The 144,179-nt window shown below is 41.1% G+C and overlaps 1 protein-coding gene across 2 annotated transcripts; it reads left to right on the forward strand.

Annotated features, from left to right (window-relative positions):
* The first annotated feature begins 15,588 nt into the window (after positions 1 to 15,588).
* On the forward strand, positions 15,589 to 118,650 carry SNCAIP (synuclein alpha interacting protein). 2 transcript variants are annotated; one of them, XM_068422878.1, is made up of 12 exons: positions 15,589 to 15,663; positions 56,915 to 57,017; positions 67,236 to 67,308; positions 80,109 to 80,953; positions 82,606 to 82,785; positions 85,827 to 85,940; positions 91,196 to 91,321; positions 97,168 to 97,337; positions 108,123 to 108,215; positions 110,727 to 111,786; positions 113,558 to 113,628; positions 118,148 to 118,650. In XM_068422878.1, the coding sequence occupies exons 2-12, from the start codon at positions 56,961 to 56,963 to the stop codon at positions 118,230 to 118,232; spliced, it is 2,874 nt and encodes a 957-aa protein (XP_068278979.1). In that variant the 5' UTR covers positions 15,589 to 15,663; positions 56,915 to 56,960; the 3' UTR covers positions 118,233 to 118,650. The 2 variants fall into 2 exon arrangements, with proteins under 2 accessions (XP_068278979.1, XP_068278977.1); XM_068422876.1 differs by lacking the exon at positions 113,558 to 113,628 and having other exon boundaries at positions 118,148 to 118,207.
* The last annotated feature ends 25,529 nt before the right edge of the window (positions 118,651 to 144,179 follow it).

Below are 144,179 nucleotides of genomic sequence, written 5' to 3' on the forward strand. Positions count from 1 at the left end.
GCAATGACATATTCAGAACTGGAATCCCTGAGATTAAGTATTATGGCAATGGCAGAAAACTAAGCTGACAAGGCAACCCTGTGTCAAGAAAGCATAATTTGAGAATTTCATGTTTCCATTTTGGAAAGAGGTAGGTAGTAGCTGCGTCAGTTGCTATTACGCTTTTTCACCGCTTTCTTCATCATGGTCCTCATAATTCATGAAACGACATTAGTCGAAACCTCCTTCAAAATATTTTTTCTTTAAGCTTGAGAATTTGTCTTTACCAAATACTATTACAAGAAAAATGGTAATAAAATTGCATGATCTGTTTTAATTAGTGTTTACTATAAGGTTAAATTGTTATGACATGGTATGCTAAAAGTAGCAGGTGGAAATGGGAGATGCTCATGACACTTATTAGAAAGGAAGCTAGAAGTGTGTCTTCTTACACAGGTGCAAACTACACTGCCTGTGCCCCAAGCTAGATGGTGATGGGTCTGTTACAATCTGGAAGTGATTTTAGTAGTGGTAGTCAAGTGCTGTAACTAATTCAGTAGGGCCTTCTGAGAGTTTTACTCTAAGGCAGACATATTATCTCAGGCCCACTGCCATGATAAAGCACCATATAGCTTCAGCTATTCAGAGTAATGAGAGTAAGTATTGGTCTCCTTGCAGCCCCTCATACAGGCATACTCTCAGAGTCAAACTCAGAAATTTAGTCCTAATTTTGCCATTCATTTGGTATTTTTAACTTTAAGAAATTTCAACTATTCCATCCCAGATTTTCCCAGGACTCAGGAAGGACAGAAGCTACTTGAATGTTTGAAAGGGTTTACAGAGAGTAATTTCAGTTGGAATTGAGTTCTGGAGGTGGACATGAAGAGTTTTTTAGGCTTGCTAATTCTTAAAAAATCACTGTTTTAAGTAATTTGGACATACAGATAGATAGATACAGATATCTCTATTTTAAGGAGAAGAAGCAGTAGAAGAACCTGAAAGTTTCAGTGAAGCAACCAGGTGCCAACCTACACAGGAATAGGAAGAAGTTTACCCCAGCCTCTGGCCAGGGGCACAGTACTAAAAAGAGAAATCAAGACACTTGAATTGGTGAGTACTTCACCGCCAAACAACCAAACACCTTCAGAAAAGGGTACCCATTTTCACGAATGTGACAAGAGAAAAGTTAATTTACATTTTTTCTATATATTTTCTATATATAGAAATATATTTTCTATATTTTCTATGTATTTTCTATATATTTTCTATATATTTTTAAAATCTTGTTTTCAGTGGTTCTTGGCTTTCTGTTTCTCTCAGTTGAGAGGCAGAAAGGTGCTTTTGATTCTGGTAACCACATCATCAGATAGCATATAGTACACCTGCAGAAAAGGCAGAGGAGAAGCACCTTGTATTCTTTCTGATACTTCCTTACCTCTACTTTATCTCACTTAAATGCTGTAACCCTCTCTGTGAATACAAAAGAATGGACTAATCACATAACTCAAACACCAGACTGTGACTGTCAAATGCTTACAGCAGTCTTTGCCGAGGACAATTCACAGGTAAGCTGTTGGCTGTAGTATCTTCTTACAAATCATTTTATATTACTGCCTGAACAACGGGCACATTCACACAGGGATTTTAACAGAAAATTCACACCAATAAAAAAGAGCTGAATTTGATGTTTATTTATTATAAATAAATAACAGAGACTGTCTAGCAGCAGCAGAGAAAAGACAAACTTCATTACCTTTTCTTCATGGATATAAAGGAGGTAGCATGACAATCTTTACAGAAAAAAAAAATAGATCACATTAAATTTGCAGTTGTAAATGGGGAAGTAACAGGAGAGATTTAAGTTACAAAGAAAACATGTTGTCAAAGACTTCCAAGAAGCAAAAAGCTTTATGTTCTGAAATATGAAGGAACCTTATTCCAGTTACAGGCATGAAGAAATGCTGGGTGATAGGAACAGAGAATAAACCTTCATGCCTCAATCTAGACGTACTCCATGTGCCAAAGGGTAGTATACAAACAGCGATGTGGATATTCTTATCTCCATAGTGTCCAACTTTGGTCTGAGTTCCTCTATAATGCATTATTATTTATCTTTTCCTTCATTTGACTGCCTGTCACAGTTTAAAGCTGGGTCAGCTATTAAACCTGTGGCAGATGCTCTCTGTTAACCCTCTCCCCCCCCGCTAAGGGAAAGGGAAAAGGGAGAGAGACTTATGGGTTGGAAATTAAAACAATTTTAATAAACTATAACAATGAAAAAGAGTGTAATAATAATATTGGAATAATCAAATATATACAAATATATACAAAACCTAGATCGAGAGCTTGGAAATCCTCCTCAGGCAGAGTTGCTCCCCCCAGCACAGGCAGAGGGGAGAATGCAGTAGCTCCCCTGCCATCACACCTGCAGGCTTTTAACTGGAGATTTGGCAAAGCTGGTACCAATCAGTGGGAGACAGGAGGGCCCCTCCCTCCTGGGCCCCACCTCCAGGAGGCAGTGGGTTAGTGATAAATAGGAAAGAGAGAATGACGTGTATGGGATGGAATACCTTGTTGGTCAATTCTGGGCCAGCTGCCCTGTCTGCTCCTCCCTGCAGGTGCGACCCCCCTTCAGCTCTTCACTTGTAAGCAGTGAGGAATTTAGCAGTGACCTTGGTTTCTCTAAGACTAATTGGCCTGGTTTGGGCCAAACCAGGACACTGCCCGTTTTGCCTGTGGCCCGCTTTCTTTGGCTGGTTATCCCTTTAGTCTCCTCTACCATCCTATGAACAGAGAGCCCTTCTTCTCTAGTCTATAATAACCTAGTTGTGACTGTGTACTTCATGGATCTTGCTTTGAATAAAATTTCATGGAGAATATAGTGAAAAATAGAACGAGTGACTTTTTGGATAATGTTACTGGATATTTTATACTTTCAGAAAAGATGATCACAAAGGACAGGTGAACTTTCTATTGTTGTATTTTTGTTTTCCAAAGGCATACCAGTTTGCTGTGGTTGTTACAGTCGACCAGAAAGTATGTAAATTCTGCTGTGCTTGCAACACTTTAATACACTCAGGGATATCAGTGTTTCAGGAGAGGAGCTGGGGAAGGAGGTAGTTGTGTTCCTTTTGCCATTTCTCATCACCCTCAATAACAATATGTGCAATGCACCCAACCAGTAGGGTCTTCAAATATTTCAGCTTATCATAGAGTACAAGTACCTGAGTTTGCTCTTCTTATGTACAAGCAAAATTCATTGCAGCAAAAGAAAATTTTGGTCTGATGTTCTGTCCTTTATTTACCTCAACATTTTATTTCTAAAACGAATGAATTTACTTGCATGCTCAAACATGAGTTGATAGATCTAACTCTTGTCCTACTTTTCAGACCGTGCTAGCCTCCTTGAGTGAAAATCTTTTATGATAAACGTTTCGCGAATTGGACTCCCAGGATTATAACTGAGAAAAACACTCTGACTTATAAAGGTGTTCTTTCACGCATAAGAAGAAAGGTTTATCCAGCTTGATCCTATTATAGACTCTGTTAGCACAGTTTATACTATTACCATGGCAGTGCTCCCTAATACTTTTGTAGCTAAAAATCTGTCAGCATTTCCCCAACACTCATGTCTTTGAACAACACCCACCTATACTTTTATCTCTCTTAAACTTCATAAAAACATGTGTTTTAAACAATTTGCTTTGGCTAAACAAGACACATAGATATTGATAACTGTAGTTCTGTGAGATTGTAGGCTGCGTTATGTACATTGAAAATGCACAATAACATCAAAAGCATGTGAATAAAGAAATATAGTGGTGACAAACTTATTCCTTCATTTTAAGAATGACGGCTTCATGGAACAAATAAGTGTCTATTTCCATCAACTATCTGCATTTTTGTTTTACCACATAATGTCCTCCCTAAATCTAAAAAAAAGAAAAGAGATGCTAGGCTTATTCCACCCTGAAATAAAGCATTGCTTTGAAAACTGTTTGTCTAGCAGAGCTGAGGGATCTGATACTTCAGGACTAATCTGCAATCTAACGCCTTACCTACAAACCTGAATGTATTTTGTTATTTTAAACAGTGACAACAGTTAGTTTCAGAAGTATAGCATTACATCAAATAAAAGATTTCCTACTTTAGTAGTTGTTCACTCTCTGAATCCCTCAAAAAGATCTGAACTTTATGGCTCTCCCTCACAGGATATGCAAAAAGCAAACAAAGGTCAAGTGGCAAACAAGCTGATTTTCGCAAAATGGAAAGATGACATCTTTGGAGTAAAATCATGACCTCAGAGAAGCCAGTGGAAATTTTGTCTTTTTCTTTTCAGTAGAGCCAGAATTAACGCTCTGCATGGGAGCTTGCAACACTTTGACAACCCACATGGAGCCCTGTACATCTTTAAAAAAAAAAAGCACACTGAAAACGATTGTTTTAACTTAGTTGACCCACTTCTCTTCACCATGGATGTAATGACAGTGTGCAGTTTACTCTGAACAGCTGTATCAAAACAACAAAGCAGACAACAATTAACAACATAAAATTAATAGTAGGTAGTCCTTGAGAGGTTGAATTGGTCCATACATTATTGAAGATGGAGTTATGTTACTCTGTTTTATCCACAAAAAAAAAAAAGTCTTCTATTACATTCAAGTAGGAAAATATTCAGAAATGGTGAACTAAAATTCACCAACTGCAGACGAAGAGAACTCAAAGAAGCTTTAGATTATTTTTGTATCCTTACTTTTTCCTTGAAATCTTAAAAAGAGTGAGGTTTCCGTAGCCAACCATAACTCTGACATTAAACCTTCACCCATTTACCTAATGGGATAGTTTTTCAGTGTATCATGATGTTCACAATATAAGTAGTACTTTCTGTATTCCTGACTACTTACATTGGAAATCTAGTTTCTCTCTAACTTGGAGAGAAATGGTGATAATGGACAGTACTTTCCAATGGATATGATTATGTGAAAATATGACAAATTTGCCTTGTGTGCTGTTGATGGGATAGTTGATGGAATAGTTGAAGCAGGTTAGAAATTAAATTAATTCTACTGAAGCATGTTCACCAAACACTCTATTCATCCCTAGCACATTTAGCTTAAGCCACTCTGCAATCAGAACGAAGTAGAGATTCAGCTCTAAGTGGCATGCGTACTTTGTCGTTACTTGCCATAGTGTCATGATGTCAACCGTGAGGGAAAATGCAGGACAGATATAGAGTGAAAGTATGGAAATGTAGGTTTCCACAACTGATAGATCAAAATGCAAGGAGCTAAAGTAGGAGAAGGAGAGAGAAGATAAGTGATGAATAGATCACATCCACCCCAGGGAAATTAGATGTGGTATGTAAATATTAATTTCATTTGAACAACAATTACCTGTGTAGTTATATATAGGATTTTGGATCAGATGAGGTTATTTTGTTTGTTTGCTTTTTCCTGACAATACTCCTGTTGAGGTTCCCTTCTTGTTGTGTATCCCTGGTTAGTGTTATATGTGGAAGAATGACATGAACTAAAAAAAAGAAGCAAATAGAGCAAACAGACGGGATACGTCAAGTCAAGGATATTAAATCTAAAATAGAAGCTGGCTCAGAGAATGTTTGGCAACAGGAAGAACAATGCCAGAGATACGCATCTTGTTGCTCAGCCAGGATTACTTCATATTCAACTACATGAAATGTTTTACTATTTCCTTTAAGTCAATAAGGCATTGAAAAGCCATCAAGCAGTCCAGGGACATGTGCTATTTCTACACAATGTCAGAATACATGGTTAACAACGAGCTGACGCTGGCAATGACATGGGATTTTTGTGTAAAAACACAAACAAAAAGAATACATGGAAGAATTCCTCTACCTTATCAATGTCAGCTGGGCACCTGCGTGGGCACTACTCTCTGTTCTGGCCAACAAAAGAACAATACATTTTATAGTTACTCCATATGATCTGAAATTTTTTGAAGCTATTTCTCCTGCATTTAACACTGCTCTGCCCTATTTTCTCTCTGGATGTGCTGACTGTACTCCCAACCTTCTTACCTGACATAATCAAGTTCTCACCCACTCGCACTAGACCCAGTATAATCCCTCTTCTGGATGTTTCCTATTTTTCTCTATTCATTGTGCCTTCCTTTTCTGCTTTCAGGATTCTCTCCAGTTTCATGTTCCAACCTATGTTTGGAAAAATTTTCTGAAGTCAGAGTATTTAATCTTGACAGGTGATGAGACTGCAAATTCCCCTGCTTTCCTTAAATGGGGTGGCTTCAAAGGGACATGCGTGGTTCTGGAACCTATCAATGTCAGATCACAGCTACTCTTGTTTTATATCTTTTATCTGTAAAATTTATAAATCTTTCTTTGCAAATTCACAACTACCTTCATGTTCTCCAATGCTTGAACTTTCACTTACATTTTACTTTTGCTAATACCATCCTTAAGTGAAAGAACTGACCTCAGACTCTTAGGTCTGATTCTAAAATGGGCCCTTTCATGCTTCACCACTACTAGATACCCAAAAAGCAATAGCTGGCAAGAGGACTTTGTTTTTTGTGGCCAACCAGGAAACAGTGTGTTTTGGCGTATGGTGATTTGGCTAGGATGACCAATGAACTTGTGAGCCTTCAGGCTTCATTATTGTAGTGTACTCTATCTGGCCCAGAATAATTTCCCACAGGGTGAAGGATGTTAAAGCCTACCACTGTACAAATTCTGATAGTACAGATACAGCACCTGATCCAGTAGGGTTCTGGGTTAAACTCCAAATTCTTGATGCAGATTCTCTGAGGCATTCGATTTGGACTTGGCAATCACATAAAGGGGTGTGTGCGAAGGCAGACTGAATAGCCTGATCCTCATGTTGGTCCAATGCCAGCTCCCAAACTGTTTAAAGCTACCAAAAGGCATTTCTAAACTACACCAGCTGCTAGCAGCTTCAGAGAAACCATCTGCCAGGTTAGCACATCCCAGTGCAGTCATGCCTTGATTATGCAGCTCCCAGTTTTTGCACTGGGAGGACAAATTGTATGTAAGAAACCAGCTAGACATTAACATAAGGCTTCCTTGGAAATTAGGAAATTCTGTCCTGGCAGCTGACAAGTTTCAAGTCCCTTTGTACTCATCTAGTATGTCAAAGAGACTAGAAGAAGGAGAGAAGATATAATTTCACATCTTTATTTTCCAAGCTCTCAACAGGCTAAGTATTCTGGAGTTGTCCTCATTATGCAGGCACACCACAATAACAACAAATATCTCGAACAATAGAGTTGTCACTAAGCACCGAGGGTGGTACTTCCATGGTGGCCCATGGGTGGGGAACATGCTGCCAAGAAAGATTCAAATAAATCATTTTCTTCTGAAGAAAAAAAAAATGGAACCTGTTTCTTTGCCAGTTCAAAGAACAATAATATCTCCAGGGAAAAAAACACAAAAGAAGGAGGAGGAGAAAAGGAAACGTCTGGAGAAAAGAGAAAAATAACTCTAGTGTAGTACACCATACTAAGAGGATAAATACGAAGAAAATATGAATACTATGTAAGATGTGTTATCATTGGCTACTATGATGATCCTTACTGACATATTGGAAGGAAGAAAATGAAAGATCAGAGCTGGAATCTCCACGAGTGTAAATCAGCATCATTCTTTTTTTGACTGCAAAAAGCTATGACAATTTAGAACAGCTGTTATTTGGCCTGTATTGTTTTTTAGGGTTTTTTTCTGGTTTTATTTTAGTAAATCACAGTGACGATCACGGGACTGAGGATGGATTGACAATATGAGCTGTGAATCCCATGGGACATGTCTGCTGTTTTGAGTTTTAAAAGTCTTTTGAATGCTTAATGCAATGCTGTTTGAATAACTAACAAAGTTTTCTTTGGCAGAAACCCTGTTTGGTATCAGAACAACTAAATGATGACTTCAAATGATAATTACTGAGTTGTGTTATTGCTCCTTCATAACTGCATGTTTGAGTGTTGGGAGAGGGAGATACTAAATTCTGTATCATTGATCGTGTCACGAGAACTGGTATTCCGAGTTCAGAGGGAGTTAGTTTAGACTTCAGTTCAGCTTTTGCTTTGAAAATATGCTTTCTTCCTTATGGAGAACAACATGTTGTTTCTTAACTAGGTTTTGGTCTATTTTGCCCACAGTCCTTATCTGCTTGTCAAGGATATTTACAGAGTACCGCAATCCAGTACATCCTTATAATTGTGATTCTTTTACAAATTATTCATTGCAGACAAATAGGAGTACATATTATTTAGTAGCAACAGCAGAGTTGTAGAAAAAAAAACATAAATTGTTTCTTCTTTAGTTTGCAGTACTTTAAATAGCTACATGCTAGACATCAGAGATGGCAAACAGATAAATAATTACAACAGTGAAAGAAAACAACAGTGAAATACAACATAGCATAGCCAAAGGGAAATGCTATCCGAAATAAGCTTGTTTGTAACTGCCTCTGTGCAAGGGTAAGAAAAACAGGCTTTTCCTATACAGTCATCAAGCAATCAGGTTAAGGCAGTTTGAAGATTCACAAAACAATTCATTTTATCCACCAGGAATGTATAATATTGTGTAAAAATCTTTAATTCGAAATGCTAATTATGGTAAATGGAAGCATGATCCTCCTGTGCTTTTCTTTGTTCACATTACTATTCCAGATCTTTTGCACAGAAAGTTCGGGTGGGGAGGTGGTTTTAGTAAGCTCTGGTGAACACAGATTTGCTAAATAAGAAGTCGTGTGAATGGGAATTTTTTTTCTTAATGTGAACTCTAATGTTCAGGTGCATCTTGTCAGCCACTGAGGAGGTGAAAATCCTCAACACCTGATCACAAAAATGGGACTTCCTTTTCTCTGATGCTGCAGGTGAACTGGATGTTTTCCAGGACAAAGCAGCACCTTTAGTGAACGTGGCTGCAGCCTCCTGTCAACACTCATCCACGAAATGCCTGTACTCAACTTTGGCGCAACTGCCACACTCATCTGCTATTATCCTTCTCAATATATTGAAACTGTTATTATTTTTACCCAGAGCAGTGCCTTTGATCTTGACAAGAGTGTTTTGAGATGTCGTTTGAGAAGGCATCACATTGAGAGTGGTCTGTAACTGTGTAGTGTGGTCACTGTTAGTACCCTTACTTTTATAAGAAGCAAAGCAGACCACTGTATACTCTGACTGGTTAAGCTAACCCAACAGATTAATCCTGTCTTCTAAGTAATTCACAGAGAATTAAGGGGGAAAAAGAATTGATGTTTACTTCCAAGGACTGATTTTCAGGGCTAGTTTTGGCTATCACTCTGACAAGTTCCCTTCATATAGATAGACAGGCAGATAGATGTGTGTGTCTGTGTGCATCTGTGTGTCTGCATATATTTTCTGAGATCCAATGGGACAAGAAAACAGAAAACAGCCCCCCCTCTAACTGCTTAGAAACTCCTTGTCTTGTCTCTGTGGCCCTCAAGTTGCCTCCACCAAGAATTATGGCACAACTCTTCATTTCAGCAGAGAATTACCAGGCCCCAATATAGGCATTTGGTCAACTCCCAAAGTTGAAGCTTTTCTGCCCTAACTTTTTAATGAGAAATAGTTCTCTTTTCTCATGTAGAGATTTATTAAGAAGTAGTCTAGAGGTCTTACTTTGCCTTCCTGTAACACAGCCTTTATTACACACTCAACTGGTTTCCAGAGATTTCTCCAGACTGTTTTTTTTATATCACTATTTTAGTAATTACTTAAAGATTGTTTGAAATACCTTGCTTTAACCTAATTCAGGAGATGGAGCCTTCTGCCAAGATATTGACAGTAAGGATGGAGTTAAAATTTCTCAGAATAATGTTAGTAATGGGGGCATCTTCAAAACAGTTGAATTAGTAGTGATATATCAGTTATAGCTGTAAAGTTTTTCATTAATTCATAGGGTTGCTATCATTAAAATTCACTTCTAGCTCTTACGATAAGTTTATGGTACTACAGATTTTGCTTAAGGCTCAAGTGAAACTTAATATTTGGTCTTAATCCAATTTAATGTGTTGCCCAGTCAGGATTTCCTCTAATGACTCATTCATATCCCTACTGAATCAAAAAGGATATGTGTAAATTGACACTGAAGTTAAACTCCAAGACTTTTGACTTTTTATCTTATCTCTAAATTGGCACCATACAACATCTTTATATTCTAATCATATAAAAAAAACAAATCTTCCTTTTTTCCTTGTTTTTCTTGTCTAATGAGGTCACATCAAAGAATGCAGGTCACACATACAGGATGGTGGGATTCTGTGTAATTCTGGACAGACGACTATTCGTGTATTCCCAGTATAAAGCAGTAGCTGAGTAATCCCAAAAGCAAGCTGTAATGCCATAAACTAACACAAGAACTGGTGGCATTCAGCTGCTTTGTGGGATCCGCTTCTGTGCACTCTTGCCTTCTGATGAGTGCAAGCTCACTTGCCCCTTAACAAGAGCACATTCCCTTAGCAAGTGATCTGACCAGCACGAGCGGGAGAAGGAGCTACACCAGGGCAGTTATGGAGCAGAGGATATAATCCACTACTTCAAAGTCCATCTTACATTGTGGCAACTTGTTTATGTGGCCAAATCCAAATGTGGTCTTTGAACATATAGCAGAGGAATGATAGATAGAAAAAAGAAGATGTATTACTATGTGTGATTTGTTTTGGGGACCACACTTAAAAGCTTTTCTATTTGCCAACATCAATTTTCAGAATGAAAATCTGTGATGTCAAATATTCATGAATTCAAAGTTGTGGGCTTGTATTATTGTCAAAATCTCAGGGAATTCAAATAAATCCTTTATTATCTATCCAAAAAACTTTTGAAAGGAGGCTTGAAAATATACAGGAAATATATGAGTGCAAAGAAAATCTATGCGAATGGAGAGCTTCTTATCTACAGCAGGCAAAGGCAAAACTAAAGCCAGTGTCAGAATTTCAGAACTTAAAATAGCTGAGTGAGAAGCTGGACCAAGCATACATAATTTAACAGCAAAGCTAATTGTCTATTACAAGAAGTTAGGAGTATAGTGATTAGGATTAGATCACTGCCTGAAAAACATTCTCTAGTTCAACCAGGAATTACGGGGCTTTACGCCAGAAGATAGAGTAGCTCATTATGGTGATTGTCCCTGACCTTTTGATCCAGTAATGCCATGAACTAGCTTTCCAACCATACATATTATGTTCAGTTCTTCTGCACAGTTGTGCTGAATGTGTGAGCAGGACCTTGGATGCCACATTGTGAAATTCTCTGTGTGATTCACCCAACAGAACAGAGCAAATCAATAAGCAATTAATAAAGCCAGGTTTGAGACTCCTCTCCCCTCATGCTAGCTGCTGAGTAAATGGCCTCTTAAGATTGCAGAAAATACCTTCCTGCACAATCTCAGAAACAAAGCTGTATGCACTGAAAGATGTATTTGAACTAATTATTCAAGTTTTCATAATCCCATCTCTTCTTACAGATGAAGAACTGATCTGCATTCTTTTCAAGGCACACTCTTGCTTTCTGAAATTTATTGACAGCAGATTTCCCTATTGTGGGCTAATGGATCAGGTTTAGACACACTGAAAACAGTACAAAAACACAGAAGAAAAACAATTCATTTTTATTGCAGTCCCAGGTGCACAGTCTCATGGTTCCTTCAGGTGTAGCAATTTCATGAATCTAAGATGGTAGACTTATTCGTCAGCACTTGTGTGGTACTGTTTGTTGTAATCAAAGCGAAACAATAAAACAGTGCTTCTAACAGCCTATACAATGTTGTTGTTGCTCTCTCAGTCTCACAGAATTATGCCTATACCTATATTTGCTATATTTTTACATGCTTTTCAGAATGAAAATGTTTTTCTGAATTTAGTAAAATATTTGATATATTATAGGGCAAACTGAAGGTGGGAAAAACTAAGAACGATATTTTTTGAAAGTTAGATGCAAAGTTGGCTTGGTCTGTGACCCATTTATCTCCACTCAGAATCTGAAGGTGAAGATAGGAACAACGCACCTGGTTTAGGCTTACTTTTTTGAAATGAGTACATATATTCTGTCGTTCTCTAAAAATGGTAGTTATTCTTACTGGTCCTCAAAACTGAATGGGATTTTATTTTTTTAAAGATAACATCTAAGTGCCCTGATGACTGCTTTGAATGACTGTGAGTCATCGTGGATCATCATGTGACCGAGTTTGCTCTCTGTTGTTTCAGGAGATGCACTTACTCTGTAATTGCTAGGTTTTGCTTAATATGATACTGTTGGTGATGTTCCTTGGTGGAGATGTCACACGTCAGCGCTCCTAGGTCACCATGTGGAAGTCCACAGGCTGCCTTTATACATGAAGTACTTTAAAAACCCTACAGTGTTACTGTTTAAGTTACCTATACAGCAGAACACTGATTCCCAACCTTGCTGCTCTGAAAAAAATGGCAACATCCTGTACCTTACTAGACTCATCTCTTCCAGGCTACTACTGCCTCCTTCCTGTTTCTGCCCACCTTTTTCATTGCAGGACTGCTGCGGATTTCCAGGAACAAGTATAGAGGCACCAGAGTTGGTCCTGCACAGAAATAGAAAAGATCCTGCAGAGAAATAGAAAAGCTCCTGCAGGACATATCTCCATGGGCTTCGTGCCTTAACTAAAATGTGGTCATGTTTTCATACGCAGTATTATCAAGCACCACTCTTTTAAATCTGTCTCAAGGTCATCTCTTAGAGGAGTTTCAAAATGGAGGGTTTTCTCTGGTATTCATTAACATCGATGGATGGGATCTCTGGTGGGTGCTGTGACTGTTGCTGACTGTCATGGGCCCTTGATGGGGGCCACAAAATCCAGTTTTGCAAGTGCTGCTAGCCCACAGATGATCTGTCTTTTCCCATGTGCATCCAACCATACGCTGTGAAGTTCTGATGCAAAATGAAGCCTCGGCTTCATCAAGTAGGAATACTGAGGTTCAACAAACCATTGAATGATGCTGGAGAAATGTACCAGAAAAACAATGTGCAACACATTTTCAAACCACTTCACTCCATTGGGAATAGGACTACCAATGAGAAGTTGTTTCTATTTCAGCAAAATTTTGCATCTGCACACACAGTAAGAAGAGAGCTAGTGTTCTGTGATTTTTAGACAAAAAACAATGATGGTGCCATGTAACTGGCAGTAAAAATTCATCCTGAAATTCTTACAAGAACTGAAGTTGTATATCATAATTTAGTTTTTGCACAGCCATGTAGCCTAATCAGTACTTCTTATTCAAACAATATTTCCAGCAATGAGTTCAGAAGTAGATATATAAACAGGGTTATCAGCTCTAATTGAGATACTATCATATATAACACACATAAAGACACTTGGCAAGCTTTTATCTTACAAGCTGTATTTGCATATGGATGGTATTTATAGCCTTTAAATTAAAATAAGAGTTTTTTTGGTTTTGTTTTTTCATCAACGCTGTTTGTCAAGCAGGCCATACTCCTACATGACATTGTGTTCTGGAGCTGACCTGCATTCCTTTCAAACCATTTAATCACACACAGCTGACCAACATTCCTGTATAAAACCACCTAATCAAATGCATTACAAATACCCCAAATGGTTACTTAATCTCCATATATGTTCAAGTGTGAAACATGCAGTGTCCAAATATGCCCTTTCATAAAAGCGAACAACATAAAAGCAAAAGAAGTTTCCAAAGTAAACCTTCTCCCCGGCCCCCTCCCCAATCAGCACAGGCATTTTTAAGGTGGTTAAGATAGCATTGTTCCACATAGTTTGCCTTGCACATGAAGATTAGAATTCACTGTAATTCATACTCAAGCTTGTTTTCTACACATCTTTAAAATGCAAATTGAGAAGAAAGAAATACAACAGATTTTCACTTCTGGGCAAGTATGTCAAATGAGCTGCAAAATATTTGAAAATGCATGACACTGCAGCACCTAGATAGCTCAAGGAACATATTATGGAGGACTATATTTCCTTTCATCTCCAAGCCACTGGCTTCAGATGAAAAGCTTCTCAAGGTTATTACTGTCTGATGACTGTATCTCAGGATTCAGCGGAATGAGTTATTTTTTTATGTCCAGTAGCCACACTTTGATTAGCAGTTTCACTAGAAATCCCTATAGGAAGGACACAGACCCGCTGAGCTGGAGGCTGAACTGTTTTCCCCGTTTCCAGAGATACTTGTTCAGAGCAGTGCTACGTGCTGACTGATGTGGGCACACTTGTGGTACTGCTGAGTGTGCTCTATGTGTTCTGCAGGCAATAGTTTTCCAAAATGCCTAACTAGCACAAATTCACTTTAATTTCCTACGTGCATCTTTTGGGCTTTTTGCTCATCAGAGAAAATGACGTCTAAGAAGTTCTGTGTTTGAAATGCAAAAGCACACAAAAGCAGGGGGAGATGGAAAGGTACATAAAGGGATACATTTAAGAGACAGGAGGGAAAATGTGCCTATGAACAGTAAGGGAAAAAAAAAATCCATGTTAATGCTGTGAAAGCACGGCACACAACAGGCTGAATCACAAAGAAAACCAGCCAAAGGTTTACTTTTCTGCTCCTCTCCCACCGCCATCAGATGCCCCAGTGGCAGGGTGTTACTCGGGCCGACCTGTTAGGAGAACTGCCTTCCCCACGCGGCCCCTGCAGCGTCTGAGGAGCAGCCGGCGGGTTTCTGGCAGGCTCACCAAGCGCTCAGAGCGGCTGGGGGAAGAGCACCCTTTGCAGCTCTGCCGACCCTCGGCACTGTAAGAGAAAACACCGGTATCTCGCCCAGGCAGGTGAGACCCGCTCAATGGGAAGGTGTTCGAAGCTGTCACCGGCTCCATCCGCCTGAACCAAGGGGAAGCAGCGACTCTTTCCCGCAGACCAAAAAAAAAAAAAAAAAAAGCAAACCCAAACCCACCAAGTTTTTATTTTAAACAGATGTCAGCGGACTGAACTCAGCATTTTCAGGTATCTTTACCGCAGTGCAACGCGCTTCGCATTTGACACGACGGCGCAGCACTGGCAGATGCCACGGGCATCGCTTCACACGTGCCGAACACCCGCGTGGGGTGCTGCCGGACACCGCGGCGCGGGAGGAGGTGCCCACCGCCGGCCGCGGCGCGGGAGCTCGCCCCGGGGCTCCCGGCGGGGCCCGGCTGCCTCCACCGCCCCCCGGCCACTCCCTCCCCGCCCCCAACGCCTCCGCGGGGGCCTCTGCTCCCGCTCCAGGGGGGAGCGCGCCGCCGGTACCGCCCGCCCCCCCCCCGCGCCCCACGCCGCTGGTCACGTGGCAGCGCCCCCCGCACCCCGAGACCGCGGCACGGGCGCGGCGGCATTGTGACGCAGCAGGCCTCCGCCGCGGCGGCGGGAGGAGGCGCGGGCGCGGCGGGGCGGGTGAGCACCGCCCCCGGGAGCGCGCCGCCGTGCGGCCGGGGAGCCGAGTGTGCGGCGGGGCCGCCCACCTCCCTCTTCCCGGCCGCTGGCCGGTGGAAGGGCAGGGGCGGAGGGCGGGACACGGGAACGGGGCTGCTGCCGGAGCCCTGCCTGCACCGGCGGGGAGTGGCGGGGGGCGGCAACCGAGAGGCGTCACCTGGGTCCTTCCCTCGTCTCCATCACTCCGCGGCTGCCGTGAAACGGCCGCGGCCGAGCGGAGCGGAGGGGTGAGGTGAGGTGAGGCGAGGGGAGCGGGCGGGGGGCTTTGTTGCCGCCGACAACACTGTCCCCCGGGGGGGCGCGGAGCCGGGCGCGGGGTCCCCCACGGGGGATACGGGGGTGCGGGTAGCGCTGGAGGCGCCCGGCGCGGTTGCGGGCTTCCCCGGTCTGGGCCGGCCCCGGGGGGCGCAGAACCGGGGGTGCCCGGGCGACGGGAGAGGCGGCCAGGGGGCGGGAGCGGGGGGCACGGCGAGCCCCGGCCCCCACCAGCCCGCCCCGGGGAAGTGCTTTCCGCATGAAATCAGGGCTGAAGGCGGGGGGGTTTTATTGGGGCTGAGCACAGACGTGATGTCAGCCCTGCGATGTGCCGCTGCAAAACCCCTCGTAGCGCAGTGAAACCCGGGGACACCCGAAGCCGACGCAAATTCGCTTCTGCTCTGGTCGAGGCCGGGCGTCCCTGGCGGGGACGCAGCCTTCAGCACCCTCCTGTCCCACTGGGGCATGCCGGCATCTGGAAGAAAATCAAGTAGGAGTTGCATGTTTGTAACTGTGGGGAAGCAAATGCAAAGCTGTCTGGTAGAAAAACTGCGCCTTGGGTTATACTTGGGTCAGTCCAAGACCGTGTTTTTGCAGCACCAGGGATCAAACCCTTTTCCATACCCATATTGGTGAGCATTTTTACGTGAGCAAATGCAATTTATATAAAGAAGAGCTCGAGGATCGGGTCCTGATGGAACTGGATACAAACCAGCTCCTAAATAGTCTCAGTCTTCATTGTCAGTGCTGTCACCTCATGGCACTTTCAATGGTTGGCTTAAAGCCACAGCCCTTAGAGAGATATTAATCAGTCATAACTCCTTCTCAAAAAGCCCCCCCACCCCAAAACCCACCAAAAAACTGCTAGTGTCTGTGGTCCCATAGAAAATCTTGGAAGCACGGCCTCGTTGTACACCTCAGCGATCCAACTGCAAGAGGTAACTACAAAAGTTTAAAAAAAAATATTCTGAAGCAGATCACTTGATTGTTGGACCCTTTTGTGATATTTAAATGGCTGAAGAGAGGGTTACAATTGTAGCGTAGGAAAATCGAAATTAATTTATATCTTGTGCAAATAGCTCTGATCCTGCAGCCAGGATTTACATTGAAGGATGTGCACGTATTTAAGCCTTGTGCAGCGTGCCGTAGCAGACTTTCATAGTGTCCTGCACTTCCTGAATTTAGTAGGTATATGTACTGCATGTACTCCCAACGAGCCATAAATAATATGACCTGTTGCCTTACTACCACCCGTAAACATGAATTTCTTCACCCTAAAATCCTGTGCATGGGCTCATGGGCTGCCCAGTGAACATGGCAAGCCAGTTCTTTCTTCGTACTGCTAAGCCTACAAGTATGCCTGGTGCCATACTGGAGCCATCTTTTGAAGATTTTGAACCTAAGCTGGAAACCTGGTCTTCAGAGCAGTCTTGAGGGGTCGCTCAAGAGGGAGTTCAAACACAGTGAGAATAGGTTTTCGTGTGAATAAGACAATTAGAACTTGACCTGTCCAGTTGTCAAGAAGAAACTTGCCTCACCACTATAGTTACAGTTCTGAAATTGTACGGTAACTTTTCCTTTAGGTATTCCTTCAGTTAACGCAGAGGCATAGTGCCCATGCCTGGTGCGAAAAGGCTCCTTTTGTAAGGTCTGGTATCACAGAATCACAGAATCACAGAATGTTAGGGATTGGAAGGGACCTCGAAAGATCATCTAGTCCAATCCCCCTGCCGGGGCAGGATTGCCTAGACCATATCACACAGGAACGCGTCCAGGCGGGTTTTGAATGTCTCCAGAGAAGGAGACTCCACAACCTCTCTGGGCAGCCTGTTCCAGTGTTCAGTCACCCTTACAGTAAAGAAGTTTTTCCTCAAATTTAAGTGGAACCTCCTGTGCTCCAGCTTGCACCCATTGCCCCTTGTCCTGTCAAGGGATGTCACTGAGAAGAGCCTGGCTCCATCCTCTTGACACTTGCCCTTTACATATTTATAACCATTAATGAGGTCACCCCTCAGTCTCCTCTTCTCTAAGCTAAAGAGACCCAGCTCCCTCAGCCTCTCCTCATAAGGGAGATGTTCCACTCCCTTAATCATCTTCGTGGCTCTGCGCTGGACTCTCTCTAGCAGTTCCCTGTCCATCTTGAACTGAGGGGCCCAGAACTGGACACAATACTCCAGATGCGGCCTCAGCAGGGCAGAGTAGAGGGGGAGGAGAACCTCTCTTGACCTGCTGACCACACCCCTTCTAATACACCCCAGGATGCCATTGGCCTTCTTGGCCACAAGGGCACACTGCTGGCTCATGGTCATCCTGCTGTCCACTAGGACCCCCAGGTCCCTTTCCCCTACGCTGGTATCCAACAGGTCTGTCCCCAGCTTGTACTGGTACATGAGGTTGTTCTTGCCCAGATGCAGGACTCTACACTTGCCCTTGTTATATTTCATTAAATTTCTCCCCGCCCAACTCTCCAGCCTGTCCAGGTCTCTCTGAATGGCTGCACAGCCTTCCGGCATCTCAGCCACTCCTCCCAGTTTTGTGTCATCAGCGAACTTGCTGACAGCGCACTCTAATCCCTCATCCAAGTCATTAATGAATATATTGAATAGAACTGGTCCCAGAACCGACCCTTGCGGAACTCCGCTAGACACAGGCCTCCAACTGGACTCTGTCCCGCTGACCACTACTCTCTGGCTTCTTTCCTTCAGCCAGTTGACAATCCACCTCACTACCCGATCATCCAGACCACACTTCCCCAGTTTAGCTGCAAGGATGCTGTGGGAGACCGTGTCAAACGCTTTACTGAAATCGAGATAGACCACATCCACAGCTGTATGTTTCATTTCTGCATGTTTTCATGTGTCAAAGACTGACGTACCGAAACTGACTGTTCCACTTCACCCAGTCACTAACGGTGTCTTAAACCAGCAGTTCAGTGATTTTTCAGATCTTTGTGATTTCTGATCTTTGTCATTGACTCAGTGTGCTGCAGAAAGCAAATGTGGCTTGTAGCTTCTTGAAAAACTGGGTAAAATAGAATTGTATCAGAGGAAGGGGCCAGTGAAGAGTTATGTCCAAATCCAAGGAGCTGTAAGAGACCAGCCTGTTAAAAAAACTTGTTTGAGCGAGTAGTCCAGTGTGGGCTACTCAAGTGGCATTTTGGCATAAGGAGATGGGCAGTCTTTCAGGTAAGGAAGTCCTATAGAAGATAGTAAATTATGTTAGATAGAAACCGCTCGTCTTCTTAATGTTTTTTCTCTAATGATAGCAACATGGTAAGTAAGTATGACGTGATTTCTTTGGGGCCAGCTTCTGAGTTGGTGAAGAGCCGCACATAAAAGGTAGACTGGTTGGGTAGGGTGACTGAGTGGGACCTTTGGAGATGCAGACCCTCCCCTGTGTACTGTGAGCAATTGATAGGTCACTTTGTGTTTATTTTTTCGCTGATTAGAAAACCATAATCCTAAATCTCTACATATTTTGTAATAATTTTTTGACAAGGCATCAGCAGAGCTTTAAGAAACTAGGAAGTGTCTCTTAGTGCCCCTCTGCTTCCCAGTTGTCCAGTCTTGCTGGGAGTCAAAACCTGTCCCCATGCGAACTCCATCGTGCAAGAAATCTTCTTCCCACGTGTACCTGAGGTGGGATACCACCCACACTGGTACAGCTCTCCTTCTCCCACAGTCCCCTTCTAGGTCATCCCAGGCCCCTGTTGTCTCTGCACCCACAGCAGCTCCATCCTGCTTGGACACTTGCCTCATTAGAACCAGGAAGGGGAAAGTGTGACAGTCCTGCTGCGACCGCTCTCGTTTCTGTCCTCTGAAATGGAAACATGCAGGTAGCACTGCCTCCACGCTGTGATGAGATGCCAGCAAGAAAGGGGTGCACACAGAGGCAGCCCGGTGGGGGGGACTTGACCATCACGGACAGCAGCAGAAAAATCACGTTGGCAATAGTGCAGTGTTGCTGGTACTCGTAGTTGTGGCATCGTTTGGTGTCACGTATGCATGGAGTGGTGATGCTGCACCTCACAAGCACAAAGACCAGTAGTTCCAGCAGCCTTTGTGAGATGCAGCATGTTGTCTTCCCTCATACAGTTTTTAAATATTTCAGCTGACTAGATGGTTTGTGCAGCAGAGCTTTACTTCCACCCCTGTCTGTCTCTGATGTCATGTCTCTGCATGAAGCTCCAGAAGCAACCCGTGAATCACGAGCATTGTTACAGGAGCAAGGAGGGGAGGAGAAGGGAACAATTACCATTTTTATTTCAGTTTTATTAGAATAAACCTACATGTATTTCAGGTTACAGTTGAAGATAAAGTACCAGAGGAGAATATTATTATACTTTCATATGCAGTCATGTTAATTAATGCTAAGTAAAGTAAAGAAAAGTTCATATTTCTCAGGTGAAAGTCTTTGTAAAGAGCCCATTTGCCAATGCTTTACGTGTATTGCTTAGAAAATACAGTGATTTTATACAGTTGAAACGTGTGTGTTCATGGTCAAGATGAAAAATATGTTAAAAAGTGTTGAGGAGTATGGGATTTTGGAAGGGCAAGGAGTTGTTCTTTTCAACTGTTGTCAGAATAGGACCATAACTAAACTAAAGGAAATAATGCTTAGATAATTGGCAAGAGGACTTGGAGGAGCATTGTGTCTGTGCTCTCTCTTCTTCTGGCAGATCTGTCTGTTTCTCAAAGGAGGCAGAGAAGATATGCTTACATGGAGCAGGTGCATAGTAAACACAAGGGAATTTCTCTTTAAATGCAAATATGGTTGTACGATAGATTTATATGCACTGGAAACAAGAAAATAGAACATGTGCATCAGATACCTTATTGATTTAAGGTCCCAAGAGAGTTTTTAACTGTGGGGAAAAAAAAATTAATTATTGTGGTAGAAATATCACGTGCTGCTTACCTGTCTAAGGTGGAACTGTGATTTCGTCTTATAAGGTAAAGCTCCAAGTGATTCAGAGGTCTGAAGATCTTAGGGATATCAAAGAGAAGTACAATTCAGCTGTCATAGTTTGGTGGTTGGGCCAATCCTTCATTAGGTATATTTTCTTGTATGTTAGGGAGCATTTACAAAAGCTTATTTTGAATATGAATGTTGATTTGCACTTTATAAAGAATTACTCAGTAATGCTTGAAAAGGTATTTTTTCTGGTTAAAATGTAGCATTAGGTTTTTAAGGTTTGCTGTAATCATTTCCTTTTCAGTTCCATTTCCTTCTCAGTTCTTGTTTACAGTCAAACTGCTGGCATTATTTTTTTCTTTGTTTATAACGGAGAAAAAGGCATTGTCTCACTTATCTTTTAAATTCAATACAGTGTATTACATGACCTCTCCTTGTGTATAAATCCTCCCCTCTCTCTCCCCATCTGCTTTATTGTTACTCTATCAATCTGGAATTTACCATTTAAAATGAAATTATAATCAGGAACTTAACACTTCCCTTCAGCCCCCCCATTTTAGCAAACTTGTTTATATCTGTGAGTAAAAATCAGGCTGTGCTGCATAGCTTTCTCATGTGTGCGTGACAGGGGTATGCACATGATTATGGTTTGAAGCTATACTGCTCTGCTGGTTATTCATCCATGTAGTTCTTTTGCAGGATCTGGCCATACTGACTGGCATTTTTCTTAAGAAATAGGAAATACCTTTAACTGTCCAGACAAAAACCATATAAATGCCGTCATGTTTATAGGTGCATGTACATATCTCATGTTCTCCTTTACTAAAATACAACTGTAAATATTCTGCCTTTTGTATGCTACACTGTCAGTTCCAGTTGAGTCACAGTAGTAAATTTATGAAAAGCCCAAGGATTGCTTTTGAATTAGCTCAAGATTTTGAATATTGAAGTTGTCAGCATGGTGAGAGATTTATTTGAATATTTGTAAATGCTGTGTCCAAGATGTTTTTAAAAACAAGGAACAAACAGTCAAAATAAAGCAAAATAAAACTGGGAAACACAGTGCACACAGAAGCAGAAGAGTGCTAGCAAGGTAAATAAGCTGCATGTCACATTACCTGACCAACACTTCTGTTGTTCTCAGTCTAAGTATACTCATTTCTCATCTTGTACATTCAGAGAGTCTTAAGGTATGTGTCCTAATTATGTTAAATACTGGGATATTATCATTTTGCAAACTCAAATGTTGAGGACTGGATAAAGCACAATATTTGTGCTTGTTGGTAGGACATGGACAAAAACTTATCTTGAGTTACAGAATGGAATCACCAGGAAATTGAGTTATACTTACTACATTAATTATTTGCTTTTCATTAACCTAAAACAGGTTTTAAATTAGAGGTAAAGGAATTTATGGTGGCTAATTGTAAGCAATTTTGAATAAAAACTGTAATCCTGAACTCCGCCAATGTTTTTCACTTCATATCTGCAGAATCATAGTTACCTGGGCCCCTTGACGAACACTGTTCGTGTTTAAGTGAATGGGCATCCTTGTGGTAGATGTGAATGGAGTGAGGTGGTGTACCCAAGGAACAAACAACAGGTTAGAAAAAGGGGGATTCAGCTTTTCACTGTCCTTTTGAATATGATACATTCTATGACATGTTCATGCGGTATTTGCTTAAAGCAATTTGATAGCATGATTTTCAGAAGGCTGAGTTTGTTTGTATTCCTTTGTATGTTATTTGTGTATGGCATTTTAAGTTTTCCATAGGAAAAGGAGAACTGCCTTTTAAAGTCTAATTGTGATAACAGTAGTTGCTGTTATGATTGAACAGGCCAGATCCTGGAAGAAATGCTGTAAAAGCAATTAGTTGCAATTTAAAAGAGAATCAAATTTGTAATATGCTGTTACAGAGCACATGGTGCAGTTCCAAAAATTAATGGTTGGAGGTTTTGCATTTAGTTCAATATGTTTCTGTTAATGTTTGTTTGTGTTAGTGTACCATGTTGTATCTTTGAAAAATGGTAATGATACTACTTTTGGTGATAAAATGACTCAATTCTAGATTTAGGAAGCCTCTGTTTACAAATAGCTCAGTACAACATTTTTTGGAACAGAGTTTCGGAAGCACCAATATCTGTGAGATTAATATAAAATCATTACTTATTGTTCAGCAACATGAATCTGCTGCTGGTATATATGACACAAATTTAGCAGTTATCTCAGCTGCTCGGTAGTGCTTTCAAAAGCATTGATAATGTCAGTCTAATGGGAAGGTTTTTCACACCATACTTGGCAACTTTAGCTGTCATTCTCTTAGACTGAACAGGGAGCAATTAAACTCTCACCCATGTCCTTACAGTTGTTCTTGACGGTCATAGATGAAGCACATTAGCAAACAGCATAATGGAAACTGTATTTCTGCTCTTTACTGTAATGCTCCCTGTATGGAGGAGTTAACCGTTGCCGCTCTGCACTTCCTAGTAAAGCACTTCACAAATCAGATCTGAGATGAAATGACTGGAACAGCACTGCCCAATGACTGGAGGTTTAGCTGTGATTGAGTGCTGAGATGCCCAGGTCCGGGCAGCTGAGTGGAGCATGACTATGCACATGCTCAGGGTTTCCACAGAGAGACAGGCAGCAGCATGGGATTTTTATTGCTGCACCCAGAACTTTCTGTATTTCACTAGCTTGCTTCTTCCCATGGTAAATTAGCCGGTATGTAATTCCTGCTGCTGTGATCTGATTCCTGTGAGAATCAGTGTGAGTCAGCACTAGCTTGTGTGTCTTTGTACTCTCCTCATAAGGCAGCTAAGTGTGCTGAAGAACTTACTTCCTTCTTAACTTGTCTTCTGGTTATGATTTAGCAAAACACACACAAAATCTCCCTGGAGTGAGTCATTCGTTACACAGTCAGTTTAAGAACATGCGTAAATCCCTTTGGTCACTTGCTGGACAAATGGTAGTAAGCCATCCTTGAGAGAATGTAGTGTTTGTAGTAGTTTGTAGTTTGTAGCTAGTAGAGGATGTAGTGTTGCTGCTGTACAGCAAACCACTGAGGGGAGGAGGCCCTGAACTTGAAGGACTTTATCAGCTCCTGTGTTTCTGCGTCACAGTAAGTTCTGCCCCTGGTAGCAGCAGCAGTGGGTGAAGGCATTTGTGGTATCTTGATGTTCTTATGAAATAACTGTCCGTGAGACAGTAGATAACTAATGTGCCTGCTTAGATTAGGGCTTTGGCATCTGACGTTAATACTTTCTGAAGAGGAATGAGTGCCATTTACACGTAACACAGTTGCCTCCAGCTGCCCATAGAGTGTAATGGTGTCTCTTCATTAGACAGTAAAGCTGGGTGCATCGCTGTACCTGAAGGATCAGGTTAATCTGGCCTGACTCTGTGTATCTCCGCAGAAAAGGCCAACCAGCACGTGTTACATTGTCTTCCAGGAGTACAAGCGAAGCAGGTTGTTTAGGAGGAGGAATCAGCTCAGCTAATTCCTCATTTCAGCTAATACAATTTAGCAAAATGGACACTCTCTCTAGCATGTGTTCCTCATCAGGTCCCATATGCTTTACAGTATGTTCCCAGGCTTTGCTTTTTGCAAATGCAGTTTTTAGGTGAACATATCGACAGTAGCACTATTTCTGGATGTGTCTACACTGCAATCAGGTAGTGTGATTGCAGGACATGCAGACAGATCTGTACTAGCTTTGATCCATATGTGATGTGAAGACATGCCAGCCTAGACTTAAAAGAGGGCTGTCCAAGCCTTCTGGACAGATTGTTAAGTCATGCAGAAGTCTGCTTTTATCTGTCTTTACTGCTATTTTTAACTGTGCTATCTAGACTAGCGGTACCGTGTGTACTCCTACACATGCTGACATAAATTCATGACTGCATGCCCGCTGCTTCCCTACAACGTTGTCGGTGGATGTCTGCATCTGGGAGTGCGTCCCTTATGCTTTGTAGTGACACAGTCTAGTTTTGTTTTCTGCTGAGTTCAGCTGTTTATTTCACAATTTAATTCCCCTCTGTAAGGAATTAAAGAAAGGGCAATGGAGTGTAGGAGAGACCTCTCCACTCCAAAATTTTCCACTCCAAAAATTCATTTTATAGTCTCCATTCCAAGCTTGATTGTTAAGCTCACCTTTAAAGAACCTCCAGATCCAGGCCACATGTTTTTGCAAGTGTTAAAATCCAGATGAGAGACCAGGTTGACAGAGCAATGTTAGAAAGTTAGCATTTTAAAATGTTCTTTATGAAAGCATTGAATCTAGAGCACAATGATGTGAAAAAAGATTGTGAAATTATATGAAAAATACCAGCAATGACAGTAAGGTGTTTATCATATATAAAACACAGTTAGACTTTGTTAAAAGGATTTGAATGTATTTTTAAGAAAAGTAATGTGTATGGTTTTTGAACATTTCAAGGAAGAGCCCTGCACTGCTAAGAGTTTCTTGTTGTTTTGGTTTCTTTTTTGTTTGTTTGTTTGTTTTTTTAAATAGATGTAATGAGGGTTATTTTTGCTTTATCAGTCAGATTAATTGTTAAGTTACTCCACAGTCTTGTCAATGACGTGTGCTTCTACTTAAGGTACCACATTGTAAGAGTAAAGTTTGACAGCAAGTGTACATGCACATCAGGTTTTAGTATTTTTTATTCAGAAATAGACTTTCGCTTCCTTATTAAAAAACAACCAACCAACCAAACAAAACCACAGAAAACAGCAAAACTGATCTGTATCTAAGAATATAGTCTGAAAAGAACTGTCAAGTATCCAGTTCTTTTACTGTGCAATTTTCATGCTATTTAACAAAGACAAGGGAGAAAACATGGCATGAAAACTGAAGTTAGGACATAAAAAGATGAATTTATGCACATTTTTTTCAAGTCACTGAAATATTTCACAGAAAAGCGAGTACTGTCAAACAAAGAGGAATGCAAAATAGACTCTAACAAGGCATATGTTTCTGTGACATGAGACACACTGTAGAGGAGTAAGGTGAAGCTGAGTTTTTCAGCGTTGTGGAATGTTGCAGCTTACTTATCTTCCAAGCAAATATTTTGTTTCTAGATAAGGAATTGAACTGAAATAAATAAAATATGCCCTCATCTTTCCTTAAACAGTTCTTTAAAAAAAGTATTTCTTATGACTGTCCTTGACTCCTTTCTGAGGAAAAAGAACAGCCTTGGTTCATTGGATAGAGCACAAGAATGTAAGCACATACCAGCTGAGCCTGGTTCTAGCACCATGTGGTCTTGATTAAATTATCTAACTCTTTTCACTTATCCACATATAAGAAGAGAAGAAAATATATTAGGGAGCTGCAATAGCAGAATTGTCAACAGCAACATCTTTTTGTAATACAGAGATCTAACAGTACATAATATATTTCATTGTGAAAAAGATTCATTCTTTTCCTGAACAGCTTCATCACCTTCATAGTTTGAAGGTGCTAGAGGCTGAGTGTATCTGCCATGGTGTACTTAATCTTCCTCAGTCCCCTCAGTGGTCCTGCATAATGCTAGGGGAGCCCTCCCACAGGACTGTGCTCTACATAGATAGCTTGCCATGTTCTGGAAGTGGAGAACTCCGTGTCTTTTTTTGGTTGAAGCTCCTTGAAAAAAAAAACCGTCCTTGGAAATTACATGAATAGTTAAAAGATTTGTGGTGGTTACGAAGTCAGATGCTTTTAAATTAAAAACTGGGAGAGCCACTTTGTGCTGTCCTCGCTCATCCCCTTTTTTGGCAGGTTGCATAGTGGTCAGGGATGTTTAGCAGATATCCTTGACTCATTTGCTAATGGAGTTGGAGGGCACGTAGGTAGCGGGGTAAAGAAACAATATGGAGGACCTGATTGGACTTGATGATCCCAGAGGTCTCTTCCAACCCGATTGATTGATTGATTCTGTTACACAAGACATGGAAAGGTGGAAGAACTGAATGACTTCTTTGCCTCAGTCTTTACTAGCAAGACTGGCCTTCAGCGGGGGAAGGTTTGAGGAAAGAAGATGTACCCTTGGTGAAAGAGGAACAGGACAGGGAATACTTCAGTAAACTGGATATATGTAAATCCATGGGCCCTGATGGAATGCACCCATGAGTGCTGAGGGAGCTGTCAGATGTCATTGTGAAGACACTCTCAATAGTCTTTGGTCAATTATGGTGACTGGAAGAAGTACCTGAAGACTGAAAGAAAATGTCACCCCCATCTTCAAGAAGGGCAAGAAGGAGGACCCAGGGAACAACAGGCTGGTCAGCCTCACCTCAGTCTCTGCCAAGATGCTGGAGCAGCTAATCCTGAAGACTATTTCCAGGCATATGAAGGACAAGAAAATCATCAGTAGTAGTCAGCATGGAGGGGAAGTCATGCTTGACCAACTTGATAAACTTCTGTGATTAAATGTCTAGCCTGGTAGATGAGGGGAGAGCAGTGGATGATGTCTACCTAGGCTTCAGTAAGGCCTTTGTCTCCCATAAGATCCTCACAGAGAAGCTGTTTATGTACAGACTGGATGAGCAGACAGTGAGGTGGATTGAAAACTGGCTGTATGGCCAAGTCCAGAGGGTCATGACCAGTGGAATGAAGTCTAGTTGGAGACCAGTGACTAGCAGTGTACCGCAGGGGTCAAATCTGGGTCCAGGCCTGTTTAACACCATCATTAATGAACTGGATGATGAGGCAGAGTGCACCCTCAACAAGTTTGCAGGTGAGACAAAACTGAGAGGAGTGGCTGATATACCAGAGGGTCATGCTGCCAACCAGAGGGACCTTAGCAGGCTGGAGAAGTGGGCTGACAGTAACCTCAAGTTACTGCACTGAACTGCAAAGCCCTGCACCTGAGGAGAAACAACCCCAAGCACCAATATATGCTGGGGGCCACACAGCTGGAAAGCAGCTTGGCAGAAAAGGACATGGGGGTCCTGGTGGATCACAGAATCACAGAATGTTAGGGATTGGAAGGGACCTCGAAAGATCATCTAGTCCAATCCCCCTGCCGGAGCAGGATTGCCTAGACCATATCACACAGGAACGCGTCCAGGAGGGTTTTGAATGTCTCCAGAGAAGGAGACTCCACAACCTCTCTGGGCAGCCTGTTCCAGTGTTCAGTCACCCTCACCGTAAAGAAATTTTTCCTCATATTTATGTGGAACCTCCTGTGTTCCAGCTTGCAGCCATTGCCCCTTGTCCTGTCAAGGGATGTCACTGAGAAGAGCCTGGCTCCATCCTCATGACACTTGCCCTTTACATATTTATAACCATTAATGAGGTCACCCCTCAGTCTCCTCTTCTCTAAGCTAAAGAGACCCAGCTCCCTCAGCCTCTCCTCATAAGGGAGATGTTCCACCCCCTTAATCATCTTCGTGGCTCTGCGCTGGACTCTCTCTAGCAGTTCCTTGTCCTTCTTGAACAGAGGGGCCCAGAACTGGACACAATACTCCAGATGCGGCCTCAGCAGGGCAGAGTAGAGGGGGAGGAGAACCTCTCTCGACCTGCTAACCACACCCCTTCTAATACAGCCCAGGATGCCATTGGCCTTCTTGGCCACAAGGGCACACTGCTGGCTCATGGTCATCCTGCTGTCCACTAGGACCCCCAGGTCCCTTTCCCCTACGCTGCTCTCCAACAGCTCTGTCCCCAACTTGTACTGGTACATGGGGTTGTTCTTGCCCAGATACAGGACTCTACACTTGCCCTTGTTATATTTTATTAAATTTCTCCCTGCCCAACTCTCCATCCTGTCTAGGTCCCTCTGAATGGCTGCGCAGCCTTCCGTTGTGTCAGCCACTCCTCCCAGTTTTGTGTCATCAGCAAACTTGCTGACAGCGCACTCTATTCCCTCATCCAAGTCATTAATGAATATATTGAATAGTACTGGTCCCAGTACCGACCCTTGACGGACTCCGCTAGACACAGGCCTCCAACTGAACTCTGTCCCATTGACCACCACTCTCTGGCTTCTTTCCTTCAGCCAGTTGACAATCCACCTCACTACCCGATCATCCAGACCACACTTCCTCAGTTTAGCTGCGAGGATGCTGTGGGAGACCGTGTCAACCGCTTTACTGAAATCGAGATAGACCACATCCACAGCTTTACCATCATCTATCCACCGGGTTACGTCCTCATAAAAGGCTATGAAGTTGGTTAAGCACGACTTCCCCTTGGTGAAACCATGCTGAGTGCCCCTAATGATCCCCCTATCCTTGATAAGGATACCAGGTTGAACATAAGCCAGAAGTGTGCCCTTTTGGCAAAGGCAGTGAATGGTATCCTGGGCTGCTTTGTGTTGACGCGGAGGTTACAGGACACTGCTACACAACCAATGTGATCAAGCAAATGCCGTTTATTAGCCGTTACGCACAGATTAATATAGCAATTCTATCTCCTTATCACGCTCCTACTCGTATATGATTGGTAATTAGTAGCTATCACGCTCCCTTAGCATGCTTATGATTTGTTAAAGCCTTTTGTCCATGCTCCTTGACGTCTCCTCGTACATCCTCTTTTGTGTTCTGCTCCAAGTCCTGTACACAGTTTTTTCTTCCTCTTATACCAGTTCTTTCCAGTCGACTCAACCGCAAACAACCTTCACGTTCCTTCTTCAAGGTCAGTCCATAGGCCCCTGCTACATGATTCTTGTCATGCAGCCAGGTCCTCATTTCCTGCAGCCTTTTATATCTGGCTCAGGAGGTGACCATTCTCTTCCAGAAACCCCTCCACAGCTTTGGACAGAGTGTGTCCAGCAGGTCAAGGGAGGTGATCCTTCCCTTCTGCTCAACACTGGTGAGGCCATGTCTAGAGTACTCTGTCCAGTGCTGGGCTTCCCAGTACGAGAGAGACATAGACATACTGGAGAGAGTCCAAAAAAGGGCCACAAAGACATGTAAGAGATTGGAGCATTTCACATGAGAAAAGGCTGAGAGATCTGAGACTGTTCAGCCTAGAGTAGGAAGGCTCAGGGGGATTTCATCAATATATATAAATACCTGCAGGGAGGGTGCAAGGAGGATGAAGCCAGGCTCTTTCCAGTGGTGCCCAGGGACAGAAAAAGGGGCAAAAGGCACACACTGAAACACAGGAGGCTCCCTCTGAACATCAGGAAACACTTTTTCACTGTGAGAGTGGCCAAGCACTGGCACAGGTTGCCCAGAGAGGTGGTGGAGTCTCCATCCTTCAAGATATTCAGAAGCCATCTGGACTTTGAATATCCCCAGTCCCGGGCAACTGATACTGCTAGAGCATGGAGGCTGGAGCAGATAACCTCCAGAAGTCCTTTCCAGCATCAACTGTTCTGTGATTCTGTGAAACACTGTGAAAAGAAGAGACATCATAATACGGACAAGGCAATGGACAAGGCAACACTGACTAGCCTATGTCTCTGTGATGGTGGCCTTGTAAGGTGGTAAACATGAAACCTAAATCGTTATATAGCAGGTAGCCACACAAGCTGAATGCTTTCATGTTTAGGTTGTCTACATTGAGCTTTTTGGCGTCTGGTATGTAGAAGAAATGAACTGCAGTGAGAGCTGTCTCCCACTTCTGGCAGCAATCAATACAGTCTGGAGATACGAACAGATAACACAGATAACTCCCACGTGCTGTTTCTGATCCTGGCCCTTCTGCTGTGTTATTCTGTGGCTTCCTGTAAGTCCCTTTTTCTCAGTTTCCCATTTCTGGATGGGGATAATAATGCTTTCTCATCTTGTAATGGAGATTGTGAATGAATTAATGAATGTTTCTGAAACACTTGGACAATACTGATGAGCATCCCTGAAAAAAGCAGTAAAGATATAAATGATCTTCCATTCACTGTAGGGCTGTAGACAGACCGAAATAAATAAAAGACTAGCTAAATGCTGGATGGAATAAAACAAGAAATGGAAATAGCCACCTGATATTTCTGAGTAGTTTTGGTTGCGCCTTGCATGAGGTCGATGTCATTTTGTAAAACGTTCAAGTGTGATCCTTCAGTTAGACTCTGTATCAAAATCAGTACAAGCAAATGAATGTCCTCATGCATTAATTCTGTAACATTGTAGGTTTTGATGTAGTGAGGTTTATTTCTTCAACATAGTTTCAAAAATGTAAGGGTTTTAGGAATGTCTAAAAGAAGACACTACAAAATTACAGCTTAAAATAACATTATTACTTTTGTAGTTGGCACTTCTGCCATCATCTCATCCCACCCTTCCCTTAGAGCACTAGTATCTGTACAAATGAGAGCTAATATTGGCTCATATCTGCTGCCCACATTATTTAAAACAATTAATATTGTGTATCAGTACTCTATGTAGGATATCATTGTATAGCTGCAGAAGTGCAGTTGCAGTCTATTTCTGATTTCTCAAATGAAGAAATAATGTCAGTTTGAGAAGACTACATTCTGATCTCAGGGGCATAGATATCTCTCAAGAATAATTGGCTGTTCTTCGCTGAACTTTCCATTTTCCACCAAACTTTAACTGAAATAAAAAGTTCTTTTTGATAGTGCCTAAACTTGCAGTAGTTTACACTGTTTAACATCTAAGAAGTTTTGCAAACAAAAAATTGCCAAGTTTTTGTCCTTTCTTCATTTTAATTTTATCAAAATAAAGATATTTGCACAGATGTTAATGGTCAAGTGGCATTGCTAATTATGAGAAAAGTTAATATTTGCAGTAAAATTGTTAAGTGCTTTTTAATAGTATTTGTTTGCTTTAAAAGTAAATACCTGTAATATATGCATACAGTCAAATTAGGGTGATTCATCAAGTGGTCTCAAATGAAAGTGGGCTGGTCTGAATGACAAGGAGAGTGACTTCTTGTGAGTTTTTGAGTTCAAGGTTTGGATTTTTGACCCGTGGCCACAATATGCACAGGTATATGCTCTGTGTGATGTGCCCTGCCTAAAGCTGACTCACGTACCAAATGGAAGTGTAATGCTGGTTACCTACTGGTGTTCCAGATCCTGACCATGAGTTAGCCGGCTTTGCATCAATGCGAAATTCACTTTGAAATTTGGAGTATTACAGTTTGTTAAGAGTTTAGCCGTTGAATGTCCTGGTGAATTCCAGTGTGCAAAGAATGAGAGAGTAGAGTTGGTTGTCCAAAAGTTTAAAAAGAGCAAAAAAAGGGGGCAGGTGCAGGACAGATTAGGAAAGTGGTTTGGCCCTTGTTGCAGAGAAAACAGGCCTTCCACATGTGAGCAGGGCAGTGCATAGACTTCACACAAATGGTGGATATACTTGACATATTGTGACCCTTGCAGGGAATTTTACTTACATAGGAATTTCCCTTGAATTTATAATTAAAGCTCTCATGAAGAAAAAATCATTGTGGGACTAAATGCAGGATATATATTTTGGCAGGCAAAACTAAATGAGGCAAGTTCTAAATTTCTAGCTTCAAATACAACATTTGAATGTTACAAACGTAAGAGAGTACCGTTTGGCTTTAGCTCTTTCCGAGGATATTTCTAAAAGTAGCTTAACAGATCACTATGGGACTACAAGGTGTTGAAATTCTAATGGATGATTATTGAATTTGAGTTGAGGAATTCAAATGAGAAAATGAAAGATGCAGGGAAGTGTTTGAAAAATGCCTTTTTATCATCCTAAAAATAATAATAAACCCCCCCCCAAACCCAACATGACCTAACAGATGCTTTTAGCATTCGAAATATATTGAGCAAAGATATCTCAGATTACTTGGTTTATTGCAACAACAGTTATAAATGAAATGTGTTCTTCAATGAAAAAAGCAGCTTAGGAAGGTTTATGGGGATGATATAATGATTGAAATAATTCCACATTTTCCTTTGATCAGTGTCACTGTGGAAGATAAGGTGGATAAGGATGTTGCATGGCATTAAGGAGACAAACCAAAGCCAGAATTTGAGCACTGTGTCACAAAACTGCAGTGTCAGATACTATGATTTAATTGAACTGATTGACTGAGAGCAGAAACTTGTGAAGGATCACTGTCCCAGTGCTACAGCCCCCGGTGCTGCTGCTGTTGATTCAGTGGAAAAAACAGAGACCTCAGTTTCTCATTTTAAATGAGAGTGCAATGAGTCACATCTGCTTTATTGAAGGCTTTGACACAGAATCCCCCACCTCCCCCCAAACCAACTCATGGTTTGGAACGGCTGAGCTCTGCTATGCTTGATTTCATCCTAACATAAGTGCTGGAACCTACATTAGCAGTGGTAGTTGCCATAAGCCCTTTGCTGCTCTGTCTTACTTTGGGGCCAAGTATCTGGTTCCTTGTGGATGCTGTTACTAGGGTGTATTATTTTTGGATTTTTACACAAGAACTAGGCTACCAAAAGAAGGCATCTTTTTTATTTCTGTAGTTCATGAACTTGCAACAGCCCTGCAGATGTTGAATATTCATTACCTTTGCCAAAAGGCTTTAGAAGTTGTGAACACTTCTACGGCACAGGACTTTTCAAATTGTACCTGGAGCAAACTGTTGTTAAAGCAAAATATCATGCATATTTGAGCATATCACTTTCTTCTCAAATTGATTTGGAATCATCTGTAACCATTAATTTCCTGGATGTTATCGTTAATTCTCCTAAAAATGCATGTCTCTGAAGTATTGCTCAAGTAAATACAAGGACAGGGTGTACACTCACACACGCTTTTTCACATGGTGTTTCTTTACTTTGTAAAGTTTTACATTACTGTGGAGTGGTTTTAGGCGACTCATGAGCTTTATACTTTCAGTCACCATTTAGGATACAGTGGTTGAATTTTCCTTTTTCTGTGTTTTTTCCATATAGAATGAGTCGTAGTTGTTGTACTGACTACTGGCTTATGGTACGTTACGAGGCTTGATAGGGAATGTGGAAACGCAAAGCAAGACATCGTTAGTATTCAATAGTTAATTCCTTCTTATTTGACAATGTTACTGAATAGCTGTACAAGGTTCTGCTCTTTCTTTGCTTACATTAACAGTGTACTGATTGTGTCAAAAAATTTAGGAGTCCTATCAGCTGGTCTCCCAATTGTCGTTTAGTAGTTGCCTCCTGAATTAAAAAAAAAGGAATAAGAACTGGCTTTAGCGTGGAGTGCACTGTATTTCCGTCACTAGTATTCTTTGAAATAATGAAGTGAACTGCAAATAATCTTGACATGAAATAGCACAGCATTTTATGTCTCTCTTTCAGTGTTCCAAGCAACCATGACTTGATCCATATAAGTCTTTGGTTCAGTCTCAAATCTAAGTTTAATGGAGGATTTACAGAAACGTTGAACAGCACTAGTACTTCTACATGATTGATGCAGTGTTCTATATATATTTTCCAGTTCTGCATTATAAATTATTTGGTGTTTTAGTATTAAAAACAGATGACAACCTATAGCTTTAGTATTATGTATGCATAGAAGATGGATATATACCCATACGTATTCTTTGTATTTGTGATTGTTGAATCTCTATACTATATTAAAATGTATTCATTTCTGCCAACAATCATGAGTCACTGGAAAATAATGGGTGCAATCATTTGAAAAATGTGCATTCACAATTTGCTTGTATTCATCTCAAAGTTCAGACTGCAGATGTGTAACCATTCATTTTACTGTTCTCAGCGATGCGTGTAGGCCTCCTGAGGATTCACATTTATGAACTTCCTGCATTGCCATTGGTATTTAAACTAGAACAGATAGGTAACATGAAATAAAATTTATTTCTGCCATAGAATGTACTGGTACAAGATATAGTTATAAAAAAAAATCAACACTCAACCTGATTTTGATAGTTCAGCTGCTGTATTTTCACTTGTAAAGTCATAAATTCAATTTGCAGTGGGCTTTTTCTAGTAATTGCAAATATTATATGTGAGTTTTCTCCAAGGAGTCACTCTTTGGAGTAGAAGTGGCTTTTTTCCCTAAAATTTTTCAGGAAGTAGAGAAAAAAAGATGAGTATCTTTTAAGCTTACTTTGTTAAGCAAGATTTCTGGTCAGATTTCACATTTCTAAAATGGTTGAAGAACAGAACTGTTAATTCCTGATGTTTCTGCTCAATCATAATTTTCCATGGAAAGTTATGTCATACACAATCTCCTGATCTGTGTGTGAATGTATTATTTTAACCTGGGTTTGGTGTTAGCTTTAAATTACTGATACTCAAAACAAATGTATTTGAAGACTTCTTTGGGTAGCTCTGCTTAAGAAAATATTTTTAAAGCACAGAGGAGGTACAATGAACTAGTTACTAGCTGCGCAATTTAAACTTGAGCCTTTGTACATTCAAAATATATCAATGGCAGATTTCCCACTGTTGTGCATATTCTGTTTTATTACTGATTGTTCCAGATTGTGCTTCTGGTCTAATTTAATCTTATCCATAGCTTGATAGGATATGTAATATTTTTTTTCCTTTGGTTCAGTTGGTTTTGTTTTGTTTTAGTCCATCCATTGATATTATATCCTTTATGTTTTTTTCACCATTTCAATAAGCAAAGGAAAAAGCCCTTTCATAGACCTTCTTAACAGGGCTGCTTTTTACATATTGCCAAGATCTTGCTATTTCAGACGTTGTTTTGATTATGGGAATAGTGCAGTGTGATTAGTCATAAATTCAATCTTATTAGAACCTTCATAAGAAAATATTGCAGTATCAATCCATTGCTGTAATTTTGGCTCTTGAAACAGTTTGGAATCCAAAATAAGAAAAACATTTTTTCTTCTTTTTTTTTAATTTTGAAAACATGTTAAGTTTGATTGCTGTGTTGGGGGAGGAAGTGAAGACTATGTTTTAAGTACAAGTATAGTGTAATATAATGTTCCCTAAGTGTATTTTATATCTCCAACAGCAACATGAAAAATGCTAGTTTCACCAGGACCAACAGAGACAAAAATTCTTTTCCCGTAAATGGAGTGGTTTAAACCAAACAGGATGCTTGAAAAATTACAGTACTTACAAAATCTTTTAAAAATATTTGCAGATTACAATTTTTCTGGACATGGGCCTTCAGGATGGCAACATAATAAATAACCTGCTTTGAGGGAAACTGCTTCCATAAAATTGAGAGTGTGAAAAAATCACCAATGCTGTATTTATATCACCATAATTCTGCAGAGTGAAGGAAGTAATTTTTTTTCTTGCTTTGCAAACTAAATTTGGTGTACATTAAGAAAGAGATAGTAATCTTTTTCTTGCATCCCTCACTCACACCCTGTGGAGTACTCTAAGGCGCCCTGTCCTGGCTGAGAGAGGTGGTGATTTGGAGCCAGCACAGCTGATGCCAAAACTCTTACATCATTCATTGGTGAAAGTGGGAGGATAGTCAGTGTTTGCTCTTTTCTAGGCTCAAAGGGAGCTTTTCAGATTTCTGAACTGGAAAGTCCACATATGTCATGACTTCTGGGGGCTGAAGTACCTTCCCCTGAGTTCAGTTTTGGAGACTGGCTGATTTGGCAGCTCTGGTTTTCAGGTGGGTAGGTGAACCTCAGTTACATTATCAGCAAATCCTGTCTGGTTGTTTAGTGTAAATCTGAATTTTAGGTTCTGTAGTATATTAGATAGAGTGTGATATTCTGTAGAGTTGCTTGTTATATGCACTCTTGCTATCTGTATGTACAGAAGTACCCAACAGTATATTTTCTGTCCTAGTGAGACTGCCAGCTGATTCTGAAAGATCTTACTTAGATCTGACTTAGATCCACTTTCCTTAGCATGGAAATAACAGCTTAAAAGGTCCTGCAACATTTTTAGAGAGTTTGTACAAGCCTTAACTAACTTGCAGGCAAATGGAAAGTTGTGTCATCTTGCAGGCAGGAGTGTGGCTTCCTAAGTATTTTGGTGATGGGCTCTTTGAATCTATCAGAGGAGAGATTATTGTCTTTACCACTTACAGTTCTACAGATGTGACTAATCTCTTGTTGAAACTCTTCCGTAAGCTGCTTAGTAGTTTCTTTGTGTGGCTCTCCAGCACTTCTTATGGCTCTGCATGCGTTTCTGCAAATCCATGAAGAACAGTACTGCTACAAAACTCAGTTGCTTATCTGCACTTCTGACTGTGTTGGATCTTTGAGTGTTTTAACAGCTGAAGTGGGTGAAATTCTTCATAAACCGTCAGAACTTTGAGAACTCAGCTATGAGGGTTGGAGACTCTGTCAGATCCAGGATTTCAGGCAGATTCAGAATTCACTTGACCGTTATTCTGCCTTCTCTAAACTCAATATCACTTTTAAGGCAGTAAAGTTGCAAAATTTCTTTGAATAACTGCCTGTTCAGTGCAATATCTGTACTGTAGTTCACATAAGATTTTACTATGATATCACAACTGTTCACAAAAAAAGAACTGATGGTGATGACACAAGGGACACTCATATTTTATGTGAGCCTGAATCACCAGTTCGCAGAGGATTCTGACAGCTGCAGAAAATGCACTCTCTTCTTTGCCCAGCAGGGTTCTTATGGAATAAGATATCATCTCCCATCTCCTAAGAGCATTCGTGAGAGTTACAACTGACTTCTGAGTAGCAAGAATATACTTCTTGGAAGATAGACTTGCTATATAATAAGCAACCTAAAATCATATTCGTCAGTAGCAGCTAAGTGCTGAAAGGACATTACAATCCAGAGTTCCTTTTCAGACTGTAGGGCTATGATAAAGATCAGTGAATCATCTGTATAATTGAAAAACCATATGAACATCCTGGACTACATAAGGTTCTCAACTCTGACAGCATTCCACAATGCAAATTCTGGGATTCGCAACGCTTCCTTCTGTGTAGTAGGATATATGAACCAGGAAATCCTTGTTCCTCTCTGCTCACCAGATGTAATGCCCCTTTACCTTGCAACAAGTGAAAGGAAAAGTTTGGAGCTGGTTTAAAAGGAATAATGTCTTAAACAGTTGCAACTGATGCTGATTTGTTCTGAACAGTATAAAAGCTGTCTTTTCTTCCAGGAACTGGGACACATCCTACATGAAGTGCTGTTGCTTGTTTCAGTGTATGTGTGTGTGGGAAAAAGAGGCAGTAAAAGAAATATTCCTTTGTTGGAAAAATGGAATAACCGTCTTACAACACTGCCTAGCCAACTGCATTCATTCCCAGTAAAGTGACTACACTTGTACCTTGGTCATATGCCAAGACTGATGATGTGCTTTATAGATGCAGAAAATTATGTTAATAAAACTACAAATTATAGTGCTACTATCCACAAGCACAAGCTTTCCTATGACAATATTGTTTACTTAAAAACTAAACATTATAACATTGATGCTAAGTTACTTGTGCAGATTTTAAACCAAATCTAGCCAGTCAGTGTTTCTGCTTACTTGTCAGTTGCGGATAACTAAATATTTGCTTGTGAAGCTAAGCTGCTGTCTGCCAAATGTTCTCAGGTTTTTTTTCCCTCAGTAAATAGATGTATTCCCAGTTTCTAATTTTATTCTTTTACACCCTCCTAGAACTAGGAGTAGAAATGTTGGTTGCTATAATTTTTAGTGAAAAAACAGAGATTGTGGTATTTGGCCATACATTCTTTCAATAATCCCTGTCAACAGATTGTACTAAATGTAACAGCTGTTCCTGGTGGGCCCAATAGTCATTACTAGGGAAGAGTTCAAGAGTGCAGTACAGGCTATCTCAGAGGAGGTGGAGGAGTTGGGGGGACTGGAAATGAAGATTATAGCTCAATGGTGAGAGTTCAGTCCTTCTCTTTGTGTGATAAGCAGCTCAGGCACACAGTTTCTGTATTGTAAATTATAGTCCCTTTCAGAGGTCATCCTAAGTGATATGGTTGCATAATTTCACTTGTAAAGGCTAGTGGCTAGGAATCATAATGGGATATTTGTTAATAGTTACCAGAGATCAGAACCATCTGGTTTTGGCATGCTTTCTGTCGCCTTGAACAGAAATGTAGTTGGTGTGGAGCAAAAATGAAGCTACCACTGAGTAAAAAACCTAGTTACAGATCAGTCAATACCTAAGTGTATCTCTGTTGTCCCGTTCTGGTTTATTATCAGGCACTATCTGAATATCTTTAGCTATTAAACTTCCTAGTTCTCTAACTCACTACACCTAGTTACAAATCAGTCAATACCTAAGTGTATCTCTGTTGTCGCATTCTGGTTTATCATCAGGCACTATCTGAACATCTTTAGCTATTAAACTTCCTAGTTCTCTAACTCACTACACGGTTTGATAGCATTATGAATGACTTCTTGTTCAGTGAAGTCTGAGAATAAATAAAAAGAAAATAAAATGTGTTTTTAACAATTTCAATAGGCTCATCCTTGTTAATATTTTTGGTTTCCATTACTTTGAAACTTTGAGGTTATTGCTCCAGTTTTTCATTCATTTGAGGCGGATTTTTGAGTCATTCAGCTTCTTCATATGCTTGAACAAGAGGCACTAGACTGTTTCTCTCAGCTGCAAACATTTCCTGTTATCCAGCTCCTATTTTTCCTACTGTTGTCACCCGTGTCCATGTATTCTGGTGTTTTTCCAGAAAACAAGGCTGCTTTTTTGGCTCCTTCATTTCCTTTCCATGTGTTCTTAATTAACAGTGACACCCACAGAAGTAGCTAGAGTCCTTTAGGCAGAGCACTTAAAGTTTTGGGCTTTAAGAGAGTCACATGTAATGGAGCAGGGGAGTCTGTATAGTTGTCTGGAGAGTAGAGTCCTGGATGGAAAGTAACAGAAGTGCAAATGAAAAGTTTTGCTGTTTGTTTTAGTAATTTATAGTGTGGAGTCAAACCCAAGAGATGGATTTAAACTTTAGCAGTAGGACATCTGTGGTCTGGTTTCCAACTGTAGTAGCAAGTTATTGTGGCCAACTGACATCCAAAAAGTTAAAAATACTATTGCAATATTTTTGCATGTGGTAAAGGAAAGCACACTGGTTTAAAAACTAATCTTACCGTCTGTGATACTTCAAGATGGAGGACATCAGTTATAAATTTCTGTATGTTCATTAAAAGTCTGATTTTTTCTTTCTCTCTCCTGCATTTTCTGCAGCTGTTTCTACCAATATAGAGTAAGTGTAAGTGAGAGTAAAATACTGGTAAATCAGAATGTAGGAGTTCTAAATCCACTTTTTACAAATGTATTAAATTACACAGGGCAGAAGTGCACCCACCCACTTTCCTTATCTCTGCTTTCTTTTAAACACGTAATTTAAACTTGCACAAATCGTAAAGGTCAGTATTGCTCCAGTGAGTGGAAGACAATGAGGCATGTCTGTTCATCTGTCTGGTAAACAATTCTGGCAAAAATAGCAGTTAAGAGAGGAGATGATGCATGCTTTCAGAGACAACATACATAGTAGTCCTGGCAGAGTTCTAACTGCTACTGGTTCTGGTTTTGGTAAAAAGAGATAATTGCAGTAGGTGATACTGGATCACAGAGCTCTTCAGGAAGACTAATTGCTAGGTGACTGATTTGGAATATGAAAGAACTATATTTAGAATAAAAAGTTCAAGATATTTCTTGCATTTTTCTCTGGTTGCATTGAGAATGTTTCCATGTCTAGTGTGATCTCGTTTCTTTAACTGAATTGCCTTGTTTGATGCAAGAGGATGAAAACTCAGAAAAGAAGTAGTGAAGAAAAAATAGCTGAGGAAATCATGCTGTCCGTTTTAGATTGTAAAGACTGATCTACATTTTTCAAGTGGTGAAGTTTTTTAAAATTTTCATCAATGTTAGTGTTCCCCATACAGAAGAAATTTGTGACTTTTATATGTCCCTAATGGCTTAGAGATATTTAGCTGAATGACAATTAGTAAGGGAGCTGTGTTGATCTGTTTGTGTTCTTTTTGAAATATCAGTCAATAGTAAAAAAAAAACATGTAAGATCAATTTCAAAACCTCTTAGCAACCACATAAAAAATGACAACTCTATTGATTTCTCTGATAATTGTCCCGGAAGAATGGTAGGAGCTTAATGGTACGAACATGATGAAATGCATTTATCAATAGACTATGTGTTGGATATACTGCAATAGAAGCCTACAGTAAGATGCTGTCAGTGGGGAGTCTAGATGTAAACTTTCTTGGCCTCTTTCACAGACTGATGAAAGTGCAGAAATCATGAAAACAGGAGAGAAAACAAATATTGCAGAATACCTGTAGCAAAAGGCAGACATTTGAAAGGAAATGCAAGAGTAATGTCCTCTTCATTAAATCTAGCAAGTTCCTTAAAAGGATGTGAAACATAGTCTGTCGTACATATGTTCTAGATTTTATAGAAGAGACTTTGTGAGAAATATTTTCAGAGCCTGCTGGGATATAGTCAGGATTATGGCAATTTCCCATAAGAACATGTGTTTACCAGCTCCAGCTTCCTTTTGAAACACTGTAAAGAATTGCTTTCATGAGAAGGTTTGTTTTGTTTTTTTTTCTTTCTGTTTGAACAGGCAGAACAAACAGGATATCTTGGTCGTAATGAGTAGCATAATGAAATTATAAGTACATCCTAATTGCAGCTTGTTTCTATCATAACATAAACAATTCTTTTGGTAAGTATTTCTGTTTCTATGCACCCTAAAAAGTCTTTAAACAGTATTGTCTCTTTTTCCTTCTTTTCTCTGTTAAATACTTCAGTATATAAGAAGGACACTAAAATGAAAAAGCATTGAAACCATGCCAACCTGTAAAAATGTGTATAAAATGCAAAATTAGTCTTCATCTCTGCCTTGGATTTAGTTCTTAACGTTGGATATCCTACATTACTAGCATTATGATATCCAGTGTTTGAAAAATAAACTTCCTTTTATTTAGTTTCACACAAATTTATAAGCTAGCAAAATCACAGAATCACAGAATCACAGAATGTTAGGGATTGGAAGGGACCTCGAAAGATCATCTAGTCCAATCCCCCTGCCGGAGCAGGATTGCCTAGATCATATCACACAGGAACGCGTCCAGGTGGGTTTTGAATGTCTGCAGAGAAGGAGACTCCACAACCTCTCTGGGCAGCCTGTTCCAGTGTTTGGTCACCCTCACCGTAAAGAAGTTTTTCCTCATATTTATGTGGAACCTCCTGTGTTCCAGCTTGCAGCCATTGCCCCTTGTCCTGTCAAGGGATGTCACTGAGAAGAGCCTGGCTCCATCCTCATGACACTTGCCCTTTACATATTTATAACCATTAATGGGGTCACCCCTCAGTCTCCTCTTCTCTAAGCTGAAGAGACCCAGCTCCCTCAGCCTCTCCTCATAAGGGAGATGTTCCACTCCCTTAATCATCTTCGTGGCTCTGCGCTGGACTCTCTCTAGCAGTTCCCTGTCCATCTTGAACTGAGGGGCCCAGAACTGGACACAATATTCCAGATGCGGCCTCAGCAGGGCAGAGTAGAGGGGGAGGAGAACCTCTCTCGACCTGCTAACCACACCCCTTCTAATACAGCCCAGGATGCCATTGGCCTTCTTGGCCACAAGGGCACACTGCTGGCTCATGGTCATCCTGTTGTCCACTAGGACCCCCAGGTCCCTTTCCCCTACGCTGGTATCCAACAGGTCTGTCCCCAACTTGTACTCATACCTGGGGTTGTTCTTGCCCAGATGCAGGACTCTACACTTGCCCTTGTTATATTTCAATAAGTTTCTCCCTGCCCAACTCTCCAGCCTGTCTAGGTCCCTCTGAATGGCTGCGCAGCCTTCCGTTGTGTCAGCCACTCCTCCCAGTTTTGTGTCATCAGCGAACTTGCTGACAGTGCACTCTATTCCCTCATCCAAGTCATTAATGAATATATTGAATAGAACTGGTCCCAGTACCGACCCTTGACGGACTCCGCTAGACACAGGCCTCCAACTGAACTCTGTCCCATTGACCACCACTCTCTGGCTTTCCTTCAGCCAGTTGACAATCCACCTCACTACCCGATCATCCAGACCACACTTCCTCAGTTTAGCTGCGAGGATGCTGTGGGAGACAGTGTCAAATGCTTTACTGAAATCAAGATAGACCACATCCACAGCTTTACCATCATCTATCCACCGGGTTATGTCCTCATAAAATGCTATGAAGTTGGTTAAGCGTGACTTCCCCTTGGTGAAGCCATGTTGAGTGCCCCTAATGATCCCCCTATCCTTGATGTGCCTAGAGACAGCACCAAGAACAAGTTGTTCCATCACCTTTCCGGGGATGGAGGTGAGGCTGACTGGTCTATAGTTACCCGGGTCCTCCTTCTTGCCCTTTTTGAAGACTGGAGTGACATTCGCTTTCCTCCAGTCCTCAGGCACCTCTCCCGTTGCCCACGACTTAGCAAAGATGATGGAGAGTGGCCTAGCAATGACTTCCGCCAGCTCCCTCAGCACCCGCGGGTGCATCCCATCAGGGCCCATGGATTTATGGACGTCCAGGTTGCTTAATTGGTCCCTGACCCAGCCCTCATCTACCAAGACAGATTCCTCCTCTATCCTGACTTCTTCTGAGGCCGCAGGGGTCCGGGGCTCCTCAGGACAGCCTCCAGCAGTATAGACAGAGGCAAAGAAGGCATTCAGTAACTCCGCCTTCTTTTTATCCTCTGTCTCCAGGGCCCCCACCTCATTCATCAGTGGGCCTACATTGCCTCTAGTGTTGGCTTTACCTGCAATGTATTTGAAGAAGCCCTTTCTGTTGTCCTTGACCTCTCCTGCAAGGTTTAATTCCAAGGAGGCCTTAGCTTTCCTAGTTGCCTCCCTACATCCTCTGACAACAGACTTATATTCCTCCCAAGTGGCCAGCCCCTCCTTCCATGATCTGTACACCCTCTTCTTCCACTTGAGTTTGCCCAGCAGTTCCCTGGTTAACCATGCAGGTCTCCTGGTACCCTTCCTTGACTTCCTACCTGTTGGGATGCTCTGATCTTGAGCTCGGAAGAAGCAGTCCTTGAATGCTAGCCAACTATCTTGGGCCCCCTTACCTTCTAGTACCCTGTCCCATGGGATTTCCCATGGGAAATAGAAATAATAGAAAATACATGCTTAGAGAAAGAAGTCGTTGTTAACATAACAGCCATCAATACTAATCTATACATCTCTTCAGAGATCTGCTTGGAAGAATCGCATGGGTTACAGCCCTGGAAAGAAGAGGATTCTGAAAGCACTTGCTGATATAAACGGATCATCTCCAAGCTCAAGAAAAGTCTATCCCAACAAGCAGGAAATCAAGCAAAGGTGGCAGGAGTCAGTCCTGCTTGGTGCATGGGTGAGCCAGGAGCTCCTGACTGAACTCAGACGTGAAATGCACAAGAGGTGGAAACAGGGACAGGTGACCCAGAAGCAATATAGAGTTGTTGTCTGATCTTGCATAGATAGGGTTAGGAAAGCCAAGGCTTACCTGGAGTTGAATCTGGCAAAGGATGTGAAGGGTAACAGGAAAGGCTTCTACAAGTACATAAACAGCAAAAGGAAGACTAGGGAAAAGATGAACCCGCTGCTGAATGGGTGAGAAAGGACACAGAAAAGGCCAAGGTATTCAGTGTCTTGTGTCAGTATTTACTGGTATGACAGGCTGCAGGAATCCCAGGCACTGAGATCAGAAGGAAGGTCTGGAGCAAGTAAGGAGGAGGAGGAGGAGGAGAAGGAGGAGGAGGAGGAAGAGGAGAAGGTGAAGCACAGGGTTAGAGAACACTTAAACTGGACACACATAAGTCCGTGGGGCCTGACAGGCTGCATCTGTGAGTGCTGAGTGAGATGGCTGATGTCATTGTGTAACCACTCTTTATTATATTTGAAAGGTCGTGGTGATTGAAGACTGGAAGAGACCAAATGTCACTTCTATCTTCAAGAAGGGAAACCTAGGGAAAAACACACTGGTCAGCCTCGCCTCAATCTCTAGTAAGGTGATGGAGAGGATCTTCCTGCAAAGCTCTTCCAAACACATGAAGTGAAAGAAAGTAATCTAAAGTAGTCAGCATTGATTTATGAAGGGGAAACAGAGCCTAACAACCTGACAGCATTCTGCAGCTGGTGACTAGCTTGGTGGATGACAGGAGTGCAGCGGATGTTTTTTACTAAGACTTTTGACACTGTCTCCCATAACATCCTTATAGACAAGCTAACAAAGGTTAAGTGAAATAAATGGACGGGGAGATAGATTCAAAACTATCTGAGTGGCCGGACCAAGAGGTTGTGATCAGCAACACGAAGTCTAGTTGGTGACAAATCACTAGTGGTCTACCCCAGCAGTCAGTTACTGGTGCCAGTACTGCTTAAAATCTTCATATTAGCAGTTAAACAGACCTAGACAATGGGACAGAGTGCAGTCTCATTAAGTTTGCAGATGGTACAAAAATGAGAGGACTTGTGCTGCCTTTCAGAGGGACCTGAACAGGCTGATGAACTGGGCAGAGGGGAATCACACAAAGTTCAACAAAGGGAAATGCAAAGTCCTGCATCTGGGGAGGAATAACGCCATGCACTAGTACATGCTGGGGGCCAACCAGCTGGAAATGAGCTCTGCAGAGAAGGGCCTGGGGGTCCTGCGGACACCAAGCTGACCATGAACCAGAAATACGCCCCCGTGGCAAAGGCAGCCAATAGCATTCTGGACTGCTTTAGGCAGAGTGTTGCTAGCAAGTCAAGAGAGGTGGTCCTTCCTCTCGATTCAGCCCTGATGAGGCCACACCTGGAGTATTGGGTCCAGTTCTGGGCTCCTCAATACAAGACAGATATGGACTTGCTGGAGCAAGTCCTGTGCAGAGACACAAAGATGATTAAGGGACAGGAGCCTCTTTCATATGAACAGAGGCTGAGAGAACTGGGACCGTTGAGCGTGGAGAAGAGAAGGGTCAGGAGAATCTTACTCGTGGATAATTACCTAATGGGATAGAATGAAGAAGAGCGAGAGGTTCTTTTCTGTGATGCCCACTGACAGGACAAGAGGTGATGGACATAAATTGAAACCCATTAAATTCCATCTGAACACAAGATAACACTTTTTTACTGTGAGGCTGGTCAAACACTGGCACAAGTTTCCCAGAGACACTGTGGAGTCTCCATCCTTGGAGACACTCAGAATCCAACTGGACACAGTCCTGGGCTTAACCCGCTCAAGCTGACCCTGCATGAGCAGAGGGATTGGCCTAAATGATCTCAGGTGGACACTTCCAGCCTAAGACTTTCTGTGCTTTAACATCAACAACTCTGTGCTGTTTTTGGGGATAAAGTTGATCTATCTCTGAGTTATTTCTGAGGATATATAAAGCTGTTAAAAATGTCTTTGCTCATTTTTTTACTTTTTCCTTTGAGGAGATGGATTTTCCTTTGAGACAATTAATTTTCCTTTTCTGAAAATTGATTTTTGTTGATGGAAAAATATTTTTTTAAGTTCAGTCTTTACTGTTAAAATTTCTGCTTGTAAGTGCACTGTTTGCCTCAAGCATCCATTTTTTTGAAACCATTGGAACATTTTATATGAGAAAATCAAGTATATTTCATGGGGAAGATGCTGATCTTTTTTTTGTGAGTGGAAAAAGTTTCCCTTTCACACCTGAATGAAAAGAACGTCACATTTTAAGTAGCTTGCTTTTTTTGGTGTCTATTTAATATAAATCTAGATGACTGGGTTTTAAATTTACAAGTATATAATTTTAAATGGACATTAGTATTTCTGCTGTAACAGAGATTTGAGAACTATTACACTCTACATTAAGCAGAAACACTGTCATTTTAGAGTCATGCTGTCACAAACTGATTAGTGGGAAGTCTGAAAAAATTCGTTTTGAGAACAAGCTGTAACTGAACATAACATGAGGTTAAATACATATTCATAGAACAGTTTAAAGGAAGAAGCAGAAGCTCATTACTATTTGAAGACCCTTTTTAAACAAGTGAAGGGAGCAGCTATCATGCCCAAATAGGGTCAGTGGCTGGCAGGAAATAGTACTCCACAGCTTAGGTAAGTGGGATGAAAGTTGCAGTGGAAATAAGTAGAACTACAGGATATTTTCCACACTGAACTAGTTTAGTGCCCTTTAACAAAAAATGGCTGAGAAGAATGAACAGTGCATTGTTTTATTTTATCTTCCCTCAGAGGTAGAATCTCTTTTTTGTATGGAAAATTACTAAATCGGAATGAGCTTATAGAAATTAGTGGTTAAAGTTACTTTGTGGTCCCTGTGTGTGAGAAATATAACAATATGTTGCAGCGGAGAGGAAAGGATGCTGCTGCAGTGCACTCAGTCAGTAGAAACTGTGCCTCTGTGCGTGGTACCTCAGTTAAAGCACTGCTTTTCTTACTAGCTTGAGTTGGCAAGTGGGTAAGTGGCAGAGCCAGACCAGGTTCCACTTCTAATACAAAAGTTAAGATGTTAGAAGTTGGAGTAAATCTCACCACCTGCTTTTCTTACAGTTTGGCTGCAGATTGCATCCCAGGCAGCAACTGTATGTTCCACTCCAAATGCGCACAGTGTCCAGTACAGCTACTGTCCTACTCTGTTGTCACTAGATCACCACAAACAGTGGGATTATAGAAATAAGTTATGGTAATGGAACAGCATGTATTCTTGCTCTGTGTTCTAGTGAGGTTTCTGTCCAGTCTTTCTCTCCATTTGTATGTATATGTACATGTGTAATTTACAGAGGGGAGTTGTTTGGTCTGGTTTTGATCTGCATGTTGCTGAGTCTTAAAGCCCACAGAAGGAGTTAGATGGTGTGAAATAACTGAAACAGTTGCCATATAAGCTAAAGTACAATGAAATAGGTATATTATACAATGAAGTAAGCACATTAATATTGCATGAGTGTAAGGTATTTCATAATATGAGCAAATAGCCTTGTAGTAGTTCAAGGGGAATAAAACCATAAATTAATCAAATACAGCTAATGAAATATCTCTTTTTCAACAAATCAGTTGACCTTTTGTTTGTTTTGCTCCTGTCATTAAAGTTAAGCAGACAGTACATTAGCTTTTGTACAGTGCTTGAATCACATGTGCTGTTTCCGTTTTGAAATAACAGCTATTAATTTCCAACTCCAAAGGTTTCTTCAAGGCTAATTGAAACAAACAAGTTTATTTTTCTAGGCTTTGTTCCAGAATGCTTAAGTGCACATATTCTGTCTGAATGCTTGGAGTCCAGTTTTCTGTATGCTTGAATCTTGAAGGAAATATAAAACCATGGGGTGGAAAGAATGGTTTTATTATGAGAAATCTGGGGTGGTTTGCAGTGAGCAGATGTCTTTCAAGTTGTGTTACAGTAAAAACAACTCTTCAGTTGGTCAGATCACTCAGTAGCCTGAATATTGATTTCTTTTTGTTAGGTTGCTGTTTTCTTTTGGAAATGAAGATGTAGAATCACTCTCTTTTAATATTAAATGTAAGAGTTATTCATGAGAGCACTAAATGGAGTAGTATTTAGAAAAGCAAGAAGGAAGGACTTCCTAACAGCCAAATAGACACTCCTTGCCTTAAGGTGGGCAACGTTTTAGTCACACAGATATTAATGGCAAAGCTTGATTGTACTTTACTGGAGCTCAGATGTCATCCTTGGAGTAACACTTTGCTTTTGCAGTAAGTTATGTAGAGTACTATTCAGTGTGCTAAAAAAAACAACAAACGTGAGGAACTGTATCTTAATACGCATACTTTATCTTCACTCTGTGCATCCTGACATACACCTTACTTACAGACTACATAGTGTTGGTCATTGTAATTGTTAAAAAGACTTGATGTTAAAATGCCTCAAGTTGTGATGAATTTTCTGTGCAATTCATGGAGGTTGAAGACAGAGTAGGTGAACCATACACTGTTACATACCCCCACATGACTTCTTCAAAATCATCTCCCTTCAGACTCCACGGGATTGCTTTATATCCAAGCAATATGGATGAATATGTGATCTTGAGGTCTAGGTAGGTGACTAGGAGAAGTTTGATTATGTTTGGCCAGAAACAAATACATTTGTTCTTGTCTAAAACCAGGGCCGAATGTGCATTAACTTCATTAGGAACAGAACTGGGCTCAGTATTTGTGCCTCTTCAGGGCCGCGGGTGGATTGTTTCTGCATGTCTGGAATGCAGAGTTTTTCTGAAGTTAAATTTTAAGAATAGCATCTTTTGGTCTTGGAAAATTGTTGTACTTTGCTGCATTCCTTCTTCCTGTCCTATCAGTGTAGCTTGTGCACTGGAGGTACTTGTGTGGTGATTAAAAGCAGTGTTTCTATTTTTACTTGCTTTAGAAGTATCATACTATTATGAATTGCTGCTGTGAACTTTTAAACTCAGGAAAACTTCTGAATAAGTGTGATAAGGGATAAGGTAATTCTGGTCTCAGAATTCATTCCTTCACTGAAATGAATGACATCATTTTTCAGCCTCCCTGTTAACTTTTCTTCTTTTTTTACAATAAATTTTTATTTAAAATTAATCTTTACTCTTTAAAATCTCACCCTGCTCCTATTGAGCCTTCCGTTTATATTTTTATATTTTAAATTTGACTGGATAGATAGTTTTCTTTGCATGATGATATATTTTTCTTAGCTTACATAGAAGAAAGAAAAGCAAATAAAACAAACTAGTACAAGAGAGTTGCTCAGTCAGTAAGAGACAATCCAGACACTGAGCATGATGAGTAATAGAAAAAATGTTATTTCATGTGATAAGAAAAAACACTTTGAGAACCCTAGAAGGTAACAAAAATGGGTTGCACAATGCATTTCAGATTGCATTGTAATATCACAAACCCTTATATGACTTAAAAGTGTCAGCATAATCTAACCATATGTCAGATTGTCATTTTATTTGAATGCATGAAGCTAAAGTGGTATGCTTGAAAGGCAAATGAACCTCCATTTGAGCTGCAGTGTTGCTCTTTACATTCTCAAAGTCATGTGCTTGAATATTTATTGATTATATCCAAGTAATTTCCCCCTTGGAGATAATGAAGAGAATGTAAATATGAGTGAGAAGCTGGGGTCTTCTAAGAGTGTATGTAGGTATACTAATAAATTTAAAGTATCGCTCATGGCTAGATGATCATTGTAGGTGCCTTCCAACTGAAATATTCTATTCTGTTCTATGCTGTTCTACTCTGCTCTGCTCTGCTCTGCTCTGCTCTGCTCTGCTCTACTCTACTCTGCTCTGCTCTGCTCTGTTCTGTTCTGTTCTAAAAAGATGAAACTTCAAGCTTTCTGTGTCTTTGATGCTTTCTCTGTGTGTTCTGCATTTATCACCTGCAGAGGCACCATCTGCATTTGGTGAATAAAGATTTTCAGTTGTCTTGGCGATCTCCTACAAAGCTTCAAATATTACCTCTTCCAGAGTCCATTGCAGTGTACTCACATCATGTTTACTGTTTTATTGGATTACTCTTGTACTGTGAAGCTCTGTTAATAGACAAGGACACAAGCTATGCCAAAAGCCAGACAAATCACAGAATCACAGAATGTTAGGGATTGGAAGGGACCTCGAAAGATCATCTAGTCCAATCCCCCTGCCGGAGCAGGATTACCTAGACCATATCACACAGGAACACGTCCAGGCGGGTTCTTAATGTCTCCAGAGAAGGAGACTCCACAACCTCTCTGGGCAGCCTGTTCCAGTGTTTGGTCACCCTCACCGTAAAGAAGTTTTTCCTCATATTTATGTGGAACCTCCTGTGTTCCAGCTTGCAGCCATTGCCCCTTGTCCTGTCAATGGATGTCACTGAGAAGAGCCTGGCTCTATCCTCATGACACTTGCCCTTTACATATTTATAACCATTGATGAGGTCACCCCTCAGTCTCCTCTTCTCCAAGCTAAAGAGACCCAGCTCCCTCAGCCTCTCCTCATAAGGGAGATGTTCCACCCCTTGACTACACCACTATGCCAAGTGACTACACAATACCTGTCTCAAACAACATGTAGTCTTTAATCCGAGACAATACACAGCTAGGCACCACTGAGCATAAGAAGCAGTAAGAGGTGTAATAGCTGGAGAGGTGATGGTGTTAGCCCAGAGTAGCTTTGCTAGGACCCAATGGCAAAGCTTTCTTGCTTTCATTCAATAGTGCAGCTCCCATATCCCCTAATTATGGCAGTGCTTCTGAACGTACTGAAGTGCTTTCCTTATACTGTGTAGTAAATACGGTTACAAGGCCAAAATAATTTTTGGTAGAACTCCACTGTTACTTTGGAATATGAGAATGGAGGAACTGAATTCAAAGTTCTGGATATTTCCTGGTGCTGACAGATGACGTGCCTTCCTGAACTGTAGATTTTAATCAGGTGCTGGACTTGTCACTGCATGCTAAGTAAATTTAACATAATAACATTGCACTGTTCTATTTGTTTGAAAGTGAAGAAACTTGGTTTTATGCTCTTGGTATTTCTTAATGTTAGAGAATAAAATTCAGACTCTTACTAGATTTCAAGCGTTACTTGAAATACAAACTGTGTGCTTATATTAAAGATGTAAAGTCTTTCCTTTCTGCACATGAATCTTTTTCATCTTGAGCTACTTTAACCTCTGATGCTTAGGAAAGGGCAATATGTTTATTTTGTTATCTCAGACCTGTAATTGTAAAATATAACCTTATCCCCTAATTAAAAAGCAACTGTCATGGCATTCTGGCATTTAAAGCCTAAATCTTTAATATTAACTGTGCTTAAGGAAACAGCCTTTTGCCAACCACTATAGAAGTATTTCCATCTGATTTACTTTATATTTGATTGAAAGTTTAAGTAAATTCCCCAATATTTTGTTATAGTCGTTCTGAGATGTGGAAAATAAAATCTCATGTGGCATTTAGTAGGATTTCTTAGAGTTACAACTGAAGTAGACATTTAATTGACAGCAGATCTTTTTATTGTTGTTTGTTCTTATAATTTCTGTTCCCATAAATAATTAAAATGATGCATACTCAATTAGTTGTTTTGTTTTGGCTCAATAAAGGACATTTCCCTTGTGCTCCCTCTTAGATTTAGTCTGTTACATGCAGCACTGAGACTGTTTTTGGCTGAGGTACTGGATCAGATTCCTTTCCAAAGCTACCGAATTCACTACAACCTTGTTGCAAAGGGGTCTCTACAAATCAGTTATGCCTTTTTACTCCACAGTTTTGCATTGAGCAAACAGAACAAGAAACTGAACCTGATGCTTGCTTACTTTCTGCCTGCCATACCAGTCTCTTCATTCACTCAGTTAATTGACAGACAGCGAATTCTCACCTGTATGGCCTTGTTCTTGCCTACTGTGCATTAGTGTGGATAAGGTGATGGCCATTGGCTTCACAATACAAAGTCAGTGGCAGGACTGGCTTTTAAAGCATTCCTACCCTTCCCACATTGAGTCTTCTTCATCCTCAAAAGGCACACCAACGCCTAGGGACTGTTGTTGGTGTGACTGATTTTTGAGGCTGTGTGATGAGACAAATCCAAAGCTTGATCTAGCTTAAAAGCAATCTGTGAACAATGTAAGCATTTCACCTGTAGGTAATGCATGCCATCAGTCTAGAGTGGAGTTTTAGCGTCGGCAGAAATTGATGGATTTGTTCTCTGTATCTAATACTTCATTGCTTTTTTTAGTATTATTGCTTTACTGGGAATTGCTTTCTTTGCCCCTTTTTTCCCTCATTCACCTAATTGGAATGTTTGTCAGTAACAGGATTTGAGTTCAGACAACTAGTTTTAGCTAAGAAGGACAACAGCAGAGGAAATCTGTGTTGTGGAAAAACGATAAGGATTGTTGCTGTTGTTGGCTTTATTTTGCAACATAATCACTGTTTAGTATCTGTTGCAATGCAACATATGCAGTATGTTATTATACTGATACTACTACCACATTTCTGTGTGGTAATTTTTAGCTGGATGATTTCTCCTGGTGGAACTGTTTCATGAAACTATACAAAACATTTTTCTTGAGTACATATGGGTGATGTTTATGCAGTTTTCTTCTTTTAGCTTTGAATTCTGAGAGCAGACAAGATTTAGTTTACCTGTATAAAATGTATGTGTGTGTGTATGTGTCTCTCTGCAAGCCAAATTGCCAGACAAGAAATGCCCTTTTTTGGCTTAAAATTTTGTGGAATATTTAATGACTAGCTTCCAAAATACAGTTAGGAAAGTTGATCAGATAAATGTCAGACATTTCTGCTGGAAGGCCAGAGACAGTCATCTGTATTGCTTTGGTGTTGATGCTGGAAATACATTATTCATTTCATGTCATCCATTGCTGGCAGTTGCAATTACAGTTGCAGTTATTTTTACCTTGAGTTTGACCAGTTTTGCTTATGATCTGCTTGTGAGTGCTATTCAGATTGTTTATATTTCTGGTAAGAGGCTGGATTCAGCCATTGCAAAGGTCTCAAAATAGCCACAACTCTGAGTACTACCCTTATCATATGGTTAGCATTATACATGGTGCAGTTCTGCTATGTTAAATTGTATCCAAAAAGTGCATCCCTTGAATAAGACTCTAAGTGTAGTCATGGGAAATCTTATTTGGTCATAGTATTTGTCCTGAGTTGCTGTCCAGTTTTACCTCATCAAGAAAAAAAATGAAAATCTTATAGTGAACAGAATGCATGAGTCTCTTGCCCTTTCTTTACATGTAACTGAACACTATCTTCCGATAGAGAAGTTTTCTGTAGAGGAGATGTGTTTGTTTTGATTACCAACTTTCTCTTCAGCCTTGGTGTGTTTCATAGTATTTATGTTTTGAGAAGACTGAAGACAGCATTTTGGGGAAGTAATGTTGCAAGGTTGTGGACTGGCATGATGAGTTTTGTACATTTCTAGGTGATATTAAGTCTTTTCGTCAGCCGTGGATGGATGCAGCATTTTTTTGCCTCAATGGCTTCTTGCAGTTTAGAACTAAAAAATAAGTTTGAAAGGCTGATATCTTTTTGTTCTAAAATCTTGATATATGTGGTAACCAGGAATAGCAGTTCTTTTATAAAGCTATGGAGTTTTTTTACCTGAATAAATAATTTTTAGTTGCAAAATAAAATCTTTAGGTAACTTCTTGATTCTGGCTTGTTATGTGGCATGTTTAGGATAGCTTTATTTATCTCTTCCATTGATTTTTAGACATATTGTGTGGGTTTTTTTTTTTAATCCATTTAATTCCAGTGAAAAACTGAAACTCAGAGAAGCTTTTCTTTGTTTTTAGACTATTTGTATGTGATACAGTCTGTATATGTCTGTAACCTTTAAACTTTTCTATTTTAATTCTCATTCTTCATACATGTATGACCTCATGTAATGATACTGGGTAGATTCTACAATCCTGTAATTTGTGTAGTACATGGCATTTATCTTGCTTCTAAAACTCACTTAATTTGGTTTGAGCTGATATCAATACTCACAGTGATAAATGGACAGCTAGTCTTTACCTCTGTGGAGGAACACTGTGATGAGTTGACCTTGGCTGGCTGTCAGATGCCCACCCTGCTGCTCTCTCATTCTCTCCCCTGAACAGGACAAGGGGAGAAAATAAGGTTAAAAATTTCGTGGGTTGAGATCAAGACGGGGAGGTCACTCACCAATTACCATCGCAGGCAAAACAGACTCAACTTGGGGAAAATTAATTTAATTTATTGCCAATTAAAAATAGAAGATAGTGAGAAACAAACACAAAAACTAAACCACCTTCCCCCCACCCCACCCTTCCCAAGTTCAACTTCAGTCCTTTGTTCCTGACTCCTCTACATCCTCCTCCCCAAGCGGTGCAGGGAGAAGGGGAATGGGGGTTGGGTTCAGTCCATCACACATTGTCTCCACTGCTCCTCCCTCCTCATGCTTTTCCCCTGCTCCAGTGGGGGGTCCCTCCCATGGGAGACAGTCCTCCACAAACTTCTCCAGTGTGGGTACTTCCCACAGGCTGCAGTTATTCACGAACTGCTCCAGTGTGGGTCCCTTCCATGGAGTGCAGTCCTTCAGGAACAGACTGCTCCAGTGTGGATCCCCCTCCACAGGGTCACAGGTCCTGCCAGCAAACCTGCTCCAGTGTGGACTTCTCTCTCCATGGGTCCACAGGTCCTGCCAGAAGCCTGCTCCAGCGCGGGCTCTCCATGTAATCACAGTCTTCTTCGGACACATCCACCTGCTCTGCTGTGGGGTCCTCCACGGGCTGCAGGTGGAATCTGCTCCACCATTAACCTCCATGGGCTGCAGGGGGACAACGTGCTTCACCATGGGCTTTACCATGGGCTTCACCATGGGCTGCAGGGGAATCTCTGCTCTGGCACCTGAAGCACCTCCACCCACTGCTTCTTCACTGACCTTGGTGTCTGCACAGTTGTTTCACTTATTCTCACTCCTCTCTCCCAACTGCTGTTGCACAGCAGTTTTTTCCCCTTCTTAAATATGTTATCGCAGAGGTGCTACCACCATCACTGGTGAGCTCGGCCTTGGCCAGTGGCAGGTTCATCTTAGAGCTGGCTGACATTGGCTCTGTCAGACACGGGGACAGCTTCTGGCATCTTCTCACAGAAGCCACCCCTGTAACCCCCCTGCTACCAAAACCTTGCCATGCAAACCCAATACAGTGACAGTGCACTTTGCCACAAGTAAGCTTTAATGTCTCCCAAATGCAACACATTAAAGCATAAACCTTAACAAAATATACAGAAATTCTAAGTTTCTGTTAAGAAAGCAAAATCTCTAATGTGAAGAAGAATCTGTTGACTTGAATGTGTCACACCTTTTTACAACAGCTAATTCCTTTCATTGCAAGGATTTTGTCTGATTTTAGAGGTTCCCTCAAAGAATAAACTTAGCATTTGGGAATTGTGCAAAATGAAAATCTTTCAATTAGTTTCACATTATAGCCACTTCTGTTTCCTCATATCAAGTTGAACCGAGGGCTTTATGATGTTTTTACCTTTTTGTAGCCATCTCCTTTTCCACTGCTTCACTCAAGTCTAACAGCCACAGTGAGAGGCAATAATAGGTAGCTGAGGTTCTTCTTACATGCTGCCTTCCTCTCCAGTTTCTCCTTCCTAGAAGTTCCTTTCTTCTCATATTGCAAGGAGTGGAAATATCCTCATACATTAAAGAAAACCCATGCTTTTTTTTTTTTTTTTTTTTTTTAAGAGAAAAGGATACTGAATAGTCCTTTACCTTCAGTAACTTCATGAGAAACATAAATTTGCTTTTCCAGCTCTTTCAGCTTAAAACTGTAGATTTGCCTCTTGGTTCTTCTTCTAATAACTTTTCAAGAACAGGTGTCTTAAGATCAGCTTTGTGCTTGGATGGGTTGTTATGAAGGACATTAATGACTGAGGTTTTGTTTGCCAATAAGTGTAACACCTGCAGAAAAGTGTTTATCTTCAAACCCCTTATCCTAGGACATTCTTAACTGCATATGAATGTTTCACACAGTGATTTTATTTAAACCTACACAGCTGACTTCATTATTCATAAACATATTTCTTGGCAGTTGTCATGTGAATAAACTGAGCTTGTATTATTTTTTTGCTTCAGGCATTTCCTTATGTACAAGTACTAAAAGGATTTAATTTGCTTCCGTAATAATACTTAACACTAAAGTAGTGCCTCACGATATTTAAAAATGCATTATCGCTTTTCTTTTCAACCTCCTTTAAAGTAGCTTCCTTTTCTACTCTTACTTCTGTTGTATTTGCCTGTAGTGATAATGCACACCTTCATTCTAGTTAGGATTAAGAAAGTAATGAGGGTTTTATTGTCTTTGATTTTCTGATTGTTTAAGCTCCAATTTATTCAGAATTACATATCGAGTTTTCCAGCCACATTTCTTGCTTTGCAAGAGAGTTTTCTCTTCTTTTTCCCTTACTGGGTGGAAATGGTTAAGGCCCCTGATAATCAGTGCACATTGATATAATTCTGGTTTTGCCTTGGTTACTATTTTGGGGGAAGTACATTTGCAGGCTGAGGAGAGATAAATCATCCATCTGTAAAGAACTGACTGCATTGTGTGTTAGTCTGCTTGTATGGAGAAGTGGAGATAAGGTGTGATAAGATTTTGTTTTCTGTGCACAGCATGCTTCTCAGTTCTTTTCTGCCTTCTTGAGCAGAGGAAAACTATAGTAACAGGAGTTGCTGTGTTCAGTCCACTAAAGTAGTAGCATTCTTAAGAGAAGATTAGTGATTAGCACAGCTATGGTTGCAGGGTCATGAGGGTGCTCAACAGCTTAGGTCTTCACACTTATATAGAACTTCTAGAAGGACTGAGTGATGCTACATCAAGTATTTTTTGCTTCCAGTTCAAGTACCACTTGGCTGTTCTCCCTAAAAATTGAAATGGCTTCTCCATGAGAAGTAGAGATGGCAAATCGTATTTAGCTTTTAGGATTAAGTTATGAAAGACTTTACTATACAAGTTAAATGTTTTCAGCAATCTAGCAACTATATTAAATCATTTCTGTGTGGTTTTTACTCTTTAGTAGACAATTCATTTCTCTTTTCTTAATCAGGTCTTTACTACCGTGCTGACTCACCCAAAATGTCCATAGAAGAAAAATGGAAGCCCCTGAATACCTTGATTTGGATGAAATAGATTTTAGTGATGATATATCGGTAAGTACAAGTCTGATTTTATTTGGTCAAGTTGAGACAATCTTAGATATCTCAGTCCTGATATAACAAATAACAGTATTGTTAGAAGCCATACTCCTTTTTACTTCTTACATAGGAATGTTTAAATAGCTTGAACCTAGAATCAAATAAAGTGTTTCGTAAGGGAAATCTCTAATAAGCTTGGAAGGAAATCTTGGTTCCTCTCCTTCAGGTAGTAAAAATAACTTGCAAATCAAATTAATAAATGAGTTTTATTTCTGGCTTGCTTATCTGCTCTATTGTCTTGAATGCGTTATATGCTCTTTAATGCTAGCCTTACACACCAAAAATATAAGTTTACCTTTTTTTTAATTGAATGTATTTCAGTTGTAAAAAACCTCCTGCTTCTCTCACCTCTGAAATGCTCCTTTTTCATGTAAGTTGCTACTCTGCCTTTTCCACCAGTAGCTGTCTCCAAATACAGCAAGATTTTATCAATAGGTGTAGCTACCTGTGACATGGTAGAGTACAGAAAGAGGCAGAAGGACTTCCAGGGACTCATAGACAGCACTGATCCTTAGCGTCACAACTAAAACAACTGCAGCTGTAATTGCAATCAGAACTATTGTTCATCTACATTGTTAGTAGTTCTTATAGGAAGCACTGATAAAGTATATTCTATTACTCATAATAATACTGCTACTGCCAGTGTTTCTGCTTTTTGTGTAATAGAGTTGCTAATATGTTGAATGACTGATTAAGAATGGACTTGAATACATAAATCAAATCCACTATAAGAAAATCATTAATTCAATTTTCAGATCAAAGAAAGTGTGCTGCAATCTCCTTCCACTTTTTTCATGATTTTATAGTTTTATTTCTTTTTCTTTTTAAAAAGGGCCTGGTTTTCGCTTTAGCATTTGGGACTCTTGATTCATTTTAAAACATTCCAGATGCTTTATTTGCAGACAGATTCCTTTTGGATAGGATTTTATTTTTACCTATTGTAACACTGAATTTTTATTAAAGAGGAATATGGCAAATGCCCAAAATATTACAAGAAAATGAGCCAATCTTGAGTGAATACCTTATTCTGGGCAACTTTCTTTTTATTACTGTTATATGCTAGATCATGTCCTGGTATCTGTTTCTATACTCAGTTTTGTAAAACTGTAAAACGTAATAGATGTAACCTCTCCATGTCTCTCCCACTGTGACTGTTGCTGCATACTGGTGGGTTAGGTTACTCACTTTTCTGCTGAACAGCTCAGGCTGCCTTGTTTAATAGGCTGTTCTTTCATTGGATGCTGAAACTTGAATTAAAAAACAGCACAAATTATAGAGGTAGCAGTTTTATTCCCTGCTTTAGCAGGTAAGAGAACAAAGGATTTGTTGCCAGAACCCCAATTAACATGAGAATTCATGGTTATTCTAGTGCTCTACTCATATCTCACCATATACAATTTAGAGATACCTGACCTTCACATTTTATCATAAGCCTGCCGTGGAAAGAGCAGCTGCACAGCATCAGGGTTAGCAATTTATATTGTTGCTGTTAGCCCTCTGGTTCTAATCCAGTGCAGAAAAGTACTGACTAAAAATAATGGCAGCAAGAAGGCTGTTAAAATGATGCACTTATAAATGTACCCGAGTTAGAAAGCCACTGTGTGTAGTCCAGACCCCTGTAGATTATTTCAGCCAAAATGACCAAAATGTAACAAACATAGAAAATAGACAGGAATTTGTTTTAAAAGGCAAATAGATATGTAAGTGGTTTGGGTTTCTTTTTTTTTTTTTTTTTGTTTACGTTGCATTTGCACATAAGAAGATGAAACTGTACATTTGTCCAAAATCATGGACTCCCAGAATGATTTTGGTTGGAAGGGACCTTCAACGGTCATCTAGTTCCAACCCCCCCACCATGGGCAGGGACATCTTTCACTAGATCAGGTTGCTCAAAGCCTCGTTGTGGTGTGTTGACCTTGGCTGGCCACCAGATACGCACCAAGCTGCTGCATGACTCCCCCTACCTCAACAAGATGGGGAGAAAAATATGACAAAAAGCTTGTGGGTCAAGATAAGGACAGGGAGATCACTCATCAATTACTATCACGGACAAAACAGACAAGACTTGGGGATATTAATCTAATTTATTGCAAATCAAACAGTGTAGGATAATGAGAAATAAGAACGAATCTAGAAACACCTTCCCTCTGCCCCTCCCTGCTTCCCAGGCTTAATTTCACTCCTGACTTCTCTAACTCTCTGCCCCAATCAGCGTCCCCCTGGGGGACAGGGAGAATGTGGGTTGTGGTCAGTTCATAATGCTTCGTCTCTGCTGCTCCTTCCTCCTCACACTGTTTTCCTGCTCCAGCATGAGGTCCCTCCCATGGGATACAGTTCTTCACAAACTGCTCCAGAGTGGATCCTTCCACGGGCTGCCATCCGGAATGGACTGCTCTGGCGTGGGTCCCCCATGGGGTCACAGGTCCTACCAGAAAACCTGGTCCTGTGTGAGCTCCTTTCCACAGGCCACAGTTCCAGCCAGGAACCTGCTCCAGAGCGGGCTCTGCACAGGCTGCAGGTTCCTTCAGGGCACATTCACCTGCTCCAGCACGAGGCCCTCCATGGGCTGCAGGGTGGATATCTCCTCCACCATGGTCTTATCCATGGGCTGCAGGGGTGTCTCTACTCTAATGCCTGGAACATCTCCTCCCCCTCCTTTTTCACTGACCTTGGTGTCTGCACAGTTGTTTCTCTCACAGTTTCTCACTCCTCTCTCACAGCTGCTGTTGTTCAGTGTTTTTTACGCTTTCTTAAACATGTTTTCTGAGACGTACTACCAACATCACTGATGGGCTCAGCTTTGGCCAGTCGCAAGTCCATCTTGGAGCCAGCTGGAGATGGCTCTGTCCCTCATCGGCTCCTGGTGCCTTCTGGCAGAGCCACCTCTACAGCCCACCCTGTTAGTTTGCCACATAAACACAATACAATCGTCAGTTATGGGCATCCACCATTTCTCTGGGCAACCTGTTCCAGTGTCTCACCATCCTCATAGTGAAAAATTCCTTCCTTACGTTCAATCTAAATTGACCCTTTTTCAATTGCCCCTTGTCCTGTCACTACAGACCCTGGTAAGCACTCTTTCTCTATTTTTCTTATAAGCCCCTTTATATATTGAAAGGCCACAATAAGGTCTCCCTGCAGCTTTCTGTTCTCCAGGATGAACAACGCCAACTCTCTCAGCCTTTCTTCATAGCAGAGGTGTTCCAGCCCTCTGACCATTTCCATGGCCTTTTCTGGACCCACTCCACAGGTCCATGTCTGTCTTGTACTGGGGGCCCCAGAGCTAGATGCAGTATTTCAGGTGGGATCTCCTGAGAGCACAGTCGAGGGGGAGAATCACCTCCCTCCCACTGCTGGCCATACTTCTTTTTATGGAGTCCAGGATACAATTGGCTTTTGAGTCTGCAAGTGCATGTTGCCCGCTTACATCCAATTTTTCATCCACTGGTATCCCCAAGTCCTTCTCTGCAGGGCTGCTCTCAATCCCTCACTCAGCATTGATACTGGAGGTTGCCCTGACTCAAGTGCAGCACCTCAGCCTTGTTGAACTTCATGAGGTTTGCATGGGCCCACTCCTCAAGCCTGTCAAGGTCCCTCTGGATGGCATCCCTTCCCTCTAGCAAATCAACTGCACCACTCATCTCGGTGTCATGTGAAAACTTTCTGAGGAAGCATTCAATCCCACTGTCTCTGTCATTGGTGGAAGTATTAAATAGTATTGGTTCCAGTATGCACCCTTCAGGGACACCACTCATTACTGGTTTCCACTTGGAGATTGAGACTTTGACTGTAACTCGATGGACATGGCCAGTTCCTTATCCATCTAACCATCCATCCATCAAACCCATATCTCTCCAAATCACAGGCAAGGATGTTGTGTGGGACTGTGCCAAAGGCCTTACAGAAGTTGAGGTAGATGACATCTGTAGCTCTTGTCACTCCATCGTAGAAGGCCACTAGCTTAGTCAGGCACAATTTACCCTTTGTGAAGCCATATTGGCTGTCTAATAACCTCTCTGTCATCCATATGTTTCAACATAACTTCCAGGAGGATCTGTTCCACAGTCTTACTGGGCACTGAGGTGAGGCTGACTGGTTGGTAGTTCCCAGGGTCCTCCTTTTACCCTTTTTAAAAATGGATGTAATATTCCCTTTTCTGCAGTCACTGGAGACTCGACCTGAGTGCCATGACTTTTCAAATACGAGACTGGCTTAGCATCTACATCTACCAATTCCCTCAGGACTCTGAAATGCAAATACAATGCTTATTTTGCAAACTAAGATGCAAAATCTTAGTATTATTCCACATGTATCTGATGTAGTATATTTGAGTGTAGTTTAAACAGCAGAATAAGTTTCTGGGACTCTTGTTTACATTAAACCAAGCTAATATTATGTCTGCAATGACATTAAGCAACCAAGCTGAATATTTTAATTTATTTCTTCATAAGTAACTGCTCACAGAAAGGAAGAAAAAAATTACAGCCTTTAAGTTGCATTAAATGATAGATGCGCTATAAAAGTAAAAGTATGTTTTAAACTTTCCCCTTTTTCCCATTAGCACTCGTGATTTTGCCCATAAATTTATTCCTGCTTTAAGTTGTACGCTGTTGTTATGGTTACCTGAAGGTTTCCTAACCGCTTAATTAAAATGTGGGATTTCTATTGTGCTGACAAATTGTGCAAATTGAAACTATTTTATTTCTTTGTTTACAGAAGTAATACCAAATGACCTAGTCATAGCCAGAGCTCCTGGTGCTAGATATTTGTAAACTGTTTGGGGTTGAGTCTATAGACTGTTGCTCTGATCATTCAAATATCTCTGTATGAATAAAAGCGTGGCTCAGTGGTGCCAGTGCAGGACTGGGCCTAATTTGAAAGTTTGTGAAATGCGAGTGCAGTAAGCGAATTCAAACATAGCTAAGCAGCTGTTGAATTGTCTGGTATTTTGAAACAGCTTGAAAAACTTCTTCATGTCAGTCCTCGCCTGAAAGGGCAGATGTAAACTTTGTGTGGTCGGGAGTATAGCCAATCTGCTGTCCTCCCATTTACTTGTCACAGGGAATGTCTTGAGTCTGCTGTTGCCCCTCCTTGGCCATGGGAGGAGCTAGGGCACCCCTCAGGCTCACACTGGTGTACAGGCAACACACAGCTAGACTTTGCCTACCCAGCGACCAAGACTTCAGGGCTCAGCATGGACGGTCCTACATAGCTGTGCAGGCACAGTCACTAACTGCAGTGGGTTGATTAATTTCCTGTCCAGCTGATGAACTCATTAACTCATTGATAATTCTCTTTTTTTTTTCCCCTCTCTCGCTTTTCAGAATGAAACAAAATGCAGCTGGCCACTAAAATGTTCCTAGAAAGTGTTAGATTCAGGCAGACGTTTTGTGCCTTTAACAGTGTTAGTGTCTGTATAGGTCTCCTTTAAAGTTAAAAAGAAGAATAACATATGAAATGTCTATATAAGATACATAGCACAAATAGCCTAACCAATACTCCAAAGATGCTGATCACAGCCATTAAGTAAGAAGTTTATTTTGGGGGAGGTGTTACTTCTCACAGGCACTGTGCCAGCCTAATCTCTTTCCTCCGCCTTTTTGCTCTGGAGCTGCTTAAATTGACACTACTATTGAGAGAAATCTTCCTGCAACCTCAGGTCAAGTATTGTTGCTTTACTTGTTCTCAGTGTATCTTGCTACTCCCAAATAAATGTCTAAGAAAAAGGGTGGTGTTACACAGTTATAAATGATTAAGCAAATGTAGTATAAAGGTATTAATTTAATGGGATTTGAATGGTAGTGAAAGAATTTATTTTCCGCTATAACGAATAAACTGAAATTAGACTGTTAAATGGCTTACAGTAATAACACTTGGAAACAAATTAGCTATAGTGGAAGAATGTGTCTTTTCTCTATCTAAACAAAAACAAGGAGCTGTGCATTTAAGAGCAGGACATAGTCACTGGTGTCTTGATCCAGTGACTGTGAATTTGATGAGTTTTGATACTGACTCTAGTTGGAGCAGGACACGGTCCTTAGTGTTTTGAAGGTGTCGTGGTTCTGATGACGTGGTCTGAGAGTCACACTCTGTGTCCATCTTTGCCCTTTGACTCCATTTCAGGAGACATTAAAGGTATTCTCCACAACAGAATGTTAAAAAATAACTTTTGCTTTTTAATTTACAATTTTTTTTACTATTTTGTATATACATTTCTACACTACTACTCATGATCCAGTATTTCTTCTCTCTGATACTTCTCAGACGGAAGTGAATCTGCGAGTGGCAGACAAGTGGCACAGCACAGGACAGCCTTAATAGAGATTGAAGTTCTTTTTCTCATGTGTTGGGTTTAAAATTCATTGCATTAAAATTTGAGAACCATGTGAAATTTAAAAGATTAACATTTGCAATTGTTCAAATTGTGTAGTGCAGTTTTACGTAATGAACAAATGTTTTGTATGACAAGGGAGGTTCCATTTTCCCCTGAATTAATAGTGTCTGTTGAAGTAAATTGGGAATATCTTGCATTTCCTTGGAGTAATTGTTACTGCTTCTTGTCTCTTGTTTGCTGTTGGTTCTGTTCTTCCATCTTACAAAGTTCTTAATGGGTTTACTGAAATTCACTATTTCAGCTTGGACATAGGCATGCCTTAAATGCAGAAAAAGCACCCAAACCTCAAACAGCAATCAAAAATGCCATTACATGCATTATCCTGGGAAGAAGCCCTTAGTTTTGTTACTGAATTTCACCATCAACCACAACACACTTTGATTAAATACCAAAGATCACAGCAAGCATTGACTAATGAAGCAATCTATTGTGCTTAGCTTTCACATTGTCTCTTATGCCTTTGGGCATGGCCCTCAGCTCTGGTTGACTTGGTTACTCTAATAGTGAAATATGAGAAATTGTGTTTAATTTTGTATGTAAAACAATTTAAAATGGTTGAATGAAAAGTGGGAAATAATTAATTTTAAATGCCGTTGAATACGCATTAAGTCTAAAATTCTGTTCCAGGGAGCAGTTGCAATCTCAGCCTCTTTTGCTGTCCCTCTTTGATTCCACTAGTAACCTTGAAATTTTTGGTTGAAGAAAAGCTAACTAACATTACTGATGATCAAAGCTGGTGCTAGATTATGAGAGAAACTAGTTCTAGAGGGAAGAGTTGGCAATGGATTGTGCTTATGGTTGGGAAAGGTCCACTTTAAAGAGTAATTTTACTTGCTTCCTGGACCAAAAGCCAGTTCTCCACAACTTGCCCACAGAATACAGATGGCACAAATGTAAGTGCGCAGAAGTCTTTTTGAGGACAGAGGTGAGTGGGAGGAAATCTGTTAATGAAATCAAACCAGTAGGATTAAATGGCATAATTGAATTTATAACATTTAATAGATTTTTGGTGGTGGGAGGTGGTAACTGAATACATTTTAGTGCAATGTTGAAACAGAAAGAAAATCTGTTCTTCCAGGAAAGAACAGCAAAAAGACAAAAAGAAAAATGTCTTTCTGTTTTTGAGGTTGCCTGACAAAACACATAGCAATGGAATACAAAAGGCCTCATTCTAATTGAATTACAAATTGTGTAATAGTTTAAACTGCACCAGCTGGTCTTATGAAGCTACCATATTCCTTGGAGACATGTTCCTTGGATTCTCTTAAGAATCTTACTAGACTAGTTCAACATTGCCTTGTGAGTCTTTGTGCTGAAATAGCAAGATGTGTGGCTTAACAGCTCAATCTTAGTTAAACAATAACTAGACTGAAGTACAGCACATGGTGTTTGTGCATGTGTGTGTTTAAGTTGTATTAATTTGTATTTAGTAGCATCTTTCTGCCTGTCTGTTCTTCTGCTCTTTGTTGCTTTAGGCTGTCACATCCTGGAGCAGTCACAGCCTTATAGACAACCCCTTGTTTAATGGGGATTGGAGTCACTGGGTAGTTCTCTGGAGTGCTGCTACACATTTTAATTAATAAGTTCAGCAGTGATCCTGGGAATACTTACAAGAGATTCTTGTTGTAGTTGAAGTTTCTCAATACATCCCTGAATCAGGTCAGCAAGGGAAAAAGGAAGGCATGGGAGGTTTTTCAGGCTTGATAAAGTAACTACAATCAATTGAGCAACAGTCTTAACCTTGCACCAGAAGAGTAAATTACTTCTGCAATTGGTCACATGAGGTCAACTTTAGATTATTTTGAAGTAGATTGCCAGCTGTGCATTCGAAGCACATCAAAGTTTGAATGACGAACTGTTAGAAAAAAAAAGGACAAAGTATGACCATTTCTTTTTTATGTGGAAAGCTCATGTGGTTTTATATGTAGTTGTTTTGCTTCATTGGTCAATAGCACACCAGCTAAAAATATCTGTTTCTTTGAAAACATATGGTGTTTATATATTCTTTAAAAATTTTCAGTTGTGCTAATCCTAAATGCTTTTTTCTGTTTTAGTTTCCAAAATACTGTTTTTAATAGTTTTTTTTAATATGAGCAAAGCCATTGATCTTTCACAGACATAATGATTTTAATTTGTTTATGTGAAGATTCCTGTAACATTAGCATTTGATTAAGGAAGGCTTGCTATTAAGTAACTTAATTTCTGTATGTAAGAACGTGTAGTTTTATAACGCTGGATCATGTGTTTTACCAAGGGTGTTCCACAAGTTTATAAGAAAAACATTTCTGTTTAGTAAGATACATATGTCATCCCTTTTTTTTTCCTTTTTAATGCTGAATTCAGAGAGTAACATACTGGTTAATATCAGGCATATCCTGACACATCAAAGGAATAATGCAAGTTTCCTTTAATAAAGTCTGGGTTAGAGAAATGAGCCTGTTGTCTGATATGTGTATGTACCTGCATCTCTCTCTGAAAACTCTTAAGGGGCAAATATTCTGCATTACTTTTTACATATTGGTTTGTGAAACCTTGAATTCTATTTTTTAAGCATGAAGTATCTTGCAGTAAAATCACCATAAGAGATGCCCAGCTGGGCAAAGTGAGACCCTCAACGTTTGCTGTGAAGCGTAGAACTTTTCTCACCTTTGATATATCTTGCATCCCATGGAAAGGATGGCCCACACCTGGGCCTGTGCAAACCACATGAAGTTCAACAAGGCCAAGTGCAACGTCCTGCATGTGGGTCGGGGCAACCCCAAGAACAAATACAGGCTGGGCAGAGAATGGATTGAGAGCAGCCCTGAGGAGAAGGACTTGGGGGTGATGGTTGACAAGAAGCTCAACATGAGCCGGCAAAGTGCACTTGCAGCCCAAAAGACCAACCGTATCCTGGGCTGCATCAAAAACAGCATGGCCAGCAGGTCGAGGGAGGTGATTCTGCCCCTTTACTCCGCTCTTGTGAGACCCCACCTGGAGTACTGCGTTCAGCTGTGGGGCCCCCAACATAAGAAGGACATGGAGCTGTTGGAACAAGTCCAGAGGAGGACCATGAAGATGATGAGAGGGCTGGAGAACCTCTCCTATGAAGACAGGGTGAGAGAGTTGGGGCTGTTCAGCCTGGAGAAGAGAAAGCTCCGGGGAGACCTCATAGCAGCCTTCCAGTACCTGAAGGGGTCCTACAAGAAAACTGGAGACGGACTTTTTACAAGGGCATGTGGTGATAGGACAAGGAGGAATGGTTTTAAACTGGAAGAGGGTACATTTAGATAGGATATTAGGAAGAATTCTTTACTGTGAGGGTAGTGAGACACTGGAATAGGTTGCCCAGAGAAGTTGTGGATGCCCCCTCCCTGGCAGTGTTTAAGGCCAGGTTGGATGGGGCTTTGAGTGACCTACTCTAGTGGAAGGTGTCCCTGCCTGTGGCAAGGGGGTTGGAACTAGATGATCTTTAAGGTCCGTTCCAACCCAAACCATTCTATGATTCTATGATATATAAAATGTATTTGTGACTTGAATAATGGTGACTGTAGGAAGGAGAAATCTGTAGTGGGGGGCCGCTTTGTTGTATCTTTGAAAGTCTGTTTGATATCTGTCAAGCTGGTACACAAAAGCAGATGCCATCTTCTTTTCACATATAACCTGAGAAGACCAACAGATTGCTGGAAGTACCCTTGGGTTGGAAGAGTTAGGCTGTGCCCATGACATCAGGACCTCTTGAAAATCTTACTTTTTATCTTTATATATTAATTACTTCATGTACATTTTTCTTTTTACAGTATTCTGTGACTTCTCTCAAGACCATCCCAGAATTATGTAGAAGATGTGATTCACAAAATGAAGACAGATCAGGTATGATGCCCACTTCTGTCCACCCATCATTTTCTAGGCTGCTTTTTATCACGTACAACTTGGCAACAATAGCTTCTTGGCAGTGTTCTGTTGTTATGTTTTCTCTCATTTTTGTACAGCTTTCTGGAAACATGACTTTTTTTTTTTTTTTCAACAGATGTTAGTTCATTAGAAGGGAAAAAAGTTCCAAAAAAGGATTTGGCTGTATACAGATAAATGTAGGGCTTCATTTCAGCAGCTCCAAACCACAGTATATGCAACAGTTTACTTGAAAACCCGAGAAATCATTGGTGACAAGACGTAATAATGTAGGCGCCAAGGAAAAAATGTTGGATACATTTACTACCCATATGGCCACGACCAGTTTGAGGGATGATGTTTTGCCAGAGTCTGAAACTGTATCAAGGATGCTACATGATAGAATCTACTCTAAAGCATACTGTAATAGTTAAGATTAAAGCAGAGTTTTTGAGTTTAATAGTGTAAACTAAATGAAGAATCATGGCATATAGATGAGAACCAGCTGGAGACCTTCCCCCTGCCCCCCCGACAAAAAGTACAGTCAATGTTGTTTTTCACTCTGTAAATGAGATTAATCCCCTTTTGTTTTTCTCTTCCTGATGGAGGAGAAATGAATTGGTGAGAGGAGCGTTTTTGTTGAGCTATGAAAAGTTTATTGTGCTTTATTGAGCTACTTCTTCTACCAGAGTCATTAAAGGCCAGGTCATCACAGCCCTATGCCACTGCCCTTGGCAATAAAGGGAAGCAAAGCTCTTGTTACCGTACTTGCTTGCCATGTTACTGCCCGCACAGGGCACAGCAGTGATTGCACATACAGTATTACCTTTTGCATACAGAGTCAAGGAAGAAGTCGAAAGGGAGAGGACTCCTGATTCACCCCTCTCAATTTGCCCTATCTCATTCTTCCTCAATCTTCCCCCTGTCCTCCCCCATCCTCCGCCGTCTTCCCCTCCATATTCCCCCTATCCTCCCCCATTACACCCTTCCATCCTTGCCCTGCCTCGCCCCATCCCTCTTCTTCTCTCTTCTTCCTACCTTCTTGCTCCTTCTTCCCCCCTTCCTCATCCCTTTCTTCCTCCCTTCTTCCCCTTTTGTCCCCCTCCTTCCCCTTCTTCCCCTCTCCTTCCCTCCTTATCTGTTCTTACCCCCATTCTCCCCACTCTTTCCACATTCTCCCATTCTCACCCATTTTTTTCCATCGTTCTTCCCCTCGTTCTTCCCTTATTCCTCCTCCCTCCTTCCCTTCTCCTTCCATCTTTCTTCCCCACTTCTTCCCCCTTCTACTCCTCATTTTTCCCTGCCATTTTTCTTACCATTCATCCCCTCATTCCTCCCCACACTCCTCCCACCATTCTTCCCCCATTCCTCCTCCCGTTCTTCTTCCCTCATTCTCCCTACCATTCTCCCTGCTATTCTCCCCACTGTTTTCCTGCCTGTTCTACCTACCATTCCTCCCCACCATTCTTCATCCCCATTCTCCCCAGTGTTCACTCCACCATTCTTTCCCCCTATTTTCCCCAGAGCTTACCTTTTCTTCCTCCACGTTCTTACCTCCCCAGTCTTTCCCACCATTCTTCCCCATGAGTCTTTCCCCTGTTTTTTCCCCTGTTTTCCCCCAAGACTTTTGCAGTATTCTTCCTACCATTCTTCTAGACCCTTTTTCTTCCCATTCTTCTCACCATTCTCCTCCCCACCATTCACTGCCCCTCCCTGTCACCCCCCTCATTCCCCACCCAGTACCCCCCTCATCTCTTCAGTGTCCCCCTCCCTCCCCATTTTCTCCCTACCGCCATTTCCCTCTCTCTCTCTACCTATCAGTATTAGCAGCTGATCATGTAGTGGCAGGGCATTATCTTGTCTTGTTATAAAAAGGGTTAAAGACACTCATTCACTCAGCTGCTCCAAGGGCAAGGTGAACCAGAGGAGTGCAAGAATAGCCCCTAAGGCATACTGTACTGGGTGGTCTGTTCATGAGGACTGCTCAGCCACAGTGGCAACATCAATATCTGTTTTCAGGAAGAAGAGTATATTCTTTAAAAAATGCAGATGGTAGCCTTAAAGTAAAATGCAGACCAATAGGAAGGATGAAGCACTGATCATGAGTTCTTCCTCAAGACCATGGGATATTGACAACTTATTGTTTAGCTCTGTTGTTTCATGGTTTCTTTTGCAGTTGGACATTTTTCAATGACGATTTTAATTACATCTGCACTCTTCTGTTGCCTTGAAAAGGGGTTGACAGAAGCAAGTACAGGCATTGCTGGAAGACAGTAGTAGCACTGGGGAGTCTGCCAGTGGAAATCAATTCACAGCTTTGTTTAAAAGTCTTGAGTCAAAAAATAGGTCTTTAGAACTGATAATAGTATTGGCAAACTGGAAACAGTACCAAATTCCATTTTTCTCTCTACTTATCACTTATGATTTTTGGTGAACTGGATATAGTGCTAAAATCTATTTTATTTTTAGTCTGCTTAATCACTGAGTAAACATATAGTGCTGAACAGGAATATATCGCTTTATATCCCTATACAGACTTCAATATCTGAAGTATCTTGAAATACCAACAAAGCCGCACCAGACAACGTTGTGTAAGGCCCCATCTGTTGGTTTTTCATAGTTGCTTTTGATGCAGTCTCTCACCTTCTTCCTGTTGCAGACCATTAAAAAAATGTTCTTCAAGTTATTGTTGCTATGTGCTATTTTTGATGAAGATAGATTATGTCATGAATCTTTAGTATGCATGACATTCCTGCTCCTTTATGTCTGTATTTCATTGGCAATTTAAGTAATTACACACAGAAAAACTCAGAGGTTTTACAAAGAGCTGATCCATCTTTCTACCTCATACTGACTCCTGCTCAGTTAGAGGTTGCATTTCTTCTTTAAAACAGAGAAGAGTGTGAAAGTAGAACTATCCAAGAATTATTTTTTGAAAGAACTAAAAGTTACGCATAAGTTAACCATAGGATTAGGTATGTCAGGACCCTAATAATCTAAAAAACAATTCTCTGACAGCTTTGTCTCAGAAAAATATTTGGTTCGCTAAGACAGTTAAGACAAAAGTATAGAGAAAATAAGATTCAACTTTATACTTAAAAATACATATAAGTATGCAGACAACCATTTTTGCCAACAAGATTGTTCGAACAGATTTAAACCAGACAGCTCCTCTTTGTAGAATTACATTTTTTTAATTATATGGCTGATATTATGGAAGTTTTACTATTCATTGTTTGCAGATGACTTTAGTAAATAGCCCTGTAAATCCCATTTTCTTTCCCCATTTCATGTAAACATTGAATAATGTGTTAGTAACATGTGAAAGTGTTTGGTTACATTGTTTAAAAATTACTCTAAGCACTTTTAATCCTAGGCAAACATACTAGTGTTTACCAGTCAGTGTGCTTTCTCAACCATTTCACTTAGACCTTTCAACAGATTATTTTTTTTTTTAACTATTTCTGCCTGCCTGTAACTTTTGCTCAAATTACTTGTTCTTTTGGACAAGAAGAGATTAGAAAGTCTAAGAAGGATTTCCCTACGTATGGTTTTTCCTCCCTGAATTCCCACTCTAACCTCCCTTTATTGGACAGCACTGGCCAGTGATCTGTACCGGTGGGAAGGTCCTGTGGTTCCTTCCTCACCCTCACTGCATGAAAGTCATACAGTCAGTACAGTCTCATTCCTGACTCCTCTGCGCTCTTGCTTGGGTTTAGTGAATTCTGACTCTAATTCCAAGGGATCCTTGGAGCCAAAGCATGTGTGTCAGTACCCCCAGAATACAAGGTAAAAGATATATGGGATTGGAGAAAAGGTGTAGGGCTAATCCTGGTTTATCCACAATAAAGAGTGATTAAGGGTAATTGTTTTCTCTACCATCGTGCTTCAAGAGAATGACCTTTGTAGCTAGCATAATAACTACTAAGATGGGCATTGTTCTTCTTCAAAGATAGAAAATTAAAGAACGTAGTTTAAAAATGGATCTAGCTAACTAATTTTTTCTGAAATGAAGTGTTAGTGAGCCTGCCCATTGATTTCTGGTATTGTCTAATGTAGAATGATGATCTGAAACATAAATCAGTCCTTTATGCTTTTGTTATTAAGCATGAAATTGGTTGCTTTCTCTCTGGGCAGATTTTCTAAGGCCAGTTGAGCAAACGGTTCAAGACATCTATGTTCCACAAGCTTCACTGAGCCATATTATTGTTGAAGTATATTCTGTCAGCTGGGATGACTTTTGGTTGTCATTAACTGTATGTCTCAAATGAGGACAATATCCTACTCTAGATCTTTATTCACAGGTTGATGAAAGCAAGTTCATCTTTAATCTCCAGCAGTTACCCTTCTGCACTGCTTTGTTCATTCCCAAAGTAACTGTCATTCACAAAATTATTCAGAAGATTAGTTTCCTATATGAGAAAAATAAATAAATCACTGAATACAAAATTGCATGAGATATCTGTCTCAAGCTCTTGGTAGTTTTTTAACTATAAGAGAAATTAAAATAAAATTTTATTTGGAGACAGTGTTATATGGCATTAATTTCACAGAATCTGTTGTGCTCGAAATACCTCCCAGGTAAAAAACAATACAAAGTTGAGTGGATAATGCCTTGGTAGAATACTGAAGAGTTTTCTCATAAACAACAATAATTAGTATGCAGTGACACTTATAATAGCTGTATATAAGCTCTTTTCCTACCTCGTTTTCACATTTTCCCTCTTCCTGTTCTACACATTTTATACCAGAATGACCTCTTCTGATTTTTTTAGTAGAACTTTACTTGCTACCTCCCTTTTGCATTCCTAGATGAATCTGGACAAGAGTAAACCCAATCTATTAATTTTGAAATTTTCTTTGCCTGTTTTATATTCTCTACTTTAGAAATGACAGCTTTTGTAGTGTTCTTCCTCAAGCCAAGATAAGAAAAAATATTCATTCACTAAGGCTCATATTAATGTTTGAATTACCTGGAAAACATACATTGTTATTTAAAAAGATTAATTATTATTTACCCTGTTTACCCTTTCTTTCTTCTTTACAGTGGCTTCAAATTCCACTTAAATGGGAACAAAACCTCTCTGTTCTTATCTGTGCAGGGTTGTTCTTTAATTCAGGTTCTCATGCTATAAAGCTTACGTTAAAAAAATCCTAAAATGTACTCCTGGAAGTTATTAGTATATTAAAACTGTAAAACAGTGCCACCTTCAGTTAAAATTGTTAAATATTATTTCAGTGCTGTTAATAAAACAGTAAATAGACATTCAGAACTGATTTTGATTATAGGTCAATATGTAAGGGACATAGAATTATAGAATCATTTAGGTTGGAAAAGACCCTTAAGATCATTGAGTCCAACTGTTAACCTAACACTACAATTCCACCACTAAACCATATCCCTAAGCATCACATCTACACGTCTTTTAAATACCTGCAGGGATGGTGACTCAACCACTGCCCTGAACAGCCTGTTCCAATGATTGACAACCCTTCTGGTGAAGAAATTTTCCCTAATATCCAATCTAAACCTCCCCTGGTGCAACTTGAGGCCATTTCCTCTCATCCTCTCACTTGTTACTTGGGAGAAGAGACCAAAACCCACCTCACTACAACCTCCTTTCAGGAAGTTGTTGTGAGCTATAAGGTCTCCCCTCAGCCTCCTTTTCTCCAGCCTAAACAATCCCAGTTCCCCCAGCTGCTCCTCATAACACTTGTTCTCCAGACCCTTCACCAACTTCATTGCCCTTCTTTGGACTCACTCCAGCATCTCAATGTCTTTCTTGTAGTGAGGGGCCCAAAACTTAAGGCAGTGTTCGAGGTGTGGCTTCACCAATGCCAAGTACAGAGGGACAATCACTTGCCTTGTCCTGCTGGCCACACTATTTCTGATACAAGCCAGGATCCTGATGGCCACCTTGGCCACCTGGGCACACTGCTGGCTCATATTCAGCCAGCTGTCAACCAACACCCCCAGGTTCTTTTCCACCAGGCAGCTTTCTAGCCACTCTTCCCAAGCCTGTAGCGGTGCATGGGGTTGTTGTGCCCCAAGTGCAGGACCTGACACTTGGCCTTGTTGAATCTCATACTACTGGCCTTGACCCATCGATCTAGCCTGTCCAGATCCCTTTGCAGAGCATTCCTACCCTCCAGCAGATCAACACTCCCACCAAACTTGGTGTCATCTGCGAACTTACTGCAGGTGCACTTGATCGCCTCGTTCAGATCATTGATTAAGATATTGAAGAGAACTGGCCCCAATACTGAGCCCTGGGGGACACCACTTGTGACTGGCTGCCAACTGGATTTAACTTCAGTCATCGCAACTCTTTGAGCCCAGTCATCCAGCCAGTTTTTTGCCCAGTGAAGCGTATGCCCATCCAAGCCATGAGCAGTCAGTTTCTCCAGAAGGATGGTGTGGGAAATGGTGTCAAAGGCTTTACTAAAGTCTAGGTAGACAACATCCACAGCCTTTCCCTCATCCAGTAAGTGGGTCATCTTGCAGTAGAAGGAGATTAGGTTAATCAAGCAGGACCTGCCTTTCATAAACCCATGCTGACTGGGCCTGATCACCTGGTTGTCCTGTACGTGCAACTTGATGGCACTCAAGATGATCTGCTCCATAGCCTTCCCCGGCACCAAGGTCAGGCTGACAGGCCTGTAGTTTCCTGGATCCTTCTTCTGGCCCTTCTTGTCGATGAGCATCACATTTGCTAACCTCCAGTCAACTGGGACCTCCCTGGACATCCCTTCCTCCATCTTTTGGAGGCCCAATATTGCTGCCAGTGTTGGAGATAAATTGGTGTTAACAGCCACGAGGAATTTTCTAAAGATTTTCCTAGTGTAGACAACACCTCAGTTTCTGTGTACAGAGTCAGAAACACAGTGCTCTAAATGGACCTGGAATGAGTACAAGTCTTAATACATTCAAGAGTCTCTGCTGAAGTCATAGCACAAGGAAGAAGCTCAGGTATTTATTTTGTAGAATCATCATAGAATCATAGAATGGTTTGGGTTGGAATGGACCTTAAAGATCATCTAGTCCCAACCCCCTTGCCACAGGCAGGGACACCTTTCCACTAGACCTGGTTGCTCAAAGCCTCATCTAATCTGGGCTTAAACACTGCCAGGGAGGGGGCATCCACAACTTCTCTGGGCAACCTGTGCCAGTATCTCACCACACTCACGATAAAGAATTTCTTCCTAATATCCTATCTAAATGTACCCTCTTTCAGTTTAAAACCATTCCTCCTCGTCCTATCACCACATGCCCTTGTAAAAGGTCCCTCTCCTGCTTTCCTCTAAGCCCCCTTCAGGTACTGGAAGGCTGCTATGAGGTCTCCCCGGAGCCTTCTCTTCTCCAGGCTGAACAGCCCCAACTCTCTCACCCTGTCTTCATAGGAGAGGTTCTCCAGCCCTCTCATCATCTTCATGGTCCTCCTCTGGACTTGTTCCAACAGCTCCATGTCCTTCTTATGTTGGGGGCCCCACAGCTGAACGCAGTACTCCAGGTGGGGTCTCACAAGAGCGGAGTAAAGGGGCAGAATCACCTCCCTCGACCTGCTGGCCACGCTTCTTTTGATGCAGCCCAGGACATGGTTGGCTTTCTGGGCTGCAAGCGCACATTGCCGGCTCATGTTGAGCTTCTTGTCATCCATCACCCCCAAGTCCTTCTCCTCAGGGCTGCTCTCAATCCATTCTCCGCCCAGCCTGTATTTTTTTCTTGGGGTTGCCCCAACCCACCTGCAGGACGTCGCACTTGGCCTTGTTGAACTTCATGCTGTTCGCACAGGCCCAGCTCTCAAGCCTGTCAAGGTCCCTCTGGATGGCATCCCTTCCCTCCAGCATGTCTGCTGCACCACACAGCTTGGTGTTGTCGGCAAACTTGCTGAGGGCGCACTCAATCCCACTGTCCACGTCGCCGACAAAGATGTTAAACAGGACCGGTCCCAATACCGACCCCTGAGGAACGCTCAGAGGACAGTAAAACTTCAGAGGACAGTAAAACTCAAAAAGTTCAGTAAAACTGAAACATTCAGTAAAACTCAAAAAAATTCAGAGGACAGTAAAACTCCAAATGTTAAACTTTCTGCAAGCCCCCAAATGTTTACATAGTACATAAGCAATATGGTAAAATACTGCATTTAAAAAAATATTTAATACGTACGGGCAATTTTCAATGCTCATCCTAGGCTTCCTTAATGATGATGATGGAAAGTGGAATAAACTCCACAGTAAGTGAATTTTTAAAGCAAGGAGGAAGAGTTTCAGATAAAGGAAAATCATTTTAATGTGTTCATCCTTTGGTAGCAATGGAGTCAGCCTAACAAAGTTTGTTCTCATTTATAGAATCATTGAATGGTTTCATTTGGAAAGAACCTTCAAATATCATCTAGTCCAACTGCCCTGCCGTGAACAGGGACATCTTTCACTAGATCAGGTTGCTCAAAGCCCCATCCAGCTTGACATTTGAACACTTCCAGGGATGGGGCATCCACAGCCTCTGTGGGCAACCTGTTCCAGTGTCTCATCACCCTCATCGTAAGGGTGCAAGACCTTGCACTGTACCTTGTTGATCTTCATGGGATTTACATGGGCCCAGTCCTCAAGTCTGGTCAAGGTCACCCTGGATAGCATCTGTTCCCTCAAGCAAACCAACTGCACCAATCAATTTGGTGTCATCTGCAAATTTGCTGAGGGTGCGCTCAATCCCACTGTCTATGTCATTAATAAAGATATTGAACAGTACCCATCCCAATACAAACCCCCGAGGAACACCAGTCGTTACTAATCTCCATTTGGACATTGAGCTGTTGACTGCAACTCTTTGGTCATGGCCATCCAGCCAATTCCTTTTCCATCAAATAGTTCATCCATCAAACCTATCTCTCCAAATTAGAGGCAAGAATATTGTGGGGGACTATGTCAAAGGCCTTGCAGAAGCTGAGATCGATGACATCAGTAGCTGTTCCCAGACATGATTAGCCAGGCATGATTTTCCCTTGGGAAAGCCATATTGGCTGTCTCTACTCACCTCTGTCATCCATGAGCCTTCACATAGCTTCCAGGAGGATCTGTTCCATGATCTTACCAAGCTCAGAGGTGAGGCTGACTGGTCAGTAGCTCCCAAGGTCCTCCTCTACTCTTTTTAGAGGGTAAACAGTTGAAGCCAAATGGTAAAGAAGCTTCCTGTTGTGTTGTCAGCAAGGGTACCTTCCCAGTATTGTGTACTGGGAATTTCCAAGTACATGCTGACAAGGTCTTGAGGTAGAAGCCCCCAGTGTCTTGTCTCATTGTCAGTTCTGCACTTTCTTTCGATTCTTGCTACTACCTGCAGGCAGGCTGCGTTCTTTCAGGGTGGTTACATCTTCATCATAGCATAACTTAAGTCAGAAGGCACCTCTGAAGGCCATCTTGTCCACCTTCCTGTGCTCAGAGCAGTTCCAGTTACACCGGGTTGCTCAAGGACATATTCTCCAAATGAATGCAGCAATAAAGAACATTGCAATCAAGTTACTTTGGGGAAGTGTTATTAGGGAAGCAACCATAGTGCTCCCACTTCTTTGTCAGCAAGAAATAACTGTGATTGTCCCCTTGATGATTACTGGCCCCCAGTAGCTCTAGGATATCTATAAATAAATAAATAAGCCTACAGGCCTCTCTATTCACATTTTACATTTTCTCTTCCTCAAGAAGAGCATAGAGCAGAATATATGGTGAAGAACTACTTTTGCAAATCTGACCCTTGCAGGTTTTCATCAGATACCATTTTCTTTAGTGCCAAGAAAATGCTTTGGCACCTCAGGTTTATCAGGCAGCACAACACTTCTTTACTGATGTGAATGAAGTCTCCCCAGTTTTTGTGTTCCTCTCTCTTTTTACTTCAGCAACACAGCAACGGAATCATCCAAACCTCTCGTATTAATGAATAAAAATTAAATAAATAATTTTGACAACATAGTCGGAAAAAAAATTTTGTTGTCACCTTTTTATATTTGAGATACTGGTGCACAGCAGAGAGACAGTTTATCCAAGATTATACCAGAATTATTTGTCAGATTCTGAAATCAAGTTAGCTGCTCCACATTCTAGTCCCCTGCCTTAAACTCAGATCATCCTTTACTGTTGTTTGTAAAAGAATCAAACAGTATTTATTTGACCCAGACTTTTAATGGCCCCTGCCTGGGTTCATAAGTATGGAGAGATAAGCAAGGGACTTTTCCCCTGGAGCAGCTGTTGAAGACTACTCACATAACTCCTGCTGTGCTGTTGCTCTGAAGGACATAGGCAGCACTTGCTTCTGCTTCTTCAGGGAGCAAGCATCTGAAAACAGAATGGAAGAGATTCAAACCATGCCCTGGTCCACTCTGGCCTACGGTTTCAGTGTTGTGTAGGGGGAAACCATGCTGTAACTGCCTAAGCAATGATATAGCCTGTACAGCACCCAAGTAGAAAATAGCATGAAGAAGGATTGTGTCTACCGGTTTGACTTGGTTTCTTCCCTACAACTACATGGTTAAATGCTATATTCTAATCCTTTATTAAATGCAGTGTAAATTCATCATCCCAGTTAAGTGAATAAGTTGTTCATAAATCAGTAAAAGTATTGCTAACTGTTCCCGGTGTTCCAGTTTGTTTTCTGGAAAAAGTGTGTTTGTAAAGAGATGTTGGGTAGCAAAACAATGAAAAAATGGAAGTACCTTACTCCACTGTAACTGTAATGAAAGAAAAGAGAAATACATGACTTTACAATGATCCAAGACAGATTTGTAACAAAGGTCATTGCTTCTTCACAGTGTCCAATTTTACAACTTTATCATCAGAGTTTTATGTAAATGCGTGTTATAAAGGTTAGAAAGCGGAGAAAGCCAAGCAACAAAATAAATGTAAGCTTAAATAAAGTGACGACAAACAAAATGTTGATGCCTTTTCCTCTGTCTAGACCCCTGTGTTGAAAGCAGTGTTTTCATAAAACTCAGACAGAATTAATTTCCATACTGAGTTCTTAATAGTTCCTGTCAGAACAAAACAGCTGGGAAACATATGGTATCCATTTCCCTGTATCACTTGGAAAAAATTTCACATGTAAATAAAACCAACATAAAAGTGTAGGCCTTTGAACCTAGAATCTTATACAATACATAAATAAGTCAGTACAGTGCGTTCTTTGTATTGGCCCAAGTTACATGCCTTTTGATGATTATTATTATTTTTATTTCTTCTTCAGAAATATATTCTTAAGCGCTTCCAAAAGTATTAAGGTAATTTTCAGATATCCATAACTACTAAGCTATACTAATCTTTCACTTCAGACATTAATGTTGCACTGTAAGTGTATATATCTGTTTCCTTAGGAAGGTGTTCATGGCAAATTGTATGTTTTGACCACAAATTAGATCCCACTGATATGCAGTTAGCACGTGTAATAAATCTGCTTTGTTTAAACAATATTCTTGTCTTTCAGAATGCATTAACCCTTAGTGTACATTGAAAGGGGCATAGAAACTGCCTAAAGTCTTTAGTGGTTTTAGTGCTGTCCATCAACTGAAAATAACAAAACAAGGAAAACTCTTGCCAGATTTCCACTGGTTATGGAGATCATAAATACCACCAGCTGGGACTGTGTGAAAGAGTGCAAGTTCAGTAAGATGGGGTTCAAGTTCAATACATTTCAGGTGCCTTGAGCTCCCTTTCTTCTCTGCAAGTCACATTCACTGGTCAAACTCCATATCCTGCAGTAATGGTCTGGAAGGTCCAGAGCTCTGTGTCTCTGTGTGTATGTGCACACGCGCGCAGGATATATATAGAAGGGATGGAAAGTTTGAGAAGCCCAATATACAGAGAAGAAGTGGAAAAGGAAACATCATACCTGAATAAGTAGGTTTAATTTTCAGATCAAGAATGGCAAAATCATTCAGGTTGGCAGGGACCACTTGAGATCATTTAGTCCAACGGCCCTGCTCAAGCAGGGTCAGCAAGAGCAGGTTAAGCCCAGGACTGTGTCCACCTGGATTTTGAGTATCTCCACAGATAAAGACTCCACAATGTCTCTGGACAATCTGTGCTCATGTTTGACCAGCCTCATAGTAAAAAAGTGTTTTCTTATGTTCAGATGGAAATTCATGTGTATCACTTCATGCTCATAGCCTCTTGTCCTGTCAGTGAGCATCATGGAGAAGAGCCTCGCTCCCTCTTCTTCATTGCTTCCCATCACATAATTATACACAAGGATAAGATTCCTCCTGACCCTTCTCTACTCCAGGCTGAACAGTCCCAGCTCTCAGTCACTGTTCATATAAATTTCCAGTTCTTATATGAAAAATACATCTCCCAGAGATAACATGCCTTAAAAATTAAATTGTTGTTAAAACAAATCCACTAAAAAGTTTTGATTAACCCTTTTGTTGACCTCCCAGAAAACTGTCCTACTCTTGTGATGCATCTCTGTGCAATTAAAAAAAGCAGAGTGCAAACTCGCATAGTTGGGCAGGACCACTGTAAATGCCACTAGGCTATTATTGATGTCCACTACTTGATTAAAACTACTTTATTTTTAAGTGATTACAGTGTATGTCCTATTTGAAGAAAGTTTCTTTTCTGAAGTGTCAAATTCTTCAGCTGTTTTGATAGAGATGCTCTTAAATCTTCTTACATATGAATGTGGCAAGTTATCATGTAATTCTTGTTTCTGGTGTTTGGCCAGGTATATCTTTAAAGCATGCTATATCATTTCACATGTCTGGTAGTAGTCACTTCTAAATCGCATTCCTCTATTTCTCTAGTTTCCAGCAGCAGCTGGAATTGTGGAGTCTCAACTCTTATCGGAAATGCACAGAAACCAACAGGAATTGCAGATGTGTGCAATAAATTCAGACCAGTGAAGAGGGTTTCACCATTAAAGCACCAGCCAGAAAGCTCTGAGAACAATGAAAGTGATGACCAGAAGAACCAGAAGGGAGAACACCAGAAAGGCAGCGATTCTCAATCTGCACCTCCAAATGATGACCAGAGCCCAGGAGAAGGAGAGAGCCTTAAAAGCAAAAACATCGAGCCCGCTGTTCTGCTTGGGGAGGTGGAGCACTATGACCTGGATATGGATGAAATTTTGGATGTGCCTTATATTAAATCAAGCCAGCAACTTATTCCTTTTACAAAGGTAGCTCCTGAGAAAAAAGTTTTGGGTGTATGTTCAACAGTGAATGGTCTTAGTGGCAAGATCTGCTCTGCAGGGAACACAGAGACCTCGCCTGCCAGTGGGACGCAATTCTATGTGCTGTCTCCTGTGAAGGGCTCTCAGCTGAGAAAAACGCAGCCCATTGTCCTTGATCAGCACAAGCATTTAACAGAAGAATTAGAGCTTTCCCAGCCTTTAGTTAAGTGTAGCTCAGTCGACAAGGGCTTCCTCAGGAGAACATTTGTTGATACTCATGCTCACAAAACTGAGAAGACTATGCCAAACTGCCACCTGAGGACTTTCCACCTGCAGACGGCAGTGACAGAAAGCAAGCAGCTAGAGGAACTGAGTATGAACTGGAGCAGTGCAGGGGGTCCAGAAGAGAGGAGCGAAGAGGTGAAAAAAATGAAGAGCATCTTAAACATTGTAAAGGAAGGCCAAATATCATTACTGGTAAGTATCATCTTTTTCATAGAACACATAGAGTAAGGGTGTTCTGTAATGTGATTTATTAACCCAGCAGAGCTGATGAAGTGCATATTTTGAACCGCTGCCCTTTCTATCATGTACACTCCTTAGAAATTGAGCATATGAGCTTCCAAATGGAAAGTTTTAATCTTTAAATCAAATATGTAGCAAAACCAAGATACTAGTTTTATGTGAAGGGGGCCAAGATTGCTGAAATCATATAGAAGGCAGGCATTTTGAGATTACTTAAATATCGAATTTAAATCTTAATTGAGTTTTTCCTTTCACAACATTTGTGGGTTGCTTTGTTCAATTATTGCTGGTTTACCTCGGTTGTTATTTAGGGCTGATGAAGGGAACAGAGGGGCTTCTGTTGTATTCTGCTTATTATTCAGGAGTGTTTATGCTGTCTTGTTGCAGCAGCATTCTCAGGCAGGAGCTTTCTCTAAAGCCTAGTTGCCCTCTGACCCATATGAAGTTTTTTAGTAAATTCTAGCACTGTGATCAGACACTATCAGTGATGGTTTCCAAAGAAACTAGACGCAAGTCAACACAATGATGCAGGGCATGTGATCTTCACTCAGAATGGCTGGTAGAGGCACAGTGAATGTATAAGAACTGGTTTTGTTAGATTTTTTGTTTAGCTTCTCTGTTTACCAGTCTAGCTCAAGCACAAAGGCATGCTATTGACATAGCAGCAAGAACAAAGGCAGATATTCAAAGACTAGACAGAGGCAGAAGAGAATATTAGATTGCACAGTAAGAAATAAAAGCAAATTAAATTCACCTTAAAACAGGAATTGTGGGGGAAAAAAGAGGATGTCATAGATAGATAGATAGATAGATAGAAAGAAAATGCATATTTTTTCCAAACAGGTTGAAACCTCTAAACGAAGTAGGATTATCAAACAGTACTCTGGCAAGTCTGCACAACTCTAGGAGCCAGGAGCCATTGCTACTCCTTAACACTGTCTTCCTTCTTCTGTTTTCCTTCTGGAGTTTCTCAATCCATTTGTTTTGTCTCAAAATTAGATCTGGGCAGTAATAATGTATTAGATCAGGGTTGTGTAGTATTTCGGGTAAATAGTCCACAATTTTTTTAATGAAAACAAGCTATCAAAGAAAAGTCTTCTGTCATGTGTTTTAGCTACATTTTAGTTTGTGCTTAACACAAGATGCCACTTTTGTGATGAGCAAAATTAATCAGGAACTTCTTTTAGAAGTCATAGATACTCTCTGTTCAATTACTCATCAATATAATGAAAAAAGAAAAAAACAAAAAGGAGAGAAATCAAATGCAAAATCGACAGAAATTATGAAAATGTGGGTATTTTGGCAGCTACTTCATTGATCAAACAAAGACTAGTGCAAAGCTACTCAAGGTCTTGCAGTGTATGACAATTGGATGAGAAAGAGAGAAACTACGCAGTGAATCAAGCCAGTGAGCATCCTGCCTCTATCCTTTTGCTAATAGTAGCCAGGTTCTGTATAGTGAAGTTTAAAGCTCCGGGTTTGAGTTAAGAGCATGCCTATGGGGAAACTTCTTTGTATTTGGCTTGTGTCTTGGACTGTGATACTTAATGTTCTGTGTATCTTTTTATCCTTAGTTGTAACTAGCATAATGCCTTTTTCAACAGCCACATTTAGCAGCAGATAATCTGGATAAGATCCATGATGAATGTGACAACAATTTGTTGCATGTAGCAGCATCAAAGGGACATGCAGAATGCCTGCAGCATCTCACTTCTTTGATGGGTGAAGACTGTTTGAATGAGCGAAACATTGAGCAGCTAACTCCAGCTGGATTAGCCATAAAGGTAACTTAGTCTCTGTCTCTACTGTAATGTGACATAAAGGTCATTTAGTTTCTTTCTGCTATGGCAGTAAGTAATGCATCCAGCAGGATGTTATTTTTCGAGCGTTTTGTTAAGTGAGAGCAAAAAGAACTGTTGGCCAGTACCACATAAGCAAATACAAATGGTTTGCAACATTTTATATGTTGTTGTCAATGCATATGCATTAATTTTTAAATTAGTTAACTGACTCTAAAAAACTTGTTATATTTTAAGGAACTTTCATTTAACTCAGACTCAGTTGTTTCTGTAGAGAGCGTAACAGTTTCTTGTTTTTTTACAAATAAAGGCATAATCTTGTAAGACATGTGTGAGAACATGTTTACAAAGCATAAAAAACATCTGATCCACATCTGGAGGTGAAGCTTCTTGGTTGTCTAGAACAATCGCATCAAAGTTAAAATGTACATGTTACAGAACAACCTGTCAGAAACTGCAAAAATTAGTGTCAAAACTTACAGGAAAACTTATTATGTAGGAAACTGTGAAAATTATTGGTGTTGCTGCACCAAACAGCATGCATAAAACATAGTGGTGTACAGGAAGACTGATAATTTAACCATACTGATTCTGGTTCTTTAGTAAGTGAGACTGAACGGTTGAATGTCATTCCTTTTAGCTACTAACTACTGTAAGAAGAAACAAGGAAAGGGATGAAATATAATACAAGAGTTTCTGTTTCTTCCAGTGTTTTATTGTTGTTTGCTTCTTGGGAAAACTTTAGAAACTGACAGAAGACCGGTGGATTCCAACCTGCCAATTTGCATGTTTGAGATATCATTTCAATGACCTAGGGCCCTGGTGCAGGTTTCAGGGTTGGGTTTTTTGTTTATTTTTCTGGAACACATCATATGAATATAAAATTAAATTAATATCTAGGTATACTAATCAAATGCTATTATAAAAGTAAGGTATTTAGTTTCAATACCTTGGCCTGTATCCAAACTGAATAGTTACAGTCTGCCAATTTAAAGTCTTACAGTTTTAGTTGGAAATTGTTTTCCTTTTTTTGTTTTTTTCAACCTAGGTATATAATGTGTTTATAAGACAATAAAACCTTTTGTCTTTTTCTCTGGAAAAGCTGGCTTTTTTAATAATTGCTTCCCTTAGTTTCTGTAATACTTGAGCATGCTTTGACATTCACAGAAAAGTGTATAAATGTAATGGAGTTCTTCATGTAAGTGAGTGTGCTCAGGCCCAAGTATTTCTAATGATGACCTGCATGGCTGGACTTGTCCTGGATCACTGCAAAGTTTTGTGAAAGCCTCAAAGTAATCTGGCATTACTAAACTTTGTAGCTCTTGATCCTTACTCCTAAAGTGGTTTTGCACACTGATAGAATGGACTTTATTCTTTCGCTCTTACTTTATACCATTGTAACTCCCATAATGTTGCACCATATGGGACGTGCACCTATGTTCCACAAGAATGATGACTATCAGAATGGAAGAAAACTTGTATGCAGGAACATAAATTTCCATGGAAGAGAATTTCTCAGTAAGGAATGAATTAATTAAAACTAATTATTTTGATTCAAGACCTCTTTCTGACTTTGAGCTATAAACTAGAGAGTGAAAATGTAGCATTATGTTATGGCCAGTCATACTGGCATATTGATAGTTTATTTTAACTAATGTGGAGAAATCCTTTCCACATTAGCACAATTATCTTATTTAGCAGGCACTTAATTTTATTAATTCTCTACATTAATTTTAAAAATAAAAAAATATTTTACTCAGTTGTCATACAAAGGAAAGTAAAATAAAAAATTATTAGTTAGTCATGCTTACTAATATTTGAACCCAAATATGACAAGGAGGATTTTTCTAGCGTAATAAAAAGCATACAAGTAGTTGCATTGTTTTACTTCATTACTGAAATTGAGAGAAATAAATGAAAGTAAGTAAAGTAAAATGGTGTGCATTTTTGTGTTTATATACGTACATTACACATGGAAGGAATAAGACAAATATCAAATAAATTTTATTCCAATTTTTCTTTCTCCCATATAATTTTAAATGGGTTAATATTTATTACGTTCTTCTCCTTGTTTTTATAACAATAAAAATGAAACTTGACATGCATATTTCTTCCCTTCTCGTGATAGCTTTTTCCATTTTATGCACACAAACAGCTTTTTACATTATGTATGTTGACCTCTGTGAGGTTTTGACTGAGCAATTGTAATACTTGTTTCAGCTATAAAGAATATAATCGCCTTTATGAACATGAGAGTTAAAAAATGTGGTACGAGCCGGCCAGAATGTAGGTCATGCCAAACTGCATTTACCAAGGTACCATCACTGAAAAGGGATGACAGCAAGAGAAGTTGCTAAAAACTCTTGCCTTTACAGTGAGCCACAAGCATGCTCTGAAGAAAATGTTATCTGTTTCTACAGCATCTACATTCCACTTCACACTAACTTGCAAACTACTGGGAATGTGCATAGCAGCTTGGGAATCTTGAGACTAGGCTCTAAAAGGTGTTCAGGGCAAGAACCACCTCCTTGTTTGTGTTTCAACAATATCTATTACACATAGATCCTAATCCATGAGGATTAGGTGTTCAGATACTACATACATTGGAATAACTTAAGAAGCATGCATTTAATTAGTGATCAATGAAGACTTGAGTTTGTAGAGAAACTGCTCACTCTGCTCCAGCAAATCATCTCATTTAGTCATTGAGCCTTGCTCTACAAGTAATGGAAACAGAACTACGGTTTTGCTCTGAACAATCTAAGAGTAAGGGTCAGATTGTGTATGTAATACTATTTGACTGCCACTTTTGCATTGCCAGTTTTGCTGTATTCAATAGCCAAACTATAACTGATCCAGGACAGCAAGATAAACAAGTGCATTACATGAGAGCGATAAAAGAACACATTTTCAAACAAACTGGTATTTCATAACATTTTAATAATTCTGATAAGCTTTTCCCTGTTTGTAGATGTGTTTAGAACTGAAAGAGCTGGAATTTAAGATTTTTTTTTTCATTTGTTTAGAATGGTCAGCTGGAGTGCGTTCGGTGGATGGTGAGCGAAACAGAAGCTATTGCAGAATTAAGTTGCTCAAAAGACCACCCAAGCCTTATTCATTATGCAGGTTGCTATGGCCAGGTATGACTTTGATTTACTTTTTCAAATAAATTACTTAGATATTCATACAAGAATTTCAATTTAAAGCATCTTTGTAATTTTGTGGCTTTTAATTACAGGTCTTCTTCATTAGTTCAAATATAGCAAAATCTTTTCCCATTTAATTTGTGTATTTTTTTCAGTATTTTCCCTCTTAAGTCTTTTTTTTTTTTAAGCTTTAAGTAATGGCTAGGAGAAGATTAGCTGGCATATTAGGCCAAGCCATCAATCCCAAGAACACCTAGAACACCTAGGGAGATTAGCTGTTGTGATCGCTAGGAGACTCCTAGGACACATCAGAAAATTGTCAAACATTTTGGGATAGTTCACAGCTTCTTTCCAGGAGAGACTAATCTCAAAATATTTTGGCAAATTGTGAAAATTTAGGAATTCAGTATATTCAAGTGAAGTGTGGTGAAACTTGAACATCACCTGTCTACTCTAGCCAGTTTTATTGAGAATTACATATAAAAATATGTTGTAAACCAATCCTGTTCCACACCTAACTTATCTATAAATCTCATTATGAGAAACCGCAGAAGTACAGCATTTCGGTGCTTTGCTAATGTCTGGGGAAACATATGCCACTCAATTGCATCACATTCTCTTCCCACAAAGTCTGTTTTTCATAAGTAGACCTTGCAATAACCCCTCTTCAAAAGACCTTCTCCAGAATCTACTACACAAGGAATAGTGATCAGTTTTTCTTCTCTAATCTCTTTGGCAGATGGGCCACTTTATCACCCAGTTTCTTCAACAGACATTAAGGATAAATGCAGAAAACCCACTATTTTTGTGCTAATGCTTTTTTTCTCTTACAAGAGAACAAGCAAAATGTAACCACTAAGAAAATTATCTTTTTCTTCCCTGTACAAGTGTAGTTGTCTCATTCAATGCCATACAATTATTGTGGCATGATTCTGCTGTTAACTGATCCCGTCCAAGCATGAATTTACTGGAAGGGGAGGGAAAGTGAGGGGACCGGTTTGGAAGGCTATGGAGCTGAAAGTCTACCCTTTCTCCTACTGTTTCCATAGGCACACAGACACCCTTGTATTCATGCTGTGCAAAGACCTCCATTGCCTTTTCTCCACTCACCTACTATGCAAATGTTGCTGGTGCAAGTTAGGACCCAGCTGGATATATGGATTGATTGTGTCCTGCTTTCTGTAGCAATTTGGGCCTGTAAACCTAGCACTGAATATAGGGAGGCTGGGAGCCAGATCAGAACCTGATTCAAGAAAGGCATGTTTGCTACTGGGAAGAAAAAGTTTGGAAATGAAAGTTTCGTGTGAACTTGCATTCATATCTTCAGTTGATTAGCCCAATTTCATTCTCATCTCTAAAGATATTTATACAAACTAAATCCAGTGAAGCTTTTTTTTTTTTCAGTGAGCTATGCTGTCTACTGCCAGGAACAGATCTGGCACACTTTATCTAGATTCTTTTCAGAGCAGGACGGAAGCTCTACCAGTTAAGAAACACCAGCTACAATCAGCCACCCATGAAATTTAAAAAGGTGATATGTAAATTGCTGCCAAATTTTCTTATTTGGCTGAATGCCAAAGGAAGTTGACATGTAATGTCAATTATCTTTTTTTTTTTTTTATAATCCATAAACATCTTGCAAACATGAGGGAATGTTGAGGCTGAAAGGATGCCAGACTATCTTACCCAACTATGTTAAGAAGAAAAAAACTTTGAGAAATTCAAATGCATAGCTGGTGCTATCCTCGAAGCTTTAATTTATTTTGCCATTACTTACATGAGAGATAATCCATGTAAACACTGGTCTTGGCAGAATTACAAGAGTAATATTTTTACAAGGAAGACCTGTTATTGAATCATTTTCCGAAAGAGTCAGTCCATCCACTGTTTCCACAGGCATTAGGCATGCGCACCATATTTTTCTTCAATAAATATAATTTAGAATGGACAGCAAAAGGGACTTCATAGCCAAGCTCCTATGTTAAAGGTCATCGAACTACAGTCATGGCCTGACTCCAAAGATGTCTCAACAATATTATATTTGTCAAATGAGAGAGGGACCACATAAGTTCATCTGATGGAAGAGGAGAAGAGCTTAAAGTCAACCTGTAGCCTGATCAGCATGCTTCCTATCAAGGGCTTCTTTAAGCATGAGATTATGCAAGAAGCAGCTATGGTTGTTGGCAGGCCTCTCCATGCCAGGCATAAGTCATGGGTAGATGGCAGATTGTGTATCAGCTCTGTCTGGCACAGTCACTTGTGACAGGAAGGAGATGGTTGTGCAGTCCTAGGTGCACATAGTAGGTCCTAAGAGCTTCACAGGGCTGTAATTTCTTTCCAACGTGGATGTTGTGATAGCATGGACTGCACAGGTAAGAGGCAGAGGGTAGGGAAAGCCAAGGGTTTGTTGCCTCTGAGCTACAGAGAGTCTAGGAGGACTTCGGGGAACCAGAGCTACAGCATAACTGGGAACCTAGCAGGGGTTCTGTGCACCACTTGGCGGTGGTGTAGTGCTGGTGAGCGCAGTGGGGAGGAGTGTGAGACATTCAGATATGCAGATGCCTAATAACACACCCTTTTTGCACCTCAGGATGTTTACCTTTCAGTCTAATGTCATTTTTTGCAAGGATAAGGTGTTGTTTTCACTTGCTTCTACTCCTCTGCTGTGAAGGGATACGGGGAAGGGCAGCTTATTTAATTAATATCAAGCGATGGGGCTAGGATTAGCTGTAGAGTCAGTCTCTTCACCATGCTAATCCTTCCATTTGCAGTCCATTTAATAATTTAAATGGTCTTTGTTATTTGTTCTTTCTGTTCCAAAAGCCAGCTGATGGAGCCAAAGTCTGCAGCCTGTCCCAAAACAGAAATTACATATTGTGACATTTTCCCAGAATCTTTTTTTGGGAAGGTTTGAGTTATTGTAGGTCTAGAATATGCCAGAGGGATGTTAACCACTGCTACAACATAAGACCATTGTAAGTCTTAAAATTGTTGGATATACTGAATAATTCATCAGTATTTATCAGTTCCTGTTACAAAGCAAATATGTTATTATTTTCCATTATCTTGATCTCATGAATTTTCTTATTATCCTTCATTTTTTCTGAATAAATTGAGTTGATGACTATAAACTCATTCCTAAGAACACTTTTCCTCCAAATACATAATGTGTTACTAAAGTGATATATGATATATTTTGATATATGAAGTTTTCATTTTTTCTGGATGTAAGTGAAGAAAATAGTTGGTGGGTTCTTTTGTCAAGGATACGTTTGTTAAAAAACAGTAATTTGAGAGAAACAGAAACTGTTTGAGTAGGCCTCTGCTGATGCACAGACAGCCTAAGTACAGATGATTGCATTTAGCCATTCAGGCACTTGATTTCCGTGTTGATAAGATAAATGACTGGAAAGCATCATTTACTCCAGGCTGATTGTGATCATAAAATTACAGAACATGCTTAACGTTCTGGTCCCTATTATGTTCCAAAGAAATATACGATGTCAAAGCTGTAGTTGTCTTCCAATTCTGCAGAGGAGTTTTGCTAAAATGTTTTTCTTTTAATTATTAAAACATAAGGGCAATTCATAGGAGTAGTGTAATCCTTCTTCACTGCTGGCCAACACTGCAGGCATCTCAAGAAATTGCTCGAAAGTATTTTAAAAGGAATATGTGATCTGAAGTCATCTCTTCATGCTGGCTGTCAGCTGTACTGGGCATTCAGCCAAGGAAAAGTAAAAATACCTATCCCTTCACGCTCTAATAAAAACAAAACTGCTGTTCAAGTGGAAATATGAAGAAGGTAAGTTCCAGACAGACTCGCCTTCTGAAGTAGTAAGCAGAGATCCAGGTGTTTGAATGGGCAGAATCATTTGGAGAAGACCTGAACGAGTCCAAGGATCCATCTCCTTTTCCTTGACATTAAAATTTCTATGGTACTTTAATAGCAAAAAAAAGTTTTATACCCAAGGTTCCTAGCTAGAATTTCCTTTCGCCATTTTTATTCTTTCTTTCGTACCTGATTACTGCTCAGAGTCCTAGACATGCTTTCAGTACTGTTTTATTTAGGTACACTTCACTTTTACAGACCCACGTATCTAACAGTGGGCGATTATGTACTTGTGTATCGGAAGCTACTAAAGTGTGGCAGGTTAAGTCTGTACGTTGGTGTTTGCCTCACCAGCACTAGAAACTACAAAGACCTTTTAAACTAGAGCTCCTAGCCAGTATAACACATGATAGATGTCAGTGGGAGGTAATAAAAAATATGTGTTTAAATAAAAAGTTTTAAGCTAGAAAGTAATTTATTCTTTTCAGCTAAACTGAAAGTACAGCTATAGTCAGCTACCCTTTAATGGACTTCACTTTTTAATGTAATCTATAGATTTATTCTAGATTTTCAATATGTATCACATTCAGCAGGGTGCAATGAAATTTAATCTGGAGAGGCATGGAAAATTTCTAGAGAGAAGAAGATTTTGCCAAATAAACCTGCTGGGGAAAATGAGAAATAAAATAAGCTTAGTGCACATACATAAACTCTCCATTGTTAGAAAAGAATACCCATATAAATGTGTATTACACCTGCATACGCACATGAAAAGTGATGTTAAAAATAATTAGGTTGGCGCCTCAGTTTTGACTTCCAGACCTTCTCTTGCAAGTTTTATGATCCAAGTCTCCCATCCTTCCCAACATGCAGGCACATACAAATGGTCCATTAGTCAATACACTGAGAGTTCAGCATAGAGAGATTTCCTCATTTTAGTTGTGTTGCTTCTCCTATTGCACAACAGTGCAGAGCTGGGGCGTGATGATAGATTTGAAGAATCTAACTGCTCAGATCTATGATCTGCACATACTCCTGTTTTAATTTTCCAAAGAGGCTTGTGAAGTTTCACCAAATTTCACAAGCCGATTTTCAGATTGACACACAGGCTGTTCTGCCTCAGATCTCCTCTCCGACATACAGGCGTGCAACCTTTTTAATGTACAGTTTCTCAGAATGTGTTACAGTACTCATATTTTTCCTATTATGTCTGTTTTATAAAACAAATAAAGTATTTTGGCTTATTTCCTTGGGGATAAAAAAACAACAGAGGCAGACCCATGATACACTAAGTCCTACAAAGAGAGACTGAAAAGAGGGAATTATTGGACAGTGTTGCTAACAGATGATAGTACCAGTATTCCTCTAGTACACGTAGCTTTTCATTATTTCTTATCTTTTATGATGTCTCTTTCCCTAGGAGAAAATCCTTCTGTGGCTTCTTCAGTTTATGCAAGAACAAGGGATTTCACTGGATGAAGTTGACCAGGATGGAAATACTGCTGTTCACATAGCTGCTCAACATGGCTATCTAGGTTGCATACAGGTAGAGTGATAGCTATATCAGAAACCTCTTTACATCAAACTTGAATGACAGCAACCACTAAAATTATTATAGGAGATCTTACAAGTGGGAATAATTATTGATACATTAAAATATACTAGAAGGAAGAACTCTAAACCAGTAGGACTCAGACTGAAATACCAAAAAGCTCTGGTTTTTGGATTCTATACTCAGTTATGCTTTTGTTAACCTAAAGTAACTGTTGTATTGCAAGAAGAAAGTATGATTATATTGTTTATACCTTATGTGGCTAATGTATGTATGTTTTTATGTTACAAAAGGGCAGCCGGTGTAAAAGTGCGATCTCTTCTTACTGTTCTGATGTTTTCCTTCTGTTTCTTTTTCCAATTAATAGTTGTAGCTCTCCAGGTTAGGGGAAGTCTAACAGATAAGTTTCTTTTATGTTGAAGGATTTCCACCTGGAGTAAACCATCCTTTCCAGACTTGTGATCTTTGAGTGTGTCTATGCTAAACAATGCAGCATGATGGTGATTTCTAATTCTTAATGAATCAGCTTGGCCACTGAAAACAATATAATTCCATTGTATAGTGCTGCTGAAAAGGGTAATTTGTCCTGCTGAGAAGGTTTACACAGCTACAGTACTTTTGGGAGCCAGAGCTGAAAAAACTAGTTTGGATACCACTGTACAGTACCAGTGTTCAGCGCAGACATACCTAAAAAGCTGTAGGGTTGAACTGGATGGCTAGGTGAAGTGTCTCAATTTTGTGTTAAATTCCAGGTGTACGCTCCGTCCATCAAAGTTACTAAAACCATTAGTCACACGAGTACCTTTCAGTATTTGGTGTTGTCATCACTTTGAGTGAAAGCTCTCTGGAGAAGAAATGATAATAAAATTATTCCAGGAGATTGCAGAAAGGTATTTGAGACACAAATTACTCATTGGAGAAGGACAGATAAAAGAATAAATAACCACATGGCAGAAAGACTAGAAATAGAAATAAAGGTGATCAAGTCAGGTAAGGGAGGAAAACATGTCTAAGAAGGAGTAGTAATTCTCAGAGTCTAAGGGCTCAGATATGTATCAATAAACATTTTAATCCTATTAACACATATGAACTGATCCACAACATGTCTTAGGCCACTGCAAATACAGAAGGTTTGTATTAGTTCAACCCTAAAAGAAATACAGCTAGTTAATTCTCATTAGCTAACCTCTTCAAAGAGCTAAATATATTTGTGCACATTGTTATGTTGAATCTGCAGATGCCTACCTGCTTATTATTATTATAACAGTCTGTTTATATATCACAGAATCACAGAATCAGAGAATCACAGAATGTTAGGGATTGGAAGGGACCTCGAAAGATCATCTAGTCCAATCCCCCTGCCGGAGCAGGATTACCTAGACCATATCACACAGGAACGCGTCCAGGCGGGTTTTGAATGTCTCCAGAGAAGGAGACTCCACAACCTCTCTGGGCAGCCTGTTCCAGTGTTCAGTCACCCTCACCGTAAAGAAGTTTTTCCTCATATTTATGTGGAACCTCCTGTGTTCCAGCTTGCACCCATTGCCCCTTGTTCTGTCAAGGGATGTCACTGAGAAGAGCCTGGCTCCATCCTCATGACACTTGCCCTTTACATATTTATAACCATTAATGAGGTCACCCCTCAGTCTCCTCTTCTCTAAGCTAAAGAGACCCAGCTCCCTCAGCCTCTCCTCATAAGGGAGATGTTCCACCCCCTTAATCATCTTTATGGCTCTGCGCTGGACTCTCTCTAGCAGTTCCCTGTCCTTCTTGAACTGAGGGGCCCAGAACTGGACACAATATTCCAGATGTGGCCTCACCAGGGCAGAGTAGAGAGGGAGGAGAATCTCTCTTGACCTACTAACCACACCCCTTCTAATACACCCCAGGATGCCATTGGCCTTCTTGGCCACAAGGGCACACTGCTGGCTCGTGGTCATCCTGCTGTCCACTAGGACCCCCGGATCCCTTTCCCCTACGCTGCTCTCCAACAGGTCTGTCCCCAACTTGTACTCATACCTGGGGTTGTTCTTGCCCAGATGCAGGACTCTACACTTGCCCTTGTTATATTTCATTAAGTGTCTCCCCTCCCAGCTCTCCAGCCTGTCTAGGTCCCTCTGAATGGCTGCGCAGCCTTCCGGTGTGTCAGCCACTCCTCCCAGTTTTGTGTCATCAGCGAACTTGCTGACAGTACACTCTATTCCCTCATCCAAGTCATTAATGAATATGTTGAATAGTACTGGTCCCAGTACCGACCCTTGAGGGACTCCGCTAGACACAGGCCTCCATCTGAACTCTGTCCCATTGACCACCACTCTCTGGCTTCTTTCCTTCAGCCAGTTCACAATCCACCTCACTACCCGATCATCCAGACCACACTTCCTCAGTTTAGCTGCAAGGATGCTGTGGGAGACCGTGTCAAACGCTTTACTGAAATCAAGATAGACCACATCCACAGCTTTACCATCATCTATCCACTGGGTTATGTCCTCATAAAATGCTATGAAGTTGGTTAAGCATGACTTCCCCTTGGCGAAGCCATGTTGACTGCCCCTAATGATCCCCCTATCCTTGATGTGTCTAGAGACAGCACCAAGAACAAGTTGTTCCATCACCTTTCCGGGGATGGAGGTGAGGCTGACTGGTCTATAGTTACCCGGGTCCTCCTTCTTGCCCTTTTTGAAGACTGGAGTGACATTCGCTTTCCTCCAGTCCTCAGGCACCTCTCCCGTTGCCCACGACTTAGCAAAGATGATGGAGAGTGGCCTAGCAATGACTTCCGCCAGCTCCCTCAGCACCCGCGGGTGCATCCCATCAAGGCCCATGGATTTATGGACGTCCAGGTTGCTTAATTGGTCCCTGACCCAGCCCTCATCAACCAAGGCAGATTCCTCCTCTATCCTGACTTCTCCTGGGGCCTCAGGGGTCCGGGGCTCCTCAGGACAGCCTCCAGCAGTATAGACTGAGGCAAAGAAAGCATTCAGTAACTCTGTCTTCTTTTTATCCTCTGTCTCCAGGGCCCCCACCTCATTCATCAGTGGGCCTACATAGCCTCTAGTGTTGGTTTTACCTGCAATGTATTTGAAGAAGCCCTTTCTGTTGTCCTTGACCTCTCTTGCAAGGTTTAATTCCAAGGAGACCTTAGCTTTCCTAGTTGCCTCCCTAACTGGACACAGAGAAGACATAACTCCATAAAAGCCAGTTTGAGAGTCTCACCCAATAAAAAATGAAAAACAAGTGACAGTTGAGCTGAGTGAATAGACTTGAAAAGAACACAGACAAATAGATTTGGAGGACATGACCATCTCTGCTTTTTCTCATTGATGGGACGTGTCTTTCTTTTAAAGATATCAAGAATGGACCCTGTACAAACTCTTAAGAGAATAAAATAAACAAATCATCACATCTGTGCTAAATTTAGAGTTTTTATTATTGTATTGTAGACAATTGCTATGATCAGCTGGAAAAAGGTGGATAGAAGGAATGTTCGTGATTTACTGGTGAGGAGCACCATTGTGGTAGGGTGTGTGCTTAGGGTTGCTAACTCAACAGTTCTTCATCAAGATGTACAATGCATTTGAAGGAGAGAGTAGATGATTTTGAACAGAGTGATGACATCTGCAGGCTGTTTTCATGGATAAAACTAAACCAAAAAGAGAATAGCCCTGCTTTCCCCATGAAGAATGAACCTTGATAAATGGCTTAGAATTCTCAATATTATTTTATTGTAGATAAATGTACAAATCAACAAGTGTTTTGTGTTGAAGTGAAGCCGTGAGAAATAAATCATGAAAATATCTAATGACAACAAAAATAAACAATGTTAGTATTGTCACTTCATTAACACCTCACAGTCTTAAGTGTTAATGTTTTGTTGTGCTGTGAAACAAAATAAGCCCTCTGCCCAGTTAGCTTATGGTCTAATTTAAAACAATGTACAGTGAATGATCTGGTGAAAAGAAAGAAGCAATAAAGGAGGCAGGGAGATTATAAGTATCAGTACAAAAGATGGAAGGTCACAGGCTCTCAGTGATTCCCTGGCCCTCTCATTCACTGTGTTTATGAGCAGGTGACACTCTATCATGTTCCAAACTATAAGATTGCTTTCTGCAGGGTCATAATGCTCCTTCTTTATTTTCTTTATTGATGAATTAAACCAAATTCATTGACATGAAATGCAGTGCAAAACTGTTCATAAGTTTCCTTTTTGTATAGAATTAGCAGGACCAGACAGACTGCCATTCTTCTTTTCTGTCAGCAGATGTAGAGGTCATTCTGCCTGCTGTTTTGAGTCAACAAGGCCACTCCAATCCTCAGTGGCTTACCAGCTCTGTTTGGATAAGTCAACCAAGAGCTCAGCCACACAATTCCTCTTCTGCATGTGTATGTGTAATGTTAATGATGATGTAGTTTTTGGATGCATTATGATTTTGTTCAGAATTTTTTCCAAAGTGCTATGAGCAATGTGTGTGTGGACATTGCTGAGAATGTTTAGGCTCTCCAGTAAAGTGAATAGTACATAACACTGATTTGATTATCACAAATAGATCAGAAAGAGTGAAGGTTTGATCTCTTCTTGCTTCAGTTATTGGATGTCTTGAGGTCAGCCTGACAGAACTCCTTTTGTCCTTACAATGCTCTAGATTCAAGACCCAGAGGTAACTCAAATGTCATGCTTACAGCCTGGACAGTTCTCCAGCAACAAGCCAGGGTTCTCTGCTAGCACCATAACACAGGGGTATACATCAGAGTATAAGCCATTATTTTTCTTAAAGACTAAAAGCTGACACATACTTGAGTATCTCTTTAAAAGAAAATAGGGGGCAACCAAGCAAGTGCAAAGCAATGAGACTTTTTTCAGCATGAAAAAAAAAAAAAACAAACCCCCAAAAACCCCAGCCAGACTGAAAAAGTCATTGTACAGATTTCTTTCTGCAAAAAGACGTTTGTGCCTGTCTGACCTAAAGGAGTTGTTGGAAAGTATCTGCCATACCTTTCATATCCAAACATCACTTGGCTAAGGAATCAGGACATTGAAGCTGCTGTGTTGAGTGTTTTAAACTCAGGGATTCTGCTGTGGTAGGAAACTGAGAGCTAAACCACAAAAGGAGTCAGCAAATATTGTAGCAAAGACATTCCTAAAATGAGATTCTAAGGGTGTGTTGCAATGCCCTGCAGTGCAGAGATCCCAAGAACAGCAGACACCAGACCTGGTAAGCCATTACAGCTCATCACCACCCTTTATAAACTGGCCAGCAATGTGTTCACACTGCCCTGGACCCTGATGTTATCTAGCACAGAAGTCCTTTGAATTGCACTTGCTTGTGTCTTCTTTGCTAGGTCTACCATGTGCAAAGTTACCACAACAATGTTCAGTAATGCATAGGCAGATACCTTTGAAAAATTTATTACTGTGGCTCAGGAGAGAATCAATGGGTGCCTAAATGTAAGTCCTCTGTTTTCTTTTGGTGATCCCACTCACTGTATGAATGCTACAAGTCATGCTATGCTGTACAAACAAATGAACAGAAACCAAATTGATTGAGTAGAACTGCAAGGGAAGAGGAATAATATAGTCTTTTTATAGTCCTTCTGAACTACAGCTCACTCTTCTGTGTTATCCTTGCACCTGAGTGATAGATTTTTGTGGTATGTGTTTTGAGTTCAGGGTGCATACAGACTTGTCAGTGACTGATTTTTAAAAATGATTGGCTTAGACCAACATTTTTAAACATGATATTCAGCAGTGCTTTGTGTCCAGCCGTTCTTGTGGTTGACCAGAAGTCACAGCAGAGACTTAACACTTACAGGTGTCTATGTTTCCTTTTGTGTTCTTACAGACATTGGTTGAATATGGAGCAAATGTCACCATGCAAAACCACGTGGGAGAGAAACCCTCACAAAGTGCTGAGCGACACGGGCACACCATGTGTTCCCGCTACTTAGTAGTTGTGGAGACATGTATGTCATTGGCCTCTCAGGTTGTCAAGCTAACTAAGCAGCTGAAGGAGTAAGTGTTTCGTTGTTAGCAGAGGGATCATTCTTAAAACAATATCTTACTTTGTCTTCAATTTATTACCAGTGACTGTTTTCTGCTTCTTATATATGATATTTTAAAGTCATATTTCTACCTTATTTCTCCACTCTTCCCTGCTCTCAAGCATTTGCCCCTTTGCCTTTAGCAGCTCAGTTTTTTGGCTGTTCTCTTTGTGGCAGTTTGCTGTGAACATAGATGAAGGGAGTGGGAAAGGATATGTATGAAGTGATGCAGTTCCTTTTCTCTTCGCATACCTTGGGATCATATCATTGCAGATCATAATTTCTGTTCGCATAGCATGCTTTTATATACAGTGAGTGGCTCTTCCCAGTTCCAGTGCTGGGTGTTGATGCTGGGAGGAATAATGGAAATAGTAGTTGGAGGGGGTTTTTTGGAATTCGAAGGTCACCAAAGCCCACAATGGCTACTCAGAAAATATCTTATGTTCTGTTTTTAATTCATAGGAGTGGGTTTTAATATTTTAGTATGGTTTTTAATAAATGGTCTGTAAAGAGCCTGTTATTTTGAAACATGAATTTATGCAATTGCTTTCTTTTATTATAGGTGCAATTACTGTGACTTTTGCATGTCAATAGGCTCAATAAGATAAGACTTTTAGAAACCATCAGCACTGACCAGACATTGTTCCAACTTAGATGCATGATCAAGAGATTGTCAGCTACCACAAGCCATGAAAATGGCTTCTGACGATCCCATGTTTAGAGAACACCGTATAATTTTATGCAAGCAGCATGTGGGTAATAGTACCGGGTATAAATTAAAAGACTGTTAGCAGGGGAGCTGCAGAGGTGGCCTCTGTGAGAACAGGTGAGGGGCTGCCCTTTGCCGGACACAACTGGTTCCATCTGGCTCCACAACAGACCCACTGCAGGACACAGCTAAGCCCATCAACGAAGTTGGTGACACCTCTGTGAAAACATATTTGTGAAAGGGCAGAAAATGCCAGAGCAGAGGGGGGAACAGAAGAGTGACAGAGCTAACAGCAAGGTCGGAGGTGCACCATGGTGGAGCAGGCTCACCCCCAAAGGGACTGTGGCCCATGGAGCACTGATGCTAGAACAGGTACACCCCTTGAAAGGACTGCAGCCCATGGATAAGCCCACACCAGAACCAGTGCTTCCCCAAATGGACTGCAGCCTGTAAAGGACCCACACTAGAGCACAGGAAAGCATGAGAAGAAGAAAGCAGCAGAGAGAATCTGCTACATGAACCCTGACCTGTGCTGCTCGTTGCCTCACTGAAAAGAGTGGGTGTAACCTGCAGCGATGACAAGAAGGGAAGAGAGGTGTCTGGAGTGAAGCCTGAGAATGGGGGAGAAGAGGAGCTTGGAGTGCAGATGAATCTGGGAGTGAAGTTGGGGAAAGGGGAGGATCGGTGTTTTAAATGTCTATTCTTTTTTGTTTCCCAATACCTGAATCAATAATGAAATATTTATGCTAATTGGCAATGAATTAAGTTAAATTCCCCTAATTGAGACTCTTTTGCCAATGACAGTAATTGGTAAGTGATCTCCCTGTCTTTATCTTGACCAAGGAGCTTTTTTGCCTCTGTTCTTCCTATTTTCTGCCCTCATCCCACTGAGGGATAGGGGGAGTGGGAGACCAGCTGTATGGGTGCTTGGCTGCCAGCTGGGGCCATCGCTTTACAGTGATAACATTTTTAGTTTCAAACTGGCTGTCTTGAAAATAAGGGTAAAAATTATCTGCATTGTTAATTCACCTTTTTGGTATAATCAGGTATCTATTTTGTAATGATTTTACAGCAGACGGAGTGTGTAGTAGCAGGCCTCTGTCATTACAGAATACGTTCCTGCATTTGAAGTATGCTTATTTTTATGTTTATACCTCTAAGTTTTATATTACAGAAGCATTTTCTCTTTGTGATATCTTCACTCTTTTATATTTATACTCTCATAAATACAAACAGTGAACTAAGGATTATTATAATTTTCGCAGTTTTCATAATTTTAGAGTCTGACACCCTTCACTGGACATTTCAAAGTACTGGGTGTTTTGTAGTTGGTTCATTTGCTGACAAATACTAAAATATACAAATCAGCTGATATAAAGGAAAAAAACAGAACCTAGGGTATTTCCTGAGCAGCCTGCACTAGCACCTGACTCATCTCAATATATAATGAAATTTGTTTTCCCCATAACTCAGCAGAAAAAAACCCGCACACCAGGAAGTAGAAATGGCAACCACGGATTCTCCATGTTTCAGTTCTCTTCAGTGCTCACTCAGTACTTGATATGTTACCTCTCATATGGAAAAGGAGGACTTGTTGTATCAGTCAGCGGGCTGTTTATACCCATAGAAATAGTCTAGTTCTGACTTTTCTGACAGAAGCATTGACACTTTTCCAAGTCCCTCCACCATCATCTCACAGACTGAATGCATAGGTAGTCATTTAAATGATTCTTATCTGGCTCCTGATGGGTTCCTTTGCTTGTCTCAGCTGAAGTTAAATCTGCCTCCCTTCAGCAGCCTGTTTTTTCAGGCTTTAGATGTAGCTCCAGTAAGTGCAGCAGAAGCCTTATCTTCCTCTTCTACAAATTCATGTGTCTGTTGTGCAACCGTGTGGCAGTTTACTGAGGCAGTGAAATATTCTATTTTCTGCTTGAAAGAACAGCTTCTGCATGGCTATTTGGTCTGCAAGCCTTAGGCCATGAGTGGCTCTGACAAAAGCAATGGACCATGTTCAGGGGATGATGGAAAAAGACTCTTGCCCTGTTTTGCAGCCCCATCCTGCATAAAAATCCAAGGACGGTATGAAGTACCTGCCTGGGGCAGCTTCTAAAGGGGCCTTACCTCTAGCATAGCGGGATAATTCATTTGCTACAGCACCTCTGAAGATCCTGAAAGCATCAGGTGGCAGCAGGTGGATATCCAGTTTACAGTCTAACTCACTTCAAACTGCTGTTACATAGGAATAGCTCCAACTTGGGTATCTGAGCTGGCTTTCCTGTGTTTTCTCCACCTAGTTCTGCTGGCGTTAATGGACATTGTTCTAGAGAAAGAAGAGTTATGATTGTATCATGACGGATTACTTGAATGCTCAGTATCAACACAGAAAACCCTTATGTGCTTCCCAGCCTTTCCTCAGCTGCTGTAAACATGAGCTGATCATGCAGTCGTCTTTTTTTCTGGGTGCCTTATTAGCCAGTGATGAGCCTCTCTCTGATAACACTGTATGTCCCCAACCACAGGAAAACTGAAATGATTGATATTGTGCAAGAAGAACAGCAGCGCAGAAACTGTCTTAGTCCAGCACCTAGCAAGACCTATCTTCAAAGGTCCTAAAGCTCTTCCAGTCATCAACACAACACAGAGCAGTTCTAGAGAGAAGTTATGCCAATACATCACACTCTTTGGAGCCATTCCGGAAAAGAAGGCACGAAACAAAAACAATAATATCACATTTTGCCAGACTCTTCACGTCTTTCAGCTCTTTGATCCAAAGCAGCTCAGATGACAAATACAGAGGAGTATAGCAAAACCTTTAGACTTGGGTCTAAGTCTCCATTCAGGGAGAAAAGCCTTTATATTTGAAAGATGGAAATAAGTGGTAGCTACAAATGTTCCATCGAATCTTCACAAGAGGATTAACTGAGACTTTTCCCCAAGGGAGGGAAGGAACCAAGCAATTCTTTCCACAGGTAAAAAAGAAAGTGGCCCACAAAAACTGCAGTTACTGGCTTCAAAATAAAAGCTTTTGTTTGCATCTCTTGCTACTTGTAGACATTTGGTCAATCCAGTAGGACTTTCTGAACCAAACAAAATGCTTAAGACAGTCACAAAAGTTTCTCAGAGAGTCTATATAAAATATTGGCTTTCATTTTACTTCCTGAGGTCTCCATAAGTCTTTCAATCTTAGTTATTCCCTCACTGATTTCATCTGTCTAAATAAAACCTTAGTTGTCAGTGTAGAAAATTCCTACCTGCACAAATCCATGGTTTCTAGCACTGATGACATTAGCAGTAATGACTTGTGTTGTTTGGGCTCTCCTGGCCGGAAGAGACTGAGTCAGAACTAATGACATAAAATTAATGTTTCCCTAGACTTGTTTTACAACGCTGCTTGATGCCAGACTGTTCTACCTGCATTCCCAAAGGGCTGCACTGTCCTACATTTATGGACCTGGATAGGTAAAGCAATTAATGAATGAGACACTTGTTGAAAGGCTTCAAGCCAAAGTAGAAAGGCTTAGGAGCATTACGGAGGCTGAAATGGAGATAGACTGGTGGAGCCAGGCTCTGCCCTCCCTGCAACAAAAATGGGAGCACCTGCCAGATAGCTCCCAGGATCAAGGGGCCCCCGTACTCTGCCCCTCTCAGATGGAAAACAGAAACCTAAATGAAAGGAGGGAGTGGAGGCAAGTCTATGGCCGTGGCAAAAGGCGAGCGCCCTCCTTGCCCACCTCGCCTCCCCAGGTGCCTCTGAGAAATAGATATGGGGCCCTCGTGGAATACAGCCAGTCCAGTGCAGATGTGGTGGATAGGCAACCTATATCAGAGGTCTCACCACAGTCAGAAAAACCTGTCAGGCGTATAGCAACCTCTTCCACAAGGAAGAAGAGAAGAGTTCTAGTTGTTGGAGACTTGCTCCTAAAGAGAACTGAGGGCCCATATGCAGAGCTGACCTTCATCGCAGGGAGGTCTGCAGTCTACCTGGAGCCTGAATCAGGGATATCACAAGGAAACTCCCCAACCTGGTGCAGTCAACAGACTACTACCCCCTGCTGATCTTCCAGACAGGTGGGGAGGAAGCTGCATCCCGTAGTCTGAGGGGGATGAAGAAAGACTTCAAGGCCTTAGGACGGTTGGTGAAAGAGTCTGGGGTGCAAGTTGTCCGTCCATTTTCAGGTGATGACATGGGATGGAATTGTAGGATTCACTCCATAAATGCCTGGCTACGAGACTGGTGCTACAGGCAGGGCTTTGGATTCTTTGATAATGGCTGGTTTTATAAGACACCAGACCTGACAGTAATATGTGGGAAAGGTTTATGTCGTAGGGGCAAAAGGATTCTGGGACAGGAATTAACAGGGCTCATTCAGAGAGCTTTAAACTAGATTCGAAGGGGGATGGGGTTGTAGCTGGGCTTGCACCACTGGGGCAACGCTCTAGTATTGAGGTAGACCAGGAGGCCTCCCATCCCCCTAAGGTGAAATCGGTGTGCTCAGCTCGCTCCCTGAAATGCCTGTACACCAATGCACGCAGCATGGGGAATAAACAAGAGGAGTTAGAAATCCGTGTTTGGTCGGGGGGCTATGATCTAGTGGCAATTACAGAGACTTGGCGGGACGCCTCGCGTGACTGGAATGTGGTCATGGATGGCTATGTCCTGTTCAGGAAAGACAGGCCACTAAGGAGAGGTGGTGGAGTTGCTATTTACGTGAGTGAGCAGCTAGAATGTATTGAATTCTGTCCAGGGGCGGATCAGGAGCGAGTTGAGTTTGTTGGGTACGAATTAAGAGGCAGGCTGGCATGGGTGATACTGTTGTGGGTGTCTATTACAGGCCACCAGATCAGGATGAGGAGGTTGATGAGGCCTTCTACAGGCAACTGAGAGCAGTCTCACAATTACAGGCCCTGGTTGTCGTGGGGGACTTCAACTGCCCTGATATTTGCTGGGAGGCCTACTCAGCCAGCCATCCTCAGTCCAGGAGGTTCCTCCAGTGCATTGATGATAACTTTCTGATGCAAGTGGTGGATGAACCAACTAGGAGAGGAGCATTGCTGGATCTTATTCTCCCTAACAAGGAGGGTCTGGTTGAAGCGGTGAAGGTTGAGGGCAGCCTTGGTTGTAGTGACCATGAGATGATAGAGTTCAGGATCTCATGTGGCAGGAACAGAACATCTAGCAGAATTACAACCCTGGACTTCAGTAGGGCCAACTTTGGCCTTTTCAAGCAATTGCTAGCGGAAATCCCATGGGACAGGGTACTAGAAGGTAAGGGGGCCCAAGATAGTTGGTTAGCATTCAAGGACTGCTTCTTCCGAGCTCAAGATCAGAGCATCCCAACAGGTAGGAAGTCAAGAAAGGGTACCAGGAGACCTGCATGGTTAACCAGGGAACTGCTGGGCAAACTCAAGTGGAAGAAGGGAGTGTACAGATCATGGAAGGAGGGGCTGGCCACTTGGGAGGAATATAAGTCTGTTGTCAGAGGATGTAGGGAGGCAACTAGGAAAGCTAAGGCCTCCTTGGAATTAAACCTTGTAAGAGAGGTCAAGGACAACAGAAAGGGCTTCTTCAAATACATTGTAGGTAAAACCAACACTAGAGGCAACACAGACCCATTGATGAATGAGGTGGATACCCTGGAGACAGAGGATACAAAGAAGGCAGAGTTACTGAATGCTTTCTTTGCCTCAGTCTATACTGCTGGAGGCTGTCCTGAGGAGCCCCGGACCCCTGAGGCCCCAGAAGAAGTCAGGATAGAGGAGGAATTTATCTTGGTTGATGAGGGCTGGGTCAGGGACCAGTTAAGCAACCTGGACGTCCATAAATCCATGGGCCTTGATGGGATGCACCCGCGGGTGCTGAGGGAGCTGGCGGAAGTCATTGCTAGGCCACCCTCCATCATCTTTACTAAGTCGTGGGCAACGGGAGAGGTGCCTGAGGACTGGAGGAAAGCGAATGTCACTCCAGTCTTCAAAAAGGGCAAGAAGGAGGACCCGGGTAACTATAGACCGGTCAGCCTCACCTCCATCTCCGGAAAGGTAATGGAACAACTTGTCCTTGGTGCTGTCTCTAGACACATCAGGGATAGGGGGATCATTAGGGGCAGTCAACATGGCTTCACCAAGGGGAAGTCATGCTTAACCAACTTCATAGCCTTTTATGAGGACATAACCCGGTGGATAGATGATGGTAAAGCTGTGGATATGGTCTATCTCGATTTCAGTAAAGCGTTTGACACTGTCTCCCACAGCATCCTCGCTGCTAAACTGAGGAAGTGTGGTCTGGATGATCGGGTAGTGAGGTGGATTGTGAACTGGCTAAAGGAAAGAAGCCAGAGAGTGGTGGTCAATGGGACAGAGTCCATTTGGAGGTCTGTGTCTAGCAGAGTCCCTCAAGGGTCGGTACTGGGACCAGTACTATTCAATATATTCATTAATGACTTGGATGAGGGAATAGAGTGTACTGTCAGCAAGTTCGCTGATGACACAAAACTAGGAGGAGCGGCTGACGCACCAGAAGGCTGTGCTGCCATTCAGAGGGACCTAGACAGGCTGGAGAGTTGTGCGGGGAGAAATTTAATGAAATATAACAAGGGCAAGTGTAGAGTCCTGCACCTGGGCAAGAACAACCTCATGTACCAGTATAAGTTGTTGACAGATCTGTTGGAGAACAGCGTAGGGGAAAAGGACCCAGCGGTCCTAGTGGACAGCAGGATGACCATGAGCCAGCAGTGTGCTCTTGTGGCCTAGAAGGCCAATGGCATCCTGGGGTGTATTAGAAGGGGTGTGGTTAGTAGGTCAAGAGAGATTCTCCTCCCCCTCTACTCCGCCCTGGTGAGACCGCATCTGGAATATTGTGTCCAATTCTGGGCCCCTCAGTTCAAGAAGGACAGGGAACTGCTAGAGAGAGTCCAGCGCAGAGCCATGAAGATGATTAAGGGGGTGGAACATCTCCCTTATGAGGAGAGGCTGAGGGAGCTGGGTCTCTTTAGCTTAGAGAAGAGGAGACTGAGGGGTGACCTCATTAATGGTTATAAATATGTAAAGGGCAAGTGTCATGAGGATGAAGCCAGGCTCTTCTCAGTGACTTCCCTTGACAGGACAAGGGGCAATGGGTGCAAGCTGGAACACAGGAGGTTCCACATAAGTATGAGGAAAAACTTCTTTACGGTGAGGGTGACTGAACACTGGAACAGGCTGCCCAGAGAGGTTGTGGAGTCTCCTTCTCTGGAGACATTCAAAACCCTCCTGGATGCGTTCCTGTGTGACATGATCTAGGCAATCCTGCTCCGGCAAGGGGATTGGACGAGATGATCTTTTGAGGTCCCTTCCAATCCCTAACATTCTGTGATTCTGTGATCTTTTTGATACGCTATCAAGCCAAAATCTCTGGCAAGGCAATGATCAAAGCAAACCATGAGTCAAAAGGTGAAGATGAGAAAGTGATTGAATAACCTCTGTTGCCACCACTTTTTTTGACTTCTGAAAACAAAATACATGATTTTCCTGAAATTTCATAAGAAGAGCTGTAAAAATAGCTGAATAAAAAAAATATTATAGTGATGTATGGTAAGGTGTGTGCAAGTTGCTGGTTTGTTTGGTTTGGTTTTTGTGGTATAATTATATAGACGTATAGTAAGAATCCCACTATAAACTTTACAGTGTTCATCTCTTTTTTACTTAGTTAAGCTTTTTTATTTTCTGATTTGTAGAGTGGCCTTTTGTGTTTTAATTGGAACAAAACTGAGAAATAAGGCAACATACTATGAAAGATACTTCAGTAGAGCCCAGTGCCTCAGCCTGTTCCCTGTTCAGCTACTGAGCTTCCTGATTTCATTAGGAGGTAGCTGGGGTCCACAATTGCCTAAGCAGACATAGAAGGGTCCTTAAATATTACTTACTGGGAACATTGTCTAAGCTAAGACCCTCAGAATTTGGGAATTAAATATCCTAAAGTAGGTAGACCCTCTTACCCCTGAAGCTGCAGTGATCTTGTCTTCTAAATCAGTCTGGTTTTAATACTTAGCAATATTGTTATTCCAATAAGTTGTGATCCCTTGTTTTCAATGTTATCTGAGATATATATATGTGTATGTTATATAACTTTAGGGATAATGATGGCAAGATGTGTGGGTTTCTGTGAGCTATTTACTAACTAGTTAAACTGTGAAAATAGAGGAAACTTTAATTCTTTTAACACAATAAAATGTTTAAGTGGAATGAGAATATTAACTCAGCAGAAGAGGTGTCATAGATTTCCATTAAATAAAAGCATAAGAAGCTGTTAGCTATATTATTTAGATATTTAGAAATAGAAGTTGAAGGAAGCATGAAAGGCAAGTAAAACAGATAAATTGCATCGCAATCTAATCTCAAATGAAAATTTCCCTGGCTCTTAAAAGAGAGTGTCTGGGGAGTTGCAATATAAGCCAATGTTGACAGATGGTAGGAGTAATTTTAAAATAGTCTAAGGAAGTGTGTAGGCAAGAGGAAGGAAGATGGAAAAGTAAAGGAAGAAAGTATCTACATAAAGCATAGCTGTATTGTAAAATGTGATGGCAAGGCAGTATGTCAAGATCCCACCTTTATTTCTGTCTCACTTTTCAGATCCACTCTGTGTTAGAAGTAAAACGGTTGTTTTCTGCCAGCCCTACAAGTACAATCTCTAGTCTAAAAAGTCATCTGGATTCTTTCTGGCTTTGACATTGCCAGTTATAAAGACTGCGTTTGGAACTCAGCTTTCTGCTGATGGCATGCAAGCTAGGAAAGAGTCCAGCTCACTGGCGGAGAACTGTATTAGTTCTGCAGATCCAATAAGAAGAAAAGTACTAAAAACATATTACTTCTACAGCAACAGAAGCAGAGCCTGGGAGAAGCAGATAAAAAGTCATTTTCACATGGTCATTTGATCAGGACCAGGGAATAAAACCAAATGTACCAGCTGTATTCCAGATGAAAGATGGCATATGTACAGTAACAAGATTGAATGTTATCTGTGGTAGTCGGCAAGCTAAAGGGGTGTTTTGATGTTAGACTTGAAGGTCTAAATTGGATCGGAGCAGGGAAAGGGAGAAGAACTTTTTGTGGCAAATTGATCTATTCCTTCGTTTTCGTAGAACTACTTGAAGGTTTGCAGGTTACCTATCTTGTTCAACTGAGTCCTTTCTGTGGAAATAAGTATGTGGCAGGACAACAGGGATCGTGGTTACAGTTCTATGGTAAATGGAGTTTCTAGTATGGATGTGACTTTCATACTAGTAGCAATTTATATCTAATACTACAGTTTTTTAGACATTGGTCTCTAAAGTTATTTACAAAGCAGTGTAGATCACAACACCTCACTGAAAGTGATAGACTGCAGTAGGTACAGCACTACTGAGTATAAGGTGGATGCAGAGCACAGGCAGGACCTTTGGTACGGTTGGGCAGCAAGGAGATTTTTTTTTTCCTACTCCTCTGAATACACAGAGGTCGTACTTAGCTGCATCCTGCAGCTGAAGAAGGTTGGACCAGCCCTTCCCAAGGGGCAAAGGCTCCTCTCTGAGTTCATTTGCAGATAGGAAAGGAGAGAGCAGTTGTTTGAGCTATCATTTAGCAGAGTAAAAGCTATCCACCAAATGTAGGAATTGTCTTCTTAATCTGTCCCTTTCCTCTTCCTTTGCACAAACAAGTAAGAACCAAGTGGCCCTAAGTTTGCTCTGCCATATTTTTGTTTCTGGACTATTATTTTCTGTGAATCACTCAGTTCCAATGAACTGCTGCTTAAGAGCCCACGCTTGTCCGTATATGGAGTATAATAAATGATCTCTGACAAGTAAGCGTCTCTCAGTTGGTCTTGTACAATGATCACAAAATGTCCACAGGGATTCATAGACAAGTACCAACTCTCTGTTTATGCTACTATTTCTCTTTTTATTTACTGTATAAAGTATAGGTGAAGAGGACTTCTTTTTTGAATACAAAGTTGAACAGATACTATTAGTTATCCTGTAGCTTACTAATGCTGACAGTTTTACAGTTCAAGGTAAACAGTCTTACATTTCCTTGCAGGCAAACTGTGGAACGTGTGACATTACAGAACCAACTCCAGCAGCTTTTAGAAGCCCAGCGGTCAGAGGGCAAGTCACTGCCCACGTCCCCAAGGTAAGGTGACTGGAGTCATGCTGCAGCCTGGATTTGCAGTTTCATGGTATGTCAGTTACCAGGAGAAGCTGTGACCTGTCTAAATAGTTGATGTGTTCTGTAAAGTAAATGTGTTTTTTTACCCTGTGGTCTTGAAGCTGAGCTTCTAGCATTTGACAGTGTGTAATGCTGTGTAAATATTGGAAATTTTGTGTATGAAATGAATAGTCCCTGTTTCCCCACAGAATGAAAATGAGATTTACAGTGGAATAGATTGTATTTTGTAGTAGATGAATAGCAGAGGATCCTAGAAACCCCTAGGAAAGTTGTAAAGTTTGACCTTGTGGTGGTCCACCATACATTACTGCCACCAATAATCCATAAAGCCAGTTAGGAACAAAACCTGCTTTCAGATTAGTAAGACTCCTAACGCTCATTAAATCTTTTGCCTGCAGTTACTTGTACAAAAAGTCAAAACTCCAGAAATTTTATGTATTGTTTACATATGCCATGAGAAGTCCCAGAAATATACACAAACTGAGTAGCACTAAAGAGGAGGAAAGTAAAGGCAGGGGATTGGATCTGGAGTCTGCTAACATATCTCTCTGACTTCTGCCGTAGACTTCCAGTGTGATGCATGAAAGTCAAGCATGCACACGACTTCTCTCTGATAGCAATCTGAAGAAGACTTTGAAAGGAATTAAGTACTCACATGCAAGTAGGACTCAGTTTATCATTACCTTCTAATTCAGTTTCCTCTCTGGAAGACATATACAGCACTTCTTGTTTTCGAGTTGTTAAGTAGCTACATATATGTTAAAATATAATGCCACGTAAAAGCTTCTGCAGGCATTGATGGTCAAAGCTTTGGGTCATCAAGTATGAACTCATAGGATCAGTGACTGCTTTTTTTCCATTCTCACAGAATCTTTAGTGCTTTTCTGGACAAGTGCTCCGTGTCCCTGAATGTCATGTGTCAGTGTTTCAGACAAGTGCAAATAGTTACGAAAGTAGATAACAAAGGCATTGGGATTGGAGATACGTTTGTGTAAAGGAACTTCAGCTAGGAAAGGGCTGTAGACTCCAAACTCCTGCTGAAGTAGAAAACCACACTGGAAAGAGTTGTTTTGTCCTTTTTTTTTAGAATCATGGTCTTTGGCTTCCCTGTCTACCAGCCTAACAGGGACAATGGGACCAAATGCTGTGTTCCAGCTCATTTGGTTTCTGTGATTTTTGCTGACTAGTCTTTCCAAGTGGTCTCTCATCTGAGTACTGGTGAGCACCAGGACTGTTTTACTTTCAGTATCAGATAAGATCAGGTGAGAGAAGATCTCTCGTCAGTCATTGTTCCTGTAAAAGCGCAGGTTTCAACATCTTTTTAGTTAAGTGACCAAGTCTGAAAATGATACTCTTATTTAAAATTTTATTTCATAGTTGGCTACTGCATTTCCTTCCAGCTAGAACTCACATGTGGATATTATCAACATCCAAGGAGCCAGCAGCAGATCTAAGAGAACCTGTCCTTTTTACTAGGAATGTCTATTGTAGATACATGCATATTCTTCAGTGTCTGTTTCGGTTTACCACAGGAGAAAAAGTGCAAAATGAATTGAAGATGAGGTGGCTAGCATAGGCATGTGAATTTTGTACACTGTGAGAACTGTGGACTCATCAGAGTAGAAGCTGCTTGTAAAAAACTAAATGAAATTTATGAATTCACTGCCTCATACTTACCTTAATTCTGTCACCTTACCCTTGCCTAGAGGAAAAGTGGTTTAAAATAAGAATGTGGAGTATTATGAGCTCTGGCATATGACACAGGGAAAGAAATGGTCTCTATAATTTACATTCTTTGAAAATCAGACTTACTTGAGATTTCTGTTTCCGCGCTATATAACATTTGGAGTTCTAAATTTAATTTATTATTCTAATAGTATTGAAATAAATTCATGTCACCTTTCTCATGCTTTTCAGTATTTCATGTCTGAAAAGGTTTTGAGTGCAAATGGCCCTGACTTTTTACGAGGTCTTATATGGCTACTATTAATACCAGATGAAGTTTAGATTTATGAAACCATTGCTATGCAGAGAGCTGGTACTTTAGCAGTATTTAGAATAAGCTACTTTTGTATTATGATGTGATTCGGCTAATACGCATTTGGCCTTGTGGGTTTTTTTCACCTTTTAAGACATGTCAACTCCCACAAATAGGAAACAGTAGGTTCTCTAAAGTCTTCCTCAGAAAGTCAGCTTTGGCATTGAAATAACCATTCTAAGTTTTGATTTTAATGAGTTTTCTTTGTACGAGGAAGTGAAGAGACTCAAATCCTAATTAGGAGTGGAAGCAGGGTTACATCCTTCTCTGTGTAACCTTCACTGTGGCATCATAGTAATGAATTCCATGTGAGTAGCGATGAAGCGGATAAGTAACAATAAGCTGAGATGATAGACTTGTACATTGGAAATGGCAGTTTCACATTTTATATGTGCATTAATTTGGCTGTGGTATTTCCTCCTCTTTTTTTCTTTAAGTTCACCATCATCTCCTGCTTCTGGGAAACCCCAGTGGAAACCATCTGAAGCAGATGAATTGTCTCCACCAAAGAGTAAATTGAACACCCAAGATGGGATTCAGATTCTTGGCAGCTTGGGAACTTCTAGTCGTACAAGAGCCAAGATAAAAGATGAGGACTCAGATAAAATCTTGCGCCAGTTGTTGGGGAAGGAAATCTCTGAAAATGTCTGTATGCAGGAAAAGCTGACTTTGGAGTTTCAGGATGCTCATACATCCTCCAAGAACGTGAAGAAGATTTTGCCAGAGAAAAGAGAGCTAAAGTTAGCCAGACTGAGGCAACTGATGCAGAGGTCACTCAGCGAGTCTGACACAGACTCAGCTAGTTGTGAGGACCACAACACCCCTGTGAAAAGAACTGACAAACCAAGGCCACAGCCCATAGTGGAGAGTGTTGACAGCACAGAGAGTTTGAACCTGATGATTAAGAAACACACTTCTGCAGCAGGGCGCCGCTTCCCTTTTGGTATCAGGGTCTCTAAGTCTGTGGATGGCCACAGTCCTTCCCCTACTTCAGAGAGCAGCGATCCAGATAATGAAGCTCCTTATCAGTCTGGTACTGTACCTCAGAGCCAATTTTGTGGTGACAACTCTCTGTCCAGCACGGACAGTGCCACTGCTCTAAAAGTTGCCACCAGCCCTAAGAGTGCTCTCAAGTCTCCATCTTCAAAGCGCAGAACCTCCCAAAATTTGAAACTCCGAGTAACTTTCGAGGAGCCTGTGGTGCAGGTGGAGCTAGCAGAGTCAGAACTAAATGAGGAAAAGGATAAAGACCGGGGCAAAGGACTTGTGCGGGCACCACCTGGCTCTGGGGAGCCAGCGGGGGACCAGATGAAAAGGCCTTTTGGAACCTTTCGGTCCATAATGGAGACGCTGAGTGGCAACCAAAATAACAACAACAACTGTCAAACAGCAAACCTGATCAAAACCTCATCAACGCTGCCTTTTACCTCATTAGGAAGGAAGACAGCAGACAGCAAGGGAAATCCAGCAGCTCTCACGAAAGGAAGAAACAAGCCAGTGAGTTCATTGAAAGGAGGAAGGGCCTTTTTTCTCTCTTGTCTCTTTAAGTAATGAATAAGTTTGACAGCTTCTTCTTCCTGCCTTTCTATAGCAAAAAGATGCACACAAATTCTTTACTGTATTTGACCTTTCGAAAGCCCATCCACTGTTTTAATTTTGGAAGTTTTTTCCAAGGAGTGACAGATATTGCTTGTGTACAGAGTCTGTACTCTTAGTGTACACGGTTCACATGTTCTGTGTTGAAAGCTTTCCACAGAGATGTGATTTACCTGGAAATGATGTTTGATGTTGCTCTGAGTGACAAGTCATACAACGAGAGTGTCACTCTTGAATCCATGGGATTTTGCGGGAGTAAATAGCTGAAGGACTAGCCCTGTCCTGTCCTATAGCCAAGACTGATGCGACCAACAGGATAAAAATAAGTAGTAGAATATAAAGAGGAAAAATAGCAGAAACAGTCCTTCTTGCTTCTACAGGAGCTACAGCCATCCCCTAGGTGTTGAAGCTGTCAGTACCCAGCCTTCTTTGCCCACCCTTTTCTGACAGCACGCAGTCTTCTTGTGACAGAGCATATGGTTGGTCTGTAGCAAAATGTACTGGATCCAGATCATCCCTGCTCTGCAGTCAACAGAGTGCCCTTTCTGGGATGCCAACAGTAAGAGGGTTGTCTCCCATTAGGAGGCTGTCTCTCTTGTTCAAAAGAAAGGAGAAATACTTTGAACAAATGTGTCTTCCAAGAGATAGGAAAAGGTATTGTATGAAAGAGACAGAGGTAGGAAATACTGTGAGCACAGTATGTTTGTGGAGTGGAGAGAAGTGCGAGCATCTGGAGATACAATAAAGAGTTGAGTGAGAGGGAATGGTAGATGATTTAATCCTCTGTGAAAGACAAGGTGGGAGGGAAGGGGTAGATGGAAAGACATGAGGCAAAAGAATAATTTCAAGATGAAAAAAGAACATAAAGCAGGCCAAGAGGAGGAGGAGAAATAGTGAATTATATACTGTAAAAAGTATGACAAGGTAATGGGAGAAAAACACAGGAAAACCTTAGGCATAGAGGAGGCAAAATGAATATGGAAAAGAAACAGGGGAAAGAGAACTGGGAAACAGTGAGCAGTCCATATTAGTGGGTACTGCTAGAACAGTAGTGCTATAGCAGAATGTGAAATGAAATGAAAAATTCAAAGGAGACCTAATAGGCTGAACTGAAGCGGGACTGCATTTATTAAAGTTTACTCAGAATCACAGTATGAACTGCTGATTTGAGTGTTTAAAGACATGCACCATCTAGTCAATCAGCTGATTTAACTTAGAAGTATTTTCATAACACAATGGCAATTTTTTTCAAAAGAGTGATTCAGATTTTATAGTGACAGAGGAAAAGACAGTCTGTCTTCAAAGGTGTTCTGATAGATGGCAAATTCATTAGCACTCTTCATAGTTCCATAAGAAATCTGAAGAGTTAGATGAGGCAATTCTAACAGTAGTGACACTTGCACTGTAACACACTTGTCCGTGAAAAGACCATGTTTGCAGGTCATCATTCCCAACATCAAAACTGTGGAAACAATACATTTTTGTACCAACTGAAAGGACCACAGCACCCATCTCAAAGAGGTAACAGATTCCGCATCATTTACTAACTCAAAAAGGAATCCATTAAAGTGTTATTGTGGCTATTTGACTGCATGTTTTGCTAGACTTCCACGTTATGCATGTAGTAAGCTCAGTGCATGTTTTTAACTGATACGATGTTGTACTTCCTTAGGGTCCTTACTTCAGCTACACCAGTCTTTCCTCTAGCACACTGGATGAAGAACTTCTATGTAACTATGCTTGGTATGTGCTTATGCATGGTGATGTATAGCATCTCTGTTGCTTTGTTTTCTCAAATTGCATGTGTTTGCTAACATTATTCATAGCTGAAATACTGGAACTGATTGATGCACAAGAGGGAATTAGAGGAACAGATGAACATCTAAATTCCTAGAAAAGCAGAAATTTATGATGGATTTCTGCTGATGTCACCATTGAACTGGCTACAGGATTTCAGTTCCAAGCCAGTATAGAAAGTATTCATACTCGTAAATCCACCAGGGAGTATAGCGCACTTTGGCTGAGTATTCAGCCTCTGTTGAATGAAAGTCAAGTACCAGATGAGAATGGAAATTAAATTTCCTCTCTTGAGGAGAGCAAAAACACCACAGTTCATCTCTAAATGGAGAGTACAGAGAACATGAGGCAGAATGCTGTAGTTTAAGTCCAGTGCTCTCCTATTTTCACACGGTTTTTATTACTATCCCTCAGACTTTCAAGTTAAATCTGCTTTTTACAAGTCTGATAGCTTTGACTATGTTCAAACTGCTTAATTTAGAAGTGTTCCATCAGGACTATTCAGGCAGAGACCAGTCCCTCAAGGTCCATAAAGACAAGTTGGAAAAAACATTTGACAAAATATGTGTTTATTTTATAAGCAAATGCTTTGTAAACATTACCTGTCATTTTTATTCAACTCAACACACACAAATTCTTGCGATGATAATTTTTTTCTGTTAAACTGAGATGTAAATCCTTTCGTTAGGCTTGGAAATGATTGCTATTCATACCAACATTATACATTTGAAGGTACTTCTGGCAAAATTATAAATTAGTCACTCTGCAGTTCAGGAGCCTAAATTACTTTCAAGTTACTCTTTTCTAAATGTCTAATAATTTTTTTTTGTTAGCTTGTTTTCTAATGCCAGGACCTTCCCATACTTAAAAACTCAATTTCCATAATGGAAATGGGAGTCTTGTTCTGAAGTCACTGGCACAGTGTATGTGAAACCAGAAACAGAACTGTAAGGCTTCCAAGAGGTTTCATTCTCTCCTGAAAACAAAGAAGGAAATTCCAGTGCAGAAAACTGCCTGCACAGCAGCAGTTTGAGGGAGCATCAGTGGGCAGCTTCCAGTCAAAACACCCAGCTGCCTGTCCAGACCATGGAGTAATACAAAACCATTAATCTCATCCTTATGTCAGAGCCATCTCCCGGATGTAGCCAGTTGTTGTAATTCGGTATTGCCTCGTGTAAATGCTGCAGTCGCCTGCTGGGAGGGTGAAGGTTGGGCCTGAACTTCTGGCCATCCCTGCAGGAACTGCTGATTCAGGCACCATGTCCTGTGGCGGCAGGGCATGTGAAAAACAGAAAGTAGGAAACAAGCAGAGTGCATGAGGGGCACAGCTTGAGGAGGCTGTTATTGTACCCTCAGATTAGGACAGAAATGGGCAAATTGTGTGCCAGTCTCTGGCATGAGATTTCAAAAAATCACACAAGAATGGAAGATGCATTGTGCTTTTCAGAAATCAGAACGCAGACCTGAAGGCTGTCAGAGCTTCTAAGCCAGCTTTTGTGATGCCTTTTAGCATGTGTTGTGATTTTTAAATGGCAAAATGGGTGCCTGTCGCTAGTCCAATGCATGCCGCCCTGTAGCCTGTGAGATTTAATAACAGAAGTACATCACCATCATGTGCCCTACAAGCCCCTGGACACTGAATTTTCCCTGAAAGGTCTGGTAGACTGTGTAATTACCATTTCAGAGCTATTTTGAAGAAGAACCTTTCTGGAAAATAGTGCAGTCTTTGGTGTTTTAAACTTTTGTAGATGGTTATATTGGGCAGTTGTATTTCTGGACACAGTCCAAACCCATTTTAACTCTAGACCCTCATATAGGGGATTTTATTAGCATCTTCTGAAATCTGAAGTTATTATACAAAATCTACCTTCAATCAGATGACATTCTTGTCCACTAGTTTCCAGCTGCTTTTTCTTCAGCCTCTATTTATTTCATTTGTTTTATTTTTTCATTCAAAATACCCAAGTACGTCAAGGCTTTGTAGTTTACTTTTTCAAATTGCTCACACCTTAATGGTAGAGGATTGTATTAAATTTTCTAATGATGTCCCTTTAAAATTTGATACACCCTATTTTTTAAGGCCCTAGTGTAAATTTCGGATGTGCAGGATGTGTTGGGATATTTTTTCCCCTTTTGGAAGGATTAGCTAGTTTCTTGAGTATTACAACTCCAGGCAAATGCTTGTAGTTTTTTCCATCTTATATGTATGCCAATGAACAGTTCTTTCCCACACTTCAAGTCATCTGAGATCTGCAGTACATTAAAGTAAGCACTAACTCACCATATCAATATGAAGCCCTGTATTAGCTGCAGCTATCAACAGCAAAAATTGTTTCATATATCAGGGGCAATCAGCAGAATCTACCAACAGGTTTCTGTCAGATAGTAAACTGGGCATGCTTCTAAAATAGTACGTGGATCTAAGCTAACAGATAACCCACTGCCAGACCTAGTGCTGGATAAATTACGACTTCAAATATATAGTGTAGAAAAAGGATGCTTATCTGTATGTCTAATAATATAGTTATGATTCAAACTAATACAGTATAGAATCAATATGAAAGTAATTTAGGCATTGTCCCAGACAATTTACTGTTGTTCTGTGGTGAATTGTTATGATGTTATACATCAGTGCCTGTTGCATAAGGGGTTGTTGAGTACTTCTGTGGTGAAACAGGCACCAGAAGATACTAGAAATTTGGCTAGTAATTAGTAATACTGGTAATATGTTTCCTTGAGGTCAGCAGGCACAGTTGTAAAAGGCATGTCTGTTCAGCGTTGTCACCTACAGACATCTGCATTAGCTAAAAATGATCCTGTTTGAGGTCACAGTGCAACTGTAGAGCTGCAAAATGGGGCCTTTGAAGTGCCTGGTGAGCCTCTACATGGGGGACTGACCCACAGGGTCTTTCAGCACTGCAAGTCTAAACTAATGCAGTAGTTAATTGATGCAAATTATCTTCGCCTTAGAAAGCATCCTTTAATAAAGCTCCATGGTTACTGCTAAACATACTGTTGATAACAGCAATGCATGTTAAGTACCAAAAAGTAGTTATGGCGAAACATTAAGTGCTCCTTTTCTACCTCCTCAAACTCAGTCCTACAAATTCTGCCTCCCCAAGCTCAATTCTATGTGTTTTGCTCTTGCTTTGGGTATGTGGCAACAGTAATTTAGATTAATGAAGGGGATTTTAAAATAAAATGATCCCTCATGCCCTCTTATTAGGATCCATAACTGTGGTCCCTGAGAAGGTCAGCTTCTGTTAAATCCTGAAGTAACCACAAGTTTATCTAAACATTTTAAGTATCAGTCTCTTGGCGATATTTCGTTCTTTGTGGTAATTGCAGACTAGAATAAAACTATTCTGGTTTACAAAAATCAGGCTCACAAATATGTGAGTTTAAAGCAAACTTCTTGTACACATACTCTTGCCCTTTGCTGTGGGTTTTTAACCTCCCGCTAGTATCTGTCCTTTGCAGCAACTAACCAGCTAGTCATGATTGTGTTGTTGGAGTTTTACTGTTCAGCAGTAATAACTAAAAATGAGCCTTTTAACCTGTTTGGCAGTTGCTGTGGGCTGGATGCTTAATCAAAAATCCTTCAGCTAGAAGCTTAATTGAAAAGAAGGGGAACACGCTGGGGATTCAGAACAGAGCCATATGAAAGGAACTAAAGAAACTGGGTGTTACAAATATTTGGTGTTTAATTTTTCTACTTTAATTGAGAAGCTATCATTTGAGTCTTATAGACAATAGATAGATTTTTTATTTTTATTAAATTTAAGTTTACCTAGTGTGGAAATGAAGCCACACCGTACAGAAATTATCCTTATCTGTGTATCTAATAAAATCATAATGATTTGAATTGAGGTTTTACCTAAATTACAATCTTAAAAGAGATATAGGCCCCATGTCAGGAAGAGAATTACTGCTTACCATTTTTCCTATGGCCTTTGCCACCGTCTTCTACTTAAGCGAACACATAAAGTAAGTCCAATGAATCACTTCTGAAAGTGTCTGTTTCTCTCTGATTATTATTAATGGGGACTAGATGATTCCCTTACAGGTAGAGTCAGAAACAAACAGGATATGTCTAATGTTCATTGTTGTAGATCTTTTCATCACTATGGTACTTTTCCCTAAAGGATGAGGGATTTTTGGACATTCTGTCCATTGTTACCAGAACATTATGACAGTGTACTAATTAATGCCGTGACTTAAAAAGCTCCTGCTTGTCCCATTGGTTTCCAGTTTTGATTCCAGAATAGGAGGTACAAGAAAGTCCATAAGAATCTACAGGATTAAAAAGTATTTAATGTAGTACATGTCTAGAGAAATAAGCCCAGAGAGAAAGATTAGTTCAGAGTTCAGTTCTTGCAAACTGAATAAAACAAGGCAAATAAACACAAAGCAAATCCCTCCTTATTGTTAGTGTTATCATGAGTAATCTTTTTTTTCTCTCCAGGCATGATGACATCAATAGGAAAAGCCAGAAATCCGACAGTCGAAAGAGTGCTGAAGAGCCAGAGCTGCAGGAATTCTTCCTCTAAACCACATCTCATGATGACTCACTTTATTTGAAATACCTGAAATATATCCTTTTGAAACACTAATATGACCACCAGCAAAACAGCAGATGGTAGGATGCCTTAATTTGTAGCAGTTAGACCATATACAAAACTTTTTTATGATATATGTGTGTATGTAATTTGTTTGTAAGCTGTGCTGTGGAAAGACATGGGTGAACAAAAGTAACAATTTGAAAAATGTTGTGACACAGGCAACCTCCAAAATGTTTGTTGGGCCACAGAACACATTTTGTATTTTGTGTCTTGCATGGATATATTGTCCTATATCTTTATTTCCCTTTGTCAATGGCATATGCTGTCAAAGTTTCATCCAGGACTCTGCCTGCTCAGCTTCTCAGTGAGACCAAGGCAAAAGCTTTGATTTTTTGGGGGATTTTTTGTCTGTTGTTATTTCTATTTTTTGTAAAAAGGAAATAAAGACAGTGTTAATAGGACACACTGAGTGCAGATACTTCTCATACTTCACTGTTTCATCTTTTGAGCTTTAAGCGTTTTATTGGTCTTTTTGGTGTTCATTTGATAATGAGACAATGTCCGGTATCAGGATTTCAGTTCAGTCAATCAGTTGAGTCAGGAATTGCTTTAATGTTTAGTGGTCCCTTTTCAGCTTTAAAATGTGTAGAAATAAAAAGAAAACATAAGTGCAATTTTAAATTACCATTTATTGTTACTTGCCAGACACTAGCAATGTCTGTTCAAATTACTGAGTGATCTGCTAAGACCTAGTCCATATTCTTTCAAAGCTGTCATGATCCTTTTATTGAATGCTCTTCGAACCTTTCAGACAAAATGCAGTCTCTTACCGAATTCTCTTTGTTTCTGGTAAACTACGAGTACATTCTGCAAGTGTACAGCACAACATCCAAATGCAGACTACTAGGCAATCTTTACTTGACACATTTATTTATATCAAATATGTATGTATGTATTTGCTTGATTTTGATTATGTTGACCTATTTCCATTTGAAGACTGCTATGGTTTGATGAGAAAGATCCAAATACATAAGGACTTATTTTACTGACTGTTCTAGTAGAACATAGGGAAGTCATAGGAAATTTGCCAAAGAAGTTTTTTGTCACTATCATAGAATCATACAGTGGTTTGGGTTGGAAGGGACCTGTCTAGTTCTAGTTCTAGAAAGTTCTGTCTTGTTCCAACCTCCCTGCAGTGGGCAGGGACATTAAAAAATTATGAGATTATGCAAATAGAATTCCTGCAATTGCAGAACTAGTAGGTAAATAATGTGGACACTCAAAAGAAGTTTAAGTACAGTGGAGTTACATTCTGTGCAGTTTTTCTTGCCTGTTTTTTGCTGTGTCCATCTTGACCATTGGGCTTCCTTTCTGGTCAGCGAGAAGAGAGAGGGACTTTCTGAATGTGATTCATCCTACGTATTATAGATATCTCATTTACAGGAGCACCAATCCCTTCCTACTTACTACAGGGGAAGCTGAGGTAGTAAAGCTCTTGGAAGAGTTACTTAGTATTTGGATGCCTGTATTTAAGTGAGATAAATGTCTGTCTTTGGGTCACTTTTCAGAGTGATGTCATGTTTGGCCATACAGCTGCCATCGACCAAAATGACTGAAGCCCCAGGCACCCTGCTTATAGGCTTTGCATAAGCACTGAGTACTACTGGATAAAATGGAGCCAATTGAGAGATCAGCAAAAAAACCCATAAATAAAAATAATAAAAGCATGCACTTACAGAAATGAAATTCTGAGTTTCTTTCCACAGTTCTTATCTGTCACTTGGCAACACTTTTACTTTTGAGCTAAAGTAATAAACCTAGCACTCTAGCTGACCTGAGCTGTGTTGTTTAAAGAAACAACCAAACCTCCAAAAATATCTGTCAGCCAGAAACAGCAATACCTCTAACTGGGCCTCCTGTCATCTGTATGCATGTGAAAAAATCTGAATGCAAAGTGAGAAGACACACATTTGCTGCAATTGCCAGAGTGCTGAAAGAGAGCACAAGAAGGAGAGATCCTCTGTCTGGTAGATGGGCTTAAAACAAATCGTCAATTTGCATTTTTGAGAGTGTGAAGAGTGTTGACTATGGTCATGAGAGTGGCAGAAGCAGCAATCCTGCTGAGTGATCTTGACTGACTGGAGATGTGTAAAGTCTGCCATAGCTATCTGTAGTATCTAGCTGAAGCAGGGGATAAAACGGAACTTCTGTGAATGGAATTAAAACAGACCAAGGTGTAAGTATTGTCAAATCCTGGAAGAAAGAAATTGCCTATTCTGGAGACTGAGGATTTAAAAATCACCTGCTCTCTGCTGGGTAGCAATTTCTACAGAGTATATCTTCATACAGCACATGGTGAATCAAATTATGTAAATGTTGTAGGGCAAAAGAGATTACTAAATGAGATAGGATTGGGATGCCAGAAGACGTTCAGGGTCTGTGTTAAAAATACCCACTAGGTAATTGGTGTTGTGTTGAAGACTCCCATCCCAGATAATTGGATAATTTAATACAGCTGGGGAGGGCTGGGTGTTTCGAGTGAGAGCTACATGTGCTGTTCATATGGCTGTCCACAATTCCTAAGCACATTGGGACAGAAAGCAGTTTCAGGGCTAGCTAGTGCAAAAGAGAGGCCAACTTGATGTAAGCACGAAAAGTAGTGTCTGGAGGGTTTTACCTCGGGAGAAGGTGAACTCATGTTGTATAAACTGATGATTTTATTGTTCCTCATTTGTGGTTTCTTTCCCACCTAGGGCCCCAAAGCCTACATGTGGTGCACTCTGATGTCATGTCTGTTAGAGAAATGCTGATTCTGTGATCTTCAGCACGCTGAAGTGTGTGCTCTGCATATTTGTGACCTTAGTGGCTATAGAATCCAGGTGCCATAACTCCTTCTGTTTGGTTTATAATCCTCCAGGCAGATCCCTCCTGGCATAAGCCTAAGTCAGGCTTCTGTCAGCAAAGCATAAGCATTTCCCAGAGGCAGAAGAGCTAATCAGGGATTTTCCAGCAAACATCTTCAGAAAATATCAGTTAGCCAAAGCTTTTAACAGGAGCACAAACCTCTTTTGATTACAACCCTAAACCTCTTTTGATTACAACCCTTGGCAGAAAAGGTCCTCCCCCATCTACTCAGAAATCTCTGATCAAAAGAAGGCAGTGAAGTCATTTGCTAGTGAACCAATGTGTGTGCTAGTAAAACTATATCTGTGGACACCACAGATGATACAAAGAATGGCTTTTCATGTTCTGTCAGCCGCAAAGATGTCAGAATAAGACCTCTCTGTGTTTGCCCTGTGGTTCTGTACCAAAGGTGATAAAGAGGATGTTGGAGAGCAGTAGTGAATTCCCAATTTCATGTAATGTCTGGCTCTCCTCTTTTGAAGAATGAAAATCTTTTGCTAGGAATCTTGTTTTATCATGGTTGGCTGATTCATTTGTTTGTTTCAGGTATTTGAAGTGGGGAGCATATGGATACATGCAGTATCAAAACTGCAAGTATGGTACTTTATATCCTCAGCAGGATGGTGGGCTGTGGTTTGTCCTGCATTAGTAGAGCAGCGTTTTAGTAATATTTTATTTATTTGCCTTTCTGTCTCCATATTAGAGGGCAAATGCATTGGTTTACTAGGTTATTAATGAATGAAATAACTATAGTCAGTATAGTAGGTGTATGAAGGAGATGAAGGAGGCAAGTTAGACAAACAGTTTAGATTTAATATTCATTTCACTGTAACTGTCATTCAGAAACCTTTTCGTAACATCAGGCTGACATAAGATCAATGTCATAACAAAATATGATTGACAGCATATCAGTAAAAAAAATACTCCAACAGCCACTTATTTATAACAAAATGGTAACTGTCTCAGAAACATGTTCTCTGAGAGCTGATTTGTTGCATCTTTCATCACCTACCATTACAGGAATGTCAGAATATGGCCATGCAACACAGTCAAAAATAAAGTAAAAATGTCAGCACATCATATGCTAGGTATGAATTAGTGGATTAGTGAATGGATCTCATGGTGAGAAAACTTTTGTCTACATGTAGACTAAGATTCAGCTCCTAGTACTACATGTAGACTAAGATTCAGCTCCTATTACCCTTGAAATATTTCTTAGCCTTTTAAAAATCTACTTGATGAAAATTTGACAGAAAGCTCTGTGAAAAATGTAGTCCTGTATTTGTAGCATCAAACTGCAAAGCTTAATTGTCTGTCATGAAATGGTTTCTCAATGACGTAATAGGAATAATTTCTCAAATTATATTGCATTTCCTGTTGTAGGTTCAGAAACCTCTAACTGTACATCAACTGTACCCAAGTATAGCCTGTTACCTAATTAGCTTTTATATAACCTTACTTCTCTGTTTATAAATGCATTTTGAGGGTGCAAGTAAGTACAAAATTGTGCATGAGAAGTAAGTATGGCACATGCCCTATAACCAAAATGTCTATCAAACACAGAACTATGTTGAGTATAAATTGCCCAAGTGAAAAAGCCCAAGCACTGGATAACCTGCAGTTCATCCTCTGCCTCTGCACAATATCACTGCCATATCACCTTCTTGCATTCACCAGACATATTACATATTGCCCACTATTTGTACCCATCTTTTCTTCGTTATGTTGACCAGTCAAGTCGTAACTTTGACCCAAGTGCCAGAGACTGCAGCCAGGAGAAATCAGGTAGGTTCTTAACATGCTGCACAACTTCTCCCAAATAAAGAAGGGTTGCTATGTAGACAGCATTCAACATCGATCCTCCTTGCACACATTTAATAATGCATCACCAGTTTTCCAGATACTCCAGATTTTGTAACATAGACTGCTTTTGTCTAACATGTATGGACAGCTATAAATACTAGCTCAAGCCATCTGTTTCCTGAAGAAAACATTACTCTCTGTCTTTGACATCTGCACAGCCACTTCCTTTCCCACTCTAACTGCTAGGTGTTTTGTCAGTGTGCTTACTGACAAGCACTGTACAGGAGGAAGGAACATAGTTGTTCTGGGTATATTTGGGAAACTGATAAGAAATCCTGAGGCCGTTAGAACAGAGCTAGGTTTTATGTATCTCTTTTGTCAGTCAGCAATACTGCTCCAAGAAAAGACAAAATAAAATCATGTGGATCTGGAAGAGAAGAGGCCTGAAAGGAGTTTATACCCTCCTTCCTGTACAGACATGAAAATAAACTTAGACGTAGATGGTGAACAGATATCTGTAGGACCTCGAAAAGCTGCAGAATAGGGACCAACTCAGGGGTTTTGCAATGCAAAAAAGCTGTGGCCCAGCCATGCACACGTGTCTGTGTATGCATGCAGATAGATATCTGTATGAACATGCAGTAGAAGAAGAGAATCTTTACATTTTTATTCTCAGCTATGAATACGGACAGCAAACCTATAAATATATTTAACAATGAAACACGAAGTGCACAAGTCCAAAGCCATAAAGAAACACTGAAAAGAGTTACCTACCGAGGGAAAAAAAGAAAAAGCAAGTGAAAAAGACAAGACAACTGTCTGCCAATACACAACTAAAAAGGAGGATGGGAATAAATGCCCCTCCATGATGCTCTGCGCATTGTCTGCTATGGGTAGAACAAGAAGCAGTGAATATAGAACTGTAGCAAAGGGGATGGAGGTTATGTGTTAGCAAAACTTACCACAAGTAATGATATCACTGGAATCAATAGCCTGAGGGAAAGTGTTAGAGAGTCGTAATTGGAGGATTTTAAGAACAGGTGGAAGAAACAACTGTCAGAAATGACATGTCAGCAACAACCATCAGAAATGCCACGGGGCAGCCAGTTGAACTTGGATGACCTCCTGACATCCCTTTCAGGCTGCTCTCTTTTAATGGGTTTGTGATTCAATTGTGGCAGAATCAGCTTAAGCGAGAAAACAGTTGAAGGCTTTACAACTCGTGGCTTTTATAGCACTGTCAAGGCAACCAACAGCTTCTAAAATCTGTTTCTGATCCAATAAGAAACCAGATAAAATAAGAAATAATTTTAAAAGCATTGCTTTTAAACAAAGTACAAGCAGTGCATCGTGCAAAGTGCTGACTGTTCTCACCTAGAAGGCACTTGGATGTCACACTGGCTTTCAAGTGTCTGCCTGATTGTTCATGGGCACTCTCTCATAAGCTGCTTTTCTGAAGTTATTTTCCCTCTATACTATGAAGTAGTTAGAAAACAGTCAACTGTATTCATGGGCATTTCTAATTCTACGATGAAAGATTGCAGTCCAGTGAGATCCAGTGTCCGGTGACAGCACTGGAGATAATTTTTGCCTTCCAGTAGAATTGTGCTGTGTCTTCACAAACCTGATGGTGCTGAAGGAAGTGCTTTAAAGAGTACTTCAAAGCATTAAAAGACACTGTGTAGAAAGAATACTCACAAAGAAATGCCAGTGTAGGTATCCACCCTGAAAGCTTTTGCTGTCTTCGTATGAACAAGCTAAGCAAACGCTGCAACAGAGTACACAGTAAAAGAAACAAGGAGAAAATCCTTTTTATGCTGTAGCAATAAAAAAAAAGGCATTCTCCTCCTTTGCTTTTTATTATACTTTTACAACAAACATAAAATATGCATGTCTTTTATTACGCAGTGTTAAATAGACAAAACATCCATCTGGGGATCAAATGCTTATGTATATTCCAATTTAGTTTCAGGTTTTATTTATAAAAGTCTGCTGCTGGAAAAGTAGTGATGCTCGCTCTTTTTGAATTTCTGGTGTCCTTGGGTAAAGAAGTTTGGCACATGAAAAATAGTAGGCATCTTTAAGGGGCTGTTACTCATCCCTTTCCATCCTTTTTCAATAGAAAGGAAGAAGATGTTTGTACTTCCACATAAAATTTTTAGGCTAGAATCTGGATGTGTTTAACAGGTGTGTTATCTGCTCTGAACAGCCTTTAAAACAAGGACCGGGCCATATCCGGCAGAGACTAATGGCAGGAGAGTTCGGTGTTGATTAAAACCAAAGAAGCTAAACCACTTGGAGATCTCCATTGCTGTCTCTTAGAGAAGTGCTTGACAGTCAAGAGGCCACTTCAGGCTTTTACTGTAACTGCACCTTTTGAAGCTGTTGGAAGTCAGCGTCTCTTGGACTGTTAAGTCAGATACTGGAACAGAATTAATTTATTCTGAAAGCAAAGAGAGGACAGGGGTCCAGGAACAGGAGAAATCCATTTCTAACAGAGAACGATTCTTCACTTCCACCCTTGTCCTCTAGATACATGGATGGATAGATGGACAGATAGATAGGTAGATATTATTATATGTGTATGTAAATATATATATATCTCTCTCAGCAGAATTTAAGATGTCAGTTAGGTATCAGATATAACTTGGCAACTACCTGTTAAACTAACAGGTTTTCTCTGGCATTTTGTGCTCCTTATACACACTTATGTAGCAGAACATACGTCAGTCAAGCAGTACTTGTCCAGAATAATGGTAACTTCAAAGCAGTGAAAGCATGCTGTGCAGGGCACCAGGGAGCTGTTTAAGAAGTTGTCACGGTTTAAAGCTGGGCCGGCTATTAAACGCGTGGCAGATGCTCTCTGTTAACCCTCCCCCCCGCCCCCCGAAGGGAAAGGGAAAGGGAAAAGGGAGAGAGACTCACGGGTTGGAAAGTTAAAACAGTTTTAATAAACTATAATAATGAAAAAGAGTATAATGATAATAATAATAGAAATAATCAAATATATACAAATATATATACAAAACCAAAATCGAGCTCCCCCGATGCAGAAAGGACCCAGACAGTTTTTCCCAGCAGATTCCTTTCATGCACCACAGGGACTTTATCCCCTTCTACTGTATGTAGGAGGTCCGACTGAGCAGGGCCAGCTCGGCTGATAGATCCCCTGGTGTTAACTAACCAGGTAGCTTGCGCCAAATGCTTATCCCAGTTTTTAAAGGTTCCACCCCCCATTGCTTTTAGGGTAGTCTTTAACAGCCCATTATACCGTTCAATTTTCCCAGATGCTGGTGCATGATAGGGGATGTGATATACCCATTCGATGCCATGCTCTTTGGCCCAGTTATCTATGAGACTGTTTTTGAAATGAGTCCCATTGTCCGACTCAATTCTCTCTGGCGTGCCGTGTCACCACAAGATGTGCTTTTCGAGGCCCAGGATAGTGTTCCAGGCAGTGGCATGGGGCACAGAGTATGTTTCCAGCCATCCGGTGGTCGCCTCCACCATGGTAAGCACATAACTTTTACCCTGGCGGGTGTGAGGGAGTGTGATATAGTCAATTTGCCAGGCCTCCCCATATTTATATTTCAACCACAGCCCCCCATACCTCAAAGGTTTTAACCGTTTGGCTTGCTTAATTGTGGCGCGTGTTTCACAGTCACGGATAACCTGTGCAATAGAGTCCATGGTTAAGTCCACCCCTCGGGCATGAGCCCATCTGTATGTTGCATCTCTCCCTTGATGACCTGAAGCATCATGAGCCCACTGAGCTAAAAATGGTTCACCTTTATGTTCCCAGTCCAAATCTATTTGGAATACTTTAGCAGTCTGATCCGCTTGTTGGTTGTTTCGATGTTCCTCAGTTGCCCAACTTTTAGGTACGTGAGCGTCTACGTGACGTACCTTCACAACTAGTTTCTCTAGCCGAGCAGCAATATCTTGCCACAGTTCAGCAGCCCAAATAGGTTTACCTTTGTGCTGCCAGTTGCTTTGCTTCCACTGCTTTAACCACCCCCACAAGGCATTTGCTACCATCCATGAGTCAGTATAAAGATACAGCCTTGGCCACTTTTCTCGTTCAGCAATGTCTAAAGCCAGCTGGATGGCTTTTACCTCTGCAAATTGACTTGATGCACCTTGTCCTTCTGTGACTCGTCGTATAGGACTCATTAAGCAGCTTTCCACTTCCGATGCTTTCCTACAAGACAGCAGGATCCATCGGTGAACAGGGCATACTGCTTCTCATCCTCTGGTAGTTCATTATATGGTGGGGCTTCTGCAGCACATGTCACCTCCTTTTCTGGTGGCATTCCGAAGTCTTTGCCTTTTGGCCAGTCCATGATCACTTCTAAGATTCCTGGGCAATTAGGGTTTCCTATTCGAGCCCTCTGTAATTAATGCAATCCATTTACTCCATGTAGCATCAGCTGCATGATGGGTAGTGGGAACCTTACCCTTGAACATCCAGCCTAGTACTGGTAATCGGGGTGCCAGGAGAAGCTGTGCTTCAGTACCGATTACCTCTGAAGCAGCCCTAACTCCTTCATATGCTGCCAGTATCTCTTTTTCAGTTGGAGTGTAACTGGCCTCGGAGCCCTTGTATCCTCGACTCTAAAATCCTAGGGGTCGACCTCGAGTCTCCCCTGCTACTTTCTGCCAGAGGCTCCAGGTAGGACCATTGTTCCCAGCTGCAGTGTAGAGCACATTTTTAACATCTTGTCCCATACGGACTGGTCCAAGGGCTCCTGCATGCACAATCTCTTGTTTAATCTGTTCAAAAGCCTGTCATTGTTCAGGGCCCCACTGAAAATCATTTTTCTTTCTGGTCACTTGATAAAGAGGGCATATAATCTGGCTGTAATCTGGAATATGCATTCTCCAGAAACCCATAATGCCTAAGAAGGCTTGTGTTTCATTTTTGTTAGTTGGTAGGGACATAGCTGTTATTTTGTTGATCACCTCTATCGGGATCTGGCGACGCCCATCTTGCCATTTAATCCCTAAAAACTGGATCTCCCGGGCAAGTCCCTTGACCTTGCCTCTTTTTATGGCAGAACCAGCTTTCAGAAGAATTTGGATTATTTTCTCCCCTTTGTCAAAAACTTCTGCTGCTGTATCACCCCAAACAATGATGTCATCAATGTATTGCAAATGTTCTGGAGCTCCACCCTGTTCTAGTGCAGTCTGGATCAGTCCATGGCAAATAGTAGGACTGTGTTTCCACCCCTGGGGCAGTCGATTCCAGGTGTACTGGATACCTCTCCAGGTAAAAGCAAACTGTGGCCTGCACTTTGGTGCCAAAGGAATAGAGAAAAACACATTAGCAATGTCTATGGTGGCGTACCACTTGGCTGCCTTTGACTCCAGTTCGTATTGAAGTTCTAGCATGTCTGGCACGGCAGCACTCAACGGTGGCATAACTTCATTTAGGTCACGATAGTCTACAGTTAATCTCCATTCCCCATTAGACTTTCACACTGGCCATATAGGACTATTAAAGGGTGAGCGATTCTTACTAATCACTCCTTGATTTTCTAATTGTCTAATCAGTCCAATGGGGATCAGGGAGTCTCGACTGGTGTGATATTGTCATCGGTGCACCGTGGTAGTAGCAACTGGCACCTGTTGTTCTTCAACTCTCAGCAACCCCACAACAGAAGGATCCTCTGAGAGGCCAGGCAAGGTAGAGAGCTGTTTAATGTCCTCAGTCTCTACAGCTGCTATACCAAAGGCCCATCTATACCCTTTTGGGTCCTTAAAATACCCTCTCTTAAGGTAGTCTATGCCAAGGATGCACGGAGCATCTGGACCAGTCACAATGGGGTGCTTTTTCCATTTATTTTTAGTTAGGCTCACTTCGGCCTCCAATACAGATAACTCTTGAGATCCCCCTGTTACTCCCGAAATACTGATAGATTCTGTCCCTTTATGATTCGATGGCGTTAGGGTGCACTATGCACCAGTGTCTACCAGGGCTCGATACCTTTGTGGTTTTGATTTGCCAGGCCATCGAATCCACACAGTCCAATAAACTCGGTTGTCCCTCTCCTCCACCTGGCTGGAGGCAGGGCCCCCCTACTTAAAGAATGGATTCATGCTGCTCACGGGGATTGGACCTTCATTTTCCCTATTCACATTTGGGAAATAGGGATCTGAGGCCCATCTACCGTGACTGGAGTCCTGCTCACAGGTAACCGCAGCAGCCATCCTCCTAGGAAAATTCACTCTGGTATTTCTTTTAGCTTGCAACTCACTTACTCATGCCTGTAGGGTACTGGTAGGTTGTCCATGCCATCTGCTCATGTCCTCCCCATAATCACGCAGGGCAAACCACAGGATACCTCATGACGTGTTCCGTTTCCTTTGAGCCGGTCCTGTAGGAGGGAGTTTTCTCCTAACAGGTGCAATGGGGGCCTGTGTAGGTAGAGAGTCAAGTTTGTTCTCAATCCTGGACAGTTTGTCTGACAGTTGTTTAAACGAGTCCTGGTTTTCCTTAGTCAGTTTTTCCACAGCCGAGAAGTGGGCCTGCAGTGGGGAAGAAATACTATTTCACACTGTCGCATACAGTTAGCCATTTTACCCACACTAGGTCGTGCAATAACATCTTTTCCCCATACTAATATTGACAATGTATGGGTATATGTTGGTGGAGCACTCTTCACAACCTTCTGGAACATGGATTGGTTGAATTCCACTTCATCAGGATTTACAGGATCTACAATTTCCCGTGGGTGTCTATAAATGATCTCTTGCACAGCTAGTTCTCTAAGGTAGTTAATACCTTTTTCTATAGTGGTCCATTTGCTTTGGTGGCTCATAACATCATCTTTTTAGGGATACCTGCTCTTTACAGCTGACAAGAGTTGCCTCCAGAGACTGATAGTGTTTGACCTTCTTGCAAGCGCTTTATTAATACCACCGTCTCTGGACAGGGATCCCAACTGTCTGGCTTCTCTACCACCCAATTCCATGCTATCCGTCCCATTATCCCAGTATCGAAGCAACCAGGTAATAATTGGCTCACCGTCATGACGACTGAAGTCTTTCCTTATGTTTCACAGGTCCTTCAGGGATAAGGAGTGGTAGGTTATCTCTACATCCGAGTCCTCCTCCTGTGATAGTTCTGTTTTAGAAGGACCTTTCTTGTATGATGGGTCTGCTTTAAAAAGACGATCAAGGATACCCCCTTCTGTGTCAGGCCCTGACTCTTCCTGAGAAGGGCCCTCACCTGGGTCATGTGATGGCTCTGCCTTAGAAGGCTCTGAGTCATCATCCTTCTCATCACGAGCTGATTTCTTTCGGTAGTTCTTCCTGGTTACAGGGGCGGTTGGTACCAATTGGGTAGATGCTGGGGTTTGAGTGGATTTAGTGGCTGTAGTGGCTAACACCTACAGCTGTCCCTGCACAGACATTTATTCTTATACCACATCAGAAACTGAAACACATTCAGGACACCCAAAAATAAAAACATGCCCCATCCGAATTTCGCAGAATCTAGTGGAATCAGCTTGGCAAAAAAGGAGAAGGTAGGATCAGAATCAGCTAAAGGACGCCCAGAGTGCGCTGCTACCGATTCGCGATTAAAGCTACCCATCATTGTGTCATAGAGATAAGAGATCGGAATAATAATTGCCCTGTTTATCACAAAGTAAATCAGTATCAAAACCCATATCAAAACAATACATTTCGACCAGCGCTCACTGCTAAACCACATGTAAACCTAACAAAGAGTGCATACGGCAAGTAAGGTATTATTACACTTAATTCTGAAAAAAGCCCTATAAAGAGACGAGATAACACAGCGTTCAAAAATGACATTACCGTCTTAGCTGTCTGTTTTAATTTCCAACCCCTCGTAAATCTCAAAGGAAGAAATCTGATACTCTCTCAGCTGAGCTCTCCGGGTGTCCTCCTGCTGGAGCCGGGATTCGACTTATCAGAGCAACCTGTCGGAGCTTCTCTCGAGCCCCACGCTGGGCGCCAATAAATCTGTCACAGTTTAAAGCTGGGCCGGCTATTAAACCTGTGGCAGACGCTCTCTGTTAACCCTCACCCCCTGCCCCCCGAAGGGAAAGGGAAAGGGAAAAGGGAGAGAGACTTACGGGTTGGAAAGTTAAAACAGTTTTAATAAACTATAATAATGAAAAAGAGTATAAGAATAATAATAGTAATAGAAATAATCAAATATATACAAATATATATACAAAACCAAAATCGAGCTCCCCAGATGTCGGCCACGTCACCACTGGCACTGCAGGGCAGGCTCCGGGAAGGCCCAGGATGGGCCCAGCAACGGTTGAGAGCTGGATTCAGGGATGCACGGGTCGGGATTGGGGGCAGCAGGAAAATGGACAGAGTCCTCTTGGGACACCGGCCATAGCAGAAAGAGAGCGAGACCCTCGTAATCCCCCCGCTTTATACCGAGAATGACGTGTATGGGATGGAATACCTTCGTTGGTCAATTTTGGGTCACCTGCCCTGTCCGCTCCTCCCTGCAGGTGCGACCCCCGCTTCGGCTCTTCACTTGTAAGCAGTGAGGAATTCAGCAGTGACCTTGGTTTCTCTAAGAACAAGTACAGCAAGAGCCTTTCTGCACAACATCCCTACTGGTGCCTCAGTGATAACTACAAACTTTGAGCGTTATCAGTCCTGGAAGCAGACACTGTCTGCAAAACATGCAGTTAGTTTCAGAAAGTGCAGTTAGTTAGAAGAGACTTAGCTGAAAGTAAAAATCACTGAAAGGAAAATTGGCCTGGTTTAGGCCACACCAGGACAGAAGTATTCCAGATAAAAGACTTTTTAGGAGCCAAAATTTTCCTAGTGGTGTATTTAGAACTTGATTCAACGTAAGTTTGGAAAGATTTTACAGGCACTTTTTAGAAGTTAAGTTCAAACTGTGTGCATTGAAATTATGTTTGAAACCCAGTAACTGCAAAATCGTAACTGACTGGTATGATCACCCAATTAGCAACCATCCTTAGAGTACTAGTTTCTGTATTCCAGATGCTTTTTTTGTGCCACTTCAAGTGCAGCGTGCTCCAGGTTTTAGAGCGTAGCTCTTTAACGTGGTCTCCAGCTTCTGGCATTAAAGTATTACAGGAACATATTACAGCAAACTGTTGACAAAATGATTATTGGAGGAACCAAGCTGTTAAAAAATAAGGTTTGTGGGGAAGAATGCAGACATTGTTTGCATAAAGCCACTTGGGTTTTAAGTGGAAAATGAATGGTATTCTGCTTGTAGAACACAAGTGACAGAGAAACTACAGGCACAGGCAAACCAGGGCGGCAGGGAGGTGCTCACTGCTGTGCAGCCTCGCTGATCACCAGAGGGAGACAGAACATGTAACTTCTCAGGATAGCTCTGAAAGTGTCAAGCAATTCTCAGGGTAAAGGTAGCACCAGATTATGCGAGTTTCCAAAAGAGTGGTAGATATGCATGATAATCAAAGTAACACTGCTTTGCTTTATTTTCCTTAGGGTGGGTGTGCATATGACGAGAGACAGAGAAGTAACTTCGTATCAGCTGAGGACAAAATATTCCTGAATAAAGGCAGACTCGCTAGTAATCAATTTTTTTTATTCTAAGTTAATGCAATACCTACACAAACATGAATGGTTTGACCAAATCAACACAGAAGCACGTGTGTATGTGCTTTTTTGGGGTGCAGCCTTGTTGAGAGATAGCTAGAAGGGTGTCTGAGACCTCATCTTCAAACCAGAGGAAACCTGTTCTTATTGAAAAGGGCATGTCTACATTGATATTTAATTGTTTCAAAACTTGTTAGTAATAATGTCAATTTTGATGGCCAGAATACTGGGGAGTGCATTCTCTTTTGTAACCACAGTGCTGGCAATTAGCCTGTGTTACAACATGGCTGAAAAGACAGCAGAGATCATCTCTGCCTGGGCGCCAGGGCCTGACACCTGCAGAGCAGTGAGATCAGCCTGTGGATGATGAACTCAAGCCTTCACTGTTTCATCAGCCAAAATAATGATTTAGAAGTCTTCAGTGGCTGTAGCAGTGACTGCTGGAAAAAAAATCTGGCAGCTAAAAATCATGGTACTGCTCCAGGCAATAGACCTGCAGATCTCAGAGGCATCATAATTACCTGGATGAGATGGCTTCTCACAGCTACCACAGCTAATCAACATCCTCTGCTCTCAAGAAGTTGGATTTGCTAACTGCCTATCTGGCTAAAGGTCTCTATTCTGCTTTTTATCTTACCTTATTGATAGGAAAGAAAAAAAATGGCAACTTAATGATTTGCAAGTACTCAGGCTGTCAGACACTGTTTTTCACTGAGACCCCATTCATTGTAATTTCCCTGATGTGTCACAGGGCAGAACCATATTGTAATGGTCAAGATAACGTGGATTCTCAAGTACACTGCATTCCAAAACACACGCATTTCTTTTGTGTGCCACCCATGATTGCAGGAGGAATGGATCACTTACACAGCACTCATTTTAAATTACCAGGTGTACTACAACTTTCATCTATTCAAACACAGTGATGAGAAGAGTTATTTAAAGTATCGGAGAGAAAAAGCAAAGACACAGCAGCTTCCACAGCATGGAAAAGCAAAAAAAAATCTGTTAATCAGGTAGATCGTTTTGTTCTGTTTGGAATAGTGCATTCATATATGTCTCTAGCCTTGGTTCATTTTGGCTATTGCAACTGTTTTAAATTTATTTTGGAAAAAGTGTGCCATATGCCAGTTTTACGAACCATATCTTTTGTAGCACTGAAATAATGCCATTTCTGGATTGGTGAGGCTAACAGGATTACCTGGTTGTTAATTGCTTGGATTTGGCTTTATTGAAAGTTTTTCACATTTAAGAATAAGCTTAAACAGGTAAGCAGACACATACTGTTCTTCTCTTATTCTATTTCCTCTCAAATTTGCCAAGTTTCTGCTAGTTCTCACATTAATTCTACATAGTGGGTAAAGAAAAAAAGCCATACATGTTTTTACAGGTAGCACATGCATTTGTCTCAATATTACCTGAACTGGAAGTTTCTGTGCTAGTGTAGCATGGTTTACTTCAGGAAATGTCACTGTTAGTGCAAACAGAAATTTAAACAGGACAAAAAGTTTTTCAAAAAGGCAAAAGCCTAACATATCTATTTTAATCATCCATTTTATCACTTTAGAAAATATACACTACTGTTGTTTTTATTTCATAATTTCTTTTCCTCTTTTATTTAGTCATTTACACTGTATCCATCTTGGTAAAATTTAACCAGCTGTACTATGTCATATGTGCCAAATACTCATTCTAATGAAGTTCCTTGGGAATTTTGTCATTAATTTTCAGCTATACCGGGATTTTTTCCCAGTGTTTACAATTAAGTAATGTCTTTCATCTCCAGAGATACTCAGAGTTTCCTACATGCTGTGGACCTGCCCCCAGCCATTCTTAGTTCTTCAAACAACTTGTCTCCAGTGATGGGATTTAGGTTTTAGTTCAGCACATGCAGTGTTGGGTGTGTATATAAAATGTTTTTATATCTCAAGCAAACACAGTTTTGTGCAAGCGCTTGAGTCTGCACATGCACAAAGACAAGTTGTGTGTTTTAAAGAGCCATTGTTTCATTTACTGGCAGAGCATAACATGGGAGAGGCTGATGGGACGCAATGGAGATATTGACTATTTTGGCCTGGGACTCAGGAAGATAGCTGAGATCCAAAGAAGCAATCTGATGCTTTCTTACCATCTGCAAAAAGGTTTTCTCAGCTGGTTGGTATAGAATGCTACGGACCATGAGTGAGCTCATGCCTGCGTCTGCCTCACAGAGCTTCCTGCTGCAGTCACTAGAAAGCCCATTTTCTCTCTCTGCAGCTTCCGGCAACTTTGCTAAGGAAAGACCATAACATGATGAAAGTGGAACACACAAGCCCTTCCTATGAGAGGCCAACTTCCAAAAATTAGTTTTATTCCTTTTATTTGGTCTTTTGATTTAAAAAATTAGTTACAATTCAATAGTAATAACTACTAATAACCCTTCTTTGATTTCCATGGTTCTTGTTAGAATCTAAATCACATCAGCCACTAATTGCTGCTCAAATTCTTCTTTACCTTCACCTGTGTTCTTTCTCCTTTGCTCTCCTTCTGGAGGGAAAGAAGGGTTAAGTCCATGTCCTCACAGGGGAGTAATAGTTCTTCCCAAAAGACGAGTCACAAGCAAACTATTTAATTGTAAACGTCTCACTGAAGAATTGGTACATGCGTGAGACATGACTTCATCCTTTAACCCACATGCTTCACTAGTCTAGGGAACCCTGGTGGGTTTGAGCCATTTTAGTCATAGTTGTCATGGGACATCCTTAATGACTTAGTAAGGTAGCTTAAAAAATCTCCATACGGAATCCAGCATATGATATATTTATTGGCAAATGCTAATCCCCTAGGAACAAGTTCTGTAGTAACAAATGATGAATTACGTGGCTTCATAAGCACTCATGTCATCAAATGCACCATTGACCTTTTTACATTTTCAGGGGGATTTTCTGCTGTGTGCAGTTTCTCTGGTTTGGAAGTGAAGCAGTTTAACAACGTGTCCTGAAGGAAACAGGTAATCAATAATTTCAGTTTTGGTTACTGTAGAAGGTAAATGAGACCCATATATTTGTTGGGCAAGTAAGCAATCCAGGGTTTAGCAAAACATAAGCAGAGGCTAACAAAGAACATGAATATTCATGGTATAGGAACACAAAGTAGAATTCCTTGACAGGAGAAAAGAAGTAAGAGAAGGTCAAATAGGTCTTACAGTGCTAGAAGAAAAAAATATTCATTTACAGCGTGCTTTTTTTGGGCAAGAAGCAAAACTGGGAAAATACCTCGCTCCAGTGAATTAAGTCTGTTATGAATTTTAGCAGAAGATGGTTGTAAGGTAGCCTGCAGTTAGCAGCCAAGAGGATGGATCCCCATTTAGGTTCATCTAAGACATGATCTGAATCTGTTACCTGGACCTATGATTATAATTTTGGTCTTGGGCTTGTTAGGACGTGGAGAGTCTAGGAACTGTATTGAGAACTGGAGAAGGGCTGCCTGATGTGACCAGACTGAGAAATGGAGCAGAGAAGATCAGTGTACGGTCATGTCTGGCGGTCCTCATAGCTTGAGACTAATCTGCCCACAAGAATGGCATCTGAACAATCAGTTCAGCAAAATACAACTGCTGCTGGAACCAGAGCAGCGTTTCCAGCAGAATGGTTTTCCAAAAATAACATTTTAAGATCTGATAGAAAGGACCAGCTATTACTACGTGTATATAATACACACAGCTCTGTACTGCACACGAGTACCCACTGACTGCAGTACAGGCAGGGACAAAGAATGCTTTCTTTTTCTCATTGGCCACTATGTTGAGCCAGATGATGAATTTGAGCTCTTCTGTGCTTGTCTTAATCACTACCACAGTCTGCTGTACCCAGAACTATTTCTGAAAAATGGGTGCTAGAGCTGATACCAGGTCAGTTAGCCCATGTGGGAGAAATTGAACCTATGTTCCATAAGGTGCATCTGCTGCCAAGTGAAACTGAGGGTTCCACAGCTACAGTGGTAATGTAGTTATTTTTGGTCCTGGTCTCTCCCTGCACTCTGCGCAACAGCTGAGATGAACTAACATATAACGGTGTTGCGATGCATGTGCGTGCTGTGCTGCCCCAGCTGTGGGCAGACAAATAACTGTTGGAAACACCTTTTTGCCTCGTGGCTGAAGCTGCAGAAGGCACGTAAGTAAACATGTAAGTTTTATTGATTGTAATTCACTTTCGTTGTAGATGTCAGCCCAGTTCTAAGAAACAACTAATATTAATTTACCACGCATTGCACTGGCACACTACATGCCCCTAAAATCAGTGCTAGGAATTGTTCAGTGATTAGTCAGAGGGAAAGGGCGAGCTGTTGGCTGGTCTGCCACCAGTGTTTCTTTGTTTTAATGCACTTCCTATGGGGCTTTCTCCATGGCTTGACTGGGCTGGACCATAGTACACTGTAGAAGCTGAGCTGGGTTGCAGATGAAGTCGAGCTAGAAGTGCCACCTTCATTACTTTTGTGAAAACTGATCATGATCACAGTGTGGATGCAGGAAGCTGGACACTTCTGCAGCTTCTCTCCCATCATATGCCTCAGGCTGCCCATCCATATCCATAGGGACTGTTCACCAGAGACCTGTCAGCCATCTCCCCTATCGCTGCTGCTCACCCTCAGGACCCAAGGTAAGTAGATGCCTTGTCAGCATCACAGAAACAGTTCTCAAGGTCCCACTTACGCTAGAAGTATGAGGCAAACCACACTAGACCAGCACAGGAACACTAGAAAAGAGAGTAATTCAAGCAGACTGAGTTGCTTGGGGCTTGGGCTGCCAAGAGAATTTTTGGGCCCTGAGAACATTTATACACCCTGGGCCTGGGCTGCCTTCTCCATCCCATCATGACTAATGGCCCTAACTGACTGGAACTGCCAAGGCTGGCTTCCAAGCAGAATATTTTTACAATCCCTGTTCTATTTATGCACTGACAAATACAAAACTCAGTGTCAGAAAAGAAAGTGTGAAGCAGAACTGCGGGAAAAGAAATCATCAGAGAGGACTGTGAAATAATAAACGACAAGGCACTGAGGGGTGGTACCACATGTGGATACCTGTGCCTGGCGTGAGTGAGTGCTGAGAGTGCTTCTAGAAACAAGTCTATACAGGTCTCTGAAACAGCATTTCACACATATTTTGAGAAGTTGTTTTGTTTTTAAATACCCACTGGCCTTCGCTGGAGATATACTTGCTTTTCTGCTTTCAGTCTTTTCCATGAACAAATGTCACCCAAATTTGTCACCTGTATCAGAGCACTTTAAAACATAGAACCAAACCTGTTACAAAATGACAGCCACAAAAGATCTCAGTAGGAGCAGGTTGTTTTTATTGTCTATGACAGAGAAAAACATTCTTTGGAAAAGACCATTCCCCTCTAAGGCAGCACTGCAGCTTTTTCGCCAGGTGGAGAAAAAGGTGATGTCCTGGTTTGATTTCTACAGCTAGCCAGAATAATCAGTGCATGTCCACTTGTTAGATGGAGGAATCAGCTTGGAGGATCATGGTATTCTAAGGACTGTTTTTTCCATTAGCGCATGATAACCCAAGTATTTACTACAACCGATCCAATCTACAATATCTTTTCTCTTTCATTGCTACCTAAAAAAGACACAGCAATAGTAACAACTTCTCTCACAACAGCTCCTCAGCTCTGCCACTGCTTGTTCTCTGACCGCAAGCCTTCACAAGCCTGTTTGGCTTATCTGTATTCAGATGAGGCTGTCCCTCCAGTTACACTTAGTGTAGTTTTACAAATGAATCAAGCTTCAATGAAACACTTGAAAAAAGCCAGAGAATATTTTGAGTAGACCCTAGAACACAGGAAGGTGAGGGTAATATGTAAGGTGATAATTCTTATTTTATCCAAGTTTGGATTCTCTCCACTTTTGTTCTTTTGCTATTTGGTACTATGGACTCCTGTTTACTGTCGGTCTCTGAGCCCAACCCTTCCTACACCTACAGCAAAGGCTGTCTGCAGCTGCCCAGCAGGCTGGCAAAATCAAAGAGCAAAAGTGAGAAGTGGATGCATTTCCAATACTTGGTAAGAGCTTATCTGAGGTCTTATATCATTTTCTTTGGGTTTCTTGACTGTAGCAACAAGGAACGAGATGCCCAGACAGAGACTGGAAGCGGATAAGCTTGTCAAAGGACAATAGCAAAGCAAAGAGGTTCAGTAAGAACCTGTGTTACTCGGTAAGTAAATACAACAGCAATCACAACAGGGGAGGCAGACTTGCCCAGAGTTGCCTTACTGTAGTAAGATCAGTGCCCTTTCTCATATATGAAGTAGGTGACCTGATCTTTTACGTGATCCACCAGGAGCGTTTTATAAGCAGAACTGCCACAGAGTCATTTGTCACTGTAGGGCTGGGAAGATGATTGCTGAGTTTTGCCCTTCTGTCTGCCTCCAGATATGAAAATTGATTGTGTATTGATTGCATGGTATATTGGTTTACTGCTAACGTTGTAAATAAGGGCTGTAAATCTGCCCGCTTTTTCACAGCACTGGCTAAGATAAGGAACTGCCTGTATGGGATGAGTGCCCTACCGTGTTTTCCCATCCAGGCATTGGTAGCAGCAGCAAGGAGGAGAAAAATGACCAGTCATCTCGTGCGACATAACATGAGATTATGGCACGGCCAGGTAGCAACGGGCACAGGTGGAGAAAAACGCTCGTGAAGTGACCTAATCACGTCTTTCCTCCCACACAGCCTTGCTGGAAAAGAAATACCAAACCTTCCTTTGGGCATCCCTCCTGCAGGAATGGCGCTAAGCTTTAATATTCACTCCAAAACAACACCGCCGTATCCAAGAGCGCCGGCGCCGACCGAAAAAAATCGTTATTTTGTCTGGAAACCCATTTCCTCAAGGAAGGCAGCAGAGGGGGCCCTCGCCCCGCCGTGAGGCAGCGGACCGCCGCCCGCCGCCTCCTCCCCTCCTCCGACGAGGTGAGAGGGGTCCCACGCCACGCAGGCGGGTGGCGGGGGTGCCTCCCCCGGCTGGGAAGCTCCCCGAGCCCCCTGAGGGGTCAGGAGCCGGAGGAAACCCTGCCACCCCCTCGCCCAGCCCGCAACGGCGGGGATGCCCCGCTCCGCTCTGGGCCCCGCGCTGCCGCCGGCCGCGGCGGCTCCGCGCTGCCCCGCGTCCTCCCCGCTCGCCGGCTTGGCTTGTCGGCTGCGAGTGGGGAGGGAGCGAAGCGGGGGAAGGAAATAAAATTTGCCAAGTGCTGCCCCTGGCTGAAAGGATGCGCGGAAACGTTTCTGTGACACGGCAGGCAGCGCTCGCCGGACTCCTGTCCGTGCTGCCCTTTCCAAAACTAACATTAAAGTTAGCAACCCAGGAGAAGCGTTACTGTGGGCAGCTGTGTCCTTTTCCCACTCCCTGCACCAATCCTCCTTTCCTTGCAACAGATAATCTGATAAAATACTCTTCCCCATCACGTCCCGGTGACTCGTACAGGCACACCTAATGTTTTTGCTGCCTTTGCCAAAGGCACGGTTTGGTCTTGCGTGTTTTTGGAATGGGCAGATCTCAAAAAGAAAAGAAGCGAAGTCCAATGAGATTGAATTACTTCCTTTATATTCAGGAAAATCAGCCACAAAGGGTGCCATGCTTTCAATCCTGTCTGATTTTCCAGGGAAGTAATTCAGCATGGCGTGTGTTTGCATCCATCGTGAGTCAAGAACATGAAATGAAAACTTTCCAGAATATTTTCCCTTTGCATATCAAAGGTAGTGGATGAAACTGATAAAAACTACAAAACGAGTTCTCAGTAACAAGGCAGCATTTTTTTAGTCACACATAGAATTAAAGGATAGGTAGTGAAGAATTGATTTAGCACTCGTCACCAGAATTCACCTTATCTTTTGGCCTGATTCAACATCACAGCATCAATGCCAACGGAATAGTGCACAGAAGTATTCAAGAGGGAACCTCATTGTAAGAACCTGTCATAAAGTACAATCATGATTACAGCTGTCACTGCAGAAGAGGTTTTTTTAGCAATTATTATTTCCTGAGGTTTCACGTTCTCTACAGGAACCAAAGAGTGAAGAGTTGTCATGTATAACTCACGCTTACTCCATTTGTGTTTATTAAGCAAGAACTATATACATTAGCATAAAAGGCAATCAATTTTTGATGTAACAACCTACAATTCAGTGACAAGACAGAGACAGAAACAGAAAGGAAAGGAACAGTGAATGGCCACAAAAACTGTTTTTATCTGTAGTGTCTATCCTTTTCCTGGGATTCTACCCTGTACAGCTGTCTCACTTCTTGGGGCATTCTGTCATCAGGTGTGATGTAATATATTATGCTTGATTCCTCAAATGGGCCAAAATTTTCATGACAACCTGGAAAAGAATTTATGCTGAAATTGTAAAGTACTTCCTTTTTGCTTTTTTTAAATTGTTTGGACAACAGATAGACTGAGAGGGGAAAGAAGGGGTGAAAGCACCGGGCTACATAATCCTATTTTAATATCAGTTTAGACATTTTATGCATAAAGGAGATAATAATTTTATTTTTCATAGTTTTTAAGTAGTCATCTGATCATTTAAAAGCTATGATTAACATGCATTTCTGAGCAATTCTTCCTCAATAGGAAAATTCACAAGAAATGTCAAAGTTACAGCACAATTGATCTTCATGAAGTATAATTTTTTTAAGTATAAGTGAAATACCAGTAAATTTTTTAAAGAAATCTTTTGTGATTCACTTTGCCATCTTGCTCTTTTGGGGATCAGAAAGATTTTGTTTCTTTGCCAAACACATGGAGGTGAGAGAGAGATGTTAAGCATGCAATAATGATTCAGATGGAGTCCTTGAACTCTCAGCACTGACCATCTGTCAGGACAACCTGCTTTGGATAAACTGTGAGAAGCCAGCAGGAAGATGCTAGTTTTAATGACTGCTAGGGAGGAAAAGTGAGGAAAAAAGTGTGTGAAACAGAAGACTAATCAAGAATTTGTTATGAAAGCTACCTGTCTTCTCCAGAGTTGTGCGGCAAGTCCACCTCTGGGAAGGCGTCACAAGGGAACATCAAGCTGAACTTGCTTAGCACCGGCTGGAGCATCAGTTTGCTGCACCTCACAGCATAGCATGGATATACCCTGTGCATAGCCCTTGTGCGCCCCCATGACAAGGAACATAAACTCCACAGAGATTAAGAGCTGAAACTGAGTTTGGAGCACCTTGCAGCTCAGGATCCTTTGCAAGTCCGCGGGTTTTACCTGTTTCTCGTCTGCCCAAGCTACAGTCAGCTCCCTCCTTCTGCAAGTGTGTTTGTCTGCCTTCCTCTCCCTAGGCAGAGAGTGTCTGAGCACTTGTGGCAGAAGCAGAGTCAGAGGGAGGAGTAGCAGCCCATGGGAAGGGAAAGGAGTGCTTTTGGGAGAGCCATGCATCAGGCTGTGAACCTGGGAGCAGCAAGAAGAGCTGGAGAGAGAGAACACGTGGAAGTAAGGAAAAGCTAGAAATCTAGATGATTTGCTTAGAGAGAGCACCTGTGAGAGCCACTCACAGGTGGCTCTGTGACCTTCTGGCCACTTCATGTCACCCCATCTGTCAGCCTAGAGCTTTGGAGCCATTTGATGTACCCACGTGCCAGTGGGTAGCCAAAAAGCACAAAGAGGCTGGGACTTGGGCTAGCAATTATCACCAAGTGATGCTGTAACACTGAACACACTTCTAGTGACCTCAGTGCTCAAACTTTCACTGAAACCAGTCAACACTCACAGAATCACATAATCACAGAATGTTAGGGATTGGAAGGGACCTCGAAAGATCATCTAGTCCAATCCCCCTGCCAGAGCAGGATTACCTAGATCATGTCACACAGGAACATGTCCAGGCAGGTTTTGAATGTCTCCAGAGAAGGAGATTCCACAACCTCTCTGGGCAGCCTGTTCCAATGTTCAGTTACCCACTCACTCCTAATGCTTCTTTGAGTTGGATAAGGAAGCACTGCTGCTCCAAGTTTCCTTATGAAAGAACAGTGGCAGAGTAGGTATGTGACTCTCACAGCCTCAAAACATCATATCAGCAATGTCCCTCCTGTCAGCTCTGTGCTCAGCACTGCACCAGGTGGCCCTTCAGTCACTTTCCCATGGGACCCCATGCTAGAGATGCTACGGCTTTGCTACAATGCATATCTACCTGGAAAGAGCTAAATCTTCTTTGATACTTACCATGTCGTCAATATATTTGTGCATTAGAGCTTTTACTTTGCAATGGATCCTGGGTTTACAATAGGTCCCATGAAAAAAAAAGTTGGAATAATAAATGAGCATAAATAGTGTGCAGTATGGGACCTGGGATCTGGTCTTTCACAGTATCCAAGAAAACCATCCTTCACTGGCTTGCATCACACTGCTGAGATGCTGCTGCTAACCTGAGACTACTTCTTGTCTATCTTGACTAAAACAGTAGCATTTGATTTGGAAACAGTACATTTTTTATTTTAAATGGAATAGAAAAAAATTGATTTTAAGCCCTAATTGCATACAAGTCAAATAACATGTCACATTTAAAGGCTGTCATGGGAGCCAACTGGTGTAATTGTATATGGACAATGTTATCTAATTTACCTTGGTTTGTATGATTTACTGGTATGTTTTGCTATGGGTTGCATTATTTAGTTGTTTGATAATCTCTTTTCTTTCTGTTGTGACTTATGAGATGACGTTTCTGCTTGTTTTATACTGCATGTTATTTTGTCAATCAAAATCTCTTTGTCCAACAGCGATATACAAAAAAAGATAGTTGAGAACAACCCACAGAGTGTCTCTAATATTTGCTTTAAACAGATTATTTATGGGGAATATATATCAGAGGAACCAATTTGCAAAGCAACGGTTGGTTATACATAAAGAACAAATGCTGCAATCAACACTCTGTGGGTTTGCTTGCAGATGTTTTGTGGATCTGTACAGCTGTCTAAATGATTAATGAGGACAAAATGAAAACTCTTTTTTTCCTTCTGAGCCTTTGTACTTTTCCCTTCTCTCTCCTGATGGTGGAGTCATATCCTCTGTCTTTGGTGCATCACATTTCCTCCTCACCTTGCTAGCCTTATCTGGGACCAAGCACTGAAACGGTGCAGGGGCTGGCTATTGCCTTTCCCTGCTATGCAGGCTACTGCTGCAGGCTGGGGAGGTTCAGAGGTTTTTGTTCGATTTGGCAGCTTTGTGACCCTGAGTAGCAGCTGATGAAAGAAAAGAGGATGGAATACATCCTGAGCATTCAAGGCTGTGGGTTCAAGGGGCTACGTATGCATGCCAAAGGCAAGATGTAGAAAAATAAATTAATTATTGTCCTTAATGTCTCCTAGTGAGATAAGAGTGCAGGTATTTCATTTGATCTCTTTCTACATGGGTATCAAATTTTGCATTTTGTAATACATAATTTTACAAGCTCTTTCACTGATCACTTACTGAGTTTTTTATTTATGAAAACCAATAAAAAGCAAGAATTTACTGAAATGAAATAAAATACACTTTAGACCTGTGAAACACATGGTTTGGTATGAACTCTCCACAAAATACAGCAATGCAGTGACAGTGATGCCAATACTATTATAGACAGTAGAGAGAACAATCTTGTAAGGGTACGCAGTACTTAAAAGAAAA

This window comes from Nyctibius grandis, chromosome Z (assembly GCF_013368605.1).
Source record: "Nyctibius grandis isolate bNycGra1 chromosome Z, bNycGra1.pri, whole genome shotgun sequence".
NCBI lineage: Eukaryota > Metazoa > Chordata > Aves > Nyctibiiformes > Nyctibiidae > Nyctibius > Nyctibius grandis.

Coding starts and splice junctions, on each gene's coding strand:
- SNCAIP (XM_068422878.1), top strand. CDS start 56,961: ATGGAAGCCCCTGAATACCTTGATTTGGATGAAATAGATTTTAGTGAT. Junction 57,018..67,235: donor ATTTTAGTGATGATATATCG/GTAAGTACAAGT, acceptor TTCTTTTTACAG/TATTCTGTGACTTCTCTCAA. Junction 108,216..110,726: donor TCACTGCCCACGTCCCCAAG/GTAAGGTGACTG, acceptor TTTTTCTTTAAG/TTCACCATCATCTCCTGCTT.